Source organism: Magnolia sinica, chromosome 3 (genome assembly GCF_029962835.1).
Source record: "Magnolia sinica isolate HGM2019 chromosome 3, MsV1, whole genome shotgun sequence".
Classification (NCBI taxonomy): domain Eukaryota; kingdom Viridiplantae; phylum Streptophyta; class Magnoliopsida; order Magnoliales; family Magnoliaceae; genus Magnolia; species Magnolia sinica.
This window is the reverse complement of record NC_080575.1, coordinates 17,196,332-17,318,227: the sequence shown is the minus strand read 5'-3', so window position 1 is coordinate 17,318,227 and position 121,896 is coordinate 17,196,332. Positions and strand designations below refer to the sequence as shown.

Here is a 121,896-nt window from a genome sequence, read left to right as displayed (position 1 = left end):
GATTTAATTTTGATCCTTTCACAGCCATTTCAAAAGTCTTTACACATGAACATGATCCATGTTGAGTTGAAATACGTGCATTCATGGCACCCATTATGTATTGATCATGAGCCCACCTGTATTGTCAATCTTAATAATTCAATGGTCAAATTCAAATCAATGATAATTTGCCATGGAAGTCTTACATTAAAAGGACTTATATCTCGGAATTCAACTGCCTTCAACTCAAGACAAGGGCAACATGCTCAGGGACCTGGAATGTTTATACAATGCCCTGCATGAAGGGGTGGACCACTTATCAGCTACGCAACGCATGCACTTCCAACAGTGGTCCATTGGTCACGCTTTGGTATCCACTGTGACACCTGATTTACAATAGACTGTAAAGACGGAAGCTCCAAAGGTTTTCACTGTGTGTGTGAATCTACTGTCCATTAGGTGGAAACTTTTACTTGAACCGTACATAAGAAAGTTCAGATGGATAATGGAACCTACGGTGTAGCTTGCTTGTGTTTTGAATGAGTTCCATTCATTCTAACGCCTTCCACGTTATCAACGAGTTCAATTAAAGAGATATAACTATGTGGGAGCACAAAAACATACGGTTTGCATCAAATATCCATTCTTACACATGGTGTGGCCCACAGGAACTGTTGATATGAAAGATTGGTTTCCCGGGCCTAGAATCACGTACAGAGCCTGATGGACGGAGTGGATTTTACATAGTCAACATCGTTGACACCACAGAGCTTGGGTTTGCTTCGTAAAAGCATGCCTCACCTGAAAAATGGACTTGGTGATCATCTTCAGGACTTAAACATACAACCTGGGACATCTCAATGAGTAAACTTCCTGTAACCCGAACACACGTGCCGCCTGCCACGTGTGGTGCGTCTTTAGTTAGCGCATGAGTAAAAGGCGTCTGGAATTAAAACTCGCTAGATAAATCCTCGCCTTGAACTTTACTCCTTACTCAGCGAAAAGCTGCAATTATATACACGACGAATTATCGCCAACGATCGACGCATTGAGTGCAACCTGCCGCTCAGCAGCGCGACTTTCCGACAATCTCAAGCGCCGAGTGGCATCCTCATCTCTGCTTTTCTTCTCGTTCTTCTCAAAACCAAATATCCCCCTCTTTTTCATCTCATCTGCATTTCCGATCATCTATTTAAACCACAGATCCAGATCTCGTCTAAATTGAAATGACGGATCTCAACTATCCAATACAATAATCATCAAAACCCTAGAGGTCAACATCGTTGTTCATCGTCATCATCACCATCCAATCTGGAGCAGTTGAAATCCATCGGCAGGGAGCTCGCCATGGGCTCCCAAGCTGGATGGAACCAATCCAAGGATTTCCTCGATCTCGTCAAGTCGATTGGCGAGGCCCGCTCCAAGGCCGAGGAGGACCGCATCGTCCTCCACGAGATTGAGACCCTGAAGCGGCGTATTGCCGATCCCGACGTCCCCAAGCGCAAGATGAAGGAGTATATCATCAGACTGCTCTACGTCGAGATGCTCGGCCACGATGCATCGTTCGGGTACATCCACGCTGTCAAGATGACTCATGATGATTCTCTGCTCTTGAAGCGTACTGGGTATTTGGCCGTTACCCTGTTCTTGAATGAGGACCATGATCTCATCATCTTGATTGTTAACACGATCCAGAAGGACTTGAGGTCGGATAATTATCTGGTTGTCTGCGCTGCGCTCACGGCCGTCTGTAAGCTGATCAATGAGGAGACAATCCCAGCGGTGCTCCCACAGGTCGTGGAGCTGCTCGGGCACCCGAAGGAGGCTGTGAGGAAGAAGGCGATCATGGCACTGCACAGGTTCTACCAGCGGGCTCCGTCTTCTGTCACCCATCTGGTTTCCAATTTTAGGAAGGTGCGGAATTTGGGCGCCTATGTTTTCTTTCCATTTTCTGGTTCTTTTGATTTACATTTCAATTATGATTCTCAAACAGTGCAAAAAAAAAAAAGGAAACAAATCGAGAACCTTGGAACAGTATGGCTGCGTTTGGATGCGCGAGTGGATTGAACTGGGAATATGTAGTTTAATCAAGCAGGAAATGTTAAAACTTAAAACTTAATGATGTTTCCTAGTACTCATATTGAGGAAGTAACCCCTCACATTGCAGTTGCATTCCTTTCAGCCCAACTTTGAATTAACACAATCACAATTTGCAGCACACACCCTCAATCTTAATATTGGAGAAGGAATTGCAATTCAGTTGTGAACAAAATTTTTCTTTTCATGGCATCCAAGTGAAAGCCATTGGCTGTTGTTCGATAGGTCCAGTTTTGAAAATATCTTCTTATGGTTAATGTGTGTGCTTTTTGGTGCCGAACTGGGGGGCCTATGTTTAATACGTAATGTGAGGTAATTCCATGTCTGTGCGCCTTGTGTTCAGCACTATGACAGGAAACTGTCGATCAATGACCTTCCATTGCTTGCTTGCATTTTCAGGGTGTGCATGTCTTAGTTGGGCTTTTGGGGTTAGTGCTGTGTGGGACCATGTTGGCATGCATGTATTGTCGTTGTGAGCCAGCCTCATGGTTGGTTACAGGGACTGACTAAAAGAGGAAGGTTGATATCTGATGGGCAGTTGATTGTAGAACTTTGGCAATTCTACTGTTTGAAAGCCAGTCCAAATTGGTGTGAATGATGATGATGATCCTCGAAATAAACTTGCTGTGTTTTGGATGCAAAAGCGAATTGAGGAACTACCCAAGAAAACTTAGGACCTGTTTGTTTTACCATTTACCATAGTAAATTGTGGTAAATGGATAATGATTACTTTTTCATAGCCATTTGGAAGAGAAGGAAAATGCAGAGTAATTATGCCTCGAGAATCGTGATTCCATCCGTTGGGATTGCTTACGCAAAATCTGTGGGTCCCACTGTATCATATATGTCTGATCCACTCCGTTCATCCATTTCATCAGCTGATTTTAGGCCATGAGCCAAAAGATGAGGCAAATTGTAAGCTCAAGTGGACCACACCACAGGAAACAGGAGGGAATGGATAATGGCGTCCACCATCAAAACCTAAAATTTGTGTGGGGCCCACAATGATGTGTATTTGTCATCCAACCAGTTCATAAGGTCAGAAAGACATGTATGAACCAAAAACACAAATATCAGCTTGATCCAAAACTTTTGTGGCGACCAAGAAAATTTCAACAGTAGGTGTTCAATTCCCACTGTTTCTTGTGGTGGGGTCCACATGAGCTTTGGATCTGTGTCATTTTTGGGCTCATGCCCTAAAATGAGCTGGCTGAATGGATGGACGGCGTGGATCAGACACATACATCACAGTGGCCCCCACAGATTTTTGGTGTCTCGTTCTCCTCCTTGGTTTTAGTGCAGCTGTCAACGTCACAAGGTTGCTTGCATGAATTTACAATGGTAAATAATAATTACCCATTTACTAGCATTTACGGCGGTAAAGGGTAAAACAAACAGGCCCTTAATAATGATGAACCTCGAAAGAAACTGGCAAGTGTTTAGTTTAATCACCAAGAAATGCCAAAACTTAATGATGCGTCTTAGTACTCATAACGAGGAAGTAAGCCCTTAGCAATTACATTCTTTTCAAGCTAGACACAATGGCAAGTTGGGCTGTGGCACAAACCCTCCATATGGATGTAGGGGAAAGAAATTACAATTCAGTTGTGAATAGAATTTATTTTTTCATGGCATCCAAATCAAAGCTATCAGCTGTTGGATAGTTCCAGCTTCTAAAATATTTTTTTAAAAGGTTAATGTGTGTGCCTTGGTGCTGACTTGTGCCTATGTTTCTTACCTGATATGAGGTGTGAGTGTGCATGTGGTTTGTGCTCAGAGTAATGTCTGGAAACTGTGCCTCAATCACCCTCGTGCTCAGAGACCTGTCTGTAAACAGTCCTTCAATCACCCTCCTTTCATGCGTCTGTTCTTGATGTGAGCCTCTGCCATGGCTGGTTTTGGAGCCCGAGTAAAAGAGGAAGGTATAGGAAGGGTAATATCTGATGGGCAGCTATTGCAGACTTTGCAAATCTACCATTTACAGCCGATCCAGATTGCCTTGGGAAAGGTTAAAATGATGATAATGATGATGAAGAATCATCTTTTGCATCAAAGATTCTTTGTTATGACAAATGATACAGTTTAGCATTGTGGCCCATCCATAGGGAGGCCAACAGATGATTGAGTAGTGAAGCCAACAGATACCTTTTCCGATCGAGTAGTGAGGCCAATAGCTCCTGGGCACCCTTCTGATATTGTAAGAGCTGAAAGGGGCAAATCTCAAGATCTTCTTGAAGAAGGATATGATTGAAGATCCACTTGACTCTCTTACCAAGTTGGGATATTTGGAATGGGGAATGATTATGCTTTGCATCTCTTATTAAAGACCCAATATTTTGTTAAAGGCCCTGTTGTGCAGCCCATTGTTGCACTGAGTGGCTGGATGACTTGGTCATCTTCCAATTCTTTATGCCCCCACAATGTAAGAATTTCTAAAACTAGTGGGTCACAAGAAGCCATGCAGTGTCCACAGGCCAGGCGTTTTCTAGAAGGAAGTCTATGGCCTTCCTACTTGGAATTATAAAATTCGGATAAAAGAGTCAAAAGCAGCCTAAAGGTATTCTGGTAGATGATGACCTAGCACTCGCTTATTCCTGGGTCTTTCCTCTCAGGGTCATGCACTGCTATCACGGTCTTGAGGTGGGGAATAATATCTTTAACGGCAACGGATTTATTTTTCTGAAGTCCTTTTCGAGGGAAAGTACAGAAGGTTCTGATCTCTGAGGGTTTGACTCCTATAAGTCCTATTGTGAATGTGTAAAATCCAGTCTGACTTGGAATGGTGTGATTTGTTCTAGTTAGGGGCACACATGACAAAGCAACTGTAAAAAATTCCTCTTAGTCATCAATGTATCTGCATATACTGAAAACATTGTGTGTGTGTGTGTGTGTGTGTGTGTGTGTGTGTGTGTGTGTGTGGAGTGTGTGTATCCACACTCACACACACACATCATGCATAGCCTCTTCTCTTACTCTAATGTGAGAAGTGGATGGCTCTGATCCAGAACTCCATAAACTCACAACTTTCATATTTGTAATATGAAGTTCCTGTGATCCTCAGAGTTCTTAGTTTTCTTTTAATCTTAATGCTGTAACATTTTCTTCTACAAATGCGATTTGGAAAGAGAGTTATCTAGGACATGTAATCCTGGTTTCTGCCACTTGTAAGAACAGTGACTATGAGTGATGAATTTATTGAATTTCCTTGATATAAACCTTGTTCTGAAAGTATTTCATCCCTTCATGCTATTTTTTCCTATCATTACATCCAGATTTTTTTTTTTTTTTTAAAAATTTTAGCTGCAAAATTTTGCAGTTTACACTACTGGTTGAAGGCAGAGGTGCTATTTGATGTCTTCTAGATTTCAAGTTTATTAACTGGTTGTTTGTTTCAGAAGAAACCTGTTCTGTGCATTACCAACTAATAGTTTCATTGCTCTTATTTCCTTTTGTTGCAGAGGCTTTGTGATAATGATCCTGGAGTAATGGGTGCAACACTTTGTCCTCTTTTTGATCTTGTTACAGTAGACGTGAATTCCTACAAAGATTTGGTTGTCAGCTTTGTTAACATTCTTAAACAAGTAGCAGAACACAGATTGCCAAAGAGTTATGATTATCATCAAATGCCAGCTCCATTCATCCAGGTACATGCAATTCTTATGAGATGTGGATTGCCTTTCAGCTTGAATTGAAATTTCAGGAAGTAGCTTCTGTCAATTTAATTTCCACACTAGTAAGAGTTTTCTCATGTTGTTGTTATGGAGTGATATGCTTATAATAGTGAATATTTTAGTTGCTTATCTTCTGTTAAGCATGGGCTATCCTCAAGGGATTAGTAACTGCAAGAAAAATCTCTCTTCATGTTCCTGTATTTGCATAAATTTGGCTGTAAATTTGTGTGCCTAGTTTATCCGCCCCCCCTCTTTTGGAAAGATGAAGGATTTTATTGAAGAAAGCCAAGAAAGACAGAAATAAAAGAGGAAAAAGAAAATGAAAACAGAAAGCACAACAACACCAACAACTAAACAAGAAAAAGGAAAACAGACCAACAAAAAAAATGCAACACACCAGCCCCACGGCTGGGAGAAACCCCACACAACATCAAGGTGCCTAATCCCTGAACAAACTCAAGACTCCAGAGAAAACCGCTGCTGAAGAGGCCCTCAAACTACTAAAACAACGATTATTCCTTTTTGACCAGATGGCCCAAATAACTGCTAAAAGGAGAATATCCGCCATTTCCTTCTTCCCAACTGCCCCCTGTTACTCGCATGCCATGAACATAAGAGATTATCAATGGAGGCTGGAATCACTCAGCAAACCCCGACCATCTCCGAAACTCGATACCAGATCTCAGGGAAAAGGTGCGATGAAGAAATAGGTGATCAATTGATTCTGCCTCTTGGATGTATAGCAGACAAGCAATTGGGAGGATTAGACCTGTTTTTCTGAGGTTGTCCACCATCAAAATAATGCCGGTCCAACACACAAGAAAGGAAAAAGAATGCACACGAGCAAGAAATGGAGAGAAAAAAAGGAAGATTGATTGCTTTGATTGGGAACGAAGTTGACAACACACTACATATGGCTTGAGGATTCACTCACTAAAGGTTTAGGACTCACTCACTCAAATACAAGAGGACTCACTCACCCAAATACAAGAGGACTCACTCACTCTTAATGATCAATAGATCTCACAAAAGGAAGGGAAAATGCACTAATGACTTCTTCCATACAAACCATATTGAGAGAGAGAGAGAGAGAGAGAGAGAGAGAGAGAGAGAGAGCCATTTGGTGGGAGAGAGCCATTTGGTGAACTATTACCAATACGGGTATTGGCCGTAACAATCGATACGGGGCATAACGACTGTTACGAACCCTGTAACATTGGAAAATTTCTTTTGCCCGAAAAATTCTGAAAATATAGAATAATGTAAATATTCCAAATATGTTTTTTTTTTTTTAAAATTTTTTTTTTTGAACATGTTTACGGTAGTGTAACAGTCCACTCATGCTATCTAGTGAATTTGTAAGCATGCTTATATGTTTCTAATGTTTACACATCATAATCAAGCATTAGGCATAAATACTACTTTTTCAATTTTTTGAAAAAAAGACCACTTCTATTCACTCAAATCACTTCAATCCACGGTTTTAATCTAAAAAACTAAAGTAAGAGTGGTCGAAATCTATTATAAAATGATCTGGGAGCGTTTTTGGAATGAGAAAAGTGAAAAAATGAGGGGAAAAATGGATTTAAATAGAAAAAAGTGGTTGTTCGATTGTTATGGGGGTAATGGTCGTTATGTCCCGTAATGGCCTTTATAGGCGATATGGTCCCCAAAAACCAACCTCTCCGTTTCACCCCCATATTGCGCAACGGTCATGGCCGTTACCTATATGTATCGGCCTTTACAGGCGTATCGTAAGGAATATGGAACACCTTGCCTACAACTGAGAGGGAAGAGCCATTAGGGCTTATGCTTTCTCATCCGAGAGGTTTCTCCTTAGCGAAGGAAGCCAAAACTCACCCTCCCCTTGCTAGGAAAAGCCCACAACCGAAATGTTTTCAACAATACTGAGTGCTGCTAATGTAGGGAAGGCATACGTAAAGGAGGAGTCCCCACACTAGAGATCCTTTCGGAATATGATCCACACTCCATTCCCTAAAGCAAACGTCACATTTGAGAAGGCATTCGACGCTACTTTGGCAATCTCTTTCCAAAGGAATGATGAACAATGAACGGAGGACGGTTTAGTCTACCAACCCGACTGGGCAAGGTCATATGTAGCTGCTAGGATCAACCTCCATAGACTAGAATTCTCAGAGGCAAACCGCTAGACCCATTTTCCCAAGAAGGCCTCATTGATCGAATCAAGGCACCTAATGGCCGCCCCACCATCCACGTAGGGGGTGCAAACCTCTTTCCAATTTAGAAGAACCCCCTTGCCATAAGAAATCTCTCCTGAGCTTGTTAATGCAAGTGATAACCGACTTAGGGTAAGGAAACAATGACATATAATATTGCGGGAGATTGGAAAGAGAGGCCTTGATAAGGGTGATTCTTCCTCCCAAGCAGTGTTCGAGTTGTCGGTGTCGCTGCAAGTTTCGTTGGACAGAGATAGAGATATAATATCGTTATCGCTGATAACTAGAAATGCGGGGAAAAAGAGGGAAACATGGGGAAAACGATGGAATTTTTCAATAAAACTTTAAGACATGCCTAAATACACATATTTACATATTTAGGAATAAAAAATTGCGAAAAGAATACATTACATAATAAGTTTTCATTTAATGGGACCCAAAAAGCATGCAATGCCATAAAAAATTACTTTAATAGCAACCAAAATGAGTTTATATATTACAAATGCAGCTAGCATACAGTAATTAAGACATGTAAAAGTAAATGAACTCAAAGATGCCAAATCAAGGATGGATTAGATTATCCAATCAGTGTGGTTTTTGCATGATAGAGATGTACGTCACAAATCCACTCCTACCATCTGTTTTGAAAGGCTACAATAGGACAATGTTCTATAAGTTAGGTAGATCCAAAACTCTAGCGGTGGGCCATACCAATAAAACAGTGGGAACAACAACGCGTTGAAATCTTCTTGTAGGCTGTAGTTAACCATATGATGTTTATATGCCATCCAAACCGTCAATACAATTATTACCAGTCACACATTGTAGGAACAAATACCATCCTGATACAAAACTTTTGTCACTGCTAGACGTTCAATCCCCATGTTCGTGTGGTATGTTGGATCTGCCTAATTTTTAGAATTTTGTCTTAATTTGATCTTTCAAAACAGATGGACGGAATGGATTCGTGACGTACATCTCTATGGTCCCATGGTCCCACACAGGGGTCACATGCAATTTGCACCCAGTTTCATAAGGGCGCAGATTAGGTGTTACCCAGGCAACAACTTAGTGGGTGTTACCCTTGCTGTAGGGCCCACCTTGATTATATATTGTATATCCACTCCGTCCATTTGTTTTTATAGCCCATTTTAGGACATGGATCCAAAAATTAAGTGTATACAAATCGCATGTGAACCACACCACAAGAAAGAGTGATGATTGAAGGGTAACCATTAAAAACTTCCCAAGGCCCAATGTAAAGCAGATCTGTAATGCTTTTTTGCCATCTAACCCGTTGATAAGCTCAACCAGAACTGGATGAAAGGAATATACAAATATTAGCTTGATCCAAAACTTTTGTGGCCCACAAAAAACTTTTAATAGTCATTTGCTACTTTTTCCAATGGTGTGGTCCACCATAGATTTGGATCTGCTCAATTTTTTGGATAAGGTCCTTGAATGAGCTGAAAAAACGGATGGGCAACATGGATGTGGAAAACATTCATCAAGGTGGGCCCCACAAGGTAATGGTAACACCCAGTAAGTTGTTACCTGGTAACAACTAATCGGCTTCTGTTTCACAAAAGGAAGGTATTTGATACTCTGGCTGCGTATGACACTTGATACCTAGCATTTGAAAATGGTACACGTGGCAAATTCTAACATAATCCAATCCGTGTTTTCGCTTCATCAAAATCTGTGTGACCTAATCAAGAGGTTGGATGACAAAAAAAAAACCCATTACAATGGCCCCATGAAGTTTTTAATGGTGGGCATTTAATCACCACTGTTTCCCTTAGTGTGGCCCACTTGAGATGCAGATTTGTCTCATTTTGGACTCATGCCTTAAAATTATCTATCAAAATAAATAGACGACATTGATAAAATATTTATCATTATGATGGCTCCACAGAACATCGACCCATCGGATACAAGCAAGTGACATGTGCACACCGTATAAATTAGTACGCTTATTGTATTGAGTCAATTGTGTGGGGCCCATTGTGATTTATGTATTTTATCCACCCCATCCATCCATTTTACAAGATAATTTTAAGGCTTGATCCCAAAGATAAAGCATATCCAATGCTCAAATGGACCACACCATAGGAAATAATGTGAATTGAACATGCCTACCGTTGAAAAATCATTAGGGGCCACAAAAGTTTTAGATCCAAGTTAGTTTTGTATTTTACCTTCATCTATCTCCGTGTGATCTTATGAACAACTTGGATGACGAATAAACACCACTGTGGGCCATAGCGCCTAGGAAGGTTTCAACGGTAGGAATCATTGTCCCCATTGCCTTGGCGGTGTGGTCCAACTTAGCTATGGATCTGCCTCATTTTTGGGTTCACTACCTAAAATGATCTCGCTAATTGGATGGACCATGTGGATATAACACATACATCATGGTGGGGTCCACAGAACTTGGTGACGTCCACACGCCACTGACGTTCGCACCCGCACGCCACTCAAATCTACTCTCGTAAAAGGAAGCGGATTGCGTACTGAGTAACTCAGTAGGCTAAGCGTATGAGTAAACTCTGTGGGGTCCAACGTGATTTATATATTTTATCCACTCCGTCCATCCATTTTAATAGATAATTTTTGGGCTTGAGCCTAAAAATGAAGTATAGCCAAACCTGAAGTGGAACACACAATGGGAAATAGTGTGAATTGAACATCTACCGTTGAAAATTTCTTGGGGGCCACAAAAGTTTTGGATCAAGCTTGTATTTGTGTTTTCCCTTCATCCATGTCTGTGTGATCTTATGAACAGGTTGGATGAGAAATAAACATCACTATGGGCCCAAGAAATGTTTCAACGGTGGAAGTTTTGGATCAGTGCTATAAGAGCCAATGTCTTCGTAAAAAACCCATCGTGAGGCCGTCTTTTAAACAGAAGAGGGTTTCGGAAGGGAACCCTCAAAACCCTAAATTTCTGAAAGAAAATCTCTCCAAATCCCTAATCTTTAGCAGATTCTTCGTCGAAATCATCTTTAGGTTTGAAATTTTTGACGTATTCGAAGAAAAAAAGTGGAAAGTAGAGATTAGATGACACTTACGGCACACCGATCAATCAATTGGCCCACCGCAATTTTTGTTCACCGATCCTCTTCTACGATTGGCCCTCCTCTTCTATAGGTACGGAAATCTGCAAGTTTCCCCATTTTCCCCTTTTTTTGTGATATTTTGCGTATTTATGCAACGCTCTGATGTTATTGGTCCTTTTATCATTGAAAATGAGTTGTTTGCTACGATTATCCCGTGACAGGGTAAGTAGATACAACGATTTCTCGCTGACAACTGGACTTTTCGCAAAAAATCGATAAAATCACCAAAAATCGGTGATATTAGGAAGAGAAACGAAAAAAGGGAGTTTTGGTGTCGCAACTCTAGCGATACCGAAATTATCGGTGATAATTCGATAATATCGCCAATAATTTAAACACTGCTCCCAAGGACATGAATTTGTTTTTCCACGGGAAAGTTTTCTTTCCATATGTTCAATGATACTATACCACAAATGTAAGGGCAGTTTCCCTATACAAAGAGAGACCCAAATAAGTTGTGGGAAGAGTACCAACACCTCATCCAAAAGACCTAGCAAGGCTGGACGTATCTTCACTGGACAAATTGATCCTGAAGAATCGGCTTTTAGAAATGTTAACATGTAACCTTGAAATTACTTGGAACCAACAGATGGTCATGCTCAAGAAATCAACCATGAAGTCCTTTACGTCACAAAAGAGCAGAGTATCATCGGCAAATTGAAGGTGACAAATGCACTACGGCTATTTTTCCACTTTGAAACCCTGGAATAAACCCACCTCTTGGCCCCCAATAAGCATTTGACTAAGCGCTTTCGAAACAATGACGAATAGGAAAGTGATAAGGGTAACTTAGTCTAAGACCACGAGAGGCTATGAGAAAACCAAAGGGAGAAGCATCAATTAACACCGAGAATTTTGCAGAGGACACATTTTGATCCGATATAGCCATTTGTCCTCGAAACCCATATGGAGTAGTATATTATCCAGAAAGGACCATTTTACATGGTCATATGCCTTTTCCAAACCAAATTTACACAATGCTTGAACTACTTGATCTGGAACATGAGTCCAGGCATTCATGAGCAATCAATACACTATCAAAGGTTTGCCTCTCGAAGATGAAGGTACTTTGAAAAGGGGAGATAATTTTGGGATCAATCTTAACTGTTGACTCAAAACCTTAGCCAAAATTTTATCCGGACTGCTGATTGGGCTAATAGGATGGAAATCTTTCAGGGTTTCGACACCCTTGAGTTTAGGGATGAGAGCAATAAAAAGGTGCTTCCCAGTTTAGAAGGCAAGCGATTAAACTTAAAGAAGTCATCCATGAATCCGCACAGGTCATCCTGGATCAAAATCCCAAAAAAATTGATAAAAAGGAAGGGGATCACCATAAGGACCAAGAGCTTTATCTTTCCCTAAATCAGAAACAACAGATTTAATTTTCCTCCGGAAGGAGAGGTTTTTCTAGAGTGACAACCTCCTCATCGGAGATACGTTGAAATTGAAGGCTGTTGATAGATGGATGATGAATACCTTCGGTTGACAACAACTTCGAGTAGAAATCGACAATGGAATCACAAATATGATCTTTCTCGGTAACTATAATACCATCCACAATAAGGGAGGAGATGCAATTAACTCTCACTCAAGGTGTACGAAATTAGTTACGTAACGGCCGAGTCTGTTACGTGATATGGGGGTTGAAATGGTGACCCCTCAATTTTTGGCTCGAACGGCTGTTATCGAGGCTGTAACGGCCGTTATGCCCCCATGGGATTTTGTTGAATTGAAGCTCCGTAGGCCATTTTTTTAAAAATCTCCAAAAATAGGTATTTATACCTTCATTTTTTTTTTTTTTGGAATTTCTGTTGTTATGGTTAAATATGATGCGTTATTCAAATTAGAACATATGAATGTGCATTTTACAGATTATGCAACTGATTTTTTTATTTTTTAATTTTGTATATATATATATTTTTAAAAAAATTTCGGACTATTTTCATCAATTTTTAAAAATTAACAAGCACCTACACATATGAGATATTTTGATATTAAATTCATTATAGTGTGTGTGTGTGTGTGTGTATCATTAGTATAAAATAGTTTGAAAATTAAATCTATTAGTTTTGCAGTCAATTCCAGGCAGTGTTCGAAGTATCGGTATCGCTACAAGTTTCGCTGGCCAGGGATACAAAATCAATATCGATATCGCTGATAACCAAAAATGAGGGGAAACATGGGAGAAACGGTGGAATTTTCAACAAAACTTCAGGAGATGTTAAAATGTACATATTTACATATTTAGAAATAAAAAAAATACAAAAAGAATGCATACATGACAAGTTTCCATTTAATGGGGCCTTAAAAGCATGTGCTGTTGTAAGAAATCAGTCCATCCATCTCATCCAGCCTATTTAATCATCTAACCTTTCATCTAAACATCCATCAATATTGCAAAATATCAACAACACATGATATTTCACCAAGAAATCATCAACAATTGGAAAGTAAACGAAAGATTGTGGTCTCAATATCGCGCATGTCGCGATATTGATAATATCGAGATATTATTAATATTATTAATGACAAATTGAACACTATATACAACCACGTGCTTATGAAAAAAATTGAACTAAAAAATTTTCTAATAAACAAAATTATGATGATATCAATACGTTGGCGATATTATTAAAATATCGTCGATACACTTATGATATAAGCATTACCTAGAATTTACATAGTCGAAAATATTGGCGATATTGATGCATTGGCAATTCAAGTGACACCTAGAATTTACATAGTTGAAAATATTGACGATTACATTAGCGATATTGATAGTTGGCGATACTTAGCGATACATTGCTAATACCTGGAATTTCTGATACTACCAGCGTTATCAATATCGCTACCAGTGTTATTAGTATCGCTCAGGTGGAGATAAAGATAATATCGAAGATATTTCAATAATATCGGAGATAATTCGAACACTGATTCCAGGCTATCGGGTTTTCATCAAACCATCTTATACATCTTTCCCAAAGAGTTGACCGTTACACTGCCAGAAACACGTTCAAAATTATAAATGAATTCATATTTGGAATATTTATAATTTTTTGGATTTAATGGATATTTTGTTTTTGGATTTTTTAAGAACAAAAAAATTTCTAACTGTTACAGGGGGCGTGTCGGCCATTATGGGGCCGCAATGGCCCGTACAGCCTGTAACTGTATCGGTAATAGTGGGCACCGTTACCACAACGGTACACCTTACTCACGCCCGAGCATTGGCTATACTGTGAAAAAACAGCGTTCTAATATCCTTTTAGCCAAATTGTTCGGGAACGTTGATGTCATTTAATCTCTTCCTCCTTAAAGGAAAGAGCAATCTTGCTGGGAGAGCTTAACATGAGCAGTAGTTTTTGCTTCTGAAAGGTGGTCATAAGTCCAGGGCCCGGATCTCGCCAAGAACAAAAGGCATTTGGGATTCTCTGAGATAAAAAACCTCATTCTCTAACCCACCTTTTGTTTTTCACTGTTTCCACTAGACTTTCCAGCAGCTCACAAGGAATGACAAAAGAGGGATGTGATCCCGTTTGAGACCTAAAATCATCCAAACTAAAAGAGGCTTGCAAGGGAGGCACATCTAGAGTGTTCCCTGGGGAGCCTTGAGCTAGACCACTCAACCCTAGAGAAGGTGACCCCAACGGAGAAGAAGAGAGAGGGTGGAAGATGAACACATTGGGGGAAGAACAATGATTGCCATCGACTCAACCCTATTGGTAAAAATACCTTAGGGGAATGAATGATAACAGGGATGGACAGAAGAGATCTTACAGACACATGAGTTGAGGGGGGAGTAACAAAATTGTCTAGAACAGGGAGAGGGGAAGGGGAGGGAACCAGGGTTGAGATGGAGGGAAGAGCATCCTATGAAGAAAGCTACGATCTTGCCCTAGAGAGAAGTCTCCGACGGAAGACGGTTTGTAAGAGGTAGGGAGGTATCTGAAGTCAGAGAGTCACCTACAGGGAAACCAATATCTTCTTCATTCTCTTCATTTGAAACTAAAGGGGAACATGTCTGAAATCTATGGAACTCGATCCTCCCTCGAAGCATCCCTGTTGTCTGATATTCTCTGAGATGGAGGGAAGAGCATCCTATAAAGAAGCTAAGATCTTGCCCCAGAGAGAAGTCTCTGATGGAAGATGGGTTTTAAGAGGTGGGAAGGCATCTGAAGTCAGAGAGTCACCTACAAAGAAACCCATATCTTCTTCACTCTTTTCATCCGAAACTAGAGGGGAATATGTCTAAAATCTATGGAACCCAATCCTCCCTCAAAGCATCCATGTTGTCCGATATTCTTCGAGATTGCAAGGAGCTAATGGAGTGCGGAGGTGACTTTTGGCATTCGTCCTCAATCAAAGATGTATAATCCTCCGTATCCCAGGGTTCAACCCAATGGTTGACACGTAGCATTGGTTTTGACAGGGGTAATGAATGAGCCTTGACCGTCAAGAGCAAAACTCCCGCCATTAGAGAGAAATAGCTGGCGCCTCGGATACAACCTTTTCCATCACGAAGGGACACATGTCCAGAACTGGCAGCAAATCTTGGCCCTCCATCATTGACCAGGAAGCCAATCTCTTGCCACAATAGCAGTGGCTGAAAATATCTTTAACAATCTCTGGCTCAGAATGGGGTGCAGCATGAAGCGTGTCTATAGCACACTGCTTGAAGGAACCCTCGAAACCAGAGGAGTAATGTGTATAGCTGGCCTAGGCAGGGCAGGTTCCACTCACTTTCTTGCACGATCTACTTGAGCCTCTCGATGATCCATCGCTAATGCAATTAGGAGGCTTTGTTGGCAAGTGGATTTGGCGGTTCTCTGCTGAACAGTTCCTAGACCTTATGGCCGGACAAGATTCATGTAGCTGACCCCAATTAATTGGGATAAGGCCTATATGATGATGGTGAGCTGTTTTTCTTGCCTCCATATCAAGGAATACCAGTGGATTGGTACTAAACACCCTAGAGTCTCCACTTCTTGTCTTGAGCTTTATTCACGAGTCAATAAAACAAGCAAAACGGGGTCATAATTTAGCTTCCAGACCCTGATATGATATAGCCTTGTAGGCCTGAGAGCCATAAATAAAGGTTAGAGTGCCTGAGAGCCATAAATAAAGGTTAGAGTAAATATTATCATCATCATGCTGGACTTGTCCTTGCTATTTGGTGTGAGCTTTCATGATTGCTTGACAAAAGTTCTGTGACCAGCTGGACGCCTGACTTCAACCCTCTTTCATGGCGGCTTTTGGCCTGGTGGCTCATCGCTACAAGGCTGATTTTATCAAACCAAAGAAGGATAAAACCAAAACATATAAAGACAGAGGAAGGTTTTAATTGTTCTACCTAATTTCTAAGACTTATATGCCTGATCATAAGGTGTTGCTGTTTTGCAGCAATGGACAATCATTTAATTTTATATAATATACAGTAATTATTAGTAATATTGTTCCAGACTATATTGATCTAAGAATATAATATAATTGCGTATAAATTCTGCTGTACTGAATATTTTAGTACACAATTTCTCGCATTGCTATATCAATTGGTACGGATAGTACATATACTGGTACAAATGTGGATTATTACCCTTCTTACCTATCCCCTGACTGAGCTATTGATCCATAGCCTGCTCCCAGCAATATAGCCATCCCTACCCTCTCACATCAATTCCACGAGCCTCTTATTTATTCTCATTTGATGACGGTGGGGGAGAAAGTCAAAATGAAAACCTTAACATTGGGTTTAGGGATATAATTAGGCTCGAACTGATGACTTCCACCACGCCATTCTTGTAAATGAGTATATATACTACATAAAAAGAGCATTGTTGCTCTTTAGGGTCAAATTCTACCATGTCCTGCGAGTGCACTCTCAAAAAAGAAAGAGAGTTGGAGTGGAGAATAAGAAGAGAGGGAGGATTTGATATGGTGGTCCCGTGTGACTTTGATACTCTGGCCCTTAACGGCTATGCATTTTCAATCAATTTAAACAGTCCAACTTGTGTGGTCTGCAGTTGGTAAGCCATGGTTATAAAATAAGATTGGTTGGATGATCCTAAGCTCCTATTTTTGGACATTTGTCTGCTGAAATAAGGCCATTGGATATTTTCAATTTAAACCGTCACTAGATTCCCACCAACCTTACATTGAGATAATCAAATTGGTGTAATTTTTGGTTGATGACTGATTTCCTTAATTTTGAGTGCATGTATATTATTCTTTCTGCTCCGCCAAAGTATCAATTCTTTCTAAGAGATAGAGATGATGAAAGGCTTGTGGTCAAACAGAGTATTTGATACACTGGCTGTGTATGCAGTTTGTTATTCCAGCTATTTACAGATTGTGCACCTTGGTGCACATTAACTCAAAACGTAAACTGTTGCAATTGTGGGGTCAGACTTCCAATAAGTCAGAGTATCGGTTAAAAAATCCCAGCCACTGATTTATGGACACTTGTTTTCTGAAATAGCACCATGGGATACTTTCATTTTTAACCGTCAGAGTTCCCAATTAATTGGGATAAGGCTTAGATGATGATGATGAAAAACCATCAGCAAATGTCGACCAATTGGACAGTTGGCTTATCAGAGAAGCATAATTTTGGTTTGTGATAGACCAATCTGCGACCCACAGTCTGGAGTCTGGACAATCTCTCCGGAAAAAAAAAAAAAAGGAAAAAAAGAAAAATATGGGATCCACAATCTGGAGTCTGGATGGTTAAATTTCAATTCGTGGCATGCATTGGGTCCAGTACTTGGGTGCATGCTGTGTACGTGCTTGGCATGATTGTCAAAATGTTTTTGAGAGGAAAGGCAGCCATGAGAAGGTCACTTTCCACATTCAAATTGCCCTGGTTTTATTTCCAATGCATGGAATAGTTTCGTGGGATCTGAATTGATCAAATTGCTGGCCCAACCTGTGGATGGATTACAGGCGTAAAAAGTACCTTGCAGATGATCTTTACCACCTACTTTTGCCTCGAAATGTGAGCCATTTACCACTTTTCGGATAGTTAGAATTGCTTGATCAACATGATTTTAGACAAGGCCAATATTTTTCGTATAGCTGTCTAAGCCCCATTTTGTCATTGGACTCCCAGCGCATAGTGCCTGTGATTAGTGGGACCCAGCCGCAGCTACTACACAGTGGAAGTCCATAGATGAGTTGCCTAACATGTGTTGGTAACCCCATGCCATTCAAGATGTCCGTCTGATGGGCCCACATGTTAGATACCGATGACATGCTATGGCCTATGCTGTCCCTGTTCATTTACCCGGCCATTCTTTATGCGGGACCATGGATAACGTGTTATAGCCAAAAGATCAGGTGCACTCATTAGGGAAAAAAACTTGGTTGTAAAATTGGTTACAAACCGCCTGCATTCAAATTGCATGTTCTGTCTACCTTATGAGTGGACTGGCATGATTTTTTGTAGAGGTAGAGTCCATGATGGGGCCCACCTAAATGGAAGGAATGGATCCTGTGCACCTCTACTGATTCACAGCTGAAAGTAGCACTCCTCTTCGTAGTCATGGGCTTCATGGTGCGCTCTGGGTGGTGAAGTTGTGCAGTTGGTCAATTTAAACAGTACTTTGGTCACGAGGAATTATACCATACTCTCAAGCATCTTGAATGTGTACCCATTATGTGTGGTAGACCTGTGTGTCAATCCAAACTATCTAAATTATAAGACCTATTACTTGCAATGGGAAGTGGCTTACAACTTAAATGAATCTGATAATAAATGATCACTAACCATATAATCTTTCAAAAAAAAGAAAAGAAAAAGATTACTAACCATTTAATCCAAATGGATGGTCAGAAAATGATAAAAGCCTCCCATGTTGCCATCTCCTTAGACATGGAACAGCAAAAATGAAAAGTCTTCCAATTTAACGGATATGACTAATAGACCTTTGTGATTTTTGGTGCATTCTCCATCGATGGTAGGGTTATAGTGCTGGACAACTAAGATATAGCAAAACATATAGGTGCCGCATACTAAAAAATCGAGAGGTACCATCGCTATTCACATAGGTAGGGAGTAAAGAGGTGATTCACGGCAACATGGCACACTTGTGCAATTTCCAGCCCATGAACCAACACTCAAGATGAACATGTCCTGTCCTAAAAATCACGTGGGTCCAATCATCAGGTGGTCCTTGCATGTGCTTTTGAAATTCCCTCCAGTACATAAATGAGGCACATCTTTCACCTCACCAAACAATGTCCTACATGTATGGGATCATGTGCGCTTGTGCTGATATAATATTTACATATTTTGGCACATGCCACACCTGCCCTAGTATTTTTGAATGCTGTAACCATGGTTAAAAAATTGGCTGACTATATCATATCGGTTAATTATGTATCAAATTTTTTCAAAAAAAAAAATATGATAATGTGTGTTGACCTACTGAAATAATTTTAGAGAAATTTGATATGTATTGGCTGATACAACTTAAACTATTTGTGCATTGATGCTCTTGGTATTAGGCCAGATGAATAACCGTAAGGTGCAATATATATTTTTTTCTTTTTATTCCTTCCATTTTGAGGTTAAAGGCTACTTCATTTGGAATATCTTGTCCTTGTTGCAACTGGTTTACTAGCTTTCTCACTAGTTTTATTTTTGTGTACTGTGAACTGTTATTCATTTGGAATATCTTGTCCTTGTTGCAACTGGTTTACTAGCTTTCTCACTAGTTTTATTTTTGTGTACTGTGAACTGTTATGTTTAATAAGTTGATTAAGTGAACAATTGTAAAGGAGTGTAGTTTTCTGTTAATTCAATAAGTGCCATATATATCCAGCATTTATCAGCTGCAATCTTGTATGGAGGTGCTGTAGGCATCATAAACCAGAAGAGGAAAATTCAGTAATTTGGAAATAAGGAACAAACTCGTGAATTTTAATATTATCACTGTTAATACTTTGAGTTGCGTCTGATGCTTTTCTTTCTTGTCATAGCTTCGTGGTGGCTGTATCTTCCAACTAGAGACTAGTTATGCATTTCTTATGTTTTAGTTTATTTAACTCTCTTTCTTCATATGTGCAGATCAGATTACTAAAAATTCTGGCATTGCTAGGCAGTGGTGACAAGCAAGCAAGTGGAAACATGTATACTGTTCTTGGTAACATTTTTAGGAAATGTGAGTCGTCAAGCAACATAGGAAATGCCGTTTTGTATGAGTGCATATGTTGTGTTTCGTCCATATACCCCAATCCTCAGTTATTAGATGCAGCTGCTGAAGTAACTTCCAGATTTCTCAAGGTTTGCTTGCCACAGCCTCTCTTTCTTCATGCATAATTGTTCGCATTGAGATTTCATAAAAAGTATAGTATTTTCATCTTTTTTATATGAGTCTCTCTTCACTTGATTCTTCACTCATTTCTCCTAATGTGTAACTCATAGCTTTCATGCATTGTCTACCATGAACAGAGTGAAAGCCATAACCTAAAGTATATGGGCATTGATGCTCTTGGGAGACTGATAAAGATAAATCCAGACATTGCTGAAGAGCATCAGCTGGCCGTGATTGATTGCTTAGAGGTGAGAGCTAATTATTTTCCAACTTAATGGATGTCTTTTTGTTAGAATGTAATTTTCTGTTGGAGTTGAATTTTCTGTCGTTGTAACATTCATATCAATCATGAAAGTATTTAATGATGATTGTCTGTTGTTTTCTGTCCACATTGCATTTTTTGTCATGGTTCCGTGGAAGTTGTGAAATTGTGTGATACTTACAGCCTCATACTCTAATTTGTGTGGCTTTGTATTGTTTGATTGATGTTGGTATGATTTTCTCTTGTTATACTGTAAGTTTATTTCATGATGCAGTAGATGATGTGTATGCTCATAGAAGAATTTCATTGAGTTTCTCTTGTGCAGTGGTCTTTCAGTGGATGTGAATTTCAATTTGATCCTTCGCAGTTTCCTTAGTTATGATGTCTTGGTTTTCTTAATTTGTTCTCTTGTTTTCTATCTATATGTTTCTGGGCCTTTAATGTCAGGCTTCAGCAGAACTCGGAATTAGTTTTTGCTCATGCTAAGCATATTATAAAATGTTAGTTGGTTCCGAAAGAGTTTCTGTGATCAGTACTGCTTATCAGATAATACAACAGAAGCAATCTGTTTTCATCAACATGAAATATGTTTTCATCAACATGAAATAATCATATGCATGGCCTAAATTCATCTTTATTATACTATGCAAGATGTTGCCCCTTTATCTTTATCTTTTTTTTTTTCTTGGTCCGAAACTTTTTTTCTTGTATTGTAGTTAGTCAAATGCTTGAAACAGTTTAGGCAACTGACCTTCTTGATTGCGAGGAGTCTGCATGGTTACTAGGTACTTTGGTGAACCCAGTATGAAGTGATTGTACATGGTATGTTTTGGCGAATCTGACACCCAAGGCCTCGAAGATCAAGTAGGAGGTTGTCTATGGAACAAGGCTAGCCAATTCTGCTAGCGTAATTCTTTTCTTCTTGGCTTGCTAACATGTCATGCACTGTCACCCATGTCCTTGACTCCTTGTCTGTGGAAAATTGCTGAAAGCGTGTACTGTCAGAAAATTGCTCAAAGTATGTATGGTTGGAAAATTGCTCAAAGCATGTACAAGTATAACCACTGCACTGTTCTCAACCATGTAGTTTATTTCGTGTTCCACCTTAGATGTGCCTGGCTATGATAAGTCCACAGTCACTTGTTAGGCATTATAACTGTGTCAAATTTGGGCTTAACTAGGCACCATGTTATCTAGGACTCGGCACATTAAAACCGAAAGATACGGGTCTCAGAGTCTTTTTTTTTGAAAGATGAAGAAGATTGCATTAAACGAAAGAAAATGGAACACAAAAAACAAAAGAAGCCAGAAAACAGAAAAAACATAGAAAAAACGGACACCAGAAAAAGGCTACAAGCAGAAAAAAACTGAAAAGGAACGATCCGCTGAGATAGCTGATCTGAAACAACAGCTCACGTCCCTAAAAACATCAAATCCTCATGCTTTAGCGCGTCGACCTGCGTGGCCCACTCAATCAGGGCCTTCTTCGCCTTCGAGGATACATACTGAGCGGAGTGGGCCTCATCCCTGAAGCATCTGTTGTTGCGTTCTTCCCAAACAAACCACCAGATGGCCAGCATAGCCATCCTCCATAGCTTGGTTCTCACTTTACCCATACGGACACCATGCCACTCTTGAAGAAAGGAATCCACCCTCGCAGGAAAACATAAGCTGATATTGAAACAGCATGGGAAATCGGCCCGAATGTGATATATATAAGAACACTGCACCAATAAGTGATCCACTGATTCCTCCTAGCGCATACAGCACAAACACATGTTCGGAAGGATCATCCCTCTTTTCTGTAAATTGTCGATTGTCAGATCTTTCTTTTCCCCACCAGCTAACCAAAGGCCACAATTCTGGGATGAGCAGCATACTTCCATAGAGAAACCTCTCCTCGGGGCTGATTTTGATTTCTGATAGAAGAGATGAATCTGTACATAGAGGAAACCGAAAAACGGCCTGACTTACAATACTTCCATACCAGTCTGTCGGGGGTCGATTTGGAAGGGGAGAACACGGAAATGCATTCCAGTAACTCGGCGAATTCCGACACTTCCCAGTCTTGCAGATTACGCCTGCAAATGATATTCCACACAATGTTACTGCCATCTATCTCATAGCAGTCCACCACAGAAACTGATTTGACTGGAGCGAGAGCGAAAATCTGCGGAAATCTATCTTTCAGAGGGCTGTCCTCCACCCAGATATCTTCCCAAAACCGAATGTTTGCCCCGTCCCGAGCTGAAAACTGATACCGCTGAGAACCTCCCTTTTTGATTTTTGAATGTCCTTCTAGATAGCTGACGCCCTATAATTGGAAGACTCTTTAGTCCACCAACCCCCAATCGCTTTCCCGTATTTGTGCTAGATAACATCATTCCAAAAACTGCCGTTTTCTGTCCCCAATCTCCAGGTCCACTTACCAAGCAAAGCTTGGTTCATGGTCTTGAGATCCCTTAGCCCGGTCCCTCCATCTGCCTTATACCTACACACATCCTTCCATTTCATCAGATGAAATTTTTTCCTGATGTCATTACTGTGCCAGAGAAAGTCGCGGCTGCACTTTTCAAGCGACGCCAAAACTGTGCTGGGACATTTGAGGAGAGATATGAAATAAATAGGTAGATTGGAGAGGGAAGCTTTAATGAGAGTAAGCCGACCGCCTAGAGATAAATATCGACTCTTCCATCTCGCAAGAAGCTTCTCAAACCTGGAGGTAACTTTCACCCACATTCTTTTGGGCGGCCTGTTGATACAAAGGGGGAGACCGACAAAAGAACAGGGAAACGAAGCTGCGGAACACCCATAAATGCTCGCCAGAGCTGCTAGCTCAACGCTATCCATGTTAATGCCATACAGATTAGATTTAGCTAGATTGACTTTTAACCCGGAAACTGCCTCGAAACAACGGATGGCGGTGTGCTGATTTTCAACCTTTTCCACTTCGGCTTCTGAGAAAAGCAGGGAATCGTCTGCATATTGGATTGTCAAGATCGAGTTCCTCAGCCCTTTAATGTTGATCCCTCTTAAAACTCCTTCCAGCTGACCCTTGTGGAGCATTCTAGCAAGGGGCTCCATGACGATAAGAAACAAGAAGGGGGAGAGGGGGTCTCCTTGCCTAAGTCCCCTCGAACTTTGAAAGAAGCCCTTAGGAGAGCCATTTAAGAGAACGGAGAAAGAGTTGGATCCAATGCATTCCTTAATCCAATGTCGCCACTTTGACCTGAGCCCCATCCTCTTCATTAGATAGAGCAGAAAATCCCAATCCACGTGATCATACGACTTTTCAATGTCAGGCTTACATATCATAGATTTCTTCCCTGAAGATGAGGCTGAATCCAAACATTCGTTCGCTATGAGGGCTGCATCCGCTATCTGTCTACCGGCAATAAACGCACATTGATTACTAGAAATGATCCTCCCTATCACTCGACTTAATCGGGACGCAAGGACTTTAGCTAGGATTTTGTAAGGGCTGCCCAACAAACTGATCGGCCTGAATTCTTTCAAGGAAGCAGCTCCCGGTGCTTTTGGAATGAGAGCAATGAAAGACGCACCAAAGCTCTTGGATATCCTGCCGTTACCATGAAATGCAGACAGAAAATTCAACACATCGTCTTGGAGGGTCTTGAGGTTTTTCAGTAAGGATTTCATCCCTTTTCTTCCTAATATTGCCAAATTCGAAGCTCGTAAGTTTTGATTTGAGACATTTCAATGTGTGGCTGAATCTCCTGTTTGCCCAGACTATTCTGTTGGACTGCAACCAGTCTTTACCTTACGAACAAATTTTGGTGATCCAACTGCATATTTGAACCAAAAAGGATGAGGGCTCCAACTCTCTAGATTAGAAGACAGCAAAATCGGGCAATGGTCAGATACAGGCTTTGGCAGAGCTCTGAGGTTAGCTTCTAGGAACAGCTCCTCCCACCTACCTGTAAAAAGAAATCTGTCCAGCATGATAACATGATTGCCGCTTAACCATCTGAATTCTGCCCCAAGAAGAGGAACAAGCTTCTATCTGTTCACAAACTCGATCCCTGCATGCTTGCTGTTATCTTAGATCTCCCTTTCTGTTTTACTGATATTAATCTTTTTGCTATTAACGTCAATTATTTCGAGGGATTAGATGCCGAGGAGAGATGGTTAGGCGTTTTAGAATTGCAAAAACAAGCTCCATGCTAACATATTGCATCTCCAACATCTGTACCCTTCAAAATACCCTCAACTACCTGTTTTGATGTGATATGACAAATGTATTGGATCTGAATAGGATACAGCTCAGCCCCTTTAAATGGTGGAAGGCAAGAGGCGGATCATAGTTACCTAATTTTACTAGCCATAACTCAAACTGTGAACTAGTTTGTGTGAACAAATTTGCGGTTTGGATTGCTCTAATTTGTTGGGCTGTATAAAACTAGGTCAGGTTTGATTAAGGATTCGATGCTAATATGATTCAAGGAGCTGGATCGATGTGGTTTATTTTCTTCTAATCTGAGTTCATGTATGCCACCATCATGCTCTGCCCGAGTATCAAGTAACTTGGGATAAAAAGTCCTAGAGCTTTACCCATGGTTGCTACAAAACATCCCAACATATAAGTTTGACTATATCCCTTGGATATGGGGCCATGTATAGTGATCCAATTCCAAACTATGGATCTGATGAGGTACACAAGTCATAGTGTCTATCTAAAAATTCTTCAAGATTGAAAGAACCTGAACTTACCTATAAAAAAAAAGATCCAAAAGTTTTCATCATGGCACACAAAGTAATGGCTAAAAAATGTCTATATTTAAAGGAAAAGAGTAAATGATCAAGGGGTTGAAATATTCCAATCTGAGAGTTGTTTTGCGTATACTCAATCCAAATTGCTGCCCACCGTATAAATGGTTTTGATCATTGAAACACAAACTAGATCTCATGGCTGTGGTCTTGACATATTCTATGACAGTAAGTTGGGAGGTATTGTTGTGGACCTAAGCTTTACCTGCATTTCAATTATTTCAGGGGATAAGATGCTGAGGAGAGGTGGTTGGGGGTGTTAGAATTGCGGAACAAGCTCTGTGCTAACATTTTGCAACCCTGACATCCGTGACCTTCAAAATACTCTTGAATACCTGTTTTGATGTGATATGACAAAGGTATTGGATCTGAATAGGATACAGCTCAGCCCCTTTAAATGGTGGAACAGGCGGATCATACTTACCTAATTTTACTAATTATAACTTGAATTGTGAACTGGTTTGTGTGGACAAATTTGCAGTTTGAATTGCTCTAATTTGTTGGGATGTATTAAACTAGGTTGATCAATCAGGTTAAAGGATTTGATGCTGATATGATTTAGGGAGCCGAATTGATTTTATTTTTTATTTTTATTTTTATTTTAAGGCGTTAAAAGGAGTGGAGGATGAGGAAGCATTGACAGAGCTACTTATGGTGGTGTCGGAGTCGATGAATGGCCATAGGAGGGACATCAACGGATGTAGTCAATGAATGCAAGCTTGAACTAGTTAGGTCTTGGCCTGTTATGAACTCCTCAGTCGCTGGTTCTCTGTGGAGTATTGAGAAGAAGCAGAATATGATACTCTGGCAGAGTATAATGTTTGATATTCAGGCACGAGGAAATTGTGCACGTGGCACGTGAATTGAACTCAAACTGTCCAAATTGTGAGCTCCAACATGGACGGTAAACCAAACAATGCACTGATTCGATGACCTATCTTGCTGATTTTTTTTTTTTTTTTTTGAAAGATAACTATAGATGTATTAAAGGAAAAGCTAGGAACAGGAACAAAAAAGGAGGGAGAGTCTGCTGAGAAAGCAGACTCAGCTATGCTCCTAAAAAGCGAAGGTCGTAATCCTTCAGAAAAGTTACATTAACAGCCCATTCAATAAGGAGACCCTTTGCCTTAGAAGAAATTGTCTCCACCGAGTTCGAGGTGTTCCTGAAGCATCTCCCGTTTCTTTCTTCCCAAACAGACCACCAGATTGCAAGAATAGCCATTCTCTAGAATCGCGTTCTTTTCTTTCCTAACCTGACCCCATGCCAAGCAGACAGGAGGTTATCCACGGAACCAGCAAGACACCAGCTAATTCTGAAGCGCGAACAAAAATCAGACCATATTTTCTCGATAAAAGGACAATGGACAATTAGTGGACTGTTGAAGTGAAAATTGCCAATTGGACTCAAACCAATCAAACTGTGAATCAGGTGGGTCCTTAAACTTGCACTGATCTGTGATTGCAAACCATGGGACATGTTACCTTTTCCCTAGACTGGCATGGGTTATGGGGATAAGAGTTATCCTTTATCCTTTTTGTGTGCTGGAGGTGTTTAGTTGGGCTAAATTGGATGTAATGGATTGGGTGTCGATCTCAATCACTTTTGATTATTGTTATCATTATCATGATTACTGGGTTGCGTTGTATTTCTTTTTGGCCGATTTGGCCTTCTTCAGCAATAAAACTGAACTAATCAAAAAAAGAAAAAAAGAATGCTATGGTGATAGTTCACCACCAGTTATTGCTATTTCATTAGTTTCTACTCTTTGTAAAAGTGGCACATGTCTACCAAAATCTGAAACTGTCTGAAGTGTGGACCCACTGTAGATGGTGCATATTCTTGATCTTGGATGATCGGATGATCGGATGATCCTAACCTCTTATTTTTGCTGATACTACATATACCCATGTCCTGGTAACATAGCCAGCAAGCAAACATGGAGTAAATTGTTGATTTTCATGTACATTATGATTGCAAAAAGTTGCTGAGCTGAGTCGCCTGTGAAACCTGGTGCTCAGCTGTGTTTCCTATATCTCTTTCTTGACTGGAGTTTCAGCTAATTTTCTTCTCCTAAGTTTGACAATGCATGTCTTGTCTTGTCATGTGAATGCGGTAAGAAAAATGGAGTTAGGCGAGTCATGATTTTGTTCTGTTTCTCTGAAATTTTGTTTATTTTACATTCTCCCTATTTATGTTATTGTTTTCTTTATATTTAGTGCTTAGTTGGCTTCTAGGCATGTCTATCTAAACTGCAAGGTTTTCTTTATATTTTGGTTTTATGTGTAACATTATTCTAGAAGTTATATTTATTCAGTTTAATGAGTTTGAATGTGTACCTTTTCTTATAGGATCCAGATGATACTCTAAAGAGGAAGACCTTTGAATTACTTTATAAAATGACAAAGTCCACCAATGTTGAAGTGATAGTTGATCGCATGATCGATTACATGATAAGCATCAGTGATAATCACTATAAAACAGAAATAGCATCTCGATGTGTTGAGCTTGCAGAGCAGTTTGCACCAAGCAATCAGTGGTTCATCCTGGTATGTTAGTGTTGTTACTTCTGTTGATTCCAGCTTGTGGACCATAAGTTATGGACAATGTTTAGCTGGAGCTTCCGTTGATCACGACCTTCTAACTAGTTCGCTTTGCAGACCATGAATAAGGTCTTTGAGCATGCAGGTGATCTCGTCAATGTTAAAGTGGCACATAATTTAATGCGTTTGATTGCAGAGGGATTTGGAGAGGATGATGAAGGTGTAGATAGTCAACTACGATCGTCTGCAGTATGTTCTCCGTTGAATTCATTCCGCCACCAAATTACATTGTATATGCTAGCTTTAAATTCTGAATATGTGAATTGATTATGCTAACTTTACTTGTGTTTGGTCATGCCCTTAAGAGCATTTTACTTAATATACCTATATGGGATGAATACCAAAACCTGCCTCAGAAATCTGTTTGTTATACCAACTTTCCCTTTCTTATAAATGAGTTCTACATTTTGCATTTCTTGAAATATCATTCATGAAATATTGTATTTGTTTTAATGGATTTCCAAAACACCTCATGCATAATTCATGATGGATGGAAACTTATCTGGTCCTTGGATGTCTAAATTGGTGGCTGTTTGCCTAAATGAGCATAGTTTATGTCCTGGATGGATCTGAATATGCTTTTCAGTAACTGTGTTTCAGGATTTGAAATTTGAGCAGTCAGCAAAACCATTCAGTATATGGGTTCTCAACTTCTTGTTTCGTAAAATGTGATGTGTAATCAAACAGGCAGAATGGAATAACCCATAAATCATTTCTCCTAACTTGTACCAGTTAGAATAATCCCTCGTAAGAATTAGTTATTGAGGGAAAATATCTCCTTCATTCATTCCCACAATTTTGGAGTCCTAAAGCAAAGCAGTTTTGCTCTTGTGAGAAAATGAGATGCATGGCCAATCAATTAACTCACGCAACTCAAGAAAGAAGAATGTAGTTCCCATGGCTCAGAGTTTGTGAAAGAAACGTAGTGGCATATCTTTCTTCTCCTTCCACCAAGGGATGCCCAGGGAAAAATACATTTGTATGCCCTGCCCCTCTCTTGCAGCTTTTGGCATTTTGCTCTTCCAATTGGTCTTAATCTCAATGTAATTGCTACGGTACAAAAATTCCATTACATATCCTTTCCAATTTTCACCCCTTCCTTTCCAGTGTTCTTATCAAGCTACTTTCACCCTTTCCTTTCTGTTGTAATTTTTTTTTCCTGGAAAGGGTTTAGGGTTTAGGAAGGCAACACAAATTTTCTACCACCAATTAAAAGGTGAGTACAAACAGGCAGCAGACAGAGGAGGGAAAATAGGGGATGGTTGAGAGATCATCTTGCGTCCCCCATCCAATCCCCCAAAAAATTATGCACATGTGGATTTTCTTATAGTAGCATGAAGCGGGATGCTAGACATCAATAAATTTGGGTACATAAGGGAAGCGTCTATTTAAAAAATTGGGCAAGTATTTTTTTGAGAAGATAATCAATTGTTAAAACTTAAGGGAAACTGCACTTCCAAAGTACAGATGGGAGCGAAGTGCCCCTGTACGCCAATGGAAAAGAATGATGGTTAGTACCCATGTCTGAAAGGATAAATGAAATGTTTAACCCTCTGGACCTGGTGCTAATATCTGAGAAATCATTGGCGATTGAACTAGGAATGAAACCTTCTCCCCTGGCCACTTGCCACCCATGTCTGAAAGTATAAATGAAATGTTTAACCTTCTGGACCTGGTGCTAATATCCGAGAAATCATTGGCTATTGAACTAGGAACAAAACCTTCTCCCCTGGCCACTTGTAAATCCAGAGATTGTCTATCTCAAATCTGATGCAAAGTTTAGGGGAAGGAGACAGTTATAGCCACTGTGTCTCTCAGAGCTAAAGCCGAAGCTTGGGTTGAACACCTGGCCTGAATTGGACCAGAAAAAGCCGCCAAAGGCCCGCCAATGGGGTCATATAGCATAACTCCAGCTCCAGCTTTGCCTATCTCCTTCCAAGTTCCTCCCACCTTGAAAGAATAGTCCCTGCCCTGGAGAAACCACCGGCTTGTCTACCCTGGGATGCTTATGATTGGCCTGCAGTAACTCTTCCCACTTGCTCGACAACTGCTCCATGGATAGGTCTTCAAACTCTTTTAGCCTTGAGACTCACTAGCGAGTTTGATCCGCTAAGAAGCAGGAGCGTGAGTCCGAAGCTCAGGTTGAAGCAGGAATGACACCTCATGACAAGGATTGTGTCATAGTTGCTGCAAAAATTGTGAGAGCTTGGGAATGCAGAAATTAGATATGAATCCATACTAGGTTCTATTTGACAACTCCAAAGTTTCTCATCTTCACCTATTTGCCTTCCATTTTCATGGCCATAATAGATTTACCAATCACTAATCTTGTGGAAATGTTCCTTTGCTTAGAACAATCATCTTTCAGCGTGCTTCTCAACATATTGAATGAACAAGTTTGCAAATAAAGGTGCGATACATTTAATTACATGGGAGGTTTATAATACAATCGAACAATTCACCTCTAGACAATATGGCTGTCGTTGATAAGTAACACAAGCATGTACAAATTTTCCCTTGCCTCAAACTAATTCTTGATCTTATCGAAGCTTGGGGTCTTCATCAATAGATTGGAATAGTGCTACAGCTGTGGTGTAGATGCTGAGTGATTTTCTCAAACACTAAATTATTTGATACAGTCATCGCCGTGATCATCATCATTAAATCCTTATTCTAACTAATATGGTTAGCTACACAAATCTTGATCTGCATTCCATTTTACCATGGACCATATGCTCAATTAAACAAACCATAATGCATCAGGTCTTTTCTTACAACCTCCACCCATGTCCTTTTGGGCCTCCCTAGTCTCCCTAGCCTCTTTAAAGCCTTCAACTTGAACCCACTCGCTCCTAACTCATGTAATTCTTGGTCTTCATTATACATGGTGAAACCCATGTAGTTCTTGGTCTTGAATATTGGTGCTCACTCCTAAGTTTCCTCAAGTGCATTCATTCTAATTCTGTTCTTCCTTGTGTTGCCACTCATCCATGTAAACGTATCAACATCTCAACATTATGACTCATAAAGCATGGCTGATGGTGTAGCTACCCCATAATATTTCCCCTTTAGTTTCATTGGTATGCAGTGATTGCATAAAAGTAAATAGGCACTTCTCCCCGTGGTCTACTCAACTCTAAAATTATGAGCAACATCCTTAATATATCTGCTCTGTTGAATTATTGACACAAGATGTCGAAAATGGTGGGTGCTATGTCAGCAAATTGGGTGGAAAAGTTTTTGCTAGTTTCAAAACATGTGCTCCCGAAACCCATGCTTGATTGATGCCTTATTATGCTAGAAGTCGAGGAGAATTAGGGCTCGAAACCTTTTAGGTTCGAGTTAATGTGGTTGGCGGTGGAGGGCTTTTTCAATTTGATTAGAAAATGGTGTGGGTCTTTTGAAGTGGAGGGCTATGCCGGGTTCAAGTTATGCTAGAAGTTGAAGATTCTAAAAAGGAAGATTATCGAGTGGAAGAGGGAAGTTTTCATGAAAAGGGAGATCAAAATTGATAACATCCAAAGCAAGTTACAAGTCCTTGACTTGTCAGCAGAGTTATCGTCAGAGGAGAGAACTGATGGGGACATCACGCGCACTCATGCCGCCGCCCCTACGCACGTACGTACGTAGAAGGAAGACCCTACCATCGATCTGGCTCGATGACGACGTCCAGGGAGGGCCTCCTAGCTAGAAGTCAAGTTTTGGTTCAGAAAAGTGGCCCGATAGTCAAGAAAAGCCCACCATGGGATCTCATGATCGTGGCCCACTCGTCGGATTGGTTTTATATTTTAGGTTTTGCTTATTGTTATTATTTAGAACATCGTGAACGCTTTAGATTTTCTTGTTTAGTTTTTATTTTAGTTTACTTCATCGCCAAGTAATAGGTGTCGCACATGGTGTGAGTTTTTGGGTATAGGGTTCTTCGTATAAATAGACACCCCTTGTAGTTCTTTTCATTCATTGAAGTTAATAAAAAATTCCTGCTTTATTTTTTGCTCTCTTCGTGAGTTGTGGAAGAATTCAAAAGTGGGTGCGAAGCCCTCCCTTTTCGAAGGGCTAACTACCGTGGTGCGAAGCCACATCGATCCTAATTCACCCTCATCTTCCATCATCTTTTTTTCCATCTTCCCCCACCATCCGTACTTCGAATTTGTCCTTTTGTTGCATCAGATTTCTTCATTACAGCAGGTTTCCAGATTTCGGACCGTAGGTGAGCTGAAACTTCGGTGGAGCACCACGCACAAACCGTACATTAGATCAAGCTGAGATTTGGGGGTTTTGGAGTCCATCCCTGGCCGACCAGGGCCAAGGTGGCCTTTTTCTGAATAGTGGGCCCCACACACGTGCGGCCGAGATCACACGCACGTCCGTCTGGGCCATTGTTGCTGTCCACACGTGGGATCATCTTTTGGCTCAGGTTTTTATCCTCTTTTATCCTCTCATAGCCATTTTTCATGAATCCTGGCCCTAGATTACGTTTTTCGTAAGTTATTTGCCAATTTTCTTACCCTAGGGTTCCCCGAATTGGAATTTCTGAATCCCTTGGATTAGGGACTGATTACTATGCATGTGTGGATGATTATTTCTTATCTTTGAGTATCGTTTGGTTCATAATTTTTATTGATCCAACCCTATCATGTGTAGGCTTGGACCCGCATAGATTCCCCTTAATTGAATGTTTGGACTTTCATGTGGGATATGGAATTTGTGTAATTATTTCTGAACTAACGTGATCTTAAGTCTGAAATCTTGCATATCATATTTAATTTCCATGTCCTGCATCAAGAACCTTGCAAAGGAAGCTTGTGCAAAATTACTCAAGTTGCCTAAAGAAGAAATCAAGTGGAAGCAATGCTCTCTAGCCACTTGGTTAAAAGGAGACACACACTAAATTCTCTCACATTATAGCAAGCACTCGGGGTAGAGCAACAAGATAAGTAGTACTATGGTGGAGGGCAACAAGATAGAAGCTAAAGACAAGATTTATGAAGTGGTGATCCAGGTTTATAAGTAGCTGTTGTCTGCAGAGAGATGGAGTAGACCGAAGCTGGATAACCTGTTGTTTTACTGTCTATTGGCTGGCGAAATGAAGCCTGCTTGAGAAACTATTCTCCAAGAATGAAGTGAAGATCGTAATGGATTTCTTGGCTAGGGATAAGGCCTCGGGGCCGGTTGAATTTCCTTTAGCGTTCTTCCAGATTTTTTGGGAAGTGGAAAGGGACATGTTGGACTTTACGATAGAATTTTTTAAGAGGGGAAGACTTTCAACTGAGCTTGGGGCATCCTTTATTGTTATTATTTCAAAGGTGATAGGTGCGGAAAGCTTATGGGATTTCAAACCAATTAACCTGATTGGGGGTTTTATAAGATTCTAACAAAGATGCTAGCAACCAAATTTTTGGCTGTCTTGGCGAGTGTCATTTCTAAAAATCAATGAGCCTTCATCTTAGGTCACTAAATTTTGGACAATGCTCTCATAGCATATTGGTGCATTGATTCAAGATATAAGGAAGGTGAGAAGGCTGTTGTATGCAAACTTGATATTCAGAAGACCAATGGCCATGTGGACTAGGAGTTCTTGGTTTACATGTTGGATCGTATAGGTTGTGGGAAGAAATGGAGAGGGTGGATGGAGTGCATTAGCTCAACTAGGTTTTCGGTACTGATTGACAGGTCTCTGAAGGGCTGCTTCAAAAGTTCAAGAGGCTTAAGGTAAGGCGATCAGATCTCGCCTTTTCTCTTCATGGTGGTGGTTGACGCTTTGGGCATGATGTTAGAGTAGGGATAGGAGGTTGGTTTGATTTGTAGTTTCAACAGTGATGGGACAAGTCCAACAATCTTCCTCCTTCAGTTTGTTGACAACACACTACTATTTTGTGATGCTGATGCTAAGTGCTAATGTGGTGGACAGGTTGAGGATGATCATAAGGTGCTTTGAAGTGGTGCCGGGTCTGAAGGTTAACAAATTGCCAAAATCGAGACGTTGGGTGTTTGGACGTGTAGGAAGGAGCATGAGCAGTTAGTAGAGATTTTTGGTTGAATCAAGGGCTCTTTCCCATCCACTTATCTCGGGTAGCCCTTGTGCATTGGGAAGCTGGTGAACCACTTGTGGGACAGGGTGGTGAAGAGATTAGAAAGGAAGCTATCTAGATGTTAAAGCTAATATCTATCTCTTGGTGGCTGCTTTAATCTCATCAAGGGTACCTTGTTAAACACGTTGCTTTACTTTTTGTCTGTCTAAATGTCTGAAGTTGGTGGTAGCTTGATTGGAAAGGCTGAGGGACTTTTTGTGGCAGGGATTTGAAGATAAAAAATTCTATTTGCTAAATTGGGGGAAAGTTTGGAAGTCTTATGAAGAGGGAGGTGCGGGCATAAGAGACTTAGAATTCGTGATCCTTGCTCTTCTTGGGAAGTGGTGGTGGAGATTTGGAATGGAGTTGGGCGCCTTTTGGAGGGAAACAATTACAAATTATTACAGTTGTCAGGATTTGGGTCGGAGCACAAGGGATTCCTCCCTGTATATAGCCTCAGCTATTTGGAAATGGATCTTTACCGCTCTTGGTAGTGAGTGGATTTGCTTTTGGAAGGATGTGTGGATTGTTGACACATCTTTGCAGGAGGCTTTTTAGAGGATCACCCTTCTCTCTATGGAAAATGATATTAAGGTTGCTAACTATTTCACGTATCTTGGCGATGCTGCCGTCTAGTGTCCCTCTTGTCGTAGGTTCCTTCTTGATGGTGAAGTGGAGGCGTTTGTTCAGCTTTTAGATTGAATCCACTCATGTTGGCCAGTGGGTGGGGAACAAGATAGGGTGGTGTGGAGAAAGGACAACTCTGGTTGTTTCTTGGTTCAATCCCTCTACTATTCTCTTATTCCTTAAAGGGGGAATGGTGAGCTTGACAAGGAGTGTCATGTTTGGTCCTACATGGCCCCTTCCATGGCAACATTTGCTTGGCTTGTTGGTAGGGAAAGGGTCTTGGTTGTGGATAATCCTCATAGACGATCCTTCGTAAACCCTAACATTTGGCCATTGTGTATGGCAAATGTAGTGTCAATCAACCAACTTTTCATTCATTGCCAGCTAGTTCGGTACTTGTTATGTGGGTTTTTTTTTTGAAGCTTTAAAGTTGCATTGACTATGTCTGCTTGCTAGTCTTTAAGCTATTTGGGTAGAGAGGATGGGAGATGCTTTTGTAATAAGAGCCATAGTGCAGAGTGTATATTAAGTAGGGGGATGTTGTTTATTGTGGATTGGGCTTCTCGTATTGATGCCTTGAAAGGATGTTCCTTTTCTTTTAGGTTTGTAAGTTTTTGAGCCATCTTAGTGCTTTTTAACAAAATTTCCTGTTATTTAAAAGAAAAAATCTCAACTAAATTCCCTGTCATTTTTCAAAATTCTTCTTCTTCTTCTTCTTTTTTTTTGAAAGGTAACTATTTTATGGAAAGGTCACCAAGGGTGGAAAAGAATACAGAAAGAGAAAAAACAAAAAACTCAAAAACAAATTACAACCCCCAAAGGGCGAAAAGGATACAAATATCTAGCTCCTTGATTCTTGCTGCCCATTCGAGCACCCAACAAACTGCCTTGTGCAAAATAGCCTTCGTTGCAGCCGCTCTGTTTTCGAAACACCTGCTGTTCCTTTCTCTCCAAATGGCCCATAGGCATGCCATTGCCCCGAATTGCCAAATTGCTTTTCCTTCTTTCCCAACTCCGCCTTCATGCCATGATGCTAGGAAGGAAGGCATTGATGTTGGCATGACCCAAGAGACATTGAGAGTTTTGAGAAAGATCTCTCATACCCTCCTTGTAGCGTAGGGGCAACGAATGAAGAGATGATCCACGGACTTTGTGTCCCACATGCATAAGAGGCATATATTTGGCAGCACCATTCATTTTTTATAGAGATTGTCTACTGTTAGTATCCTATTCCTTCCCAACAACCAAACGAATGAGGCCACCTTTGGAGGAGCTCCATATTTCCAGAAATGGAAAGTATGAGATGAGGGGATTTGAGCTAGGAGCTTGTAGAAGGATCCCACCACAAATCTACCTGAGGTATGCCCCTTCCACCCCATATAGCCTTCCGTAGTTGGGTCAATCACTGTTCTGTTAATTTGTCTAGGAGGTTTAGTAGCACAATCAGTTCCGCGTTTGATAGATCTCTTCGGCTAGGGGGTGTCCAAACTATACGACCTCATTCCTCGGACCAACTCGCCACTAAAATGTTTCTATCCGGGGATAGAGTCGCCAAACTATGGAACATGTCCTTTAGCAAGCAATCTTCTATCCACATGTCCTAGAAGCATATGCTCTCCCCATCTCCTACTGCAAAAGAGATTCCTTCTTTGAACCTAGCCTCCACCGAATTGATTGCCTTCCAAAGGCTAGACATCCTGTAGCGTGAAGAATTTTTGTTCCACCATCCCCCCGGCCTAGTTACTTATTTAGAAGCTATTACCTTTCTCAATAAGCTTTCGTCTTCCTTGACAAATATCCAAAGCCATTTACCAAGAAGAGCCCGATTCATTTGTTCTAGAACTTGGAGATCCGCTCCTCCTTTCGCTATTGGCTTGCATACATCTTCCCATTTCAAGAGGTGAAACTTTTGCTTCTTCTGTTTGTTGCGCCATAGAAAATCCCTTCTCATCTTTTATAGTCGTGTAAGAACCAGTTTCGGGCATTGAAAGAGTGACATGAAGTAAAGTGGCATGTTAGAGAAGGACGTTTTAATTAAAGTTAATCGGCCCCTGAAAGATAGGTGCCGACCCTTCCAAGAAGGCTTGCACTCAATCCTTTCTATCATTGAGCCCCAAAGATGCTTAGGGGGCTTCTCTATACGTAGCGGAAGCCCAAGATATGTGGATGGATAGGAGCCTACTCCGCATCCAAACCTCTTCGCAAATCTTTGAATCTCCTCCTTTGGTGTATGAATCCCAAGCATCTTGCATTTGGAAGGATTGATCCTCAGCCCAGAAAGCACTTTGAAGCACACACTAATATTTTCCGCAAGTTGTCAATCATGGTTTCATTTGCTTCACAAAATAGGATAGTATTATTCGCAAATTGAAGATGAGTTATTGATGGTCCCGCACGTGCCGTCTTAAAGCCTTGGATGAGGCCCACTTCTTGCCCCTTTGTTAGCATCTTACTTAGCACTTAGGCTACTACCACAAACAAGAGTGGAGATAATGGGTCATCTTGCCACAACCCTTTAGATGCCTTAAAGAAGCCCCTAGGAGAACCATTTACCAAGATTTTGAAGTGAGCAGAACTTACACATTCTCTAATCCAAGATCTACATTTTTCACTACATCTGAAGCGCAATAGCATGTAATCTATGAAGCCCCAATCGACGTGATCATAAGCCTTCTCCATATCAGGCTTACAAACCACCCCGGCTTTGCCGTCTCTAAATTTTGAATCCAAGCTTTCACGAGTAACCAGAGTACAGTCCAGGATTTTTCTTCCCGCCACAAATGCGCTTTGATATTCAGATATGATAGTCGCTGATACTTTCTGAAATATTTCAGCAAGAATCTTTGCTATAATTTTGTATGGGGCCCCAACTAAACTCATGGGCCTGAAGTCTCTGAGATTTTCCGCTCCTACCTTTGGAATCAACGCAATGAATGTAGTCCCCAATTCTTTTGATAATCTGCCCCTAAGAAAGAATTCCTTGACGCAAGCAATCAGGTCATCTTTAACGACTCCCCAAAATGCCTGAAAGAATGCCAATGGATATCCATCCGAGCCTGGCGCTTTCTCTCTACCAAGGTATTTGACTGCTGTCTTCACTTCATCCTCTGAAACTAGTCTCTCAAGAGTTTGGACCTGATCTTGTGATATTCTCGGGAATTCCAAGTGCTCCAAAAGAGGGCGGTCCCTTGAGTCTACCAGCAGCAGCTGTTTATAGAATTGAACTATGGCATCTCTAATGATCTTCTTGTCTTCTACTCTTTTTCCTTCTATCATCAAGCTGCCTATGTGATTGTTCCTAGCTCTAGCACTTGCCATGTTGTGGAAAAACCTGGTGTTTTTATATCCTTGTGGCCAGGTCATACGGGAGCGTTGACGCCACTTAATCTCTTATTCTTTGATCCTTTTCACATATTTGAGACCTAATTTCATTATTTTTTTAGCTTCATTTTCTGATATAATACCACCTTCCTCCTTCAAATCCAAGTCATGCATTTCTGAAATGATCTCGTCTGTCTCATTTTCTCTGCTGCCCAAGAGTTCTTTCTTCCAAGATTTCAGTTTTTCTTTCAACAATCACAGCTTTTGAGATAAAATAAAACCCGTGTAGCCCTTCACTTCAAACTCAACCCACTAATCACTGATTAGCTTATGGAATCCTTAGACTTCTAACCATGACAATTCAAAACGGAAAAGACACAACCCCCAATTTTCTTCTTCTACTGGTAATACTATCGGTCTGTGGTCGGAAAAGGTCCTTGGCTAGCCTATTTCCCTGGATATGGGGTATCTTTCAATCCAGTCTACCGAGACTAGAAATTTGTCTATCCTAGATATTGCCGAGGACTGTTGTCCATTAGTCCAAGTTTACAAAGCTCCTTTTAGAGGCAGGTCCACCATTTCATTGCGCTGGATCTAGTCGGGGAAGCCCCTCATGCTGGTAGTAATTTTCTTGTTTTTGTGGCATTCGTACAAGAATCTTGTTACGTTGAAGTCGCCGCCCAAACACCTCGAATACTACCATCTAGCTCTTAAGCATCTAGTTCATCCCAAAATAGAAGCCTTAGAACAGCTAGATTAGAGGGCGTTTGGAGCATGGGTTTAAGTGGGATTTGGTGGAAGTGGGTTTCAAGATCCCACGGATCATTGCAAGGTGTGTTTGGCAATCAGACAAGGAATGAGCAATGAAGCCCTTCTTGGAATCAATGTCGGAGCAAGAGTTTCTACCACCATACTCTAGATTTTGTGTAGCTAGTGATTAGTGCTATGTGGACCCCACCATGATACATGTGTTTTATCCATGCTGTCCATCTATTTTGAAATATAATTTTTGGGCTTCATCCCAAAAAGGAGGTAGATATAAATCTAAGGTGGACCACACCATGGGAAAACAGTAGCGATTGAATTACACCATTAAAAACCTCATAGGGCTAACTGTGTGGTCCACTTGAGATTTGGATCAAACTTATTTTTGGGCTTATACCGTGAAATGACGTGGAAGAATGGGTGGACGGCATGAATGAAACACATACATCATGGTGGGGCCCACAGAGCACTGACTGGTATTAGTAAGATGAGATGCCAATCCATTTCCCAAACATGGAGTGGGATGGCCTCAATCCATGGGAGTATGAGACAATCCCTGACATAATGTAATCATTGCATTTTGGAAATTTCATCCCACTTAAACCCATCTATTCCCATGCCCCAAACAGCCCCTTAGGTCCATAGACTGATGTAAAGGTCCAACAAGTCCTGGGCACTTTGTCTCTGAGAACGATCGAGACTGAGAACCTGCCTATCCAACTCTCATTTTTTCCCCAAAATTTAGAACTCCGGGCCACTACTATTCCCCTTGCTACTCCAATTGCATCAAGGGCCACCCACACCTTGTACTTCAAACCCCATAGGGAATCGAGAATTTGATCATCGAAGGATTGTAGCTTGGTCTCTTGGAATGTGATCACCTAAACCTTGACTTTCTTGCAAACCTCTCGAACCTGCTGTTGTTTCTCTCTACTCCCTCACCCTCGAACATTCCAAGAAAGCATCTTCACTGTGTCACCTTCTTACCCCATAGAGCATAGACTGACAGATCCAGCTACTGGAGCTCCCTCCATCCCTTAGACGACCCCCTGATCGATGTTTATCGAAGTTGCAAGCCTACCTTTTGCGGCTATAAATTGCATGGCTTCTTTTATATCTTCATCTGCCTGCCCGAATGAAACCCCTACCATTCTCCCCACTTGTCCTAGAGCATCTCTTAACCAATTTTTGTCCTGCGTAGATAGCTCGCGGGTTGACAAGTCTCTATACCATTGTAATGGAATGATGTTTAGAAGCTTGTCTCCTCTAGTAGCTCCTAGAATCACCCTGTTCCTCGATTCCACAACTCTCGACTGTTGCCGCGATTGAGAAGGTTGAGATTCAATCCCTTCCTTTGATCTGGAATGAAAGTCTGGTAACACTTCCTCTGCTTTAATGCTGTTGTCAAACACGTCTTTAGTTCCCTGCGAAAGGCCAGAGTTTAAGGGGTTTGGTTCTTTGCATGTGACTTTAGGATAAGTCGCATGCTCGGAATATGTTTCTGCGACCACCTGAGGTGAAACTGAAACTAGTGCCAAGTGATGTTCGTCGAATACTGTAGCATCGGCATCGGACCTAGCCCCCTGCTTCCTCCTCATCCTCTCTAGAACAATTGTTGCCCTCCCCTTCTTCTGAATGTGTGCCCGAGCTTGACCCTTTTGTATCCGCATCGGCTTCAAAGTCGTACAATTTAGCTCCACGTGTTGCATTTTCCTCGTAATCCTCTGCTATCGATTCTTTGTATAGGAACTCCCCCGAGCATGTGTCCCATTGCCTTTCCTTCGCATTTTGAAATAAATTGAATCGGAGTCCCTATCCATTTCATCCTGTCACCTGTCCTCCGGGGTAAAGTCGCCCTCGCTATCTAAGCTCGCACGCATCTCGGATTCGGGCGAGGAGTTATATGTTTTTAAAGGAAACTTGTTATGTACATGTCTTTTTTGCAATTATATAATTTTAAGCAAATTTCAATTTTATTTTTTTATTTTTTATTTTTTATTTTTGTAAAATACTTGGGAATTTAGATTGTTCAAATATATGTATGGAGTTTGGATCTACACATGCATGCACTTAAATCGGTGTTTTTTTAATCTTTAAAAAAAAAATCTTTTTTTTTTTTTGGGATAATTTTTGGGTTGAATATTGATAGGTTTTTGATTTTTTTCAAAAATTTTCATCAAATTTCTTGAGGGGACTGATTTCAAATGCTTGGGATATGCATTAGTGGGATGAATCCCATGACTTGCATGAATTTCAGCCCGTTTTGGGGGCATTCGAGTGGTCTCAAATTGGCCCAACATTGTTCATTTGAATTAGTTTTTAATTTTTCTTATTTCTCAAGGGAAATGGTGTTAAATGGCTTAGGATATGCATTGCTGGGATGAGTCCCACGGATCGCCTGAAGTTTGGCCCATTTTGGAGGCATCAAAGTGGGTCCCAAATCGGCCCAAGACAGCATTCTAACCAAAGAATGGCCCGTTGTACCATTGTAAACATGTTCAAAACCAGAAAAGAATATATTTTTGGAATCCTTTCAATTGTTTTATATTTTCTAATTTTTTCACATTGCTTTCTAAAAAAAAAGGACCGTAATGGGGCTATTTACGGCTCATAACATAATTGGTCAATGGCCAGTCATTACCATTATTGAATACCTTGATGTTGCGATACCTTTGAACTTGTTAGCTATAAGGCCCCGATTGATAAGAGAGAACCCCTGACTCTCTCCTTAACCTGAACAAGAGGTGAGGGATTCCCATCAGATATCTTACCTTTAGGTGTTTTTCAAATACTTTACACGATGGAGAGTGGAGGCATTCTCCACAATCTTCCCTCTTTGAAAGTACAAGCTGTTCAATCAGCCATTCATGGGTCGCTCCATTGAACTAGGCAAAAGCCACCCAACTACGAAAAGACTGAAGAAATAGGACCAAAAATCTCCTGTATCCATATGAAAAAGTGATTTACCAACTCAGCCCCTCCAGCACATAATAAGACGGATATTTGTGAGAGTGATACCTTTTTGATTTGCCATTCTAATAATGTAGGAAACTGTAGAGGATCCAATTCCTCAATTTTGTGGATTATTCATGATTTATATTGTTTATTTACCGCTGCTCTCTGCTTCCTTTTCTTTTCTGGACAACATTAAGATGAGATGTGCAAAATGGTTGCTTTTGTTTTTGAACAATAGTGCAACTTCCATTAAAACAAACGAAAAGAAGAAATACAAGTGAAGGGCTAGAAAAAGGAAAGGGATGGTGAGAGATCATCCGTCTCTACCATTTACCCAGATATATTAAACCACATCATCCCATTCTCCTGACAAAATTGTTTCTGATGTACAAAGCAGTTCCTCTTTCTCTCAAATGTATCTGGTGGACAGATTCCTATCCAATTTTATAGATTTATGTTTTAATGTGCAGTTCTTTTCTTCTCTAATCTGGAAAATGTTCTTATTTTGTTGTAGGTGGAGTCGTATCTGCGCATTATTGGGGAACCAAAACTTCCTTCTTTGTTTCTGCAAGTACGTTATGTTTCCTTGTTACATTTCAGCCTTGTGGTTTTCATTAATTCAGACAGCGTTGGTGAGTCAACACAGTCCTTCAATTTGTCCTCTAATTAATAGTGCAAAATAACAGGTCATATGTTGGGTTTTGGGAGAGTATGGAACTGCTGATGGAAAGTTTTCTGCTTCCTACATCACTGGAAAGTTATGTGATGTGGCAGAAGCCCATTCAAATGATGACATTGTCAAGGTAGTAACTTGATTTACCCTTCAAAATACAAAGGTAGTAACTTGATTTTAGCAGACTTGTCTATTCTGGGGTATTTACCTTTATAATGCAATTTTTTGTGGTTCTCAAGGCTTTTTATTATTATTCATATGTCCTCTTTCTTGGTTATGATATATGATGAACTTATTCTACAATTGCTCTCTGGTTTTCTTATGGTCTTCTGACCTATACCTTTTATTTCATAGTTTCTCACAGGGAAGTGGTATTTTACATGGTTATGTCTGATAATCATGAAAGTTCTGTTCAAATGGAAGCTGTCTTGGTTTCATCTTAATGAAGTCATTCGTCCAAATGACAGAGTGGTCGTGGTCCCTCTTCAGTTTTGAAACCTGTAGTTCATTTATTAGAAAAATCTTAGGAAGAGTCTTTTTGTGAGTTTGGTATAGGGTTAGCATTTCTTTCCAAACATAAAAGATAAATGAACACAAATACTTCTGTGTTCTGTAATAATGATAAGTTATCCAGACATTGTGCTTCCCTTGTACTGTTATTCTTTTGATAGGCAACAGCAAACATACAAAAAGAAAAGAGAAATACAACTACCAACTAAGGCAATGGCCAGTGGGTTCAAATATACGAATAAAGGAGGATAGGGAGCTTCCTTGGCTAACACACATAATGGAGTTGCCCTCTCTTAACATGTGCTGATAAACAACCGGCATAGATGACAATTTCTCACTAGTTTCATTAACAATTAACATGTCTTCCATGGGACCAGACACTTCCTGGAGGCTATTCAATGGTGTTCCTTGAGTCATCTTCCTCAAATAATGGACCACTGAATGAGTCAAGGACCACTGAATGAGTCAAGGAAAAGTGACACACCCACTTTGATTGCGTTAAGCTCTGCAAAGGGCCTGCCTAATAATCTTCTGCTTTACATTATTTGATATGATTTGTATTCTTTTAGTAATATGAACAAGTTTTACTGGGTAGATATGGTAAAGTAGATCGATACGGCCTGGCTATCATCTGATTATGCTGATTGAACATACACATGTCAATAGTGATACTTCGCAATGGTCCATGAATGAAGTTCTAGTTTGACTTTCTTCTTTAGGCACCGCTACAATATATGAAGTTGCGAAACAGTCAAACAGGCATGATTAGCATCATGTGACTTCTATTTATTTTTAAGCACACATCATCTAGATGTATGCTATTGGAAATTAGCATGCAGTAAATGAACAACGGAACACTGAAAATATCACTTTGTGCAATTAGCCTTCCTTCAGCTACTTTATCCTACCATTCCATGGTCTGGGATTTTTGTGACGTACATGGGTCTGATGGTTCAAAATTTGATTAGAAAGTCGTGAGCTCTATCATATATTTGTAAATGGGGTTGGGGGTGGGGGTGAACTTGTTTCATGATAAAAGACTCTTCCGTCTGAGTATTATATCTCATTATGACAAAACTCAGATATTAATCTGCTAGATGTTTGAGTATTTTTTGCGGCACTTCTAATTGAAAAATTGTGTAAATTGGAGACATGAAGCAATTAAGCTTGTCTGTTTTGACTCATTAGCTAGTATTTCTTGGATTAGCTTCTGGTTTAGTTTAGAAGGATTGTCAAAAAGAAGAAAATAAGGAAAGAAAAAGACAGAAAAAAGAAAGAAAGAAAGAAATATCTTGATATTTATTAATGTCTAACATATCAAGATCCTTTTTAACTATCAATGATTTCAACAGGAGTATCTGTTGAGCTATTGCAATATTAGTTAGTACTGAGGCAGCAGTATACTCCATCTGCACTGGTCGGATAGATATTTATCTCCATGTATCCTGGCTTTAGGATCAGATCAGATGAGTGGAAAACATTTATCATGTCAACGTGCATAGAGTGAAACTAACTACCAACAAAAGCAACATTCAGAGACCATTGAGGGCATGGCAGGACTCTACTTGGGGTGATAATGACTAGGTGAACTGATGATCATCAGAACTGAAGTGATAATAAACACGTTTGGGTCTAAAGTTAGACCCTTTGCATAGTGTACGTCCAAATTATCATTCCAATTACCAGAAAAAAAAAGGGTTTGAAACTCCTCCGAAACAAATCAGTCTCGAGCCACCCTTGACCTGATTTTTAGATGGGTCGCGTTTAGGCCATCCCATACTTGGACTTGACCGAGACTCGGACCCAGCTGAGACCTGACCCATAAAATGGGCTGGGTTTGGGAACCTGGATCGGTGCTCATGCATGACTGCACCTTTTTTTTTTTAATTTTTCGTTTTGTTTTAAATCTGTAGTGGGACATGAGTTCATGGATAAACAATCAATGGATAGACATATCCTTAACTCTCCTGTTTTCATCTTAAAGCCGATAAAACCATAAGTTGATTTGAGAGGCTTTAGGAAGAGAAATGAAGAAGAAAAGGAGCAAGAGAGAAAGGTGTGAGTGGAGATAGAGTTTTGGTGTGTTAGGGCAACAATCCCCCAACACCTTTTATTATAAGGCTAGAAATACAGAAACATACTCTGCAGGAGTGCACAACACTATGTACATACACACCTAAAAAGGCACAAATAAACACACAACTATAAATATACCATTTGCACTTTCTATACTGGCCCCCTTAAGTTAGAGCATAGATATTGATCATGCCCAACTTGCCAGAGAATTTAGGAAGAGAAATGAAGGAGGAGCAAGAGAGGTGTTAGAGAAGATAGAGTTTTGAGAGAAGCTTTTGGTGTGTTAGGGCAACAACCCCCCCACACCTTTTATTATACGGCTAGAAATATAGAAACATGCTTTGCAGGAGCGCACAACATTGTACTTACGCACCAAAAAAGTCACAAATAAACACAACTATAAATACACCACTTGCACTCTCTATACCATGTGCTATTCCATATTATTTCATAATTTTGCTTGCGTTTCAATTTGTATGTATATGTTGTTGTTGGCAATTTTTTCTTGCCGCCATTGGTGTGTTAGCATGGACAACTGATGTTGTCCTCATACATATCTAGGCATTGGTTATGTGAACATTTCATTTTAGTTCTTAGATTTGACCCACACCTGGTGCAAACTTGACTTACTGGATAAATTGGAAAGTTTGGATCCTCTTAGACTAGACTTGATCCATTTAATAAATGGATTGGCTTATTCGGACTTGGACCCGACCTAGTTATAATGGGTTGGTCTAGTTTTGAAATTGAGATTCAATTATTCAATGGGACGTATCTAGAACTCCACTTGATTCGACCTAACACTATTCATTTATAACCTTGAACTCAAAACTTGTCCACGGAGTTGATCAGACATTTAATAACAATTATGATTATTAAATAGATGATGTTTTGTTCCTCCAATTGGTATTGCTAATCCTAGACACATACACACATTTGCCAATGACCAAATTTTAAGAAGCTAATTTGCCATGGTAGATGTAAGGCATTAGATTCTATACCAAATATCCAATTATAAGGAGAGATTATCTTTCGAGATAAAGAGTGGAACCTGAAGGAGATCCAATGGTGCTTTTTAATTTCCATGGTGAAGTAATCCTATGATCTAGGGTATTTTCATCTTTCTGGGAGGATGGGCACCAATAAGGAAGACCCCTTTTCTGGTGGTAAATCCAAATACTAAGAAATAATATCTCCTAGGATGAAGAATGGTACTGAATTGCTCCAAGGAGATCTAATGGTGCTTTAAATATCAAATGAAGCTATCTTTGATCCATGCTATTTCAATTGTTTGGATATAAAGAGAGGAACTTTTATTGCTAGAAGTTTCATTTAGTGGAGATAAAAGTGGAAAGTAATTGCTCCAAGGAGACCTAATAGTGCTTTAATCTCTAAAGTGAAAAAATAATTTTGTGATCCAAGTGTTTCCATCTTCGTTAGAAGATAGGTGTGAAGAAGGTAGATGGTGGATAGTTCAAATATTAAAAAAGACTTAACTCAGAGGATAAAGAGTGGTACAAGGAGAACCAATTGTGCTTTCTAATCTTCAAGGTGAAAAATCTGTTGGGCTGTGGTATATCTTCAGTGGAAGATGGATATCAAGAGCACGACTCTAGATCAACAATCATTTGACATTTGTATAATGTTACAGAGAGAAAAAAAACTCTAACTAGGGTTTGGCATTCAACCTTCTTATATTTCTATTAAGTGATGCCCCAAATTACATAAAATAATTTGAGAACCAAGGGCAAAAGGAGGAAAAACAAAAGAAGTAAAAATAATAAGAGATATAAGATGAGAATAAGAGACAACCCATGGTCCAGAGGGAGGGCCCACAATCCAAAGAGAGGGCCCATGGTCCAAAAATATCTACACTCCCCTTAAGTTGAGGCCATGTATATCAATCATGCCAGCTTTTCAAGAATACGTCGTCTAACTTAAACAGTAAGAGCTTTAGCAAAGATATCTGAAAGTTGAGTAGTAAATGAAACAAGTGGAAAAATAATGCCAACAACAACCTTCTTATGACTAAAGTGACAATCAACTGCAGTGTGTTTTGTCCACAGATGAAAAATAGGATTAGAAGGTATATGAATTGTAGCTTGATTGTCACAATACCTAGGCACAAGAGTCTTCACTAGAAATCCCAATTCAATAATAGAACTTTTTAACCACAAAATTTCACATGCCATATACACCATGGCAAGGTACTCAGCCTCAATATTGGATTGTGCAAAGAACTGTATGCTTTTTAGTCTTCCAGGTAATGAGATTGCCCCCAAAAAAGTACAATATCTTGTTGTAGAGCATTGGTCATTTGGCAAACCTGCTCAATTTGCATCAGCATCATCTTCAATATCAATATTATTATGACAATTAAACAAGATGCCACATCCTGGAGAAGACTTAATGTAGCATAAGATGTGATAAATTGTCTCAAGGTGATCGAGAAACATGCATGGACTAGCTAACCAAGCTCACTGCAGGAGGTAGATTTGCGCAAGTAATAGTTCAATATATCAGTCAACCAATCAAATGCTAGTACATTCGAGGATAATCAAGAAGTTCCCCATTATCAGCCCGAAGTTTCTTATTAACTTCTAACGGTGAATCAATAGGCTTGGCACCTAGATTACTAGTTGAAGTCAATAAATCAAGAGCATATTTTCATAGAGATAAAACGATGACCTTCTTAGAGCGAGAGACTTCAATTTCAAAAACATATTTTAGTAGTCTCAAATATTCGATGTTAGATAGAATTTCAACTCATATATTGCACCATCATAGTCACCTGTATTGTTGGACATCGAGTCGAGCTTGGCTCGGTTTGGCCAACAACTTACCTTGGCTCGAATTCAGATCAGCTTGGTCCTCGAGCCATACTGGCTAGCTTGGCTTGGTTCGGTCAGTAGCTCGGGCCAGTTCGAGCCGAGTTCAAGCCGATTTTTTCTCCAATGGAAAACTTATAAAAAGATATTCACAACACTTTCGGTATCTCTCTCTCTCTCTCTCTCTCTCTCTCTCTCTCTCTCTCTCTGTAGCCTTCTGAAGCTGCATGTATTAAAACAGAAAGATACTGATACTACTAGTGTTGTTGGTATTGCCAAGCTAACAATACTGATAATGTCGGGGATATTATCGATAATATCATACCGATAATATTGGTGATACTCAGAACACTAGCATCATCTGGAAAAGTCACTATGATGTCAGATTTTGACAAGGAAAATGAAAATCTCCAATATATCCCATTTCCTCTTCTATTTCTAGGTATTTCTGAACAACATTATTTCATAGAAACAAGGATTTTTACAAAATTTTAATTCTCCCAAGCTGGCCCTCAATAAATTGTAGTTACCATTCCAAAAACAGATCAGCATTTTCCGTAGGAAGAAAGCATTCTGTTCTTATGTTCAGGACTAGACTGTTACCATGGAGAAAAATTACCAATCATGTGTCTCTACAAACTTCTCCACCCGTTCCAAGTCATAACGTATATTTTATAATTGCATGCAATCCTATATTGCTCTAGAATTTTTGCTGCATCTTATGCAGAACAACAAACTCATGCATCACATGTGCTACTTCATGATTTTCTTGCTGAAAGATGTGGTGTGGGGCTAAAATTTTGCAGATTTAATTTAAAATGTTTCTTTAGAAGTCACTATTTTTTTCTCACGTTCCAGACTATTTTGTGACTTTTCCCCCCTTTCTTTTCAAGGCCTATGCAGTGACAGCTATCATGAAAATATGTGCATTTGAAATTGCAGGCGGAAGGAAAGTGGAATTGCTGCCTGAGGTAGGTTCTTTTAGAACCTTATTAGGTTGTTTTACTTCTTATCTAAATCTATATTTTTTGTCGTAATTTTGTCAGTGATGTGAAGTATCTACATGAGCTCTTACTTTTTCCTAATTAACTTGTTTTTCTTGATGAATAAGAGCTATGCTAACAAGGGAACAGAAGTACAAAACAAAGAAGTAGAAATCAGGAAGAGAGTCGGTCACTAGGATGTTTAGAATAGAGAATGCCCACTGATACGACCCATGGCCTGATGAATCTACTTCTAGATTTGCCTCATGATGTTTATTTTTTCGTTAACTTCAAATGTTAGTTTCTGTTAGGACAACTGTAAGTTCAAAATTCAAATTGCTCCATGAAGTCATGGAGACCTATGAGTTTTTGAGAATGTCCAATATTTCAGGGAAACTATGCTTCAGTTTATTTGCACGGTTCTTTTCCAGAGGATTCCCTTGCCCAATCTCTCTCTTCCCTAAGTGTAATGTTAAGAGCAGGATCAGTTTCCAATTGCAAGGAATAACTTTTTTTAGCCTAGTGATCGAACTCAATTGAATTGTTCCTTTTTCATTGTTCATCAGACAATGAGAATTTATGCATTCAGATGAGGTTGTGAAATTTTGTCTGGGTTATACTCACTTTTTGGAACAATAAATTTTTAGTTTCACCCCAAATTTACAGAAGGCACAAATGTGAGTGCTCTGGTACAAACCACTTCTGAAAGCATCTTGACATGTCACACTGATTATGGGACCCTACCCTAGGTGGAATGTGAACGCTCAACTTTGATGGATGCTTCAGGGGGAATCCAGGGCCTGCAGGGATTACGGGTATCTTTAGAGATGACCTTGGTGTCCTCTGGTAGTCCTTTTGCAGGGCTGATTGGGATTTCTAATTCTAAGGAGGTTGAGGTCAGGGCATTGTGGCTGGGAATGAAGGAGCTTTGTTGGCTTCAAGCTTTCATCTCTATCAGCAAAGGGGACTCACTTCCATGATCTCTTGGGCTAGCTCTACTGCACCCTATCCTCGGCGCTTCTCATGCTGGATTCACACTTTTAGAGAGATTTGAGGGTCCATCTCAGTGTCCTTTTCTCATATTCGCATGAAAAATTCTGTTGTTGATGATCTAGCTAAAATGGGTTCTCTCCTTCACTCTCTTATTATAGGAGAATCCCTCTCCCTTTTGTAATTCCTTTTTGGTTTATTGAATATCTTTTTATATTCCCCCCAAAAAAAAGTCTCAAAAAAAAAAAAGGTACACGAAGAAAATGGTAAATGAGTGGAGAAGAAGCATCCTGAATTCCTGATATCTATTTAAAGTAATTAGATTTATGAAGGTTTTTTTTTTTTCAACATACGCACACACACACCCCACACACTCACACTAGTGGAATTTCACCACCAATGGGTACTCGAACCCTTGACCAGGAGTTGATACTCCTGAGAGTCTACCACCCGAGCAAGAGTAATTAGATGTATAAAGTTGCACAGATTATTGAGAAATGGAACTTATCAGTCACAGTATGGAGCTATGGGAGTGGGTGCTGGAGCAAAGATCAAGACAAGAAGCTAGGATACCTGAGAATAAGTTTGGCTTCATGCAGGGGAGATCAACAATGGAAGTTATTTTCCTACTTTGACAGTTAATGGGAAGTTATAAAGGGAAGGAAGAATTTACACATGGTTTTTGCACAATGAAGTACTGAGGGAGGTTTTGTGGTGGGTGATGACTGATTAGGAGGGAAGGAGACTCTAGAAGATATTGACACCCCTGCAGCAGTGGGTCTTCATTAGTGTCTGACGTAAGCATGTAGCTGTTGGACTTGCCATATTTAAATTAACTGCACTTTGATTTAGGATTATGTCCCCTGTTGTATGTTGTTTGTGAATGACGCGGTTTTGGTTGCTGAGAGGGCAAATGCTAAATTGGAGATTTGGAGGAAGGCTGTAGAGTTTAGAGGTTTAAAAATTAACAGAACTAGGAGTATTTGCAATGAAACATTAATGGTTAAGATGGTGAAACTTAAGCTAAAGTTTATGGCTAGGAGATTCCTAAAAGCAACGTGTTTCCTCAGTTTGGCTCTATAATTCAAAAGAATGGGGAGATTGAGGATGCCTTCAATAGAATTAGAATTGGGCGGATGAAGTGGAGATGCGGCACTAGAATGGTGTGTGAACCTTGCATGCAATTGAAACGTAAGCGAAAATCTTTTATAAGACAGCTATTTTGGCTCTATATTTCAAAATAATTGAGAGATTGAGGAGGGCATCTCCAATAGAATTTTGACTGGGGTGGATGAAGTGGAGATGTGGGACTGGAATTGTGTGTGATCCCTGCATGCAAATGAAACTTTAGGGAAATCTTTTATTAGACAACTATTTCAGCCAGTTATACTTGATGCCATATTGGATGTCGTTCGGCCACTTGATGTGGCCCAATCGGGCCTTGGTCAGATTGGATGGTTGTTTGCCCATCCAGTGGGCCCTGCTTGTGATTGTGATGGTTGTAGATCAAGCTTTTCAAAAAAAAAAAAAAAAACCCGTTATGTAGTGGCTATTACATAATGGTAACGGTGGGAACCGTTATGCGTTATGGGGCCGTAACAGCTGTTACGGGGGAAAAATGACCCGCAATGGCCCTGTAATGGTGCTGAACGGTTGTTACAGCTGTATCGTAACAGTAACAGCACTCGCCGTTATGGCCACCACCGTTACCTATATTGAACACCTTGGTGTAGATACAGATCATGTGTGTATCCAGAGTGGGACACACTTCAATCATACACGTCATTGGCCTCCATTAATGGAGGAACTGAAAAACTACTAACAATCAATGTTTGAAATATCGGTATCGTGTTACGTATCGCTCCCTTGGGATACGGATATGTATCGGTTATCACATGGGATCTATTAGTGGTATTGTGTAATGTATAGCTATTGTTGGAAACATGGGGAAACATTGGGAAATTGGTCGAATTTTTCAATGAAACTTCAGTGATTGTTAAAAAAAGACATTGATACACACTTATAAATAAAAAATTACAAAAAACAAGTGCACATAATAGGTTTTCTTTGTATGAGGTCCTAATCTATGCGCTGTCTAACTGAATTGATGCAAGTATATTCATATAATTTATATATGTAAGAAGACATGTGGAAACACAACAATACATTCAAAAGAAAAAGAAGAATCACTAGATCAGGTTACATGCATGTTTGATTTTATGATTGGACACAAAGATTGCTACAGATTTGTGAGAAATTGAAAATTTTGATTTTTTTTTTTTTTTTTTTTCTTTTGTTAATTTTCTGCAACTTGGCCCATCTCCTCCCAATCTCGAAATTGAAGCTCCCAATCCATGATTTTTCTTGCAAAACATGAAAAATCATGGATTTGTAACAATTTAACACTGATTTAACATGATTTATAGAAAAAAAAAGATCGAAAATCGTTAATGCTCACCGGATCGAACATATGGGATGTATTCAACTACTTGTGTGTTTTGTATTGCACAGGTGGGATACAAGATATATCGTGGGATATGTCGGTTGATATTGTCGATGCTTAAAACACTGCTAACAATGGACCATCTCCAGGCTGCTTGTGATGATGGCTACATGCAGGTTATTTTGGAGAAGATCTTTTGTGGGATTTTGAATATTTTTGGATTTTTTAAAGATTTTTTTTTTAAAAGGTGAATCTTTTAAGAAGTACACTTCTTGTTTTAGTAGAAGTCTATTATGTGTCAATCTTTTAATGATTTTATTGTGTCATTGGTAAGCCTATTGGAGTTTTTTTAAAAAAGTGATTTGGAATTTTTCATAAAGTTGGTAGTTTCCTGTTTTAGTAGAAGTTCATCCTGTGTCAATTTTTTAGTGATTTTATTATGTCATAGATTGGTCTAAAAATAGTAAGTCTAGATTTGTAAGATTTGTTTGGATCTCAAACTTTTGTATGTTAGCCTATATAAATACCTTTAAGGCCATATGCATGGGAGAATTGATGAATATTATGATTAAAAGAAAGTGTGACTGTAGGGAGAATGTTCTCTTGTAATGAGAGAACCCTAAAAATCAACCTCTTTGAATTGTTTTGTTGGGAAAAAATATCCATTGAGACTTGTTTCTTCTTTTACACCCTTTTTCATGATTGATAAGATGGGAGTTCCAGTAAATGTCTACCAATCTCATTGTCAGATGAGGAAATAAATCTAATTTTTGGATTATGAGATATAATTTGGACAATTTAGTTTCAATTGCTTGTACACCGGATGTGCAGTTTTTAAAAATAATTAATTGGTTGTATTTTATACATGTTTTTGTGATTTAAAAATTATATGAACTGATTTTTAGTATTGGTGCATCACTTCTATCAGACAACACATAGTTTAGGACCCTATACAAACAAAACTCATTATGTGTACTTGTTTTCTGCGATCTTTTGAGTTCTAAGTGTGTAATGGTGTCAACTTCCCAATATTTCCCAATGTTTCCCAAAAATAGCAATACATTACACTATACATCCAATGTTTCCCATCCGATACTGGATATGTTTCCGTATCCCAAGGGTGTGATACATGTGTCGATACCGGTACTGAAACCACTGATTTGAGGTGCTTTCTCAGTTTCATCCTGTGTCCAGGAGTAACCTGCCAGCATGTCCACTTTCTATCTTGGTAAGAAAAATGGGAGTGTATTTTAGGCCCATCGCCTGCAACCAAAACTATTGTCCAACCAGACATCTCTTGTCATGTTTGAAGGTATCCTTGGTTTTCTCCAATATGTAGTTTGTGGTGACTGTTGGAACCCTGTTGACGCAAGTTGCATTGAGGAAGTAGACAGAACTGGGACAATGCCACTTACAGGGATCCACATTTCAGCTGTGGAACTAGCAATCTCCTGGTGTTCCTTTCACGCAAAATGCTCCATGGGACCCAGGAGAATAAGATTCTTCACAAGCATCTGGCCTTTTTCTTTCTGCTGACCAAGTCAGATCACATAATCCAAAAGTCAAAAGATAAATAGGAGAAAGTGAAATCGAGAGTTGTAAGTAACCGACGACATACTTGGCATACCCACATCAATCTTTTATTTATTTATTTATTTTGAACTGGTTAATTTATGCTATTTACAGTCCAAGGAACATTCCTTGTGATGATAACCATTTTTTTTTTTTTTTTTGCATTTACTGCAGTGTCAATCCTTAATTGATGAACTATCAGCATCTCATTCAACAGACTTGCAGCAGCGTGCATATGAACTTCAAGCAATCTTGGGCTTAGATTCTCATGCAGTTGAGAGTATAATGCCATCAGATGCAAGTTGTGAAGACATTGAGGTCAGCAGTAATTGCTTTTCAATAGTGACATTCTTTCTGTATTTCATAGCATGTTTGTCCCTGGCCTTGGCTGAATTGGTTCTTATTTTTTGCATTCTCTTTCATTGACTTCTGGAATACATATATCGTTAACTACAACATTCATGTTAAAATCACTGTCAATGGAACTGCTACTGCCATGTTTGAAAATTTGACCTGTGCCTGATTTGCATCTATTTCATGAAGACGCCCCAGCATCTTGAGTCATTGTAAGGCTACTAGAGATCTTCCGTGCTGAGTATGGGAAACTAGACTAGGAATAATTTGCACATGTCAGTTTTCAAATGGCTTTAATGTGGGTTGATGTTCTTGTTCTTTAGTTGGACATAGTCCTGGCCAAGACTCAGAAATGATCCTCTCCTGGTCCAAGACTAATGGTAGCTAGAGGTGGGCATCGAGTCGAGTTGGACCAGATTAGGTCCGACTCGACTCGATCCGGTTTTTGCAATTACCTGACCCGAACTCGATCCAAACTGATTCCTTGTTGGCCTGACCTGAACCAAGTTCGACTCGGTCAGGGAAACCGAGTCGGATCGAGTTGAGTTTGTCCGGTCGATTCGGACTGGGCTGAGTCAAGCTGAGCCGGAGACTGGTGCTAGGAAGGAAACATGAGGGAAATCTGGAGAGAAAGAGGGAGAGAAAGGAGGAAAATCGGGAGAGAGAAGAGGGAGAGAAAGGAGGAGAGAAAGGAGGGAAGGAGAGGAAGTGGGCTCAAGCTGTGGTGCCGCATAGGTTCATTTAGTTGCGCCGGCTCGGGTTGAAGAAGGGTAAAGGTAAAAAAGAGAGTAAAATCTGACTTTATACTACCTGCTTCCGGTCCGGATCGGATCGGATCGGATCGAGTTGCTACATGACCCGAACTTGACTCTGTTTGGCATTGGATCCGATTGGGTCTACTCGATCCGACCCGACCTTGGCTTTCGGTTCGGATCAGATCCGACCGGTTCGGTCGAGTCGGATTCGACGAGTCAGGTTGGATCCTACCCACCTCTAATGGCAGCATAAGCTAGAGAACCAAGGCACCATGGGAGTACCATTCTAGCTGTTCAGTTGGGATGGTTGTCTGTCCATCACAAACCCTGTGAATTTCTAATGTGGAAAAGGAAGATGACCCAAAGGCCATGGATCATATTGGCTGAACCAAGGACCTGAGACAATATGTTTGGGTCCACAAGTACTTGAGTGAATGGGTTTGCGTTCTTCTAAGCCCATGTTCACCAAACTGGTCCTCAGTTCCATTTGTACATTTCTTTCCGACACTTAGATTAGGTATTTAACACACATGGCACGAATGATTTTTAATGCAATATTGTTCAGGTACATTTCTTTCGGCTCTCAAGCTTTTCAATATCAATATTTTCAACTGATCATGACCCATTGGTAACATTACGAAATGTCAGGCTACTGAGTTTTGCCTTTACTTTCTCCTTGCAGGTAGATAAAAGCCTATCATTCCTCAATGGTTATGTGCAGCGATCCCTAGAGAAGGGAGCTAGGCCCTACATCCCTGAAAATGAGCGATCTGGAATGGTGAACATAAGCAATTTCAGAAACCAAGACCAACTCGAAGCCTCTACTCATACCCTCAGGTTCGAGGCCTATGACCTTCCAAAGCCTTCCATGCCGACAAAGCCAACCCCTATTCCATCCACATACTCAACTGAGCTCGTTACAGTACATGATTCGACTTATCCTAAAGAAACCGATCAAGCTGCCCTGCCTCCTTTGGTCCCCGATAATGCACCCACGGATCTTGGAGCGAAACTTCGACTCGATGGTGTTCAAAAGAAGTGGGGCAAGCCTACTTACTCATCTTCTTCTGCACCATCTACCTCAGCTTCAAGTACCCAGAAAACATCAAATGGGACCACACATGTTGGTGGGCTCATGACATCGAGCACACGAGATGTCTCATATGATTCAAGGAGGCAACAGGTTGAAGTTTCTGCTGAAAAGCAGAAACTTGCTGCTTCGTTATTCGGGGGCTCATCTAAAAACGAGAAAAGACCATCATCAGGCCATAAGGCATCAAGAGGCACCAGCCCTGCAAATATAGATAAGGCCCACATGGCAACAGCTGTCGCTCCATCTACTGAACATGCTGATGAGAAGGCTGCCCCTCAACCGAAGGCTGCCCCTCAACCTCCTCCGGACTTGCTTGATTTGGGTGACCCTGGTCCAGGAACCTCTCCATATATAGATCCTTTTACACAATTGGAAGGACTTCTTGGTCCCACCCAAGTATCCACACAAATCGGTTCTGGCACGGTTGGTGCTACAAAGCCGTCCGATCTTATGGCTGAACTGTATTCAGATGCACCTTCAACTGGGCTGAGTGCCAATATTGCAGATCTTGCATCAACTGACATATCCCCTGCTAGTATTAAATCTGGTTTGCCCAGTAACACTAATAAAACCGTCACAAAACAACTGGCACAAGTGAAGAAGGGTCCAAACCCTCAAGACTCCTTAGAGAAAGATGCTGTTGCAAGGCAGGTTGGGGTGACGCCAACTGGTCAGAACCCAAACCTATTCCGAGACTTGCTTGGATAAAGCAGATGGAGTGATCGTGCCTGTTCAAACAGTAGATGGAGGTGGATAAGGAAAGTCTTCTTGGGAGTAATCAATTTATGATTTGATGTGGGACTTCCATGCTGGTCGAGTTTGGAAGGGTGATGCTTGGTTTGATTGAGAGAGCTGTCGGGTTCTGTGGGAATCATCGGCTAGGAATCTGGCTTTCAGAGAGGTATGTATTCTTAAGGCAGTTTTTAAGTTTTTGTATTATTCAGGACTATACGGTTTTTGTTAGTTTAGTGTGTACATCGGTGCTTTTACCCAAAACACAGGTTAAGTGCAATGGGTTATATGGGACTCTCTCTCTCTCTCTCTCTCTCTCTCTCTCTCTCTCTCTCTCTTGTACGCATTTCTGAGGACATTGAAGGTTGAAGGTCAGTAATTCATCTGGAACAGGGGCTTCTAAGGGAGGTAATATGGTCTGTTTTGTCCTATCATTTTTTTTTTCTTTTTTCTTTTTGGTGGTTAGAATAAGTTGTAAGGCACATTATTTTACTTTATTGATTGCTCCCGTCTTGGGTTATGCACGCCCAACTGAACTTATGGTGGATATCTGCCGAGGTAGAATAATGTCCATCTTTCCATGTCATGATGTGGTGCCTTGAATGCTTGAAAAAAGAAATGAAGTGATAGCTGGGTACCCTTTAATATATATATATATATATATATATATATATATATATATATATATATATATATATATTGGTTCCCTGATCCTTTATCCTTTTAGTTCATTTATTAAGGATGCCCCAGAAGATCAGTTTTGGGACGGTCTGCAACCTGATTTTCAGGGTTTGTACATGTGGTTTCTTGGTTCACCTATGCAGATCCCAGATCTTGGTCTGATGTGCCCCAATTTGAATGGAACTCTCCCACATTGAAATGGATAACAACATTTTACATCAATGGTTCATAATCGGTGGAAAATGGGCTGATTGTTGAATTTCTAATCCAGTAGGATTCTGTTTCCCTAATCCATGATATGGGACACATCAAATCAGATCAATGGTCTGGATTTTATTTTTTATTTTTGGTTTTGTTAGGGCACACACATGTAAGGAAGTATGTTAGCTGCTGCCGCGCATAAAAAGGGCCTTTCAAGTACCCCTGACAAAAAAAAAAAAATGGATTATGGATTAATTCAAGAAAACCCTCACGAATAAAATTACAAAACCCACTGACGACTTGACATGCCAACAGAGACCTCCCATATGTTCTCTGATGCTTCTGTCATATGATTTTTTGATGGATTTTCTGTCATTTGCAGGTGGCTGCCAGTCGCCTAACATATTGGTCATGATATGAGCATTAGACATAACACATACAGATACCAATTGGTTTTTTAAAAAAAAGACCTTATGCATATCTGTTGATAGTTTTATGATTGTAATTTCAAAATTATTTTCTAAGTCTTTTAGTTACAGATCCAGATTACATCCATACGCCGACATAAAATGTTGTTTTACTGGCACTGAGTCAGTATCAATATGATATGTGCCCAAAATTGCTGCAATCCAGCAACAGCAAGACCATATCTGACAGAAATAAAAAAAAGGAAAAAAAGAAAAAAAAAGAAAAAGAAAAAAAGAAAGAAGAAAACAAAGGTTAAACACAGCTTCCATGCGCATGATGCTTAATTAGACAGCACTGCACTCTAAATTTTATTTAAGGCCCTACCTTTTAGTCTAACGGCTACTAAAGTTAGGCCGTGCATATGGATGATTAGAACCGTTTAATAGGAAATGCCCACCATCGCCATGAACATGACACGAGCAAATCATAAGTTCCCACAAATGATCCTAGCCGTTTGATCCATGGACTGAACATGTAATGGTCAGATATTTACGTCCATTTTTTAAAAGGTTATGATCATGTTTACGATGGTGGGGACTACTCTTGAAGGGGATCTTACACTCATCAGACAAGCTGACTGAATACCATTTCACTTCAGAACAAGAACTATCAGCAATCCGTTTCTCTCTTTAAACGTGTCTTACAAAGCAGTCGTGAATCACATAGCACAAAAGCTGTGTCCTGCATGCAACCACAAGAAGAAAAGAAAATAATATTCCATTTCTTATTATATTTTTATGCTACTTAAGCATCCTAAGGCTAAAGGACGAATATTTCTTCTTGGTTTGTACGACCGATACCTATCAATATAATTCGTCAATCTCTACCTTACAATCTACTGACGTGACAAATTCCTACTGCCATTCTTCTCTTTTCACATGTTAAGGCCCCGTGCAACGAATCTTCTCTTTTCACATGTTAAGGCCCCGTGCAATGAGAAATGCACGATGATGATGATAATAACAGCAAGAATCCTTCAAAAGCTTCGCATCTCTCTCTTCCTAGTCTTTCTCACGCAAATTACCATGGCCATAGGGGCACCGGACGATGGTACATCAGCTTCCTTTCCTTCTTTTTTTCGTTTCTTTTGGATTGGTGCTGATGTCAATCTGGACCGTGGAAATCGTGGGGCCCACTGTGGATGGAGCATTAGCCCGAGAGTACATTTAATTGGATAATTTTAACCGTCCAAGTGGTGGCTATTAAATGAATGGTTGGAAATAAGATGGTCCGCGGGGAATCGCTATGGCCAAGATTACCTTTAATTCGCTTGCATCTCCAGTTTTTGACTAGTGTTAATGTCCTGATTCATCAGAAGGTGACATGCGTCCATCCCCTGCAAGTGGGACCCAAGATTCAGTGATCCAAGCCGTTGATATGATGTGTTCCAAGATATGGGATTGCCCCAGCAGCCTTTGGGGATCCGGATCCACCTAGGAGGGTGGATCCCTGGCTGTGGGGCCCATATTGATGTATATTCCTTACATCCACGCCGTCCATCCGTTTTGATAGCTCATTTTAGCCACGATCCCAAAACTGAAGCGGATACAAATCTCAGGTGTGCCCACCACAGGAAGCAGTGGTGATTGACCATTAAAAACTTCTTGTAGGCTACAAAGTTTTGGATCAAGCTGATATTTGTGTGGTCCCTTCATCCAGGTCATTGTGACGTTACCAATAGGTTCGATGGCAACTAAACATTCCTTTGTCCCCAAAGAAGTTTTTAATGGTGGGAATTCAATCACCAATATTTCCTTTTGTGTGGTCCACCTAAAATATAGATCCGCTTCATTTTTTCGATCATGGCTAAACTTATCAGTAAAAATAGATGGACGGATTTGATTTAATATACATACATAACGATGGGCCTCACAGTCAGGTGTTCATCTGAAATATCTTTTCAAAAGAGGAATTCCACTAGCAAAAACTCATCTGAACCCGTGCTAATGTGGCACACGTGTGCCATATCCGTGTCATTCAACAGTCATGACCCATAATAATTGTGTCGTGTTTCAAAATATCAGGCTGGCCCATTAATTAAACGCTTCTGATTGTGGACCATAGGTTATTTTTAACCATCCATTTTCATATGTGTCCACCTGTTGAGTCAACCATCCTAATTTTTTCAGCTGGAGCAATTCACTAAGGACCCTGCTTGATGAACGGTCCAGATCTTTCAGATATGTTCATTGTGGCACGTGTAGAGTCTTTGCAATTGGCCATGAAAACTGACTCTGGTTGACTCGTTTCCTCATTCCTACGGGGACTCGGACTCAACTGAGTCAACTAGACCATAAAGGCCAGTCGAGTCACTAACTCAACCGAGTCAACTCAGCAGGCAATCTCTAACTAACCATATCCTCCATATTCACAGCTTGTCTCCTGAATTATACTAAGTACCCATACGAACCACCTGGCGAATGTATCAGCCGGAAGGTAGTGGTGAGGGAGTGGGACAGCATCACAACCAACAGCTGCTGTCGGAACGCTCTCAATGCCTTCTCTCAGGCACTTGCTCTCCAGGCCCTCCAGAACGACTACATCTTCCTCCACGAGAAACAATGGCTACATTGTCAATTCCCCGTCCCGCCTCAAGACTCGATTGATATCAATGCCTGTGGTTTCCACCACCTAAACCGGGATAGCAGCGTCTGTTCCTCGCTTTCATTGTCCTCATTCAGGACTACCTACGTCGGGGAATATTCGTCTGTCCTTGAAAAATGCTCCAATTTTGATTCTCTCACCTTCAATGATAGTTGCCTTAGCTGCACCTACCATATAGAAGAAATGAGAGAGTATTTAATGGGGCAACTTCACCTGAAGGATAATGCGACGGAGAGGGACATTTGCGGTGTTGCGGTTGTCATTGCGGTTTCCGCCAATAAAATAGAGAATGAAACTTGGGTTGATAATTACTATAGGTGTTTACCTGCATTGGACAAAGGCGGTAAGATAAACCATCCATTTTCTTATTGCTTGTCGGAACTACTTCTCGTCATGCTTCTGATTTTGTACTGATTTTGATTTGTTTCTCGCCACAGATCCTTTCTACTTCAAAATCAAGTGTAAGTGTGATTTACTGGGTCGCCTCTATCAATGAGTTCTCGAAAGAATAGTTTTTAAGTTGAAGACCAAACTACCTAACATAGAATCACATTTGTTTGGGAACATGAATTTGGTGTATGACCATCCATACCATCCAATGAGTGCCCACGCCGATCGATTTGGACCGCACAATCAATGGGCCATAGCTCAAAAATTTAATTGATTAGATGTTCCGAACCAATAACCATATGATATGTGGACTATTTTTCATTACTTGGGAACCATCCAAAAGTAGTTTATAGATGGATGGTTAAGAAATAGAGATGTTGATGCTATGATCATTGAAGAGGTGGTCCAATATCGAATGGACAGTACAGATTGATGGGGTCTAAATAATTGGAAAATTGAGACGGTTTATGTACCAAATTTCAATTTACGGTTCAAACAAGGATCGTTTCGTTGTGATCTAATGGATTATTATGTACTTTAAAGCATATGTTTAGAATGCTAACAATGATCTCATCAATCTCATCTGTTCATTAGATTCAACGTTGAAGATTATAATATGGATCATCATACCAACGTTCGTATTAATACTGACTTTGGTGGTCGGTAAACACGTTGTCAAGGAGCACATGAAGAAGAAGAAGAAGAAGAACGCTAAGTTCCTTGAAGGTACCAATAGTCACATAAAAGATGTGATAAATCAGATATTTATGCAAGGCCATGTTTGGATGAGCTATCGAGTTGAATTGCAATTATCAGCTAAAAAAGGATGGTATTTGGATGCACAAGAGGACTGAATTGCAATGATGTTTCCCATTGCTCATACTAAGGAAGCAGCCCTTAGATTGCATTTACATTGCTTTCAAGTCCGACTTGAAGGTGTGTTTGGTATCAGCTTCTCTTTCAAAATACAAGTGATTCTATGCTTTAGAGAGCTTCCATTTTGCAAGAGAAGCTACCAGAAGTAGCTTCTGGTAGTGTTACCAAACACACCCTAAATACGAATCCAAGAAAATCACAATTTGGGTTTTCCTATTTACTAGACTAGTAATGGCATTTCAAATTGAATTTATCCAACGCACCCAAACGCAGTCACACAATCGCGATTACATTACATTTCGTTTAACTTGGATGTTGCAATTTGAGTGCTGCTTCCTTATTCCAATTTGATCACCCCATCTTGATTGAACTGAAAGATTACAATTCAATTCACTTCCGCGTCCAAGCGTGCCCCATAACATACTTAGCATTGCACTGACATTTCTTCTACGGATCTTGTTGTTGGGAATGAACTAGGGAAAAGATCCAGGACATGGTCTGGACTTTATAGATTCTCAAAAGCGGAAATTGAAAGTGCAATCAACTTCAACACTCGCAAGGTATGTTTGGGCTCGGGAAGCGCTGGTCGGGTTTTCAAAGGTATTCTTCCAAGTGGACAGATCGTAGCAATCAAGCACATTTTTAAGGACAATACGTCGGATCGTTTTACAAGGGAAGTAGAAGGTTGGTCGAGGATTCGGCATCCTAACCTGGTTTGTCTCTTCGGTTGCTGCGAGGAAGATGGGGATCAGTACTTAGTGTATGAGTACTGTTCTTATGGAAATCTAGCTCAACATCTCCAAAGTAAGTTCCATGGATTTTCAGTTGCATTAATTTTCCAAGGCTTTCCTTTTTTTTTTTTTTCATTTTCTCATGGGTATTGTATGATCTGTGGGGCCCCCGCATTTGCATCTTATAATTGCCCTTGAGTAAGCACGTGTGTGGCCCATCATAATGAGATTTTAGACCATTGATCTTGTGGGCTCCATTGCAAGGATGGGTGAGCCAAAACATCCTAGATAAGAACCTAACCATCCAATCTTTTGCATTCTTCCTCTCGGTTGTGGATCATTCTAATATCTTGTTCTTGAGGTATATTGTCCTATTGACGTTGAACGGGTCTCGGACTCATTCATGGTTAGGATGTACCGAAGAAAAGAAGCTAAGAAGGATCGAATAGTTCAACCGGTTGACAAATCCGATTGATAGGTCGAAATTCCACCAGAAACTCTAGATTGCTTGTTGCCTGGTTTTTGCCAATTTAGACAGGTCGACGGATCTTGTCGACAGGTTGGAATCCAGTTCGATAGTTCAACAGATCTGGTTGACAGGTCGATATTCATAGAATTTTTGATTTAAGTCTTAGACACTTTTGGGTTGTTTCGACCTATCGACTCAACTAGTCGGCAGGCAATGAAAATTTATGTATTTTTCTGATTTCGTTTCTTTATTTGATTAGAACTCATTGATTATGTTTTTAGGGTTTGCTTAGGGTTATTTAAAGGGTGTTAAAGTCATTTTTATCATTTATGAATTCATTCAATAAATTGATTCATTAGAAGTAGGTTTTTTTTTTTCCCTCATGGATTTGAGATTTTCTCTTGTGGATTCAAGAAAGCCTTGTGGATTCAAGGTAGTTATCAATTGAGGAAGACGGTGATTGACCTCATCACATCCTCTCCTACTTTAGTGGTATTAGAGCGATGACTCCCCTCAGGTCGATGACAACTAATGACGGAGTGGATCAAAATCCTATGGACAATGATCTAAAGATTCATTATCATTGAAAAGAATGAAAACTTTCTATTGGGAGATTCAATTGACCATGTAGAGGCTACAGACAATCCTCAACCGTATTACGAATGCACTAATTTTTCTCTGAGCCCAAGGCGAGACTCATCCACCTGTGATCATTGTATGACAAAACCCTAATTTCCGTAGAGCGTTCCCGAAGTTGGATCGTAGGTCTACCCTAGATGAGTTGATCTCTAGTGATGAGGACGTCATTGACGTTCCTTGCCCGATGACCGATCCGTGGAGATGACTGACTAGATCGCGCCGAAAGAGACTATCGAGGTAAGGTTGAACTTCCCAATTTTAATAGCGTATTGCGTATAAAAGACTTCCTCGATTGGTTAGATGAAGTAGAGTGGCATTTTGATTACATGGACGTGGCGGAACATAAGAAAGTAAAGTTCGTTGCATTCAAATTGAAATCTGGTGCTTCTGTATGATGGGAAAAATTACAACTCTTACGTGCCTGACAGAACAAGGCGCCCATCCGATCATGGCCGCGAATGAGATGCCTTCTTTGATCACAATTCCTCCCCAGTGATTACGAACATCAATATCAAAATTACTACCAGGGGAATCAGATCGACACAGATTAAATTGAAGAATTCCTGCGGTTGGTGATGCGAAATGATTTGTTTGAGACCGAATGCGGAAGGTAGCATGGTTTATAAGTGGCTTACAACTGACAATTCATGATCGATTTCTGATGCACCCGGTTGGGATTGTTGATGAAGTGTTTCCATTGGTAGGTAAGACAAAAATGCAGCTTGTAAGGATCCCTACTCGACCTTATCCTTCAATTTAGCCCCCCGTGACTAGTTCTACGCAGGATTTAACGTTGGTCAAAGGAAATGAACCAGTAGGAGGGTGTCCTCAATCTCCTATAACCGCGAGCAATGACATGGGGGGTGGTCCATCTAGACCTAAAGAACAAAAACTACTGTTGCCTGATCAAGCAGGATCCCGAACTCCTATAGTTGGCCATGACTTGACCACTGCTATTGATGTGGCCAACTTGGTCACTTATAAAACACTTTCCGGCAATGATAAGTGGTGAACCTCACCATTAACGATGGTGATGCTAAGAACATAGAAAAAGACCCGGAAGCTGATGAGTTAAGGCATGCCGTGGGTGACAAAACTGATGAAGCCGATTGGGTCACGTAGGATCATGGTGAGTCACTAGTCGCAAGGTGGCTATTGTATTCACCCAGGAAGGAAGTACATCCACAACGACACAACATCTTTCGAACAAGATGTATGGTGAATTGAAAAGTCTTTGATGTGATCATCGATAGTGGGAGTAACGAAGAGATCATATCCAAGGTCATGGTGGAGAAGTTGCAATTAAAAACAAAGTGTCATCTTTCCTTGTATATGATCGGATGGATTAGGAAAGTCAACGAGATGAATGTAACCAAATAATGCACAATATCTTTTTCGATTGATAAAATATTATAAAGACTAAGTAGTATGTGACATTGTTAACATGGAGGGCCATCACATTCTACTCAGTCGGCCATGGAAATTCGATCGTGATGCCACTTATAGAGGATGAGATAATGTGTATATTTTATCAAAGATGATCGAAAAACCATACTAGCCCTTATGGATTCGGATAAGCCGCCCAAAACTTCTAAAGTGGAAAGGCGCTCAGTCTTAACCATACATGACTTTGTGGAGGAATCTAAAGAGATGGGACATGCTTATGCATTAATTATAAAGGGGAAAGAACTTGAGCCTACCATCATTCCTGAGAAACTAAAACCCTTGCTACATGAATTCAAAGAAATTTGGCCCGACGACCTTACCGGTGGATTACCTCCCATACAAGATATTCAACACCATACGACCTTGTCCTGGGTCCATCTTACCTAATTATCCTCACTATTGGATGAGTCTAAATGAGTGCGATATTCTGCAAGGACAAGTGGAGGAATTGATCCGTAAGGGTCTAATCCGAGAAAGTATGAGCCTATGTGCTATACCGGCCCTGTTAAGTCCTAAGAAAGATGGGAGTTGGCACATGTATGTTAATAGCTGGGTGATAAACAAGATTACCATAAAATATAAGTTTCATATATCACGGCTAGATGATATGTTAGATATGCTAGAGGGTGCAAAATTATTTTCTAAATTAGAATTAAGGAGTGGCTACCATCAGATCCGGATATCGCTGGTGATAAATGGAAGATAACTTTTAAGACCAAGGAAGGGTTATATGAATGGTTAGCCCATGCCCTTCGGTCTTTCAAATGCACACAGTACGTTCATGAGGTTGATGAATCAATTTCTAAAGTCATTCATTGGGTAGTTTGTAATGGTCTACTTCGATGATATATATGGAATATCTCAATTAGGTCCTTTAAGTGCTCACCAAAAATAAGTTATATATTAATCTGAAAAATATAGTTTTTTAACTGATAGCCTGCTGTTCTTGAGCTTTATCCGTGACATCCACGGGCATCCGAGTGGATGACAAAAAGGTGAGAGCCATCAGGGAATGGCCTGTCCCAACAAACATACAAGAAGTATGGAGTTTTCATAGGTTGACGACATTCTATCATTGGTTCATGAAGAACTTCAGCATCATTATGTTACAAATTATAGATTGTATGAAGAAATGACCATTTTCGTGGACTAATCAAGTTAATGGGAGCTTTGTTGTCAAGCATAGATTATCCATAACCCTAGTTCTCATACTTCCCAGCTTCGACAAACTATTTGTGGTCGAGTGCGATGCTTCAAATGTCAGAATTGGGAGAGTTTTATCACAAAAAGGCAGGCTAGTAACCTTCTACAATGAAAAGCTTAGTGATGCATGTAAAAAATGGTCGACATATAAGCTTGAATTATACGTAGTGGTCTAGGCACCACGACATTGACGACACCTTCTGTCCTTGCATAGTAGTGCGGTCTTCACATTTTGGGGCCCTTTGACTACTTTGGGACCCACCTAGAGATGTACTAGGGCCTCGATTACTTTGGGACCTACTTAGAGATCCATAGAGGGCTAGTGGGAATCAGATTCTCGTGAGGCCCCACTTTCTACCCCAAGATGTGTGTCAATTGTGACTATGCCACAGGGAATGTTTTATGTATGACCGTTAGTCAGCGGGAATCTGATTCCCCTTTGTGTGCACTCTTTGCAATGTGACTTCTTCTGATCAAGCATAGTGCGTGGCACAAAGTTAACCTGTCAGTCCCAAGTAGTAGGAATTCAATTTTTATTGGTAGGAATCGGGCTCCCATCATCGAACACCTTCTTAATTAGGTCAGTGAGTGACGTGCATTCCATTTGTCCCCCTCTTGTCTTGTCTTGGGCCGCACCTTGTCCACCATTTAATCACCTTTTAGCAATTTTTCTTTATAATTTCTTTCATGGGTGTGTGCTTCATCATTATTTTCCTTCCTAATAGATTTCTAAAATTCTCTAAGAGCCTGGGCTTCTTTTTCTGATTCATTTCCTCTGGTTGATAATGGCTTGGGGCCTCCATTCATTAAGGGAAACAATTTTCTAAATATCATGATCGTGAAGCTATTAGATAAGAACTAGCGGATTTTGAAGGCCCATCAAATTGTTGACATTATACTCTTATCGTAGAGGGTATTTTGATTTGTGCCTGTCGACTTTGTTTTCATCACACTTGTTCAGAGTGATTCTATTCTTGGATTGATAGCTTGATTGAGGGTGACTATCTGAGTTGGTGAGCTTCGGGATAAGGAAGGTACTTTTACTTTGTCACATCTCGATTGATTGGCATAGCTCGCCACTGCGCATCTTACAACTGGGTTCTATACTTGAATATCTTTGTGCTTAACAACATTAGTTTGGCTTGCTCAAGGAGTTATCATGCCTGATACAGACTATTGGCCTAGGGCGATGCAGTATGTCATTCTTTTCGTGCATCCTGATGTGATGATCTGCACCTCTTCTTCAGTTGTAGTCAACTTTTCCAATGATAAGCAGTGGAGGTGATGCTTCACTTTCCTCCCTAGAGCTATTATATGACGGATTTATATGGATCATGACATTCTAGGGTTAGTACGTGCTTCGTATTGTTGCAACATGTTGACATTCTGTATCTTCGCAGAGCTGTTCTTCTCAAGTAGGTGGAGGTCTTATTTATCAGCTCTCTTAGAGTTTCTTTGGTTGGTTTAATTATACTACCATTCCATTACATTAGTTGTGTTGGCCAAAACCTTCTGTGGCCTCACTGCATGTTCCATCAACTACACTCATACTTTGCATGGCTATTGCGCATTCCTCCAAGTTGGTCACTTAGCCTTTCTCTCTTTCCTATTATAATTATGTTTTACCTTGTTGTAAGTTCTTGCGTTTATCTAGTCTAGTCGTGGGAGCATATGTATATGACACTGCTTTTCATGTGGCCCTACATACATGGTACCGATGCCATCCACATCCTTCTATCCTTTCTCCCAATGATTGCAGGCACGAGTGAGTTGTATCTCTATATGTTTAGGAGCTTCAAGGATGCAACATTCGCTAGGAGGCCCATTGGCTACAGGAAGTTTTAGTGGTTTGTGCTTCTGGTTGCTCCCCCATCACATTAGTCATCTTTTCGGAGTATTTCTTGCATCATCTGATCTGATCTTTATGACATTTTGGGTATCTCTAAAACATCCCCCCCCCCACTTGGTGGTCGGTCATGTATTCATTCTCCATCATACACATTGGTTTCATTGGAGGATTTAAGCACTATGGATAGCTTGCCTTGATGGTATTGCCCTTTGACTGGAGCTTCGGGATATCCCTAATGCAACAAGGCATTTATCAATGGGAGACATGTTGGGCGTGGAAGCGTCACCTAGACATGACCCAAATATAAATCAAACAAGCACGACGATAGAAGCTTTAAACATGCACAAGGAACACAATAATTTACATGGAAAAATCCTTTTGGGGAAAAAAACCATGGTACAAAGTGACAAACAATCCACTTGACAACGAAATTATAAGGGATGAGATCAACTTACAACGAAAATCCCTAGAGTATAAAACCTTAGATCCCCTTTCTCCAAACCGTAGCTCTTTTTAAAATGAGTTTCCAATACTCTAATCCCCTACTACACTTGTTTATATAATCCCAGATCCAAAATTAGAAACAAAACCACATACTTACACAAAAGCGGCACACACCATCGATTGAACATTCGATCGATAGAGCATCCTTTGATCGATTGATGCCACAATGTTCGATTAATCAAACATGCTCAAAAGTATCTATCGAGCTAACTTAAAATTTTAGAATTTATCTCGATCGATCGAGCATTCATGTTCAATCAATCGAACATGGACAAAATTGTCCAGAGACAAAACTGAGAAGTTTCAAAATTTCTCGATTGATTGAGGCTTTTATTGATCGATCGAAATCCCCTATTTCAGCACATATTAAAGTCACTAATTTCAATAATCTCCACCCTGACTTCAATCTCCATGCTCCATTGCTTTAAGCTGCTTCCTCCATCTTTAATCATCTCCATCATAGATTCATTATCAATTGTTATGCACACTTCATCTTCCTTCATTCTTCTATCAAGCCGAGAGAAGTCGCAAAATATGAACTTCTCTATAAGAACAACTTTCGTAAGCATAACCATTGGATTCATGCTCATGTGAATCTTCTTAAGAGTAACACCACCTTCCTCTAGCATCTGCCAGATAATGTGATGACACACATCAATATGTTTAGTTTGGGAATGATATAGCGAATTCTTTGTCAAATTGATCGCGCATTCACTATTACAATTCACAACCACGACTTCCTACTAAAGCCCCAACTCATTCATCATACCTCTCAACCAAGAAACTTCCTCGAATGCTTCCATTATCGTGATAGTCTATTTCGGTCATGAAAAGAGCAACCAGAGACTGAAGATTTGACATCGAACTGATCGCTCTGCCCACTAGTACAAATGAGTATCCGGAAGTCAACCTTTTATTGTCCATGTTTTTAACATAATTGGTGTCTGCATAACCTACCAGTTTTTTCTCAGATTTTTTAAATGTCAAGACGTAGTCCGATATACCTCGTATGTAACGAAGTAATCATTTTACTACCTCCTACTGTTGCTTGCTGGGGTTAGGCATATATATGTTCATAACACTCACTGTATGTAAAATATTTGATCTCATACAGACCATGACATACATCTATCTGCCAACTACACTCAAGTATGACACACGAAACATATATTACTTTTCTTCATCTGATGTAAGGCATTATTCTAAAGAATGTTGAAAATGAGCAGCGTGAGGAGTGCTAACCGGTTTTACCTTGTCCATCCCAAACTTGAGTAGAACCTTCTCAAGATACTCCTTATAAGACAACTATAGCCTACTCCTTTCCTTGTCCCTATGTATATCAATGTCGAGAATCCTCTTCGCAGCCTCTAGATCATTCATCTCGAATGTCCTAGATAACCAAACCTTTAATATATTGATATTAGATATGCTTTAACTAGTGATAAGCATATCATCAATAGACAATACCAAAATAATGAAATCCCCACCACTTAGTGCTCTGAAGTAGACACAATGACCAAATTTACTTCTAGTAAACCACTGGCTCAATATGAAAGAATAAAACCTTTTGTACTATTGCCTAGGTAACTGTTTAAGGCCGTACAAAAACTCCTCAACTTGTAAACCTTATTTTCTGACCCTTGTACCTCGAACCCTTATAGTTACTTCATGTAGACATGCTCTTCCAATTCCCTAGCTAGGAAAGCAACCTTTACATAAAACTGTTCCAGTTCAAGATTGTATTGGGCAACTAGCGCCAATACAACTCTGATAGATACCTGTTTGATCACAGGTACGAAAAATCGTTGAAGTCGATACCCTCCTTCTGTACATAACCCTTCGCTACTAGTTTAGCTTGTACATATCATGTTTTTTTCGATTAACCCACATGCATCTGATCGCTTTTTGTCCATCAGGAAGTTCCACCAACTATCACGTCTCATTCTTATAAAAAGAATCCATCTCATCTTACATCGCTGCCATCCACTTCTCTTCATATAGATCATCAAGAGCCTCTTGAAAAGTATATGGGTTCCCCTCATCCGTAATGAGAGTGAATGCAATGTTTGAGTCATCTTTGTACCTCAATTGTAACCCGCGATCTTATGATAGATTTCTCCCGGCAGGTGGCTGCTCCACCTGCTAGTGTACCTCTTCCTGCAACTTGGCTTCTTGAAGTGTCTCACCTTTGTCTATTTCGACATTAATTACCATTGACTTCTCCATTTTCTTGTGTTGATCTTTACGGAACAAGAAATTTGCATTAAATTTGACATTCCAGCTTATTAAGACTTTCTATGTGGACCGGTCATACAACCTATATCCCTTTACACCATCACCATAGCCAACAAAGGTACACTTCTTCACCCTTTAGTTTAGATAATCTTTCTCAATAGACAGTACATGAGAGTAAGCATCATAACCAAATACATACAACCCTTAGTAGTCTATTTCCTTACCACTCCGTACTTCTTTAAGAATCTTATAATCAATGACGGTAGATGGGGACCGGTTTACTAAATAGCAAGCTGTGCTAACCACCTTAGCTTGTAGGTCCTTGCCCAATGCAACATTACTTATCTTATTTTGGGCCCTCTCTAAAAGAGTCTAATTCATATGTTCCACCATACCATTTTGTTCTGGTGTGTGCCTAACTGTTTTGTGTCTCACAATTCCCCTTATCCTTACAAAATTGATTGAATTTCTTCAAAGTAAATTTTCTGCTATTGTTTATCCTTAGTACTTTTAACTGCTGTCCTGACTATTTTTCAACTATGACCTGCCAAGACTTGAAAGTGGCAAATATGTTGGGTTTATTCTTCATGAAATAAACTCATAGTTTCTAAAGAAGTCATTAATATATTATGAAGAATGGAGACCCTCCTCTAGAAACCACGGGCGATGACCCCCATACGTCAGAGTGCACATAATCCAATTAATAGTCCTTTAGTACAGTATTTTCCAGTTTTAAATTGTAATTTTTTACTATTTACCATATATGCAATGCCCATATATATCTAAATAAAAAATTTTAAAAGTAAGAATTAAACTATAATCTAGGAGTACCTTCGTACCACGCTCGTTCATGTGGCATAGGCATGCATGTCAAATTGTGCCAATATGGACTCAGTTATAGATACTACAGTTTTACTCGATATAGTATTCCTAATCAACCTGTAGAGATTGCCACTCATTTGTTCTTTCATAATAGTGAGTACTCCCTTTGAAACTTTTAAGACACCATCATGGTCGGTGAACTTACATTCTAATACATCGAGAGCTCACAGAGAAATCAAATTTTTCTTCAAATTTGAAATGTGTCGCACATCAATCAAAGTACGCTCCACCCCATCAAATATTATGATGTGAACGGATTCAATTCTAATAATCTTATAGGCATGATCATTATTCATAAGAACCAGACCACTATTATACTCATGGTATGTGGTGAACCAACTCTACTGAGGGGTCATGTGGTACGAAGCCCCCGTATCTAAAATTTACTCTTGATAGAAGTGACCCATTTGGACACGAAAAATACATCACAACCATCTTAACCTTTATGAGATTCCGATGAATTGGCCTCCCTTGTAGAATTATCTGAATTCTTATCCTTTTGAGTTTTTGGAGACCGATAGTCCTTCTTCATATGTTTGGTTTTTCCATAATTCCAGCACTTCATCTTGCCCTTGTCCTTAGATTTAGATCTCGATCATGAATTTTTTTTCTCCAACTCAGAACTTCTTCCTCTACCAACCAACACATCCATAGAGGAACCCTCTCCATTGTTCTTCTTTATCAGCTACTTTAAATTAATGAAGGGCTGAGATAACACTTTTGATGTTAATGGTCTCTCTACTATGGCATAGACTACGAGATTCTCATAGGACTCTAGAAGAGAATTCAACAAAATTAGGGCTTGATCTTCCTCGTCGATCTTCACATACACGCTCAGCAATTTGTAAAGTACATTGTTGAAGTTACTGATGTTTTCATTGAGATCTGTCTCTTTTGCCATCTTCATATTGTAAAACCGCTTCTTCAAAAATAGACGATTGGAGAGCGGTCTCATCATGTAGAGACTCCAACTTTACCCACAATCTAGTAGTAGTTTTCTCACTGATGACATTATAGAGGACTTCATCAGTCAAGTATAATTAGGTTGTGCTAATTACTTTTAATCTAGTTCATCCCACTCTTTATTGCTTATAGTATTAAGATGTATCGCTTTTCTAAGGAGTCTTGCTGTAACCCTTGTTGAATTAGAAGGGCTTTGATCTTCACCCTCTAAAGTTTAAAATTATTTTTCCTTGTAAATTTCTTTATTTCAAGCTTGACATTTGTTCCCTTCGATGCCATGTCTTCATATTCAATTTGAAACCCCAACCTAATAACCCAATCACTCTGATACCACTTGTTGGGCATGAAAGTGTCACATAGACATGACCTAGATATAAATCAAACAAGGACAAAGATAGAAAATTTGAGCATGTATAGAGAACACAAAAATTTATATGGAAAAATCCTTTTGGAAAAAAAAAACCACTGGACAAAATGACAAACAAAATATTATGAAAATGAAATTATAAGAGATGGGATTAACTTACAATGTAATCCTTAGAGTATAAAACCCTAGATCCGCTTTCTTTAAACCCTAACTCTCTTTAGAATAAGTTCCCATTACCCTAATTCCATATTACACCCATTTATATAACCTCATATTCGGAATTAGAAATAAAACCATGCACTTACGTAGAAGCCATGTGCACCATCGATCAAATGTTTGATCGATCAATGTTGATTGAGCGACCTTCAATCAATTAACGCTACAAGGTTCGATCAATTGAACATGCTCAAAAGTGTCCAAAGAGCTAACTTGATTTTTCAGAATTTATCTCGATCGATCAAGCCTCCATGTTCGATCAAACATGGAGGCTCGATCGATCGAACATGTCTAAAATTGTCAAGAAAAAAACTAGAAAATTCAAGAATTTCTCGATTGATCGAGGATTCCATCGATTGATTGAAATCCCCTATTTCAGCACATATTGAAGCCACCAATTTCAACAAGACAACTCAAACTATCGTTAGGGATCTCACGTAGTGGTAGTTGTTTGACAACAAGGAGAATAGCGTATAAAGGGCCTATCACTATCTTCCCCGTCGAGCATTGCACGAACGGCAGAGTTCTCTCCGCTGTTAAAGGACAAGGCTACATTGATCCCTACTTTCTCATATCGAAACGTGGACATTTGCTAGATGAGGTGTTATGCTTAGTCTTTGTTAATGGGAGCTAGACAAGGAGGATTACGTCTTTAAAGCGGGAGCTCCATGAGGCGGCTTCAACGAAGGACTCTTTGAAGGGATGTCGTAAGAGCAGGGGGATCGACTTAGTAGGCGGGTCAAGGAGTTAGAGCAGAGGAGAGGGACTTATTTGCTTAGCTGATCTAGGACATTGAGATGACAGGTGCTCCGGAGAAGTGCCCACAACTTTGGTGATGCTCTCTCGGAAATGAAATTTTTATTGGTTTTATGTATAAGGCCATATGTACATGTCCCTCAATTTTTGTAAAACTTCATGTTTCCATAAAATGGACGACCCTTTATTTTTGTTGTTAAAAATAAAACTTTTGTTTTAGTCCTTCTGTGCAATTATCGTTTGAATTTTTGAGTGCCTACTATGTAAGAATTAGATACTTGACTGAGCCTGTTGTCGCTTTTGATTTTTCAGGTGATTCCCTAGGGGTTTTGTATTCTTAGGAAATGCATACTGGAAACTTGCCCCTAATCTTAGGCAGAGTTGAAACATAGCCAGTGCATTGCCCTTACTTGGATTTGCACATTGCTTAAATATGAGTTTCACCGCTTCTTTTATTTATCTTTTTCTTTAGCTGGTTTTACCTAGAATGCCCTTTTGAATTTTCTCCTTGTTTGGTCTACCCATCAATTTTTTGTGTGGCACCTTTTCGAGTTCTCACCACGTCCCGAGATTTGGATCTTGCGTGCTCCTTTGCAGCTTTAGGCATTTTGCTCCTGTTGTCCTCTCAGGTTTTCACAAAGTCTGCTGAGGGCTCGCTATTTTTACTTGATGTGCCCTTTCAAAATTTCACCTTGCTTGTACTGTTTAAGTGCACTTCTTTCATTTTAAAAAAAAAAAAAAAAAAAAAAATTCTTTTTCAAGCCGCAGTTGATGTTAGGATTCCTTCACTACTGATGGATTGGGTATGCCTTCTCCCATTTCCATCGTAGGTCATGGTCGTAAGGCAACTTGAGTTGATGACTTTGACGATTTGAGAAATTTTATTAGTTTATAAATGCTGTGTAAGGAGTTATGAGGCTTGCTTGGAAGGGTAATCAATTTATTTTTTGAAATTTTCATGCCTTTTATTTTTTATGTAGGATATCATTTTTCTCTTTTGTATTTTACTTTTTCTCATCTCTTGAATCATGTTCACCCTTGGGACTTTGTGAGGATTGGGAGAGATTGGAAAACCTTTTCATCTTAGCCATTTGCCTCTAGCAATTGTTGCTTCATAATCTTATTCGTTGATGTTGATGGGTTAGCTCACCATAGAGATCTTTACGTACTAGTATTTAATTGAGCCATGCATGCATGTTATTCAAACTTGAGATCTTTACTATTATTTATTTGTTTTATTTTAAATATAAATTATTTATAATTATTATTAGATGTGTGCCAACGAGGTGGATGACTTTATGTTGGTGACGTGGCAGTTCGACAGGAGCCCTCAACCCCGTTGACAGTAGAAAAACCCGTCCAAGTGATTTTATTATTTTTATTATTTTATCTTAAAGGTCTCAAGCCCTTGCTCTAATGAGGTCATGAGAGATCAACGTATCCATTTGGAGGATACCAATATAAAGATTATATACCGTCTTCCAATCAGGAAAATTTGGAGGCATCTCCAATTCCATGGCGGGCCCCACCAAATCAACCATTAGAATGATCATGCAGTGGGCCCCACTCATACAAATCTCAATGTCCACAAATATTTCCATGAGCAAATGATTATATAATTCCTCAAATTTCTAATACATTGGCAATTTATCTCAGGGAGTGACAGCTTTCTTTCATGGGACATAAGGGTGAAAATCATGAGAGATTGCGCCCTCGCACTAAGGTTTCTCCACAGCTATCCAGACGGTTGCATTGTTCACAGAGACATCAAGGCAAATATTAAACAGATCTTATGAACACAATCACATGAATTATTAAAGGATTACATGGATTAATTTTCACTACCACCATAAACACCTCTAGAAATGAAGAGCCATGATTAAGGGTGGCAATGTGTCGAGCTGGCAGGCTCAATAGGGATCAAGCTTCAACCTTCAACATTAGCCCATAGCTTGGGTAATTTTGAAGCCTGACAGAAGTCCCTCTAATGATGTTAGGTGAGCTTAGGCATGTAATCAATGGCCTGAGTTATATATAAGGTTGGGCCTAAATATAATGCCTGATTAATAACCAGGTTGGGCTCGTGCTGACCCGACTCAATGGCCCAGACTCAGCTCTTTGCAACCCTTAACTCATTATTACATGTGTGGTATCCAAATCTCCAAGAGTTTTGGACTAATTAACAGATGGGCCAGGCCTGGGAATGCTCCATATTCTACTCATTAGGATCAATCCATTCAGGCTCTACTAACAATGCATTGTGTTGGTGCAGCTTACAAACATTCTACTGACTGAGGACATGGATCCAAAGCTCTCAGATTTTGGGTTGGCGAAGATGCTTGGGATGGACGAAACCAGGGTGTTCACAGATGCAAAAGGGTCCATTGGATACATGGACCCTGAATACATGACCAACGGCAAGCTCACTTCTGCTAGTGATGTCTATGGCTTTGGCATTATCACCCTTCAAATCCTATCAGGAAAGCAAGTGTTTGAACTGGATCGTGATGCACGTGACAATCTGACGAGGACGGTCTGTTATATATGCACGTCTACATCTTTGTTTCCATTTACGTGCCTGCATGTGTGCACCCACATGTGTGGGCATGTGGGTGTGCACGTAGGTGCCTTTTTATGCATGTGTGCATGTGTGTATATTTGTACATCTGCATGTAGGATAGTTAGATCACGTTAGGTTTACATTATCTGTTCATACAGGTAATCTAGGGTAGTGGAGGTGCCAGCCAAAACCCAAGATGGTGCGGCCCTTACCGTGGGGCCCACCTTGATGTATGTGTTCTATATCCAGGCCGTCCGTTTTCCAGATCAGTTTAGGACATGAGCCCAAAAATGAAGCAAATCCAGTTCTCAGGTGGACTAGGAATCAGTGGTGATTGACCATTAATGGACCACAAAAGTTTTAGATCAAACTGATATTTGTTTCATCCCTTCATCCATGTTTATGTGACCCTATCAAAAGGTTAGGAAGCCTTACGGTGGGCCCCAAGAAATTTTTAGTGGTAGGGCGTTCAATCACCGCTGTCTCCTGTAAGTATAGAGTCCACCTGAGATTTGAATCTTCTTCATTCTTGGCCCGATGCCCTAAAATGATCAGGAAAAATGGATGGACAGCGACCATATAGAATACATATATCAAGTTGGGCACTATGGTAAGGGCCGCACCTAATCTCTCTCTCTCTCTCTCTCTCTCTCTCTCTCTCTCTCTCTATATATATATATATATATATATATGGGAAATAGTTATATGCCATCGAGCTCATGGGAACTTCCCATGTGGTCAGAGCTGTGTGGGCCCCACCATGATGCGTGTCGAACAACTACCCCATCAGTCAGATGCACCATTCCATGGTGGGCCTAGAGCTTAAAAATCAAGTCAAACCGTGTACGTGTGTGTCTATATATATATAGGGAACGTATATGATCTAACTATCCTGTGCATGTAGAGCTGCATGTACATATGTACCCATCCTAACAATCATGTCTGAACTAGCACACTTGTGCTTGTGTGGGGTGTGTGTGCACGAGCCTAGCTAAGAGAGAGTTGAGGCTAATTACATATGAATTTGAGCAGGCCAAAGAGGTGCAAATGCAGAAACGCCCACTTTCTGATTTTGAAGACCCAAGGATGGAAGGAAACTACAACGCGGCCGACTTTGAATCCATCCTATACATCGCGGTTCTATGCGTTGCTAACTCAAGCAAGGGACGGCCCACCATCAACGTGGTTTTCGAAGAAATGGACAAAGTTTGGAGAAATACAGAGGCCAATATGGTTGGAACATGAATCTTTCTGCTACTAATCTTGTATGGAGATGTTAGGATTATGTTAATACCTGATTTTTATTTTTTATGCAGCCTACGAGAGGAAATGCGTCGTCCACACCACAATCTACGTCGTCGCAAGGAGTGGTTGCCGTCTAACAGGGCATCCTTGTGGCATTATTTTGTGTTTTGATTGGGAGTATCATTGGCCTTATGATATATACCAATGTTATTTAAAAATTGCAATAATATGGTTAGATACATGAACAGTGCCTTTATGTTTGTATTTATGTACGTACGTATGCATGCATGCTTGTGAATTCTACGTGAAAATGTGCTTGTATGTACATTTAATGGGTGAAATAGAGAAGCTAGGGTTTATTATGTTTTAGTAGTTTTCTTTGAGGAGTTTGTTTTGTCTGTGTTGTGATTGAGGCTTACTAGCTAACATGGTTGGCACCACAGGCCTCATAGCTAGAGGTGGTCTGATGATTGAAATTGTTCATCTTTTTAATACTATAGATGGGCCACGATTCAATGATCATCATGTTGAAAGGATGATGCTGGCCATTTATTTGTAGAGTCAGATGTGAAGCCTTAAGAATGTTATTTTGAAAGGTCCATATCAAGAAATCATGTACATCAACAGCCTGTGGACCGGTCGTAACGTTTATGTGACATCCTATCCGTCCATCACATGCATCCTTTCCTTTTAGACTCCGAGGCCACAAATCAGGTGGGCCACCCCACTGGGAGCAATGGGGATTGTAGCACACACCATGGAAGCTTTAAAGATGAATCATGTGGCCCACTATAGTGTATTGCCATTCTAGCCGTTCATCAGGATGAAGAGACACTCCAAAAATGTCATGATGTACGGTGCGGCCCATTTAAGTTTTGGATCAGGCCAAGTTTTGGTACCTACGGTGGACTCGAGGGGTCAAATGTGATGTACGGAGTGGATTTCACATGTACAGCGTGGTGGGCCCCATAAAGCTCTGCTACTGTAGCCGCTGCCTGCAGCAGATTTGAGTGGAGTATAAGCTTAGCATACAAATTGACGTGTGGGGTCCACCGCGATGTTTTAGAAACATCCAATCCGTCCATCATGTGCACCTCCTCCTATTCTTCTTGGATTCGAAATATTAGATCCAAAGCTCGGATGGGCCACACCAATGAAAAAATCATGCCAAAAACCTATATAGTCATCTCTTGAGGCCCACCTGAGTTTTGGAATAGCCTGATTTTTTGTCCATTCATCCTAATCAGATGCATCGTAGAGATGGATTATATGGAATATACAAAACAGTGGGCCCACATAGAATCCGGAAGCTGTTAATTAATAGTGTGCATTCCCATCCAACTTATCCCCATGGAGTGTGGCCCACCTGAGTGTTGGATCTGCCTGAATTTTGGGCACCAAGTATAGAAATAGGGCGTAAAAATGATGGGTGGATTGGATGTCAATAAAACGTTACAGTAGGCCCTACACGTTTATATGTACGGCCTCTAACTTACATCTATCAAATGACCAAACTACCCATAGCACCAAATCCTATTACCGTTTGGCCCAAAACAACTAATTGAAGAAGTTATGAAAGAGGGAAGGGGCATGAAAGAGATACAAACGGTTCTTCTTCAAATCATTCCCGCCCAATCACTCACCCCTCTTTCCTTTTCTTTGGATCGAGAGAGAAGAAGATCTCTTGGTATTTGGGAAAATGGCGAATTCTGCTTCTTCAGAGACTGGCGACCGATCAAGAATATGATCTAATTACCGTCACAAGGGTGATAGAGGTGAATACAGAACTCCGGAGGCTCTCGAATGAAATAATGTTCTGATCCAAGTGTTTGATCCGTTTGGAATAGCGTGGAAGTAAATTCGAATTCAATCAACCACGCGAAAGACAAACGCAATTAAAGCATACACATACGAATTTTATGCGAAAAACTTTTGCAAAAAAAAAAAAAAAAATCACAGCACAAAGCGACATCAATTCCACTTTGAAATATGATTTACAAGAGATAATACACTGACGAGAACCCCTTCAAATCTCTCCAAGACCATATCTTTTTTCTCTAAAATCCTTGATGATGCCTTAAAATATATACCCTAATTCCAATTACACCTGATATATATAGCGTTACAATCGAAATAGGAAACAAATTGCGCATTACGTAGAACCGCACACACTGTTGATATATGCATCGATCGATCGACATTGATCGAGCAATCCTTGATTAATCAAGTCAGCATGTTTGATCAATCGAATATGCACAAAATTGTCTAGAGAGTTAATTGGGTTTTTCGAAATTCTATCGATCAATCGACCCAACAGTTCGATCAATCAAGCTTGTCTAAAACTATCCAGAGACATATCTGTATGATTTGAGGTTCACTCGATTAATCGAACCCTGGTTGATTGATCGAACCCCTGTTGCATATATAGATTGAAGATATCTCACAACAATCTCCATTATGACTTTAATCATCATAAACCACTGCTTCACGCTACCATCACTATCTCTAATCGCCTCCATCATAGCTTCATCAATGCCGTCGCTTTTTGTGCACACTTCGTCTTCATCAACTTTTCACCACTTGAGGTCTTGGTATCGATCCCTAGCGGGGGTGGCTAACATGGAGTGTGTGTACTAACAAGCTAAACCCAAAAAATAAAAATAAAAATTTCACCGAACCCAAAGAAGGCGAACATAATCAAAACTTTTTTATAAGGGAAACACATTCGCAAGCATGTCGGGTGGGTTTATGCTTGTGTGGATCTTTTCTAGAGTAACATCTACCTTCCTCAAGCACCTGTCGAATAAAATGATGATGAACATCAATATGTTTAGTAAGAGAATGGTAAACCAATTTCTTTGCCAGATTAATCGTGCTTTCGCTGTCACAATTAACGAGTACGGCCTCTTACTGAAGCCTAAGATGATTTATCAATTATCTAAACCAAAAACGTTCTTTGAAAGCCACCGTCATCGCCATATACTCAGCTTCTATTGTGGAAAATGCAATCATAGACTGAAGCTTCGACATCTAATTAATCGCTCCACCCATTAATACAAATGAATAACCAGAAGTCGACTTTCTATCATCTACTTTCCTTGCGTAGTCCGAATCCACATAGCATACCAACTTTTTCTCTGATTTTGAAAATGTTAAGACTTAGCCCACTGTACCTCGTAGATACAAAAGTAACCATTTCACCGCCTTCTAATGTTGCTTGCTTGTGTTTGACATGTATCGGCTTACAATATCAACTGCATGTGAAATGTCTGGTCTCGTAGAGATCATGACATACATCAAATTGCCAGCTGCGCTTAAATAGGGCACATGATACATAACATGTGTTTCTTCATCTGTAGTGGAATATTACTTTGAAGAAAGCCTAAAGTGAGCAACATGGGGTGTGCTAACTGGTTTAGCCTTGTCCGTCTCAAATTTCACCAATACTTTCTTAAAGTATTCAGCCTAAGACAATTGTAATCTTCTCATCTCCTTTTCTATGTGTATGTCTTTACCGAAAATCTTTTTTTAATCAACAGATATTTCATTTCAAATGTCCTTGATAGTCGAGCCTTTAATATGTTGATCTTAGACATGCTATGACTGAAAATAAGCAAATTGTATTTGATTGGTGAGCATATGCTCTAAGACCTGCCGATATAATCGCAGCAGGTCCATCAGAAACTTTAGCCAGTTGGCTGTCATTTATTCATAAGCACATCATCAAGCATCCAATACATATATACTTTGCACCTTGCACCTGATCGTTTCGAACATATGCTTGGCTTGCTGATATAGTCGGATCCTGTCTATCAAAAATTTGGATTGATTAATCACTAGTACCATTGCATCACATTACATTTTTTACATATGAGAACTACTTTATTTTTCAGAATCAGTTAGATCTTGTGAAGTAAAGACCATACATCCATACGGGCAGAGTGGGTGTCTAAAACCTTTCCTCTTTATAACCGCGGTCCCTTACTTAGAATCTCTGGAACCTAAACTCACGAGTCATCTTAGGGTTAAGGATCTTTAGATTCTTAATTTTAAATGTTCCTATGGGCTCTTACCAACTATAGAACCATAATAATTAGTTAGTGGTGAATTTAGTTAAATATCATATCTTTTACCCCATCACAAAAGCCCTCGATTGAGGCAACCAGTGGAAAGAAGAGAGTAGATCTCTTGTACCCTTGGAGAATCTGCTCCTTCAACATCTATAATCGGCTCAAGGATCTTCATTTAGAGGACAGAGGTTGGTTGGATCATGCTTGACTGGAACTGAGAGCTTGGGAGTAAGTTGGATCATGGGGCCTCCCTTGGAGGACTAGAGGCTGGCTGGACCACACTTGATTGGGAGTGAGAGACTAGGAGTATGATGGCTTAGGGGTCCTCCCTTAGTTGACTAGAGGTTAGTTGGACCACACCTAGCTGGGATTGGGAACCTGGGAATATGTCGGCACAGGGCCCACCCTTAGAGGACTAGGATTGGAGGGGGAAATGTATTAGAGGGTGTTGCCCAAGGAAAAATAAGTGAAGCAATTGTTAGATTGGATTGGTAGGCGGATTGGACTGGAGGAGTGGGGTGAGGAAGCTTGCCCAATATCACATTGATGGTAGAGGTGTCTGATGTGCTAGGATCTGTTTGGTGCTGTGGTACGAGATTTCAGAGTATGTTGTTGGTAACAATGTTCGGGGTCACGATCGATATTTTCTTTTCATCAATCAAAATTTAGACCATGTGCTTCCGAGTATAACAATGGTCCATAGTGTGACCCCTAGACTAATGAAATGCCCAACACTCATTATTGTTGTAACTTCATGACAGAGGATTTGGCGGGAGCTTAGGTTGTAGTAGGGTAAGAAGTTGTCTCTAGGTAGTACCTCATTGTAAGATTGGTATCATGGTGTGAACCACCTAGGCTCCTTAGCCATCCCCATCTGTCGATTCTAATTAGGGTATCCTGGGTTCCATCTCTATTGTTGTTGCTCCTTGGGCAAAGGCAATGAGATTGGGCATTTTCATTCCTGGTCCCATACATAGTAGGCTTTCTTTTAAATTTGGACTTTCATGGAGCAACTAGGCAGCCAAATGAGGACAAGGGGAGATCGTCCCAGGCCATATTATGGCATTTGCTTGTTCCTTGACACGAATAAGTTGCATGAAGTTGGTATATGGGTAGGAGATCAGGTATCTAAATATATTTGGATTTGCCAAATGGATGATCATTGAGATCTTGTTGGGTGTGGAAGCGTCACCCTGACGTGACCTAGACGTGAATCAAACGAGCATAGAGATAGAAAATTTAACCATGTACAAAAAACACAACAATTTACTTGAAAAAACCCTTATGGGAGAAAACCACGGCACAAAGCAACAAGCAATCCACTATGAAAATGAAATTACAAGAGATGGAGTCAACTTACATGCAAATCCTAGAGTTAGAAAACCCTAGATCCCCATTTTCTAAACCCTAGCTCTCTATAGAACAAGCTTCCATTCCTTTGTATTACCATAATCCCATATTAAACCCATATTATATAACCTAGATCCATAATTAGAAACAAAATCGTGCACTTATGTATAAGTTGCACAAACTGTCGACAAGACCTTCTATAGGATTGAGTGGCATCGACAACCTGTTGATAGGATCGAGCAGACCTTCGATAGGATCGAAGATCTTGAAAAGTGTCTAGTGAGCAAATCAGGATTTTGGGGAGTTATTTAATAGTATCAAGCAGTATATTGGTCCTATCGAAAATTCCCTAGTTGCATAGATTAAAGGCACTTGATTTCAACAGATTTGTTCGTCATCGTCAATGGGTTTCTTCATTCCGGTAGCCATAACCCACCACCATCCCATGTAAGTCGACAATGACTTGTCACTTCTCTATCTTAGGGTGCGAGATCTACCCTCCTAAGTGTCATGTTAAGATTATATGCAAAACGATCGACAAATGCTTGGGAAAGATGTTCCTAAGTCTTTATTCAATTGTAGTTTAATCAGCGCTCTGTCATCCACTTGGCACGGCATCAAGCTCTCCACATAATGCTTTGAGATGGGCTGTGGGGCACCCGATATCGTCATACAATTTGAATTTGGATACCTCAAAATTTTAAAGCACCCGTGCGTTGGGAAAGAGACAAAGGTTCCTGAACTTGGTGGATGAGAATTTCACACCATGCTACTTTTGTAGCTTATTCTCCATGGCACAAAGTTGCTCCTAGAATTGCTCATGGAGTTGCTTAGATTCAAATGGGCTGGATTAGAGGAATTTTGCTGAGATAGGCTCCCATTAGAGGGAGCATATGCTGAAATTTGACTCCCTATTGTGGAAGGATATTGGAATTGAGTTTAAGTCCCATTAAGGGGAGTTGGCTGGAATTGACTAGTTGGATGAAAGTAATGCTAGAATTGAAGACTGGACTAGTTAGCTTCACTTTGGACTAAGGGGGTGTCTCGCCCTAGAGAAAGTGGGTCATCAACTCCGCTAACCTTTTCAGGCTGAGGGCTATTTTGGTCATGGAGGAAGGATATGCGATTCTTTCACTAGAAGCCTAGGTGAACTGGGAGGAGATGGGAGTGTGGGTAGGTCGTTGTGGGCTGTCATGGCTACTTGAGACTAGGTGAGGATGATACCATAGCAATGGGGGGTATGGACCTTGGCGGGTGATGGGCCCACAAATGAATCTTAGGCCCAATGATGGCAGTGGGTACTTTATCTTTACGAGTTCTTTGCCCTCTCCTTTTCTACTTTCTTTTTCTTTTGCTTATTTTCTTCTTTTATTAATGCTCCGAGAGTGTACAGGTGGAATATGCAATTTACGGCTTCTCAACTTCAAGCAGGTTCTGTGAGTGATATACTTTTTGAACCGGATAAATCGGTCATCGGATGCATACTTGGGTAATGCCTTTCAAGGGGATTTCTAAATGATAAGATCATAGAGGAATTCCTTATGGGCCGAAATGGGTTCCTACATGGTGGGTTGCTCCTCATGTGATGAACACCAGTGGTGCGGTGGCTCCTAGAGAGAGAGAGAGAGAGAGAGAGAGAGAGAGAGAGAGAGAGAGAGAGTTTGGAAAGTAAAATATATGAATGTAAATGGCCAGAAAGTAAATTGTACGACCAGTTGATCATTGGAATGGAAAGTAAATGATTGGGAAAGTAATGCGGGAAAGTAAATGGACTAAAAATAAAAAAATTTCAAAAAAAAAAAAAGAAAAAAAAAGTTGTGTTTCGAGTCTGGCCTTGGCTAGTGGCTGGTGGAAGTCCCCAGTGAAGTCATCAAATCTATGAATGCTCTTGCCAGGTGACGTGTTTACCCCTCACCATTCAGTTTTTTGTTGAGTATCCAGAGAGGGTATGATGTTGACTCAAGTATGATATTAGGTTTTACTTGGAGTCACCACTAGTCAATTGAAACTTAGAATATACAGTCAACTAAATATTGTACAATCACTTATGAGTTGAGGAATCTCTAAACTCAAGTAACTATTACGAGATTCGGTGATGGGAAAGGAAGGGGTTAGGCACTCCTTTCTACCCACACAATCATGCAATCAAATTACAAGATTTTGGAATTTTTTTCTTGAAATGAACAAAGTTATGTGTGTGTGTGTGTGTGTGTGTGTACACACACACACACACACACACTATATCCAGGGTTAGACTATGGAGATGGTGCACTCAACGTCAGGCTAACCGGCCAGAGGAGGCAGAAAAGAAAACAAAAAATAGAAAACAATAAAGAGAAGCAAAGGAGTGTGTGGTATGCAAATGCTGGCTTAGACGAGATGTGAGAAGAAAATAAGGGAACCAGAATGGTCAGGCATCCCCAAGTCTAACCATATTCAAGGCTTTCGACAAACTTCTCTCTCCTTTTTTTCCTTTCTTCTTTCACTTTTGGACCCTTACCAAAGTCCTATATTGCACTAAAGGGAGCCACCCTGATCACTCTAGGGATAGAAATCTGTTTTCCGAGGCCTAAAAACCTTCTCTTACTCCATAAATCCTCTCTCCAATCCTCTCTAAATGAAGGGAACCGAGCTGATTTTATAGGCCACACCAGTGGGGATCGGATTCGGATTCCCACCGATCCCCTACATGGCATCTCTCACTCCCCAAGGCATCTCTCGAGTTACAGGAGCTGTCACGTTGACACTTGGTTCACTTTTGACACTGGTCACACTTGAGAAAATTACCACTGTGAACCCCACCTTTTATTCAGCGTCTTTTATAAAGATTCAAAACATACCTTCCCAACTTAGACTTTGCATGTACGGACAGAGCATTTGAGGATGAAAATACCCCTACTATGGAAAGTTCTGTAGAACTATAGCTACGGATTATAACCGTAGCTATAGGTAGCATAAGCAGGGGTACATATGCTCTGCCCGTACGTGCAAGGTCTAAGTTGGGAAGGTACGTAGTTGCAAGGTCTAAGTTGGGAAGGTAAATTTTGAATTCTTCACAAAAGGCGCTGGATAAAAGGTGGGATTCACAGTGGTAATTTTCTCGTCACACTTTCCATATTTGAGTGACACATGGCAGCTCCTTGTGGGCCCCAACTGACCGGCGGGAATCATATTACCCATGGTCCATTTTTGCAATTCTTTTCATGGAATTGGGTTTGGGAGGTTGAGGATGCTCTCCGTTTATATTGCTTATAGTTTTGCAATCCTTCCATAAATCGATTGAGGTCCGCCTGATCCCTGCAAAGTAGTATCTCTCATTTTGGGTGGAGTGTTTACACACCTATCATAACAAATCTCAACAGATTTGAAATATACTAATGTAACATTGCTACAGGCTTAATGAAATGCTCATGTGTTACATTGATACTTGCATGCCACAAAAAATAGAATATAGCATCAGCTAAATATTACCACATGGTACACAATTTTGTATAGAGCGGTGAAAAGCTACCTTGACAACCCATTTCGTTGTTTTCTCTCATCGGAATACTGTCAATCATAACTCTAGTACCACAACAGTGTGACATTTTTATATTCTATTATTATTATTATCATCATGGACTGAACGATATGATTAAAAAATGAGTTAGGGAGTCAAAACACAGAACTCAGTGGCCTAATTAAATCAACTACATGCAAAAAGACAAGCGAATTCACCTCTCTAATCTGATGGTGAAGATGGTATGCTGATGACACGATCCTAGTCAAATGCAAGGGATGTGCACCACATTACATGTCCAATTTCTTTGTTCTTTCTCACCTCTTAGTATAACAACAACTGACAGGCAATACATTAGAGGGGGCGCAAGTGCATAGTCCGTTATGGAAGTACTCAATCCTCTAGCCAGGGCACGATTAGGTGACTCAACGAGGTGAGAAGCCCATGTTGGAGGCATGCTTTTTTCAAGGGAGGGGCACAGTGCCCGAGGTAGAGATGCATTTGTGCAGCGCTAGTCTAGAGCACGTTTAAGGGGTATTTTGTTTTCCAATCACAATAGTAAACGGCTGGAAGTGGGCAATGATTACTTTAGTGATTGTGTGGTGACATCATCTACGTTTGACTGCAATGATGAGTTTTCTACCATTATTTGTTTCACCCAAAAATCACAGTAAGACTGGTAGTTTTATCTAGAAATCACCTGTGAAAATGATATTTTTATATTGTAAAAATATAATAATTACAATTTTCTTTACATGGTTATTTTATTAGTTCATTTGATTCTCAATTTTCAAGCCATAATTCTTATTTAAACAATATCTTGAAATGATAATGATGACTTATTTAATTTCTATTACAAAAGAAATTGGAAAACCAAACAAGCTCCCTCGATTTATAAGCGGTAATTCTTATTTAAACAAATACCTTGAAATGATAATGATAGCTCATTTAATTTCCATTACACGAGGGCAACTCTATTTTTCTTCCTGCCATGTGTAGGGGCAGTTGGTCCCACTAGGGGTTACCATCTACCTCATTACCAACATGGCCTACCTGATTTGTGGAACAAGCTGATTTTTGTCTTTAAAACCCTAAAACCATTGGTCGCACTTGATGGATGGAGGGGATGTTACACACAAAATTCAGAGTGCCCTGCAGATCTAAGTTTAGGTGTTATAGCCACTTGTTGCACCACCCAAGGTTCATACCATAGTTTAAAAAATAGAAAACCCGGCTCACCTTGATGTTTAGCCAAGTTGGGTAAGCTCGACTTGAAATTCAATAATTAAACTAATAAGAGTATTTGAGTAAAACCCATAACTTAGGAAAAGCAGCAAGTTTGAATTTAAAATTTAAAATTAACCTTTAAAACAACCATTTTTGGAAAATTGTTCACGGGCCAATTGCCTTTGGCATTGGCCATCACCTAGAGCTCGTTAATAGCTTTCAAACAATTATATATGCAAAACAGGTAACAGGTTACAAACTTATGGCCGTCAAAAGCAATAAAGTTCTAGACCCTTGGATTGAACTTGCTAGGCCGATTTCTTTCAATCTGGGTCATCCGGGAGTCAAGTCCTTCACTTTGTACTACGTCACAGTGGGACTCAAAGCAGTGGTCAAGATGGATCTTGAAATTAAGAGGCTCCTTCCAAGGTGGTTTTCTGCATCATTAATAGAAACAGGAAATGATGAATTCCAACACTATCCTGTCAGCGTGTCCAGATAAAATGGCGTGGACGGGGTACTAAAGGTTCTTGGACTTCCAGACACTTTTTCTTCCGATCTTTCCTAATCCATGATCATGGGCATTCCGACTTCATGCTTTGATTTATTTATTTTTAAATTTTTTTTTTTTTTTTGGGTCAGTAGTACGAAATTCTGCTGTTTCTTAGTGAGCCAAACGTAAATTAGCCATTTGCTCATTAACAGATTGATTAGACAATCCTGATCATTAATTGATGGATATTTCTTTGTTGACTTTGGCCTCCACCAATCAACAAGCTAAGATCATGCTGTCCGTGTAATTTTTGGGTGGGTCATAATCCATCTAAGAGGTCGATGCAACATACGGTGGGGAGTGTCACCTATATGCTAGCAATAGTCCACCATGTCAGAAGATCCAGAACCTTCAACAGGAGTATGGCAAACATATTTTCCAGTTCGGGAGTGAAAATTAGGCAATGTGTTTCCTGAACAGACAATGCGGCCGCGTATGAAGCTCAGGTACATAACTAACTATCATATCCCAACTTCAGTCTCCATGTCTGGAACCCACTTGACCCAAACATGTGAGGCAGTAATGGGAAATGATGCGCAGGATTAGTAAGCTTATGGTTCTAGAGGCACTACCGGATCATTTCTCCATACATAATGTACCTCAAATCAGAACCATCCAAAGAGTGGAGTGACGCAGGGATGAACATGATGAGGTTGAGATCACCGTCTTCCTCAAGGATAACTACTCCGAATCCACGGAGCTTCTTTGGACTCCTCACAGAGACTTCTCGAATCCACGAGGAAAAAAACAAGAAAAATAGAAAAACATTCTATAAAATTTGTAATTTAATTGATGAATAAAATAAATGAGTTCACAACCCTTTTAAGTAGGGATACTAAGCAATGAGAGAAATTCCAGAATCAAACTGCAACTAAAACTCCTAGAATTCACAACTTACTATAAATAGTAAACTTACTATTTATTTTACTATTTATAGTCGCTCATGATGTCCACTAGTGCGCAAGGTTTCCAGCCAAAAAGAGTAAGTATCCTATTTGGCTTCAGCACACTGTTCTCCTAATTATTCTAAGCACTTTTCACATGGGCGCAACTCATAAAGCCCACGGATGAAGAGTTATAATCAAACTAAAACTTGCTATTTATAGTAAAAATTAAATTAAAATAGGGAAATGACCGTCGATCTGATGGTATTTCGCAAATCTGGCTTGTGCAAACCGGCATAGCGGAGTTGGGTAGCTAAAGTAGCCCGTCGTACCCCAAAATAATATATCGCAAACCGGAATGAGTTGCTCGATGTACCATATATGATTTTGGGGTAGGAGAAGCTACTTTAACCAACCAACTTGGCTTTTCCAGGTTGCACAAGCTGAATTTGCGAGATTCAATCAGATCGACGGTCGAAAATCCATTTTATTTATGTTTTTACTATTTATAGTAAGTTTTAGTTTGATTATAACTCTTCATACTTTGATCTTTAGGAGTTGTGTCCAACCTGAAAAATGCTCATCAAAATTAGGAGAATAACGTGCTAAGCCAAATAGAACACAGTAAATTTACTATTTATAGTAAGTTATGACTTTTAGGGAGTTTGAGTTGGAGTTTGATTATGAAACTTCTTCCAATGTTTGGTATCACTATTTAAAGGGTTGTAAATTCGTTTTTATTATCCATCAACGAAATTTCGAAATTTCTAGACTTTATTTCTATTATTTTTATTTTCCCTCATGCATTCGGAGTAGTTATCCCCTTGAAGAAGATGGTGATCGACCTCATCATGCCCATCCCTGCGTCATGCCACATGTACAAAGTCCCCACCTCTGATTTCTTACCAGAAGCCCTCTAAAAGTAGACTAGCCAAAAAAATCAAAACAGCCCCACAGCAGGAATTGTTCAATGAAAAATATGGATATTGAAACAATGTCGTGGCGTGTCATAAAAAGGCTAAAACCTTAATAGTAGTAGAATCTGATGTAAGAACAAAAGCATGTATAGCTGCATTCATGATGAATAAAGACTCTTGGCTTATCCGAACCTGATACATGAGGGCAACTGAGTGGTGGGCTGGGGGGATTGAATATGTAGCTCTCTGTTCGAAAGTATATTGCATCAAATCAGATCATTGTGCATATGCTGGAAAACACAGGGGTGAGAATTCAATCATGTTGTGGGCCATGGTCTTCAACATCTCATGACTTAATGAGTTCTTCTACACTTGATTTTCTGCAGCAACAAAGGCACAGCTCTATTTATCTCATGGAGGGCTTCCTGATTAGCTGACAGCATCTCAAGCAACCCCAACATCTCTTCCGCAAGCTTTTCTTCAGTGATCATGTTGAGAATTACCTGCACTACTCCATTTTTAACAAGGGCCTCCATAACACCTGACTCAATGAGCATCGCCTTGTTGGAATTGAGAATGGCTTTGGCTGCATGTCTCCTACTATCAGTGCTTCCAGTCCCCAAGGCCTTGATAAGCAAAGCAATAGCATCAGGGCTCTTACCCACCATCTTATTGCTTGTGTTGCTATGAATAGAGATGTCCAAGATCATCGGCACAACGTATTCTTGTTCATCTGGTTGGAGACTGTCGTACAACACCAGAAGCTGTGATAGTAATTGATGAATCTGCCGTTGGTCCTCCCCGAAGAGGACGCTGATGGAGGGTGCCTCCTGGAAGAGCATTCCAAGAACTCTGATTGCCATTTTCAGCTCGGACCTTGGTGGGTAACAAATCTTTTTGAGCTGCTCATTGACCTGGATCCAAATTACATATAAAACCATCAACGAATCAGAAACAAAATGTAGGGCAACACTTGGATGCTCAAGGAACCAAAAGAGATAGAATTCTGCCCAAATCATCAGAATTTTTTTATTTTTTATTTAAAAAAAAGGGTTCGATGGACTGTTCTTTCCACGCAATCACAATTAGGGAAGAAATTGAAGCACTAAATAACATGCTAAGCGGATTCTTTTCTGTTAATTTCAACTAAGTATCTATCCAACCGGCAATTAGGCCAGCATCCAAACACATCCTAAGCCTATGTATGTGAATGCCACATTCTTGGTCGCTGATTTGCTGATAAACAGAGTGGGAGGCAACAATCTAAAATCATATGATCTGGTAGATGGATAGGAGTGGAAATTCAAATCAAATGATTATTCAGCTTATGAATGACACGATCAAGGAATTTCTCATTCTGCAAATTTGCAGGTTTCCAAACAGTCCCTTTAAAAGAGGAAATCATGGTTTTGGATCTTTCTTCAAAAGAAGTGAAAAAATTCAAAACTCCAATTAGAATTCCAGTTGAAACCAATGATCAAAATTCACAATTCTATCAATGACAACAGAACCTGTAATCAACCATCAATACTTAAATTCATTAAATACCAACCTTTTTTTTTTTTTCATAAAAAGAAAGAAAGAAAATTCCATAAAAAATCAACTACAAAATGGAAATTAAATTGAAATTCAAGAATCCCTAGAATAACTGAAAAAACCTTTGAATAAAAAGAAAGAAGGAAAGAAAAGCTAACCAGTTCTCTGACTAAAACGAAGGCATCTTTCCTAATCTGAAATAAAACTGGGTCAAGAGAATTCTCAGGAAAGGAAACATAAACATCCTTCTGCAGCCGTAGAACTGGTTGATTGAACTTGATGTCCTTCAGAGCCAAGAAGATGTTCAGCGCCTGATCGAAAGCTTCGTTCGGAATATCTTGGATTGCTTTCATGAGTGTCTCAAGCTCTGTTCCGGATGGTTGATCGGCTGTTTCCAACGACGAACTGGAAATTTCCATTTCCCAAAATTCCAAGAAAATTCTTCTTCTCTTTCTTTAAGCTCTCTCTCTCTCTCTGTCTCTCTCTCTGTCTCTCAATACAGAAGAAAAGGAAACAGGGGCGAGTGATTGGGCGGGAATGATTTGAAGGACCGTTTATCTCTTTTATACCCCTCTTCTTTTTCGAACTTCTTGAATTACCTGTCCTGGGCATGATGTTATATCTAACTCTGGCTATGGGTTATTTGGTCATTTGACGACAAAGGTAGCAGGGTAGTTGGGCAAGTTAGTTGACTTGGCCGGAATCCTGTGTTGAAGCCAGCAGCTACACCACTCGTGTTGCATATGAACATCTACTCCGTCCATCAGATGAGGTCCCTTGTGCTCACCGTTCATCTCAAACATCAACCTGATCCAAAACTCAGGCGAATAACAAAGGGGTGATAATGTAAGCTGATGGCTAGAAACCTCCGAATTCACGCAGCGTGGCCGATCTGAGTCTCTAACCGGAGATTTTTCCCACTGTAAATCTCACCTTTTAACCCCTGGCTTTTCTGAGCCACCCAAACTTTATTTTCCCAAACTAAATTATTGCATTTTTTCGAGGTGAGAATACACCCACAATACAGACCTATTTTCCGAAATCTTCTCTCGACTCCTCTTCATACCAAAGTACCCTACTACCAAAAATCCATTTTTTAGAATATTCTTTCCTCTTTACACTAAAATACCCTGCTACCAAAAATCCATTTTCTAGAATCTTCTCTCCTCTTCGTACTACAATACACTTTTACCAAAAACTCATTTTTATGAAATTTTTTCTCTTCTTCATACGAGAATACTCTTCTACCAAAACTCTTTTTTCTGAAATACTTTTATTCTTCCAATTTCTTTCTAAAAATTTTTCCTTTCCATTTATAAAGTTTGTATCTTTTTCGGACGAGAATATAGTTGCGACCACAAACCATTACATCTTTTTCTTCATTTTCTTTTGTCAACACAAGACAAAAATGGTACCTCCATAAATAATAAATAAATAAAAAATTACGCATTGCAAGTATATTTGAACAAATTGCCCTAAATTTTAAATCGAAAAAATTTGCACTTGCATGAGTTCTCGGTCAATTTCAACGAGTCCTTAGTTAATTTGTCAGAGTTCTCAATCAATTTAACTTAGTTCTTGATTTATTTGCCTGAGTTATCGATGAAATTGCTGGAGTGTAATCAGTGAATATTCTCCTCTTCACGCCAAAATACCCTAATACCAAAAATCCATTTTCTGAAATATTCTCTCCTCTTCATACCACAATACCCTTCTACCAAAAACTTATTTTATGAAATCTTCTCTCTTTTTCATATGAGAATACCCTTCTACCAAAACTCTTTTTTCTGAAATCTTTTCTTCTTCTAATTTTTTCCAAAATTTTATCATTTCCATTTATAAAGTTTGCATCTTTTTTCGGACGAGAATACAGTTGCCACCACAAACCATTACATCTTTTTCTTCATTTTCTTTTGTTAACAAACAACAAAAATGGTACCTCTATAAAAATAAAAATAAAAATCATGCATTGCAAGTATATTTAAACAAATTGCCCTTAACTCTAAAATGAAAAAATTTACACTTGCACGAGTTCTCGGTCAATGTCATCATGTCCTTGGTTAATTTGCCAAAGTTCTCGATCAATTTAACATAGTTCTCGGTCAATTTCCCTGAGTTATCGGTGAAATTACTGAAGTGTAATCGGTGAAGTTGCTTGATTTCTTGGTGAATTTGACCAATAACTCGCTAAAATTTAATAAGAACTTAGTGAAAATAACCGAGAACTCGTAAAAAATTTACCGAGAACTTTTTGAAATTGAACAAGTACTTTATGAAATTGACTAAGTACTTCTTGAAATTGATCGAGTACTTCTTGAAATTGACCGAGCACTTCATTAAACTGATCGAGAACTTTGTGAAATTAACCAAGTACTTATTAAAATTTACCGAGAACTATGTCAAATTGACCGAGTAACTCATTGAAATTGACTGAAAACTTGTTGAAATTGACCGAGAAGTTCATAAAATTGACCGAGTACTTATAAAAATTGACTGAGAACTTGCTAAAATTCACCGAGTACTTCTTGAAATTGACCGAGCACTTCTTGAAATTGATCGAGCACTTCATGAAATTTTGAGAAGTGCTTGATCAATTTCATAAAGTGTTCGATTAATTTGATGAAGTGCTCAGTGAATTTCAAGAAGTGCTTGGTCGATTTGATAAAGTGTTTGGTCAATTGTGAAGAAGTACTCGGTTAATTTCATGAAGTATTCGATCAATTTCAAGAAGTATTCAGTTAATTTCATGAAGTACTTGGTCAATTTCAAGAAGTACCCAGTTAATTTCATAAAGTACTCGGTTAATTTCACGAAGTAATCGATCGATTTGAACTATTTCTAAATTTTCACTCTATGCTTCATGAACTATTAATTATATATATATATATATATATATATATATTGCAATTCATTATTTTAGATGACGAGTCTCCGCATAATGGAATTAATGTTGGAGTCCCAAACCTATCCTCCAAATGTTCACTAACATGGTGGTTTAATATAGTGAAGTGTGGGTTGGAGAAAAATGAGAGTCGGTTAAATCTTTTTAGGTAGTCCCCATTTTCTTTTTTGCTATTGTAACATCCTAGATTTTCATTGTTTTGGATTTTCAAAAATCCTTAAATTTTTTTTTTATTAATTAACTTATATTATCACTTACTGACCATTGATACTTAATGCTAGTTTATATAGGGGCGGTAACAATAAAGAATCACACCAATCTGATTAATCAACCGTAGGAAGTCAACGAATCCGACCGATCACTTGAACATCAGGTATAACCCCATGATTTACTCACATAAGACCCAAAATCTAACCGACCCATCGTTAACTAATCAAGACAATCATGATTAAATTAAAAATCTAACCAGGGCCGAGTCAGATAAGGCCCGGATCTTGAATAATAGACCAAATCAACCTTGTTACTCTTTTAACCTAAAACCAACGGTTTAGAATAATCTTGACTAAATCTCTACTTTCACTAGTTATAAATAGGCCACACTATGAACATAGTTAATCCAAATCCTAATCATGGCCCCTGAGAAATCTCACTACTAGATTTATTCCAGAAATGCCCTGATTTTTCGAACAAGCTCTAGACCGCTCGTTAGTGGGTCACTAGTTCCAAAACTATAGAATAATATTCGTCTTACTGGGCTTGATGTTTATCGCGGGAGTCAGACCTGGGTGCTATCCAGAACCACTCAACTTGAGCTAAAGGACGAGTGCATGAAAAGTGCAAATACCCTAAAAGAATGAACTAAAACTTAAGTGAATTGGGTCGTCCACTCTTATGTAAAGTTGAGGATTTGGGACCTCGGTTTACGACCAAACTTTACCTGTGGAGTAAGGATATTTTCCTACTCATATCTGTATAACCGTGGCCCCGATCGACTATCGATGACCGTTGAACAAGACTTCTAATCATATCTATCGATCGGCGCATCCAAATGACAGGCCGATCATATACATACGTAAATCATCATTAGGACTACTATCCTACGGTGTATATAATATGTACACCTTATAGTGAGCCCTAGAGCTTAGAAAGACCCTCCTATATGTCTAGTGTAGTAAAAACCTAACCCTTGGGGGCCATTTACACCAAATCTGACATTATAAAAGGGTCTCATTTGGGCACCCCCTCTCCCCATACGATTTTGCCCTAGGGAAAAGAAAGAAAGAAGGAGAGAAAGAGGAAGAGAGAGAGGAAGAGAAGAAGAGAGAGTAGGGTGGGGGAGGCTTTAGTGCTCCCCTTCATCGGTCTCCTCCAATCAATCCCTAGCGTCGATCGTTTTCCTCCGCCGAATCCGCCTCATTCGCGATTGGAAGGTAAGAAACAAAACCTACTTCCCAACTTAGGTTTTTCTAAAATAAATTGCATGAATCTTACATAATTGCTTCTAAATTGATATAGGAATCATTTTCTCCAATTTTCTAACCCAAGAAGAGCCATGAGTTGGGGCGAAACGTCACAAGGTGCGGACTATTATTCTTAGGTGGCCTAGCACCAATTTTAGTGTGAATCTAATGATTATGATTGCTTGGATGATGTATTGGAAGAATCTAGAGAAAGCCTAAGCAAGATCTTACATTTTAGATCCTCTCAATCGACATGGATTGATTATGGAATGTTTGTTGTTCCTCATCATGGTTGGACATGAAATTGGTGAATGCATGTTCATTTATTGCTTGATTCTTGTGTGATGATTCCTCATAGCTTGTAGGTTGCGTTAATCCTTATTGTATATATGTGCTTGCATAAGTCCTCGATGTATGTTATGCTAGCATTAATCCTTGATGCATGTTTGTGCTATGAATGATTTATAGCCCTTGATCTCCGCTAACCCCTCACAACACACAGGCACATTCATTTCATAATATTGTTAATACTTACATTTATAGAAAAAAAATCTGAAATTCTATGTCGATATATGAGTGCGTGGCAATAGTTGAGTTTAGATGATAAACCATGAATTGTTGAAGTATTACCGAATACCATTAAATCCCTAGGTTAGTCAGGAAATTGAGGAGAGTGAAGGTGGTCCCGTTGGTAGGATTATCCTGAGGCTAAACCGGCGGGTTTGGGTGGATGAAAATGAACGACAGTAGTTGGACTACGTGGGTCGCTTGTACCCGATGTCGTCTATCATGTACTCGCCTAGACTCGCACGGTCTATCCTAATTACTGACCAAATATGATTGTTAACCATGTCTGCTCACGCCTGAATGGAACCTGGAACACCCTTCGCCCACTGAAGCCCATTGATAACCATTTGAAACTGATCCACCATCTCGAGAGCCGGGCATGGTGGAATGGGACACCGTGTCCGAGCTGTTGGCTTACGCTGGGGTGACGAACCTTCCTGTAGTGACCGCGAGTAATCCCTTTCTCAGCACTCCCCATGTTCTTGAAATCAGGGATAGGGAACCCAATGGGATCAAGGATCGCGAGGTCTTGGCCTCGGGCATTGAGGGGCCTTGGCCTCGCAACTAGTTAAGGGCATTGATATCGTGGGGTGTACCAGTTTCCCCAATCTGCTGGATGAACGAAATTAACTAAATACTTGGTCAACATTATTCATGCATTGCATTAGCTAGGTTTTGGCGACTCGTCAGTTGAGGTCACAATGAGGGAGTGCTGGTCATATGTGATCATTAGACGGAGTCGCTCGAGGGAATGTTATGGCGAGGTCATGCATCATATAATTTACCATGCATATGCATTAACAAGATTAGCTAAGGATTTATAAATGCTTGCCTTTCATTAGATTCATAATATAAATGATGGTTGTGTAACTTAAGACTAATAGCACCCACTGAGTTGATCACTCACTCCCACTTTGGGACGGTATTTTAAAACACCAACCAGACTCTCCCGTAGTTGCAGGTGACGCAGAGTACGAGGAGCCTAGCAGCGCGAGTCTTGATGAGGAGGACGAGCTGTCCTACTACCAGCTGATGGGCAGTTCTCTATCGGCCTAATAGACGGATCTTGGATCGCTGGGTGTTGGACCCAGCTCATCATTCTTTTGGACATATTTTTGTAATTTTGTTGGGCAATGCCTCGTGCGACTCATGATTATATATATATTTTTTGGACTTGTATATTTTTGTCATTCCCATACCAGTAGACTAGTTGTGAATGGTGATTCATGATTCAAGTGATTCCATGCTGCGCATTTAAACATGATTAAATATAAAACAGTAAAATTGGATATAAGTGATACCTGGGAACTTGCGAGTCGAGCGCATGCACGACCCCCAATTTTTAGGGCATTACAGCTATATATTCCATCGTTTAGATTTATATGAAATATATTTCACATACTTTTTGTAAGATATATAGGTGATCTTGTATTTGAGATACGGGGCACACCTTTGAAATTTACGGAGATGGACTTCGCCCTTATAACATGGCTTAAGACTGAAGACATTTCTATACCGAAAATTCATCCTACTAAGAAGACAATAAGAAAAGAAGTCCTTCAAATAATATTCAATCTTAAAGAAACATCTAAGAGAGGTATTTGAAAAAAATAGTTGACACAATAAACACAAGGATGCCGTGAAGGTTGCCCTAATTATGTATGTAGAGTGGTTTGTTAGGGGAACTGGCACCAAAACTATGTGCAACATATAATCTATTGACCTAATCGACTCTTTAGAAGAATTCTATAGCTATCCATAGGGTAGTTTGGACTTCCACACAATATATGAAAGGGTCAAAGGTGCCGTGTTAGCATCACGTGGTAATCGTTATAATGTATACGGTTGCATCTTTCCTCTACAAGGATTCTTTCCTTATTCCACATAATTAGAGTTTATATTAAAATATAGTTTCTTAACCTCATGTAATTTCATTGTAACATATATGGGCCATAGAGAGAGTATCGGCCCTTAAAGAGTATGATTTCATATGTTCCCTCTTAAATTCCATGCTTCATTCAATATCAAGGCTAGAAGGGTTGGAGGTACAACATAATATATGAAAAATTAAAGAGTAAAGATGTAAGCCAATATATTTTAAGCTATATGGTCACTTATTTTAACATATATGTTCCATACATGAACATGAAACAAGTTCTTTTTCAGACCGAAATAATCATTACCTTAGAACCCACCATTGAAAAACTGGAAACGAAAGCCATTCGTTTTGTTCATGATAGGTTTCAAGTGAGATTTTATGGAAGTCTTTTTTTTTTTCTGTTGAATATTACTAATTTCATTCGTTTGGTCTATAGTAGTAATGTCTTGAAAAAAGTATCTCGATTCTTATATATTCATTGTTACATTTTGTAGGGCATTAAAGATGAGGAAGAGGAGGATGAGGAAGAGAATAATGGCAAAGAAGACAGAGGAAGAGATAGAGGGAGAGGAGAAGGGTAAGGGATATAATTTGATGGAAGAACTAAGGGAGGAGAGGGAAGAAGTAAAGAAGGAGAGTGAATGGTTGAATAAAGAGATAGTTAAATCAAGGCAAGAGTTAAAGAATGAGAGGAAATGATTGAATAAAGAGAGGGAAGGAGTTAAAGAATGAGAGAGAACTTGATGAAATTGATTGAGAACTAAAGAATAAGTGGGGTATTAAAGTTTTCAAGTTGGTAACTAGAGCTTAAATGGATATGAATGAATAAAATCCCAGTGGATGATATGTCGTACACGAGCTATGAAATTTCAAAGAGGGAATGAAGGCCACCTTAAAAGAGGGGATCCAATTATACCAAGGCAATTGAATAATACTTGTAAATGTAAGAGATGTTAAAGAGAATATAAGTAGTCTCATGTTGTATTTAGGTTCGATGTCATGAAAAATTGACGGAGTACTTCTTGAAATTGACCGAGAAGTTCATGAAATTGGCCGAGTACTTCTTGAAATTGACTGAGTACTTCTTGAAATGGACCGAGTACTTCTTGAAATTGACCGAACACTTCATGAAATTGACCAAACACTTCATGAAATTGACTGACTACTTCATGAAATTCACTGAGTACTTCTTAAAATTGACCGAGTACTTCATGAAATTGACCAAGTACTTCTTGAAATTGAACAAGTACTTCATGAAATTGACCTTATGGAGAACACTTGGTCACTTTGAAGAAGTATTCAGTCAATTTAACGAAGTACTCGATCAATTTCAAGAAGTACTTAGTCAATTTCATGAAGTACTCGGTCAATTTGATGAAGTGCTCGGTCAATTTCATTTCATGAAGTACTCGGTCAATTTTAAGGACTTCTTGGTCAAATATCAACGAGTACTCAGTCAATTTTCATCAACTTATCATTGTATTTAAGCAAGTTCTAGGTCAATTTTTGTAAGTTGTTTGTCAATTTCCAACGAGCATTAGTTAAATTTGACTAAGTACTCTCGGTGAATTATTAGTTGAATTTACACATGTAGTTGGTGAATTGCCGTTGACTGCACAAAAAAAAAAAAAAAACATTTATTCTTGAGATTTTTTCACCGTAAACTTGACCTTTAACCCACCAGTTTTTTTAAACATCCTTACCTCCCACAACCCCATACTAGTGAAATCTGAGTTGAAGAAGTAGAAGAAGGATGCTTTGAAGTGAAACAAGATTTAGAATCGTTTGAAAGATTGTAGAAAAACCTTATGGAGAAAATTCGAAAGATTCTAAGTTTATCAATGCAATCAGTTTGAAGGAATGAACGTAACCCTGAGCAAGATGGCAGATGGGAGATATAGAATGATAATATCTAGAGATTCAATTAAGATTTTAGGAAGAAAAATGATGAAAAGAAGATGCATTCTTGCGTTTTTAAGTATAAGTGAGTGAAATGAATATAACCCATAAAGCAAGGGTATTTTCATGTATAAATAATAAATAGTATATCTATACAGCAGTGGTTTAGTTTTTTAAAGTAAAGTTTAGGTGGTTCAGAAAAGCCTGTGGCTAAAAGGTGACATTTACATTGGGAAAAATCCCCTCTAACCAGGTTAATTTGTAAATAGTCTTTTTCATCCCAGTGAATCACACCTGATAAACACTCCAATGATCTCCACACTTCATCTAAAAAATTTACATGGTTCATACTGCATTTTCCATTTTTCCATCTTGTGTGATCCACACGATTATGGATCACATTGGTGTTTTTAGTTTTGAACTTAAATCTAAAGTTCTCATCTGATGGATGGAGTGGATTTCACACATGCAATATAGAGGGGCCACAAAGCTTAGGTGGAGAGGATTCTAGTGCTAGCTTATTGGTGGGAATAATCATGTAGGTGTAGCATATGGCTCATATTTTTATTAGTTAAAGAAACGGTGATAACTCTTGAAAATTATATATGTTATAGTTCAAAGGCAATCCATACCATCCAAACCTAACCGCCGATGAGCATCACCGAGAAGTTGAACTAAGAAGGAAATTCTGACTATTTGATTTTTCTCCTGGTACCCTCATTATTTTTCTTTTTTACTATCCATTTTACCCTCATTATTTTTCTTTTTTACTATCCATTTTATAGCCAGCAATCGAATGGCTGGAATTACATGCTAAATGTGATTTTAGAGATACCATACATCATCCACAATAATGCGCGACCACAATTTCGATGGTCTAGATGGCTTCACATCAGGGGCAAATATGAGGATTATGAGTAACCACCACTTCTTAAATACCATAGGAACATATGAGTTTAGCTAGGGGTGGGCCACACATGCACAGTACTAATATAGGATTCGACCCAACACAAAAATAATAATAAAATCCCAATTTCTAGTTGAAATATTTCCAAGCCATCCGTTAATTAAGTGAGTCACACGTGCATAAAGAAAAAGGAATTTTAGATGAATGAAATCAAGGCTCTACATTCAGGATGGACGGGTAAGATCATAATTCGGTCTAATAATTCTTTTGTTTGAGTTGTTCATACTTGAGGTTAAAATTGTGTGAGGTGGTGGGCTACGCAAGCTGTATGTGCGGAATCTTGGCAGATCTAAGGAATGAATAGCTATGTCGTAGAAGCGGTGAATATGATAACACTAAGACTTTATGCCAAAATGGGTCCAATCACCTAGATTACAATAGACTTGCCAATGAAGCAAACTGAAGCAAACTAGTCTATAATCGATAGTGTGCTTGTGTGTGCTTTACAAGTTAAGTACTTAGCATACAATTCAATTTAAGCATTCAAATGATTTAATTAATCAAACACATAAGTATGAATTAAACATGTACGCAATTTATAATCCCAAACAAAAGCACGTATAGTGGTTCAGTTTTCCTACTCTACTCCCAGCAGATGCACTCTCCTTGAGTGTACCGATATTCACTATCAGAGGTTTAAATCAGGTTCACCTCTAACCTACACAAGCCTACACTCCCGTCAAATGCCTACACAATGACTTATCAAGCGTACACTCCTTCCAGAGGCCTGCACAAGGATTTATCAAGTGTACACTCCTACTGGAGGCTTATAAAATGATTATCAAGCATACACTCTCACTGGAGGCCTACACAAGGACTTACACATACTCGCCTGTGTTGGTGGTGATACGGTCCTACACAAGAACCTATGAAAGTTTGGGTTACAAACTTTACACTTGATCATACACAAAGAAGGACTGTGAATGGACTCTACGATTGACGTTCGTCAAATTGACCCCATTTGTAGTGCCTTCTTGGTTTGCTTCTTCAAAGTTGTCTCATGCTTGAATTCGCTTTCATTTTTCTCCCCCGATCGTTGATGTTGATGCTTAGTAGCGCTTCACCTCTAAGATCAAACATCTTGCATGCGATGCTCCATTAAGGTGACAATAGTGATGGGAGGTTGGGTGAATCTCCTATAACTAATGAAATAGTTGAAATCCTAAGGGAATCAAAGGATTTAGACAGATTTTACCAATGAGCATGGATCTAATCTTTAGAACAATATGAAGATTGAGTTCATCTTCAACACCGAGATTAAAATCCTCATTAGAATATTTAAATTCAAGAAGATGAATCAAATCTGACGAATTTAGAGGCTAGAAATGCGGGATATAGGTGAGGAATCTCATAAGCTTCTATTACACCAAAAAATCATAAAGATGTCCAAGATCCGTTTACCCTTTATAAAAGAACCAAGTTTCAATGGTAAAAAACAAGCGGAAAATAGCCGGTTCGATTGATTAATCCAAGCCTTTGATCAATCGAACTCCCTTGCGATCGATCAGGTGTTGCATCGATCGGTTGCTATAATTTTAGTATTTTTCCAAAAGCTTGTTGGACGATTTGGGCCATGTTCGATCACTCAAGCTTGATCGATTAAGGATCGATCAACCAATCGATAGTTAACACCTATGAGCTTATTGTTTTTGGGAAGTTTGGTTTAACAATAGCTCGGGACCTCTATAACCTATGTAAGCATGTTCAAATGGAGCTTCCAAGGCTAATGGATGATCAAACAAGATTTACTTATTAAGCCATGATCATCTAGAGGTACAAGGTTATTTGGGTTAAGGTTAGGGTCATCGAGGCACCTCATATACATGTTCCTCACTTCTTTGATACTCTAGTCTTCATGTGTCTTTGGTCTTTAGCTTTCAAGGGTTTAACCAACTCTCTGACACATAGACACACGTCATTGACAAATAACGTACACAAATAACTGCACTAGCAATCTCCTCCATTGTCAATTACAGACAAAAACCTAACCTTGACAATGTCATGGTCCATACCAATGACATACCAAAACAACACAAAATATTACATGTCAAATTATAAATGATTTATAAATTGATGCAAACAAGACATGTAAACTTGAAATGCTCCCCCATCATTTCTTCTCCTATTTTCATTAATTCCTATAACAACATAATTCCCGTAAAACAAAGTTTAACTTATTTTGGTGGGACTTGATTTTCTCCCCCCTTTTGTCAGTATTTAAGAAAAAGTTAATTTTATGAATATACCAATAAAAATATAAATGAAAAAAAAACTCTATAAGTCACACATGTTACTATAAGCACATACTAATAAGGGATTAAATGGTGCATATCAATATTAAATACATAGAGCATGCTTATTATTAAATACAACCCATGCGGCAAGGTCGACCATGAGGGTTCAATCCACAAAGTAAAAATAAATTAACAACACAAGCGGTAGGGCCGACCAGAGAGTTCAGTCCACAAAGCAAAAATAAATCAACAACCCAGGCGGTAGGGTCGACCATGAGGGTTTAGTCCACAAAACAAAAATAAATCAACAACCCAAGTAGTAGGGCTAACCATGAGGGTTCAATCCATTAAAAAAATAAAATCAATCAACAAAAGTAAAACTGATGCAGAAATTAAACTATGCTAATATGAAAAATAGATTCAGCGGATGATCTTTGTGATCAAATAGTAACTGTAGGACAACCATAGCACTTGGGTGATAAAATCCCAAGCAGGGCAACCTTATGTCATAGTTAGTGCTTGAAAGACCCAACTGAATTTACTTTCAAAGGAAAAAAAAATTACAGAAAATTTAGAGGGTTTAGAAGAGAACTTATCTTAGAAAATAACTTACTTTACATATCTTGCACAGATCTAATCTATCTCAGTCTCTCCCCGGTAATGGTGCCAAAAACTTGATTGCTTGCCTCCAAGTGCAGAGGTTTGTAAGTAATATCCTGTGAATACAGGGTCGATCCCATAGGGAGATGAATTGCGAGAAGGAGAAAATCGAATGCAAAACCAACTAAGTAATAAAAAGTAAACTGATGATTTGATTTTGGGATTTTTGAATGGATGTAATTCAACTGAATTAAAATAACACCCAAGCTTCAAAGTTCCACAGATAGGTTAATGTTCCAAAATCATGATGACTTAGATAACACATGTTCACTCCCTAAGTATAGGGTTGTTATGTAGTAATAAACTCGGTGAGACCGAGGTCAAATCCCAAGGGACTGAAACCTGTACGTAATCTGAAACTAAATAGAACTAGAACTAGACTAAGATGTAATCTAAATCAAGCGAATATGAGGGAATAATTATGAATAGATTAATTAAAAACTAATAAAACGAAAGGTGGGAACTAGGGTGCCAAGGATCCACTTGTAGCAATTGGGAAGTTACCTTGCATTGATTCAAGGACACAACTGGAATCAGAGTCCTATCCTATCCAATTGGTATGAAGAGATTTGTCAGATCTCTAAACTTTTCATGGATCTAAACCTCAATGGATAAGAATGATGAAGATTTGGAAGTGATTCTGTCACCTAACCATGCCCAAGAGACTATGACAAACAACAACAATTTACCAATCTCACAGCCAATCATGAAGGAATTATGAAAGTTAGGAAATGTTCCATCACCCAACCATGCCCATGAGACAATGGTGAACAATAGGGTTCCCCAGTTCACAATCTCAATAATGGAAAGAACATACTTAAAGCTATCGCAGATCCATCGTAATTTGAGTCACAATAAACCATTAAAAACTAAAAGCATACCTGAATAATCAAATTAGAATCTATAAGGTTTAACAAGACATGAATCAAAACAAGCAACCATCCTAATCACGCTACTAGCTTCACCTCTTAGCCCTAGCTAAGAGGTTTAGCCTAGAATAGACATGATTAGGCTAAACATCTTTAGAAAAATACTAAGAAGAAACAGTAAAAAATAAAAATAAATAAATATTACTCTACTCTCTCTCTCTCTGTCTTTGCCCACATCCCCTGGAAAATTTCATGCCTCCTGTGCTTAACTCTATCTTCTCTTTATAGCTGTCAAAGGTCGGTCAGTTGGAGTTTCCGCACAAAGAGGCGGTGCGTAGCTTTCACGTAATAGCAAATCTGGAAACTTCCTTACGCAGCAAACTGAAGAAACAGAAAACAGATAGCCCATCCCAAAATCTGATCCGGATGAGGTTCTTGGGAATGATCGGACGTCCCTGGGAAGTGATCTGGACGGCTGGGATCGATGGGCCGATCTTAGCCACGGATGTAGAACGGCCCAGATCGTCCCAGTCTCTCCAGACACACTTCAGTGCGTAGAACATATAGAAAAGAGAGGCTTCTGTGATCAGTGGGGCCTATGAATGGATTTTTCCAGGAAATCCACTCCGTCCATTGTGCTCTCTTCAAAAAACTATTCAGATATGGATGATTTTGGATTGGGTTTGGTGTGGCCCATTTGATTTATCTTTCAGTAAAGATTCTGTCAGCCATTCTGTGTTTTACAACATTCCATGTGCGTACACGTGCATTGGGCCGAAAGGCGAGCTTGAAAAGGGTCTTGGCCACTCCACGGCGCAATTGGACATGTCAGATCATCTAATGGAATGATGGATGGGGCCCACTATCAAAACCCAGTGGGAACACGTCCGTCACTGGACGTTTAGCATGACTCTATTTGGATGTTTTACACAAAAAATAGGTGGGGTCCACTGCAATGCCTGTCCTAGAAATCCACTCCCTCCATCGACTCTTTTACGTAGTGTTGGCCCATGGCCTCAAGTTTGAAGTAGATCCGACTTCAGGGTGGGCCACACGCTCAATCGATGTGTGGACAACATTCACTGTTAAAAATATAATCCGCTTCACGTATGCTTGATGCCATGCACATCTATTTACAAATTTGCCCTTCTCTTTTATTATAACTTCTGTCGTCCGTATCTCCTGATTACACCATGTAAATGAGACAAAATTTCACCAGGACCTGTTATCTTTCACGCTCTTTCTAATGCCTAAGTTTGAGCCTTGATCGCTTATGGATTGCCAAAATGCTCTTTAATGGCTAGCGCCCTCTAATATCTCTATTGGGCCACTTCCACATAGATCTAATGGCTGAAATTTGACGTGTACAGTTAATTTATGGTCCTCAGGTCATGCATGAAGTTTCGAGCCAAATAGATGGTGGGAATCCTGTGATCTTGCATTCTGGCTAACTTTCAGGCCACTTGAGCTTCAGTTTTTCAATTTTCTCGGATCTCTGCCGTGTAAATCCATCGATCTTGGTCCCCTGGGATCCATCCCTTACCTTGGTGACTCATGAGCGTTAAATCCATTCTTTTAGCATCCTTTTTCAACCAAGCTCGTGAATTCACCTTGTAATACAAACACACTTAAAAGAAGACATTAACAATATCATGCTCATAAAATTCGGTAATAACTGGGGTCTAATATGCAATATTTGACCCTCAACACAACTCCCAACTAGCATTTTGCTAGTCTTGAGCAAAGTATGCGAAAAATAATTTCAGAAATACAAGACAATTCCTATAAACCCAAGTGACTTGTGAAAAATAGTCAAGATGCGAGAATTCTAAGTTTCATGAATAGTGAGCAGTACTTTCTCTTGGAATCCAGCTCACGGTAAACTTCATAATCAAGTTCAATGTATTAACCCATCAATTAGAAAAAAAATTATAAACATTGAGTTCCATATGTGTATAGTGTAAACCTGACTTACCATCATTAAGAGATCCAATCGTCACTTTCCATGATAACATTGATAATCAAAAGAGCATTTAGGACAATCAAAACCTAAACCAGAACTTGCCTTACGGTTCTTCTTTTTCATTCTTCTAGCTTTTGATTTTTCCATCAAGGAGGAGGGGAATCGAATCTGCACCTATAGGGAGCAAACCTATGGTGGAGATTGTACGCCCAACCCTTTTCACATATCATCCATGGGGAATTAAATCTACACCTATAGGGAGCAAACCTATGGTGAAGATTATTCGCCCAACCCTTTTCAAAGGTATCTGTTTTTGCTGTTTTTTTTTATAGGTATTTTCTTTTTCTTCAATTAATCATGATGGGCAAATTTTCCAAGCTGATTCCTTACATGCTTAGTGACTACCAAGTTATAATTCAATATCGAACTGAAATCTTAATGTTCAAGCGAGATGTGTCTTGTGAAATCATGACTCAATTAATGTTTTTCTAATTATGGATTAACAGTTCGAACTTAACTGTGAAGTCTAACAGATAACTGAATCCAAGAGGCATAAATCACCAATATCATGTATCTTGAAATTCTAAGTGCCCTAGATGGCCATCAAAATCACTTTGAATTCACAAGAAATTCTAGAAAAATTAAAAATTTTCACAATTTTTGTGCTCAAGACCAAGAAAATATTGATTAGGTAACCTAATCTCCCACACCCAACCTAAAATCTACATTGTCCTCAATGTAAAAGAAATAAGCATTCAATGCATATGGGACAATGAAAGTAACAGAGGAGTGATGGAAAGATAATACTTGAACGGAAGAATTAAGAGGCTTTTCAAAGATATCAGCGTAAGAGCGGGTTAACACAAGAGAGAAACCAACAAAAGCAAACTATCATAAAACAATGTATAAAGAAAACTAACCTAATGGCATAAAACCGTCTATCCTAGAACAGCATAAAGCAAACTACCCTAGTCCTATGAAAGCAGTAAATTTTAATCCTCAACTATGAAAGCACGAAAAATCTACTCAATTATGCATCTAGGTTTTTCCGTTAGCCAGTATCTTGGTAAATTTCTCAGAAGGTTTTTCAACAAGATCATCCAAAAGCCCGTTTTGCAGTAGGCTTGGATGTCCTGGAACATGAATGTCCAGAGAAATTGAGGGACCTCAGCATAAAGTTTTCTTTTAATCGTCTGAAGTGTCCAAAGTATATACGATTCACCTGTAGCAGAAAAAATTTCGAAATTAGTACACCATGATGAATCAGAGACTACAAGTAGATGAAATTTAGAAAAATTTATAGTAGGTTGTGTAGTCTCAACACACGTCGAAGTTTCACTCTTTAGTTCAATTTTCAGCTCTTCCTCCATTAATGGTAACCATTCAGGATCTGGGGGAGGAGGTACTTCAAAATAAGGGTTCTCTCGGTCCGTGACAACTATCGAAGTATTGTCTTGCGAGGCATCCAATATTTCTTGTATCATGGGATCGTTTGAATCTTCAAAGTGTGCTAAATAATCATCCAAGGAGTCGAAACATTCAGTTGAAATGAGTTCATTCATCCTATCGAGATCTGTGATGATATGTTCAATAACTCCTTTATCTTCTTCGAGAGTAGAAATGAACATACTCTCTTATTTGTTCTCAAGGTGAGATGAAATCACCACTGGGTATGTCTCTTCTTGACCTAAATAAGCATATTTTAAATTAGAGGGTAAAAGTTTTAGGTCAAGCTTCGGTGGCTTGAGGTTAGACGATGGAGGCACGGCATCAGTTTGGGGCAATTCTTCAAATTGTGGCCTCCACTGGTTAACTTCAAGTACCGGCGCAGTATCAAGTAAGGGACACGTCTCCCTAATTATGTCATCATCCAAGTCATGGGAGTGTACTAGGCACGTCTCTTGAGGGTCAAGGGATAAGGTCAAAGGCGTTCTATCTTCCACGAAAGAATCAATCATGTTAATGTCATAAAAATCGTCATCATCCTCTGAGTTTCTGTCGTTATTGAAAAAGATGTTTGACTCCAATGTCATATTTTCGAAAGACATAGTCATGACACCATTCCTGCAATTGATAATTGCATTTGAAGTGGTAAGGAATGGCGACCAAGAATGACGGGAATCTGAGAGCTCATGTTATTGATGGGTTCGGTGTCCAGGATGATAAAATCTACAGGATAGTAAAATTTATCGACTTGGACCAACACATCCTTAATTATCCCTCTTAATACACGAACATAATGATCAGCAAGTTGTAGTGTGGTTAGGGTGGGTTTTAATTCACCCAAGCCTAACTGTTTGTATACCGAGTAAGGAATCAAATTGACGCTCGCTCCTAAGTCAAGAAGTGCATGATCAATTCGATAGTCCCCGATTACACATGATATGGTTGGGCTACCGGGATCTTTGAATTTCTGCGGCACGTCTTACTTCAGGATGGCACTCACTTTCTCAGTCAAGAAGATCTTCTTTTGAATACTCTGTCGTCGTTTGGTCGTGCATAGGTCTTTCAGGAATTTGGCATATAAAGGTATTTGTTTTACGGCATCAAGTAGAGGAATGCTAACTTTCACTTGTTTTAACACCTCTAGAATATCCTGAGAGTTAGAGAGAGGTTTTGGTGCAACCAACCGTTAGAAAAATGGAGCAACTGACTTCTCTAGAACTTTCGGTTCTAATTTTTGTTGGGCATCACTAGATCCATCATTGTTGTCCTCTTCTGACTCTTGAGGCTTTTCAAGCCTAACCAGAAGGGTTTTATCAATAATCTTCCCACTCCTAAGAGTGGTGATGGATTTAGCGTGCTTCATTTGATTTGAAGAGCTTGGGTTGCCAGCTTCATATTGCAGCTTTGGTTTGGGAAGAGGTTGAGCTGGGAGGCTTCCCTTATTCTCAATCATGTTTTCAGCCTTAAGTCCTTATAATGTTTTGTTAAGGTCTTGCAAGACTTGTAGCATATCCTGATTGAACTGATCTTGCTTTTCAAAATGTTTTAAAATCAGATCCTCTTGAGGTTTCTCTTGTTGTTGTTGTGAAGTATGATTAAAGAAACCTTGAAGGGTATCAGTTTATCCATTCCTCCAACTAAAATTTAGATGATTTTTCCCACCAGGATTGTATGTATTAAAGGTAGGTCCATTGAAAGGTCTTTGATAGTTATTTACGGCATTGGATTGCTTAGTCAATACCTCTTGAAAGGCAGATATAGTTGGACAATTTTCAGTTGTGTGACTGTTACAACCACAAATACCACAAACAACTTCCTTACCCTTGTCCTTCCTTGATTCCATGGCCACAAATTTCTTTATGAGATTAGCCACTTTAGAATTGAGATCATCATCTTCTTTTAGAAGATATACTCTGCCCATTTTCTTTGATTGAGTGGGCCTAGAAGTGGTATTTGATTTTGGGTATGTGTCCCATGTTTGTGTGTTTTCAGCAAGTCTATCCAAGTAATCCCACACATCATTGACATTTTTATTCATAAATTCTCCATTGCACATTGTCTCGACCAATTGACGCGTGGAAGATGTCAGTCCATCATAGAAAAAGTGTGTAATATGCCACGTTTCAAATCCGTGTTGTAGGCATGAGCTGACAAGGTCCTTGAACCGCTCCCAACATTGGAAGAATGTTTCATCCTCCTTTTGGGTGAAGTTCATAATTAACTTTCTAAGGGTATTCATTTTTTGATATGAAAAAAATTTCTTTATGAACTCCCTTGTCATGTCATTCCATGTGCCAATAGATCGATGACGTAGTGAATGTAACCACGTCTTAGCTTTCTCTTTCAAAGAAAAGGGAAAGAGTTTCAACCTGACCGTGTCCTCAGAGACGTTAGGAAAGTATAAAGTGGCTATGATTTCATCAAACTCTTTCAAGTGTAGATACGGATTTTCAGATTCAAGCCCATGAAATTTTAGAAGGAGTTGAATCACCCCTGGCTTGATATTCATGTGTCCCGTATTTTCGGGAAAAATCATGCATGAGGACATACTCACCCCCACCTGTTGTAAATAATATCGTAAAGTATGAGGTGGGGGTGCTTGATGCACCTCATTCTTATCCTGGATGTCCTCCATCCTAGGTTGGGGTAGAAGAGGTTAATTTGCGGCCATAACCTCAGTTTACTCTGAGGATCTCAAGTGGTGTCTAATCCTGTGATGGATAGATAACCCCTCAACCAATCCTCCTTGAGACGTAGAGTGTTGTCACGAACACACTTGGGCATGAAACACTCGCAACCCTTAATTCAAATTCTAAACCTATATCTAAAAGAAAGGAAGAAATACAAATATAGAAAATAAGAGAAAAGAGTTGGAAGGAAGTTACCAAATTAGAAGTCCTAAATTAAGAACCTGCAAAACAAAACAAACCAAGTTAATTTCTACAGATAGAAAGTCTAAAAATAGTCGGAGATCCTAAAGTAAACTAGTTTCTAAAAAAAAGAAAATTTTCTAAAAGGAAAAATAGAAAGTTTCTAAAAACAAATTAGGAAAATTTTAAACCTAAAATAAAAAGACAATTAGTTTCTAAATTAGAAGAAATCCTAGAATTAGAAAGTTTCTAAAGATAAAACCTAATCTAAAATAGAAAACAGAAAGACTAGAAAATTAAAAAGATATTACCAATTTAAAATGTGTATGTCAAAGTCCTACAAAACAGGAAAATAGATTAGTTTCTAAAAACAGAAAAAATTCTAACCTAAAATTAGAAAATCTTAATCTTAAACCAATCATAAAACTAGTTAATCTCAGAAAAATGTAACCGTCAATCCCTGTCAACGGCGCCAAAAACTTGTTCACTCCCCAAGTATAGGGTTGTGATGTAGTAATAAACTCGGTGAGACCGAGGTCGAATCCCAAGGGACTGAAACCTGTACGTAATCTGAAACTAAATAGAATTAGAACTAGACTAAGATGTAATCTAAATCAAGTAAATATGAGGGAATAATTATGAATAGATTAATTAAAAACTAATAAAAATAAAGGTGGGAACTAGGGTGCCAAGGATCCACTTGTAGCAATTGGGAAGTTACCTTGCATTGATTCAAGGACACAACTGGAATCAGAGTCCTATCCTATCCAATTGGTATGAAGAGATTTATCAGATCTCTGAACTTTTCATGGATCTAAACCTCAATGGATAAGAATGGTGAAGATTTGGAAGTGATTTTGTCACCTAACCATGTCCAGGAGACTATGACAAATAACAACAATTTACTAATCTCATAGCCAATCATGAGAGAATTGTGAAAGTTAGGAAAGGTTCCATCACCCAACCATGCCCATGAGACAATGGTAAACAATAGGGTTCCCTAGTTCACAATCTCAATAATGGAAAGAACATACTTAAAGCTATCGCAGATCCATCGTAATTTGAGTCACAATAAACCATTAAAAACTAAAAGCATACCTGAATAATCAAATTAGAATCTATAAGGTTTAACAAGACATGAATCAAAACAAGCAACCATCTTAATCACGCTACTAGCTTCACCTCTTAGCCCTAGCTAAGAGGTTTAGCCTAGAATAGACATGATTAGGCTAAACATCTTTAGAAAAATACTAAGAAGAAACAGTAAAAAAATAAAAATAAATAAATATTACTCTACTCTCTCTCTCTCTCTGACTCTGCCCACGTCCACTAGAAAATTTCATGCCTCCTGTGCTCAACTCTATCTTCTCTTTATAGCTATCAAAGGTCGATCGGTTGGAGTTTCTACATAAAGAGGCGGTGCGTAGCTTTCACGCAATAGCAAATCTGGAAACTTCCTTATGCAGCAAACCAAAGAAATAGAAAACAGATGGCCCATCCCGAAATCTGATCCGGATGAGGTTCTTGGGAATGATCGGACGTCCCTGGGAAGTGATCTGGACGGCTGGGATCAATGGGCCACAGGCCAGATTGTCCCAGTCTCTCCGGACGCACGTTAGTGCGTAGAACATATAGAAAAGAGAGGCTTCTGTGATAAGTGGGGCCTATGAACGGATTTTTCCAGGAAATCCACTCCGTCCATTGTGCTCTCTTTGAAAAACTATTCAGATATGGACGATTTTGGATTGGGTTTGGTATGGCCCATTTGATTTATCTTTCAGTAAAGATTCTATCATCCATTCTATGTTTTACAACATGCCATGTGCGTACACGTGCATTGGGCCGAAAGGCGAGCTTGACAAGGGTCTTGGCCACTCCACGGAGCAATTGGATAGGTCAGATCATCTAATGGAATGATGGGTGGGGCCCACTATCAAAACCCAGTGGGAACACGTCCGTCACTGGACGCTTCGCATGGCTCTATTTGGATATTTTACACAAAAAATAGGTGGGGTCCACTGCAATGCCTGTCCTAGAAATCCACTCCCTCCATTGACTCTTTTACATAGTGTTAGCCCATGGCCTCAAGTTTGAAGTAGATCCGACTTCAGAGTGGGCCACACGCTCAATCGATGTGTGGACAACATTCACCATTAAAAATATAATCCACTTCACGTATGCTTGATGCTATGCACATCTATTTACAAATTTGCCCTTCTCTTTTGTTATAACTTCTATCGTCCGTATCTCCTGATTACACCATGTAAATGAGACAAAATTTCACCAGGACCTGTTATCTTTCACGCTCTTTCCAAGCCTAAGTTTGAGCCGTGATCGCTTATGGATTGCCAAGATGCTCTTTAATGGCTAGCGCCCTTTAATATCTCTATTGGGCCACTCCATATGGATATAATGGCTGAAATTTGACGTGTACGGTTAATTTATGGTCCTCAGGTCATGCATGAAGTTTCGAGCAGAATGGATAGTGGGAATCCTGTAATCTTGCATTCTGGCTGACTTTCAGGCCACTTGAGCTTCAATTTCTCAATTTTCTCAGATCTCTGGCGTGTAAATCCATCGATCTTAGTCCCATGGGATCTATCCCTTGCCTTGTGACTCATGAGCATTAAATCTATGCTTTTAGCATCCTTTTTCAGTCTAAGCTCGTGAATTCACCTTGCAATACAAATACGCTTAAAAGAAGACGTTAACAATATCATGCTCATAAAATTTGGTAATAACTGGGGTCTAATATGCAATATTTGACCCTCAACAACACAACTAGGATCTGAGCACTATGGTTAGCCTAATTGGAAAATAAAACAGTTTAAATATTTTAATAAATGATATAAAAGATTAGAAAATCATAGATTTGCACCATTGATATATATTCTCAAGCGTCAGTGATTTTAAGAATTCAATATCAATGAGATAATGAAAATCAAAGAAATATAACAGGTTGAGAACTTCTCCTATCTAGGAAATTTGATTGATCAGGGTAAGCTTATCCATCAATGTGGATCTCATATGATGGAAACATATGGATCTCACAAGAGGATAAAAAATAAAATTAAACAATAGATAACATACATACACCATTCTTCTCATCATTAAAACAATCAATTATCATAACTTAAAGAATTATTAAACCCATGTGCTTCCCTTTTTGCTTGTGCTAAAAGAAACTTAGAAAAACATAATTCGAATAGAGAAAGAAAGCAATAAGAAAGAAATAAATACAAATAGAAAAGATCTAAAAGGAAAAAAATAACTTATAAAATTGAAAACCCTTAAAAAAACTTAAATATTGCTTTTGAATGCTTTTAATGATGCTTAGGAATGCATTAGGAAGCCCTATTTATAAGTGGGGGAACTCAAATTTTCGTACAAAGTTGGAAAACTCTAGAAACTGCCTCAAATTTACGCAGTTTCTCAAAATAGATTTCTCACTGCACAGTTTGTTTAAAATAAATTTTTCGCTGTATAGTTTCCCAAAATAGACCTCAGAGCTTCAAAATACACTTTTTCAGGATGATTTCAGGATTCTTCCCTTCAAATCTTCGATTATTTTCATTCCTCACTTGGTTTTCTTAGATCTTTGACATGTGAATTCTTCAATCTTGGTCTTTTAAGATCTATCCCTTGCCTTGGTGATTCTTGAGCATCAAATCCATGCTTTTTAGCACCTTTTTTCAATCAAAGCTCTTAAATTCACCTTGCAAAACATACATGAGTAAAACAGAACATTAAGCCGATTTATGTTCATATAACCAAGATATAAATGGGAAAAATTATGCAATATTTGAGTCTCAACAATATAACATGCTTATTATAGTCATTTAAAGAGATAAATCAATCAAAATAGAAATGACCAATGATAGCCTAACAATAAACATATGATATTTAAAATTAAATAACTTTAAAGCTTTAAATATATATATATATATATATATATATATATATATATATATATATATATATATATATATATATAAGGCCATAATCGCCGAATATACCAATTAAGCACAACATGACGCTAAATCTTCAGATTTACCAATGGCGCTCACTCATAAGGCTAAAATTCTCTGATGTTACTATAGAGCACACAATGAAGTTAAAATCCTTTAATTTTACTAGCACACAATGGGGCTAACATTGTTATATTTTCCAATTAGGCTCGTAAATGAGACTAAAATCCTCTTATTTAACTATTCAGCTCAACAAATGAGGCTTAATCCTCTGATTTAACAATTATCCTTCGTAAACCTTCTAAGGCCACCTATCTCGCTTTGTAACCCACTTAGGTGCAAATTTTCTAAGACCCGGACTATATTCGAGAGGGGAACTGATTTTCCTAAATGCATCTCCCTTAGGTAAGTTCCTAGTTGAAGATTTATTTTTGGTAAGTGATTTATCTATGTTATTCCTATCCTTATTGACATTACCCTTGATAAGCATTTTCGTCTTTTCATTAAGCCGGACAATTAGTTATAGCAACGCCTTCATCATGAAGGATCTTTTTAGAAATGGTTGGAAATTCTCACTTCTTTTCTGGTGATCTTTTAGGGATGCTTCTCCATTGGTATGTCAATTTCTCAATCATAAAGTATTTACCACTTTAATTTGCGACCAAGGTGGATTGTGCCCTTTTTAAAATTACACATTCAAATTTAAGGTGCCCAACATCTTCACAAGCATGACACATAGGAGAAGCTATTGGTCTACTTTCAGAACTAAACAATTCCATTTGGATTACTAAAGGGGTAGAGGTAAAGATGTAACTATTAAGTCCGTATCTTCAATTATCCCCAATAGGCTTACCCATACTAGATTTACATATTTATTCATCCTCTTAAGTAACATTAGCTTTCCCCTTATAAGTCAACATTATTCCAAGGATATGCTTAATAAGTCCTCGTGTAAGCCTCTGATAAGAGTGTACGCTTGATAAGTCATTGTGTAGGCCTCCGATGGAAGTGTATGCTTGATAAGTCCTTATGTAGGCCTCCGACGAAAGTGTATGCTTGTATAGGTTAGAGACAGACCTGATTTAAAACCTCCGATAGTGTATATTGGTACACTTAAGGAGAATGCCTCCGTCGGGAGTGTAGTAGGGAAATTAAACCACAATACATGCTTGTATTTGAGATTATGAATTGCATACATATTTAATTCATGCTTATCTGTTTGATTAGTTAAATCATTTGAATGCTTAAATTGGATTGTATATTGGTACTTAACTTGTAAAGCACACATAAGCACACTATCGATTATAAACTAGTTGCTTCATTAACATGTCTATTGTAGTCTAAGTGATTGGACCTACTTTGGCTTAAAGGCTTTAGTGTTAATTTTCTTACTTAATTTAAATTGAAATAATAGTTTAAGTAAGAAATTGAGTTTTAATTGAAAAAAATTAATTGGCCCTATTCACCTACCCTCCCCCCCCCCGGACATAACCATTCATTCCTTAGCTCCACCAAGCTTTCGCACATATAGCTCATGGGGCCCACCACCTTGTGCTTTTTCAATCGGTATCAAGAGAGGGTTCCTCCTAAAAGGGTTAACTACCCTGGTTTGAGATCCAAAGAAAATGATGGAATGCTATATATATGCTAAAACGACGGCTGACTATCTAAGGTTTCTAGTGGGCAAGATCTGATTGTATCAGCAAGCTATAGAGCATATACCCGCCAATCAGATGTGTGAAAATGATGAAAATGCACTATGATGCTTGTGTATATGAGTAGAGGGTTTAAGAATGGAAGGAATGTTGCACAATGTTAATGCATTGATTTGCTGAAACTAATATAGACTTGAAAGGTAAAGTGAACGGTAGCGTCGCAAGGTTAGATTGAGTGACTCATATTTGAACTTGGGTGGCTCAAAAGGCTTTGACTTTGGCTAGGCTAGGCTAGACCAGGGCTGAACTTTCTCTCTCTCTCTCTCTCTCTCTCTCTCTCTCTCTCATTCTCCTTGGTGGAGGATGGCTAAATGGCTAAGGCTAAGGTTAAGAGATTTCTTTTTGATCTCTTGAATGGGGATGAGTGAGTGCTTAAAATGAGAAGGAGAGAGGGCAATTTATAGTCTCCCAACTTGGCTTTCTTATAATTCCTGATGATCTTAGGGGCAAAAGATGGTAGAATGGCTAGGATCGGAGATTGCCACATAGCATCATCTCATGGGTTGGATGAGTTGGTAAAATGGTAATTTTGGATAAGGATATGGCCATTAGAGTAAATTCAACTCAAATTTACACTTGAGGTTTGAAAAAGGAAGAACCCACATGCTTGAGGATTGCTGGCTGAAAAAGAGGGAGTGTTATGTGGCTGGCGGCAACTTGGCTGTCGCTGGTCCCCACTTGGACTCCCTGCTTTGGCAGGCAGCATCCTCCAAGTGTGTGGAAGCTGTGCTGTGAGAGTTGTTGGTTTAAGGTTTCAACCATTTTTCTGATTAGGCTTAGTGTTGGACTTGGGTTCAAGCTTAGTTTTAGGCTTAAAGATGAGTTGATTGGGTTGTGGGCTTGGGTAGGCTAACTGGTGTTGAGGGTCAAATATTGTATATTAGACCCCAGTTATTACTTGGTTTTACGTTTATGATAATGCTTAACGTCCTAGTTTAATCATGTTTTTGTTGCAAGGTGAAATTAAGGAGCTTGGACTAAAAAGGGTACTAAAAGCATGAATTTAACACTCAGAAATCACCAAGGCAAGGAATGAATCCTAAGGGATAGAGATCAAATAATTTACACGCTAGAGATCTAAGAAAATCAAGAGATCGACGATATAGAGGCCTGAAAGTCATCCTAAATGCAAGATCAGAAGGTTCCTATTATCCATTTGGCTCGAAACTTTATATTTGGCCTGAGAACTCTAAATTAACTATACACATCGAATTTCAGCCATTAAATCCTTGTGAAAGTGGCCCAACGGACAAATCAGCTCATAAAACACTGATCTCGGGCCCACCTAATATCTGGATATGCTTCAATTTTGGTCTCAACCCCTTAAATGAGGCAAAAAAATGAATGGATAGAGCAGATTTCTCATGAACATCACAGTGGACCCCACCTTAGGTCGTGTGCGCACACAACACATGTGAATGCGTTGTGCACTGAACCGGCCAAACCGGTTAGTAGACTATTGACCGACGAATTCAAAAGGATTTGGAAATCCTTCTTCTTCCCGCCCGTTTAACAGCGAACAGGGACCTACGGATGATCGTTGTGGGCCACCATTGTGGTCCAGATGATCAATCTGGAATGTCCATTAGAATCCCAAGGTCTCTTATCACAGCCTAGGTGGCAGAATTTCAAAAGACAGCGAGAATGGGTTCTGTAACAGCCCACGCCCATACTGTATGATATTGTCCACTTTGGACATGCAGGCGCGCCCGCACGATTTTGTTCTCGAGGTTTTCCCCAAAAGGCCTCATACAGTATAGGGTGACAACTCCACATATAACTACCACAACTTCAGACAACTCTTCTGATGTGGGATAAGGTTCTACCCTCACTGTGTGCACAGTAGCCTGCCAACCACTGGTAGCTCGCTTAGGCCTATTAGGCCCCGCCCACATTAGCGTCCGCCCACGTGTGCCTGCCCACATGTGACCACAGTGATGGGGCGTCACAATATCCCCCACCGAGGGTAGAGCTGTCCTCGTCTCTAATAGCATTTGTAACAGCCCATGCCAACACTTTATGATATTGTCTGCTCTGGGCATGCACGCGAGCCCGCACGGTTTTGTTCTCTAGGTTTCACCCAAAAGGCCTCATATAGTATAGGGTGGCAACTCCATATATAACCACCACAACTTCAGACAACTCTTCTGATGTGGGACAAGGTTCTACCCCCACGGTGTGCACATAGCCTGCCAACCACTGGTAACTCGCCTAGGCCTGTTAGGCCCCGCCCACATCAACGTCCGCCCACATGTGCCCGCCCACATGTGACCACAATGACGGCGCGTCATAGGTTCCCAGCCATCCAAACGGAGGACGGATGTTAGAGTAGAAATCTTGATGGGCCACACCAAATTCGAGCCGTACCACATCATTTCCGACTGGTTTTTCGAGAGGATTCCAATGGATGGAATAGATTTCCTATTCGGCTTCAATTATGAGCCCCACCAATCATCAGCACAAGAAACTGCTGCACGAACTCTATTTTGCGAATGGAACTGGCGATCCAGGTGGCCCACCATCATTGATCGGATGGCTGATCCGGACCATCCATCTTGTAGACCATCCAAAACCGTCCACTGGGACGTTGTTTTTAAAGTTTTGATGGATCCTAGGAGAACCAGTAGGAGCGGTGTTCTCGAGCTTTGCTGCGTAAACAACTTACGCACACCAACTCACACCGACTTCCACCAACTTCCAGTGGCTATAAAAAGGAGAGGGAGAACGTGGAGAGCATCATCCAGTAGACGGGCAGCCGTGGAGGCAAGATCCAAGAGGTGGAGACGTGAAGAGAAGAGGAGAGAGAAGGAGCGTGGGACATCCATCTGAAAAAGAGTTTTTCTTTTCTTCCTTTTTCTTATTTTCTGTTTAATATTTTTTTAAGAGAACTTAGTTCATCATGTCTATGACGAGCTAAACCTCTTAGTTAGGGCTAAGAGGTGAAGCATGTAGCGTGATGGGTAGATTTCTACGGCTTTAATTCATGTTTTATGGACTCTCTTTGATTATAGTTTGATTATAAGGAATGCTTTTAGTTTTTAATGGTTTATTGTGACTTAAATTACAATGGATCTGCGATAGCTCTGAGCATGTTCTTTTCATTATTGTAGATATGAACTTAAGAACCCCTGTTGTTCACCATCGTCTCCTGGGCATGGTTGGATGATGGAATCCGTCCTAACGTTCATAACTCTCTCAGATTGATTGTGAATTGGTTAAATTTTGTTGTTTTCTTTATCTCATGGGCATGGTTTTTGTAAGACCCGTATCCTAGCTCATACCGTTCCGTATGCCTCTACGGTCCTCCCGGTCGAATTCTGGCAACCCGCGACCTGTAGATTTCATTTACGCTTGACCGCGAGTCACACCCTATTCACCCGAGTCGGTTCGACTCGAGACCTATGCCATTGTGACCATGTTGTCGCTACGATTCTGATGCCACGTCTCGTGCGTTAATCCGACGTCTAGATCCCAAGATATGACCAGTGTACGATCATAGTGGTGGACCGCATGTTGCGGGCCATGGTGTACACATTTCCCCATAATCATAATGAGGATGATGTCATCCTAGGGATGACATCACCCTATTCTACAACCTAGCCTACCCCATAAATGCTCTCTTTTTTTCAAAACTCATTATTACACCTCTTACAACCCATCCTTTCACTCTCTCTATCCTCTCACTTTCTCTCTCTTCTTCTTCACTTCCATTGCTAGCCATGGATGTCCTAAGCAAGCTCCATTTCCAACCCTCTTACCTCTAGATCCCTCCTAATCTAACCCTTAGAAGCCCATCTCCACCATTGGAAGGAGTCTTGGAAGGCTTATGAACCCATGGGAAGAAGAAGAAGGAGAAGATCAAGTGGGTGTCTCTCTCTCTCTCTCTCTCCCTCTCTTGTTCATTTGTTTTGTGTATGAAGATGTGATTGTGTGGCCCACTTAATGAGTTGTGAATGTCTAAACTGCTCATCAAATGGACCTCACTTTGATGTGTGTATTACCCACATCATTCAACTATTTGGGTGACCCACCTGGACAACATGTCCGTAGGTGGGGCCCACCTTCAAATGCATGTCTTAGACAACTGTCCAGCGTCCAAGGACACTGGACGTTGCCACTATGAAGTATGAGGACAGTGGGTGTACTATCATCCAGAGAAAAAAAAAAGAGGGGCTTTTGGGATGGGCTGTTGATACAGGCCTCACCTTGGTGTATGTATAAAATCCATGCCGTCCATTTCGTTTCTCGGCCCATTTTAGACGTTGATCCAAAATATGAGGCTGATCTGACAATCAAGCGGGCCATACCATAAGAAACAGCGGTAATACCGTCAAAAAAATACTTTAAATCTTCTATTCGCCGAGACTACATTACATATTGGTCTCATTTAGCCAATCAGAGG

General features: G+C 39.5%; 3 protein-coding genes and 1 non-coding gene across 6 annotated transcripts; 3 read left to right on the top strand and 1 right to left on the bottom strand.

The window, feature by feature from the left end:
• The first annotated feature begins 935 nt into the window (after positions 1-935).
• On the top strand, positions 936-57,071 carry LOC131239625 (AP-4 complex subunit epsilon). Of its 3 annotated transcripts, XM_058237422.1 has the most exons (11): positions 937-1,893; positions 5,535-5,720; positions 20,129-20,344; positions 20,513-20,623; positions 27,775-27,972; positions 28,084-28,215; positions 42,280-42,336; positions 42,452-42,568; positions 48,746-48,823; positions 54,015-54,158; positions 55,632-57,071. In XM_058237422.1, the coding sequence occupies exons 1-11, from the start codon at positions 1,327-1,329 to the stop codon at positions 56,748-56,750; spliced, it is 2,925 nt and encodes a 974-aa protein (XP_058093405.1). In that variant the 5' UTR covers positions 937-1,326; the 3' UTR covers positions 56,751-57,071. The 3 variants fall into 3 exon arrangements, with proteins under 3 accessions (XP_058093406.1, XP_058093407.1, XP_058093405.1); XM_058237423.1 differs by lacking the exon at positions 48,746-48,823 and having other exon boundaries at positions 936-1,893; XM_058237424.1 differs by lacking the exons at positions 42,280-42,336; positions 42,452-42,568 and having other exon boundaries at positions 936-1,893.
• A 2,078-nt stretch (positions 57,072-59,149) lies between these two features.
• On the top strand, positions 59,150-78,117 carry LOC131238817 (probable serine/threonine-protein kinase PBL21). Its single transcript, XM_058236412.1, has 8 exons — positions 59,150-59,174; positions 60,499-61,071; positions 61,166-61,189; positions 61,713-61,844; positions 62,472-62,798; positions 75,911-76,026; positions 76,527-76,787; positions 77,847-78,117. The coding sequence occupies exons 1-8, from the start codon at positions 59,150-59,152 to the stop codon at positions 78,057-78,059; spliced, it is 1,671 nt and encodes a 556-aa protein (XP_058092395.1). The 3' UTR covers positions 78,060-78,117.
• A 12,532-nt stretch (positions 78,118-90,649) lies between these two features.
• On the bottom strand, positions 90,650-92,525 carry LOC131241444 (uncharacterized). Its single transcript, XM_058240246.1, has 2 exons — positions 92,254-92,525; positions 90,650-91,473 (listed from the first exon to the last, which is right to left on the bottom strand). The coding sequence occupies exons 1-2, from the start codon at positions 92,512-92,514 to the stop codon at positions 90,913-90,915; spliced, it is 822 nt and encodes a 273-aa protein (XP_058096229.1). The 5' UTR covers positions 92,515-92,525; the 3' UTR covers positions 90,650-90,912.
• Positions 92,526-111,067: 18,542 nt separating this feature from the next.
• On the top strand, positions 111,068-111,174 carry LOC131241729 (small nucleolar RNA R71). The gene has a single exon (XR_009169288.1). It is a non-coding gene; the product is annotated as a small nucleolar RNA R71 (small nucleolar RNA).
• Positions 111,175-121,896: the final 10,722 nt, after the last annotated feature.

Excerpts from the sequence above, each read along its gene's own strand:
- LOC131241444 (XM_058240246.1), bottom strand. The coding sequence starts at position 92,514 with ATGGAAATTTCCAGTTCGTCGTTGGAAACAGCCGATCAACCATCCGGA. Across the intron at positions 91,474-92,253 it reads TCGTTTTAGTCAGAGAACTG|GTCAATGAGCAGCTCAAAAA; the intron begins GTTAGCTTTTCT and ends ATTTGGATCCAG.
- LOC131239625 (XM_058237422.1), top strand. The coding sequence starts at position 1,327 with ATGGGCTCCCAAGCTGGATGGAACCAATCCAAGGATTTCCTCGATCTC. Across the intron at positions 5,721-20,128 it reads TGCCAGCTCCATTCATCCAG|ATCAGATTACTAAAAATTCT; the intron begins GTACATGCAATT and ends TCATATGTGCAG. Across the intron at positions 48,824-54,014 it reads AAGTGGAATTGCTGCCTGAG|TGTCAATCCTTAATTGATGA; the intron begins GTAGGTTCTTTT and ends CATTTACTGCAG.
- LOC131238817 (XM_058236412.1), top strand. The coding sequence starts at position 59,150 with ATGGCCATAGGGGCACCGGACGATG. Across the intron at positions 59,175-60,498 it reads CATAGGGGCACCGGACGATG|CTTGTCTCCTGAATTATACT; the intron begins GTACATCAGCTT and ends CCATATTCACAG. Across the intron at positions 61,190-61,712 it reads TTTCTACTTCAAAATCAAGT|ATTCAACGTTGAAGATTATA; the intron begins GTAAGTGTGATT and ends TCTGTTCATTAG.